Source organism: Phodopus roborovskii, unplaced genomic scaffold (assembly GCF_943737965.1).
Source record: "Phodopus roborovskii unplaced genomic scaffold, PHOROB, whole genome shotgun sequence".
NCBI lineage: Eukaryota > Metazoa > Chordata > Mammalia > Rodentia > Cricetidae > Phodopus > Phodopus roborovskii.
This window is the reverse complement of record NW_026125960.1, coordinates 217047-341551: the sequence shown is the minus strand read 5'-3', so window position 1 is coordinate 341551 and position 124505 is coordinate 217047. Positions and strand designations below refer to the sequence as shown.

The following is a 124505-nucleotide window of genomic DNA, read 5'->3' as shown; positions in this document are numbered from 1 at the left end:
ACCATAACTTTACACACTGCATATAGCCTTCATGTGTGGAGAACGAATGCCCCAAAATACATCCATTTGTTTCACAAAGAGCATGACTTTGTACTTGCTAGTAAATCTCTCTCATACAACTGTGGCAAAACTGTGAAAATAATAATGGCGGAAAAGCAGACAGGCTCAAAACCATGAACATGGAAAGGGCTTATAACATGAGTCTCTCGTCAATCCCCAGTACCAGTCTAGCAGTCCTACTGTTCTTTAAGGTGCCCTTGCATTGTATGTTTCTTGTCTCCCTTAGTGATGGACAACTCCACTTGTTGTTACCAAAAAAGTTAGGGGGAACATATATACTACTTGGTATTCTACCTAAAAATGTACAAGTATTCATAGGGAAATGCTGAATACCAACAGCGTGGCACTGGTTAGTTGAAAATGAAAGTAGCATGTGTGAAAGTCTGATGCTTTATTAAAACCATGTAGATGATATAAAAACTATTGCATGAAAACACACCAAGGTCAATAAGCTGTTAACATACAGTAGATGCATGGTTTCAGTCCTTTGATGATATATCTAGTCAATCATTGCTTTCACCTGACAGAAAAAAATGAGGCATTGCTTAGTATGGAAGGTATGTATGAGACATCAGAAGGACTTTAAGGAAGTTTTGTACGTGTTAAATTTTAATTGTTCACAAGTTTATATGCCCACATACACTGCATTCGATTCCTAAAAATAAACAAAATATCTTTACACTGATTAATTTGACACATTTAACTGTGTTCCATATATAGACTTCTCCTTACCTATGACCAGTTCAAATAAGAATTCACAGAACCTTCCAGGTGTTTTTTATTTCAGAATGTTCTCCTGGTCAGATTGGTATGCATAACTGAGTGGTAAGATATAGTGGTATGGTAGAACTTGGGTGATAGCTGGCTGCTGAGGTGTCCATGCTCTTTGGATCAGTTGGTGCACTCTTGTTTTGTGTAAGAGGCTTGCTTTCGTAAAAATACTAGTTTAACGTATCTAGTAACACAGACCTGACTGCATTTTATATCATTTCACTGTTTTTGTAAACTGGGTTTGTAGAAAGCACTATTGCCATTGTATTAAAAGAATATTGCCCCCTTAAGTTTTGGAGTTCTTAAAGTTTAAAGTGAAAATATAGAGTAGCCAGAAATCTCTAAGCATTGTAAAATGTTTTGAATTGATACTGATCTAGTTTGGGAGGAAGTAGAGGCAGGGGATATTAAAGAAACAAAAGAAATGCGTTGTATAAATATGTAGTTTTAGAGAAGATTAATGATGGTGGAGGAAAGTGTTGCTAATTTGTTTATTTCCCAGGAAGAAATGGGAAGTGTGATATGCAGTTTAATTTTTAAGGAGCTGGTCTCAATTTTAGTACTTTTTAATTATAAAAGAAATTGATGTTTCCTTAAATCTTTTCATTGGTTTGTCACAGTTATCTAAGGGTTCATATCTGACTCTCAGTGGCAACTCAATTTTATATAGTCTTTTTAGAAAGTTAATTGTTTATGTATTTCTGACAGTATGAGAGAAAGAATGTGAGGCATAGAAGAACTGTCTTTTAGAAATATCAGTGGTGTATCCTGGAATGTGAAGATGTCCCTTTAAGATTACAAATTGAATTATTTTAATATTGTACCATTGTTGGGGCTTGAGTGAATCCATGTTGTAGTGTGTGTCCGTGTATCTGTAAAGGAAAGGAAATGGCAATTGAAATGTTACTTTAAAAACTTGGAATTGGCCACTCTCTTTGTTGCACCGCTACTGTATCCTTTTTGAAAGAATTAACAGTATTTCCCTCTTGTGAAAGTTAATTCTGATAATGTTTCACATTCACCAGATTTTTGTCTGTATCATTTGCATCCCCAGATATTTAATTCAAGTAGAATTTTGCATGGCTTGGGCATTCAGAGCTAACAGAAATGAGTCGATTTTAGTTTCTAAAGCCGTGAAAGGTTGCTTTGAAACTGAATGGTTCTGAGTTATTTATAACAACCCCCATTGTCCATGTTTCTTTCCCTACTGTAAAAGAATTGAACATGTTCTTCATTAAAGCAGCAAGAAGTTAATTAAACCTTGTACATACTATGTCTCTTAGATTTCTGTGTATGCTCTGAAGGACATTACTTTGAGAGAAAAAAATGTACAAAGGCATATTAAAAGGCCATGCATGTACTGTACCTCCAAGCAGTACATTTTCAGAAAGTCAAAGATTCCTGCAAAATAAATTAATAAACAAAAAACAAGCTATACATTCTGCATCTTTTCTGTAAATTAGTTCTGATTCTAAACACATTTCTGCACTGCAGAAGTAAATGGCACCTTCCCCATATTTAGGGCATCTAGTGATATTAGGCTTGAGATGAGTATTGTTAGGTTATATTAATCCTGACTTGAAAGTTTGGCAAGAGCATGGATAAACAGATTTTGTGGAAAGTTTTGAAAATGTTAGAAACCCAAATGCTTCATTCCATTCAACATTCTTTACAAAAGAAGTAGTAATTTCCTTTTCTTTTTTCAAAATATCACTTATGACTAGTTTTTCAAAGGTAAAAGAATCAGAGCCTCTAACATTTACCTGAAGTCTCCTGAGCCTTCCCACTTTCTGTAGAGAAGTCACCACCAGTGATTATAACCTTTTCTTTAAATGGAAATTTCTGCATGTCTGATATAGAAAAATTACATTAACAGAACAGTTCTATGATGCCCCCATGTTCTTATTGGTCACCAGCCAAAATTATATATAGGCCCTCTTCATCTCTGTCATTACCCTTGGATTATTTTGAAAGGATTCTCTGTCTGTCACTTAATGTGTAAATACACTTAAGATAAGCACATTGTGCTCATGGCATCTTAATTATGGAATACACAATGTTGAATTCTCCTAATAATGTGTATTGGACATTTTAAGTAAGCTTTCCTAAATTAAAACATAAACAGAACATTTGAAATACATAGCTCTTAAATCTTTTTACTTACACATGCATCTATGTATTTATTCTTCCTTTACAGTTGTAAACCATCTATTAATGAGAATGTGTTCATAAGGATACTTTAGCCATTTAGTTAGGCTATACAACATCTTACAGGTTATGTATAGGGAGAACATGTATTAAAGAGACTAAGGCCGGGCTGGGCGTGGTTACTCATGCCTGTACTCTCAGCAACTCGGGAGGCAGCTGCAGGATCAGTGGTTGAGAGTTTGGGGCCTGCCTCCTGGGTTTCAGGCTACCCTATTTTGTGAGTGTGGTGATTGTGACACTAAAGCCAGAGAATTGACAGTTCAAGACAGCTTGGGTTATAATAGTGAGATACACACCCCCAGGGGAGTGTATGAATACTTCCACATCCCCAGGTTTATTCTGAAATAGTTATTTCAAATATTTGTTAACTGCACTGGTTGTTTTCTGTGGTGCTCATTCTTGTAGTTAACATTTGTGAGGACTATGTTACCCATATTGTAATTTGTCTTCAACTACCGGCAGGACCTTGGGATGTAGCTCAGTAGTAGGATGCACATACCTTGGGATGTAGCTCAGTAGTAGGACGCCATAATTTTGATGTCCAACACCACACCATCACTAAAAAAAAAAAATGAGATACTGACCAGCTTAATTTCCATATGGAAGACTGTGATATGGGGGAAGTATTTGTGTATGTGTTGGGGGATGTCTGTTGTTTCCCAGGGGCCCTCCCCTCCACCCCACGCCCCCAAAAAACTTCACTAGGTTACCCTGTTCATGTGGCATTGTCCAGGAATGTTTTGTAATGAGTATGTCAAAGATAGTTGATCTAGTAAGTTGGATGTGGAGAATGAAACCTACACTTAAGGAGACTGAAGTAAGCTGATCACTATGAATTTAAGACCCCCTCCAAATTGGCTCAGCAATTAAGAGGACCTGGGTTGAATTCCTAGCACCCACATACATGGCTGTTCACAACTGCCTGCAACCCCACGATTGACACCCTCTTACAGACATACATGCATGCAAAACACCAGTGTCCATAAAATAATTTTTTAAAAAGACCCCAAACCCTTGAACATGCTAAACACATGTTCCACTGCTTAGCTACATATCCAGCTTGTAAGAAAAAAACTTAAGTGTTGCATTTTTCAGGTTCTCAGACTAGTTGTATCTTTTGTCCTGTCTTTTGAACATTGGTTAGTAAACTTGGCAAATACATGCTGCAAGGCGTGTGATGAAGCCTAGCTTTGTGATTTTGGAACAGTGATACTACCTTCTATATGTTAGTGTGTATTTTTGACTTTCTGGTGCATTTCTTTCTGGTTTCTAGGCAATTTTCAGGTAATTTTCCCTTAATAAGAATTGGTATCTGAACAGTCAGTGTCTTCTGAACATGACAAGACTGCTGCACTAAAGAACTCAAAGCAACTTGGGTTGCTCACACGACCAAGCCAGTCAACATTCCAGCATGGAGAAAGGAGGGACTCACAAGTTCCTACCCTTAGCTGAGGAGTTATTGATGGTTCCTAGGGGGAGGGAAGATCGATTTTCTTTTAAGACCGTGGGCTCATTATTTGACCATCCTCTAAGGATGGCCCTACACCCATATGTAAATGGACAGCACAAATGGTACTCTGTGTGTGTGTGTGTGTGTGTGTGTGTGTGTGTGTGTGTGTGTGTGTGTGTATCGAAAGGGTGGCATGAAGTTGGGAAAGGGATGGGGAGATGGATGTGGGAGGATGGAGGAATTAGTGTGAAGAGTTAATATGATCAAAATACAGAAAAGCAGCTTGACCAACCCCCCTACCACCACCACCACCATACATGATTTTGAATATCTGTGTCAAATCTAGGAACTACTAATGTGTCTTTGTCCTCTGCTCACTCCTGACCCTGCTTCCACTCCCTGTCCTCCTATCTCCATCTCTTCTCTCTTCGTTCCCCTTTCTTCTGTCTCTTCCTCTTCCTCCCCACCCACTATTTAACTACAAATGGGTCTGAAGCCAACACAGTTTGATGGAGAGACTGTCATTTAATAAAAAAAATATGAAATTTAAAAATTAAATTTCAAGTACAGGTGTTTGAAAGACATTAGGCTTCATAAGCTTCATGACAAATCCTCCTTTTACACCAGATGTGATTCTTGACCACCTGGGTGAATTTCCCTTTTTAAAAAACTATATAAAATTGATAAATTATATTACATATTTTTTTGTATTTTAACATTTATGTGAATGATAGTCTTTATGATATGTTTATGAAACTCATTTTTCTTATCCACATTTTAATCAGGAAATTTATTCTTTTTTTCTTATTAAATTTTTTAATAAAAGCAGCTTTCTCTGAAACAAGTTATAATAGTAAAGTTGCAAATTTAGAATTCCTGACCACAAGACAGGAGAGGGAAAAGCGGTCACACAGAGGGGACCTTGGCAAAGTGAAGCAGTGCCCAGCACAAGGGGGCGTCTCTACTGCTGACAGTGGAGTCCCATCTCAGGGCAGACACACCATCTCATTTTCCAGAGAACATATGTCTCTGGGTTTGAATATGATTTGAATAAGAAGCATTCATTTTTAATACTGGTTACTAATTAATCCTTCTCTCTTCCCAAAATCATAGTAAGAGGCAGAACTTTCAGTTGATTTTACACATTGCAAAATAAAAATAAATGGATCCATATGGTAGCAAAAGGTATCTGTAAAAGGTTATGGTGGTTAGTCTTCCGCTTACTAGACAGCTTCCGCTACTTCTGACAGCTACAGGGCCTTACCATCAGGCAGCTCACACATCCAGAAAAGGAGGGAGACAAGATGAAGGATGAGAAAGGCATACCCCACCCCCCAGCACTAGCCAGCCTAGCTACAGCCTAGGGTAGCTATGAGGATGGTAGGTCCGCGGGGGGGGGGGGGGGTAAGAGGGGCAGTCGCAAGCAGAGTCCAAAAAGGGCTCTGGCTGATCCTAGTACCCCAAGAGCGGCTTGGCTTCTTCACTCTGTGCCTGCAGGGTCTCACTTGCATATGGAGCAGTTCCATTTTCTTCCTCCATACAAGCGCCTCGATCTGCTGCGATGGCACTGGAACATGAGCAATAAAATTCTGCTGACCATCTTCCCCTGCCTTCTCTTGGCTGTCTTCCTCATCAGACTCCTCGGTGACAGCATAGATGTTACCTCTTCTTCCTCTTCCTTTTCTCCCCTTGCCAGCCGAGCCTCTCTCTGCTTTCCATTTTCCCAGCAGCTCAGCCCTGAGTTTCTTTTCATAGTCTTGTTCTAAAGGCACAATGATTCCATCTTCATCCAGGTAACCATAATATTCAAAGTCAATCGCCTTTATGAGCTCAGCACGTGTCATTCTGGGAATAGGGAGGGGTTCTTTCTCGAACAGCTTTCTGACACCAGGCAAGTCTTTTGTTGCCCCAAGTACTTGTAACCACGGTTTCCTGGGACTTCTTTACCCTCATGATCCAGCATCTTAGGGACAACTTTTCCATAATCAGGACCACCTAGTTCCTTGATCCGGACTTCCCAATGGCCTTTCTCCCTTAGCAGTTTGTTAATTTCATCATTCAGGTCTCAAATTCGGATTTCCCCTAAACCAGCACTCTGAATCTGAGCAACATTTTTTGAGATCTCTCCAATGATCTGTTGTCTCCATTTCTCAGCTTTGGGCAACTCTGTACATTCAGAAGCAAGAAAGGGTCTTCGTTGCTTGACTTTTCCCTCTTTTAGCTGAGCTTGACAAAATCTTGCCAGGGCAGTCATGGCCTTTTCTGCATTTCGGACCATGGTGCTGACGAGGGCTCCTGGGCGCCACGCTGCAGCAAAGCGTGCCTTGCTGTCTGGGACCAGGCGGCCAGCGCGGGAACAGAAAACTAACAGCTGACAGGATGCTATTTTTGTAGGAAGAATAAATGGCAGGAAATTTATTCTCATGGATATACTTAGATACTCTAGGTTTTCAAACTGCCATGTAGGATTCAATTATGTGACTATCAAAATTTATATTCTCTTGTTACAATTTTCCAATTAAAAAGTACAGTAGTTTGTAAAAACAAAAAACCCAAAGTACATGGTCTGAAATTCTCAAAGAATTAATGAAAATATTCTACGAAAAAGAACTGATGATTGGATGTGGTGCCTCAGACTTGTTTGTTATCTCAGCACTAAGGAGAGGATCCTACGTTTGGAAACCGCCTTGTCTCCAGAGTGAGATACCCTGACTCAAAAAACAAAACAAAAACAAAGCACAGCTGCAAGTGGCTGGGCATGTTGGTATGCAGGCATGGTGTGGTCAACACATGTCTCTAAGATACTAGTAGTACTTATAGTAAGCTGGGCATGGAGGATAATGCTTCTAATGCCATCATTCTAGAATCTGAGGCAGAACCAAGATTTCAAGGCCAGCCTTGAAAGAACCTGTCTGTAAAAAATAAAGCCTCCCTAACATTTATAGCCATTTCTAAAAGGCATCTCCCAGTTCTGTTTTCTTTTAAATCACTAGTAGTAGAGAAGTCAGATTGTTTGAGTGTGGATGTGGTAGGAAATAAATATTTCAGGGAATTGGGGAAGAGGTGCAAACAGAATATTATCCTATGTACAATGAATCAAATGGCCATCCATAGCAAAAAGACAGATTTCAAGATCATGATTTCACTTTCTCTTCCCCAATTCCCTGTTATATCTAATAAAAACATTTTGGGGGTGGAAATAGGGAAAAGTGCCCTCAGGGGATCAGGAGTGACAGGATGCATGCAGATGGGGATATGCTGAGGATATTAGCTGCCAGTGTCATGCAAGCCCCTGCTCTGCCCTATCCTGCTCTGTGCAGCAAAAGGCAATAAAATGCCTTGAGAACTGGAAAAGAAGTGGATTGCAGCATTTGCTTTCTGGCTTGTTTGGGACCAGCACTGAAAAAAGTGAACCAATGGAGATACCAGAGGAAATGGATAAAGAGAGGATGAGCTGACATTTAAGAAACAAAATTTGGCCCGGGGTGGTATCACACCCCTTATTCCCAGCACTAGGGAGGCAGAGGCAGGTGGATGGATCTCTGCGAGTTTAAGGCCAGCCATCTCTGTAGAGTGAGTTCCAGGACAGCCAAGGCTACACGGAGAAGCCTGATCTCAACAAACAAAGAAAAATATTGTAGGACAGGGAAAAGCAGCACCACGGTCTATGTAAAAAGCCGGGTATGAAGTCATGCACCATGCAACTTTAACCCCGGAACCCCTGCTCTCAGGGACAGACAAGCACAGACAAGCAAATACCGCTGGGGTACTTACTATCTGGACAGTCTAACTGAAGTGGTTAATAACTGAAATGGTTACAAGGAACTATGAGAGACCCTGTCTTAAAAATAAGCTGGAGAGCAATTAAAGAAGCCATCCTCACATCAACTTCTGCCCCCCACATGCATCCATGTGCAACACCCACACAAACACACATGCACACACACTCACAGAGGGGGTAGGGTCATGGACGTATACACATGACATAATTCTATGTCCAGGAAATTAATAAGGAGTACCAGAAGGATCAAAGCAGCATACAATAGAGAAACAAACATACAGCTATCTCTCAAAAAGCAAGGTCTCAGTCAATGAAAATGCATATAAGACAGTGGTTTGATAAAATAATGGAGCAGCTGAAAAACTACTTTTGCCTTATGATGTTATAGGCATTATCATACATAGCACAATACATTTTTGTGTTTGTGGTCATTGTAAGTATAAACAAATCTGGGAATACTCCTATAAAAAGTATAGTACACACCGTTATTTATTTGCTAATAGAGCCCTGATCCATTATTTACTAAGTTATATTTTGAATTATTATTTTGAAAATTCTCTTACTTATAAAAATGTGTTTAAAGTAGCATTTTATATTATGCCTTCATTGTCTTCATAATATTTAATGCATTTCTTGATTGCCTTGGAGCTTGAGTTTGTATTATCTATCCTATTTAATTTACAACGATGAAATTTCCTAACACATTTCTTAGAGCATATACCCTTCTGTAAGAGATGCATGACCTATATTGGAAAAGGGGCAAAACTACCCTATATCAGGTACAATATGGCAGGGTAAGATGCTCTAGCAATTTGCTTCCCACAGAAAATCCCATATGAACAGCTGAAAGTACCAAGCTGTCATCCCAGGAGCTAAGAAAGTGTGTAGACTGCTCTACTATACTATAATAAGAAAAGCCCAAGTAAAGAGGGCAGAAGGCAAAGGCTTTCCCTGTTACCCTTCCCCCAACTCCAGGCTGTGCCTTGTAGAGAGTGATGTCTCCTGTTTGGAGAAGGAGCCAGGATTAAGTTAAACATGAAAACCAATACCATTCCTTCTGTGGTAAAACTGCATACAAGTCCATCCCCTGGGAAATGTGGCCTGATCCTCTGGGTTGTCTTTACACAGTCAAGGGGTTATTACCACCATCCCTCTCCACAAGATCAGGTGGTAGAATAGGAAGTAAGAGTCTGCTGTTGAATAAGGCAGAAGACCTCAAGAATGTGATTAGAGTGGTGAGGCCCAGCAACAGGCTAAGTCCAAACACCTGTTCATGTGACCTGTGTGTGTACCAGGCAGAAATATGTATTGTAGCAGAATGGCATCTTGTTTTAGCATGCATGACTGACAATCATTTGGAGCTCCGCAGATGAGGGTGGTACCAACTCACTATGTAGAAGCCTGTTATTGTTACCTAGCAGGATGAGGCCTAAACATAGGCCAATGACTGTGGGTAAGGTAACTGGACCTGTCCTGGACTGAAGTGTAAGCCAAGAGAGATGAACTAACCACCTTAGGTACTCCTTCTAGCCCGGGTTGAATTACATACCAGCTACTGATTGGGAATCACCCTCTGGTGCTGAAAGAATAACACAGGGAGGGCTGATATGAGGTGAACTTGGTCTTAGATTGCCATCTAGTGGTCAAAAGGTAATGTTCATCTACTCAGAGAAAATGAGCTTGAAATTTCTAGAACAGATAAAAAGCCTCATTACAAACGCTGGAATAATGATTAGTCTTTGTGCAGATGATGGCACATGCCAGTAAACATTAAGCTTTCAGAAAACCGGTGCCAATTGTGTACAAAATAAGGCACCAAAAGTGATCATATAATGACCAATATCTGCAAAATCAAAATAGCTCTTTTAAGCAAACTCAATTGGGAGAGGGATGGAGAGAGGGGGAGGGAATTTGCCACGGTCGTTCATTTTTTTTTCTTTTTTTCTCTGCATTTTTTTTAATTTTATATACCCAAGTCCATTTAAATGAAAACAAACATTTATAGACAATATTTGGGAATTTGGGCGTCGTTCTTTCCAAACTACTTCCTGCTGGTAAGGGGCGCTGTCTTGGGGGATTCGAAGAAGATTCAGAAATCCTGGCTGTAGTCTGTAAGGCTGTTTTGTCCAGCTGTTTTGAATGTAGGATCACCTGGTACTCTGTTTCAGGGGGTCTGGCTTGATCAAACCACATTAGTCTGGAAGGAATCCACATCTTTTCATTTTCTGTGGAAACAAAAATAGGAATCCTTTCCCCCAGTAACTTGTCCTTGAACATAAATTTTGGAGTCAAAGCATTTTTTATTTAATTTATTATTTTACATGTCGATCCCAGTTCCCTCTCCCTCCCTCCCAACTTCCCTCACTCACTTCCTCCCTTCCTCCCTCCCTCCTTCTCTCCCTTTTACCCTCTCTGCCCTCTCACATGCACTCTAACCACACTCCTCTCCCATCCCCCCACCCCAATTCCATATGTAGGGGAATGCCATCCAGTAGGGGTCATGTAGGTCTGACAGGTCATGTGAAGTGGGGACTAGGGCTTCTCTCCTGTCTCTGGATTAAGGCAGTTATCCCTCCATGGGGGATGTGTTCGCAGAATCCTTTTGTGCTCCAGGGATACATCCTGGCTCCACTGTCTGAGGTCTCAGACTGCTCAGTCCTTCTGGCTGAGACCCATATTCAGGGGGGCCTGAGTCAGTCCCATGCTGGCTTCCCAGCTATCAGTCTGGTGACCTGTTAGCTCCTCCTTGTTCAGGTAAGCTGTCTCTATGTGTTTCTGCTGCCTGGTCTTGCCCTCTCCATCTGCATCTGGGTTCTAGTTCGACTCAATGTTTATGTATGGGTGTTTGCTCCTGTTTCCAACAGGCATTAGTTGAGGGCTCCATGGAGAAGTTAGTTGTTGATCTCACTCTCCGGGAAGGGCATTTATGATAGCCTTTCCACGGAAGATCAAATTGTTAGTTGGCAGCAGTCTTGTAGTTCTCTAGACCTTTCTTTGTGTTCAATTTTATCTTCAAACCAATATTGGCTCCCTCTTTTATGTTCTCTCTCTCTCTGTCTCTCTCTGTCTCTGTCTCCCTCTCCTTCCTGTCTTCTATTCCTAACCAGGCTCAATCTTCCTGGTCAAACATGTTTTCCTTTCCTCCCCCTCGTTTTCTCCTACTTCTCTCTCCATTCGCTGCCCCCCCACTTCCCCTGAGCTCTGGGGGACTTGTCCATTACCAGTTCTGTGAGGGACTTTATATGAATCTCTTAGAATACACCTTGTATCCTAGTTCCTCTGGTGGTGTGAATTATAGGCTGGTGATCCTTTGCTCTATGTCTAAAATCCATATATGAGTGAGTACATACTGTGTTCCTCTTTTTGTGACTGGGTTACCTCATTCAGGATGGTTTCTTCAAGTGCCATCCACTTGCCTGCGAATTTCAAGATACCATTATTTTTTTCTGCAGAGTAGTATTCCATTGTGTAAATGTTCCACATCTTCATTAACCATTCTTCAATTGAGGGGCATCTAGGCTGCTTCCAGGTTCTTGCTATTACAAATAGTGCTATGAACATAGTTGAACAAATGTCTTTGTTGCATGGATATGAATCCTTTGGGTATATACCTAAGAGGGGGATTTCCGGGTCCTGTGGTAAACTAATTCTCATTTTCCATTGGAACCACCATACTGATCTCCAGAATGGCTGTATGAGTTTGCACTCCCACCAGCAGTGGACGAGTGTTCACCTTTCTCTACATCCTCTCCAACATGAATCATCATTGGTGTTTCTAATTTTAGCCATTCTGGCAGGGGTAAAATGGTATCTCAAAGTTGTTTTGATTTGCATTTCCCTGATAGCTATGGATGTGGAGCATTTTCTTAAGTGTCTTTCAGCCTAGGAATAGTGGATTCAAAGCCTGAACTTTCTATCTTCTGTGACCAGGCAAGACTTCAAGTAGAGGAGTGGGAAGTGAACCCAGCCACATAACCTTTGACCTACAGTTTGTCCTGACTATGGGATGTGCTGGGGCAAGGGACATGTCAATATTGAGGAAGTGGCTAACCAATGACTGGCCTAGTCTAAAACCCATGTCATGAGAGTAAACCCAACCCTGACACTTCCTGGAGCACCAGAACCCACAAACTAGATAACCAGGGACCTAGGATAGAACCAAATAGCACTGCGGCGGTGGTGGTGCACACCTTTAATCCCTGCATTTGGGAGGCAGATGCAGGTGAATTTCTATGATTTTGAAGTCATCCTAGTCTATAAAGCTAGTTTCAGGACGGCTAAGGCTATTACACAGATAAATCCTGTCTCAAACAAAACAAAACAAAACAAAAAAAGGTCAATGTAGTCAATGTAATGATGCCTAACAATATTCTGCTCTACTCATAGACTGGTGCCTAGTTCAACTGTCATCAATGAGGTTTCATCCAGCAACTGATGGAAACAGATGAAGACCCATAGCTAAATATTAGGCAGATGTGATATTGTGTTTATGATCTAACAAATAAAGCTTGCCTGACAATCAGAGTGGAAAGCTAGCACACTAGTTAGTCATAGAAGCCAGGCAGTGGTGGCACACACCTTTAATCCCAGCACTCCTGAGACAGAGGCAGATGGATCTCTGTTAATTCAAGCCACCCTAAGCTACATGAGATCGAATCTGTCTAAAGGAGAAACAGCTCACACAAAGGTCATCCCAGCACTTGGGATCGCATGCCTTTAATCCTAGTACTAGAAAGTAATATAAATCTGGAGGAGACGAGAGAGATGCATTCTGAGGAGCAGTGCAGTCTGAGGACAGGATTGCCCCTTTTGTTTTGAGCATTGGTAGAGGTGAGAACTCTCTAGTGGCTGGCCACTATGCTTTCCTGATCTTCAGCTTTCACCCAAATTATCTGTCTCTGGGTTTTTATTATTCATGCTACAGGCAGACCTTGGGAAATTCTTTAAAAGAGAGGAAGGATTGTAGGAGCCAGAGGACTCAAGTACACCACATGAAAATTCCCAGAACCAACTAACCTGGGCTCATAAGGACCCCAGAGACTGAATCAATAACCAGGGAGCCTGCATGGGACTGACTTAGGCTCTCTACATATATGTTATATTTGTGTAGCTTGGTTCTCTTGTCGGAGTCTTAACCATGGGAACAGGGGCTACCTCTGACACTTTTTACTGACTTTTGGGACCCTACTCCTCATACTGGGTCCCTTTGCTCAGTCTTAATATAGAGGGAGGTGCTTAGTCTTACTGAAATGTGATATGACACAGGAGAGTTGCCACTTACTGAAATGAAACAGAGAAGGACTGGATTAGGGGTTTGGAACAGAGAGGGTGGTGGAAGGAGGGAATGGCAGGAGAGGATGGAGGGGAAACTGTGGCCAGGATGAAGAAATATAGACTTAAGTCACATGATCACCTCAGAACTTTGTCTTTGACAAACTTCATTCCTTCCTGATAACATCCCTGAAGAAACTAGGAATAGAAGAAAGATATGTCAACACACACACATACACACACACGACCACATGCAAATGTGCTTACTCACTCTGCTTCTATGCAACACTGTGCTTGAAGTATTAGAACACTAATAAAATAACAGGAAAAAGAAGAGGTACACAGATAGGAAAGACACACAAATAGGAAATTATCCTTATTTTCAAATGACATGGTCCTATACTTTAAAAAGCGTGATGACTAAGCCAGAAGCCTTAGATTTGATGCATACTTTCAGCAAAGAATTGGGATACAAAAAATCAATAGAATTTATAGTTTTTCTACATAATAAGAAGAAACTATTTGAGGAAGTAACCATAAAACATCTATTAAAATAGTCTAAAAATTGGAATCTAAAATAATTGGAACCAGTACTACATAAACTGGATATTGTTCCTCCCATATGTAACCCTAGAACTTGGGAGGTGGTAGTAGGAGTATCACACATTCCAGGTCATCATTAGCTATATAGTGAGCTCTAGGCCAGTTCGGGGTACATGAGATTCTGTCTTTAAAACAAAACAACAGAGTAAAACAGTCAGACAATGAAAATTGCATGGCAAAGAGCAGTCATAAAATATTAGTGTTATTTATCATTCCATCCATTTTTCAAATTATTGGTTCCCCGAGTTTCTTCCTTAGATTTCATCCTCTATCTCTGTTCAGTCGATCGTTGAAAACTCAGCTTTGGCAACAGGCTTTGTTTCAGGTATGTGCTTTCCCCCAGTGTGGCAGTTTCTGGCTTCTTTCCTAAATGGATACAATCATCTGTCATGGCTTCTTCCTTCCACTACTGGCTTACTTTTTAAACCATCTTCTTCACTTTTTGTAAGAAGGCGGCATAGTTTCATTCTTGTGAAATGAAATTCCTCTATATCACATTTGATTGAACCTGTTCAGTCATAGTTTGCAAGTTTCTATGTCCTCCAAACCCTTCAACTTTCCAACTCAGATCCATATACCTGCTGTTCCCCTGGATCTGCTTTGGGTCTGCAGGTGTGTGTGTGTGTGTGTGTGTGTGTGTGTGTGTGTGTGTGTGTGTGTGTAAGAGAGAGAGAGAAGGGCATGAGAATGCACACATATGGAAGTCAGAGGAGAACTTGCACTATCTGATTCCTGTGAAATTGGACTCAGGTTGCCGGTTTGATCACTGAGCAACTTTACCTGGTGAGCCATCTCATTGGCTCTGAAGCATGATTTTGGCAATTTACTTTCATGGGATCACTATTATTTAAATTTACCTATAGATATGGATTATAGGTTAAGCATATCCTCCACTATATTTCTAGTCTGTCTTCCCTCCTGTCTTCTCTTCCCATTTGTCCTGTTTTCTCCATTACAATTTTACTTCTACTTTCCTTTTATATATTAATGAATGGTTTTTATCTAATTGTATAAAACATAGGAACCAGTAATGAGAGAAAACACACAATATGTGTCTTTTTTTTTTTAGACTGGCTTAATTAACTTAATATGATTATCTACAGTTGCATCCATTTGTTGAAAAATGCCATTACTTCATTTTTTCTGTGTAAAGAAGTTAATAATGCAACTCCTCTTTTTACTAAGTATATGTAAATGAATATAAATTACATATGCATATGGCATACTCATTTGCACTTAGTCATTAGGGTCATGAATATCTCATCTATCACTTTGAAAACTAACAGGAACTGTAGCCTTTCTGGTATCTAACAGGAGACATCAATATTTTAGAGGAAGAAAGAACAAATTCACATATGCTCATGGCATAGTTTTTAAAAATAGATGAATGCATAATGTAATAGCTCAGAACAGTAGGCACACACTGTTTCTCTTGAGTATATAATTTATTATAGGCTAGCTCATCTAATTGCTAAAATCACTAGATACTCTATTTAAACTGAATTATCTGGTGTGGCCTCACTCATCAGTCTAGTGGCTTTGAAGATAGAACATCTTGAGTACCCAACTGTGAAGGCTCATTTCTGTTCCATATGGTGTCCAGCCGTCTTCAAAGTGCATAAATGACAGTAGCAAGTGGTCAAGCATGTTGCAAGACTTTGCTTCTGTTTTTTTTTTCATTAATTTCCTATTAAACCTAGCAAGCCACATAGTTTATGTGTATATAATATACTGTGGCATGCTTATTGAAGCTATCTGTCCTAGCCACCTGCAGGTTATGTGGCATGGGGTAAGTCATTTCTCTCACTGATGTTTATTTTCTTTTATGTGTAAAATGTGGATACTATTAATATTATGTCCCAATAAAGAAGAAGAATTATATTTTACGTTCTTTGCACTTATTTGCACATTAATCCTTTATACCTTAAGTATGTTTTAATGCTTCCTTCCTAGAGACTGTAGATGAGAAAAATGTAAACAGAAGACTTTGGTAAATTGCCTCCTGTTTGTAGACATTTGAAATGAGAAATGGACTAGGTTTATATGGATTTTCCCATAGATGTTTTGCATCTAATATATTTCCATCACCCTGATTTTGAAATATATTCATGGTAGAGAAATATATTTCTGTAAGGAAAGTAACTAATTCAAATCCTCGTGTTGAGCAATAACTAGTCTTTGCATCTCAGTAGATTACTTCTCCATCATGTTACTTCAATAGGTTCTGATCTTGTCAATAAGAGCTTCAAAAGAAAGTTAACATTTCTGAAAAAGAGCAAATGAATTTAACTAAGGCCCACTTTGAAAACTTATCTGGAACATTTGTGTGTTGAAATGAGAACTGATTGAAATACCATTTAAATTTCATTTGAAATCTCAGGAATGGTGACTGAGGAATTGCTTTTATAGAAAAAAACATTCACATACTTACTTGGTGGCAAAATGACAACAGCAACAACAAAATCACAACTGCTGACAAGTTGTGAATGAATCTGCTGCATTTCTATTTATAATATAAAAAGTTTTCTATATAATAGAAGAAACAATTTTCCTTACTGCCTTTTTGATAAAGAAACTGAAAAAGAAGAACACAACTAGACCCATATTTTCCACCCTGCACAAAACTCAACTCTAAATGGATCCAAGACCTCAGCATAAAACCAGACACAATGAACCTGTGGAAGACAAAGTAGGGAAATAGCATTGTATGCATTGGCACAGGAGACAGCTTCCTGAACAGAAAACTATTACCTCAGACTTTACTAAACTCAGCAATTAATAAATGGGACCTCATGAAACTGAAAGCTTTTGTAAGGCAGAAGACACCATCATTCTGACAATCAGGAGAATATTTTTTTTACCAACTACACATCCAATAGAGGGCTAATAAGAGCAAAAACCCTAGATATAAAGAAAACAAATAATACAATTAAAAATGGGGTATAGATATAAACAGAGAATTCTCAAAAGAAGAAACTGAAATGGCAGAGAAACATTTAAAGAAATGTTCACTATCTAAATATCCTTAGTCATCAGGGAAATGCAAATAAAAACTTCTCTGAAATTCCATCTTTCCCAGTCAGAATGCTTAAGATCAATAACACAAGTGATGGATGGCTCATGTTGGAGAGGATGTGGAACAAGTTGACCACTCCTCCACTGCTGGTGAGGATGTACAAACTTGTACAACCACTATGGAAGTTAGTGTTCCTCAGGAAAGTGGGAATTGATCTATTTCAAGATCCAGCTATTCCACTCTTTGGCATACACTTAAAGGATGCTGCATCCACAGAGACTCTCGCTCAGGCATGTTCACTGCTTCTCTTTTCATAATAGCCAGAAACTGAAAACCAAAGAACGGATAAAGAAAATATGGTACATTTACACAATGAAGTATTTTTCAGATGTTAAAAAATGACATCATTAAATTTGGAAGTGAATGGATGGAACTAGAAAAAAATCATCCTAAGTGATGTAATCCTCAGTCTGAAAAGACAAATATGGTATGTCTTCACATATAAGTGGATATTAGATGTTAAGTTACTGATAATCAGGCTACACTCCTCTGTTGAACCACCGAGGTTAGGTAAATAGTAAGTGTCTACAAGTATAATAGCTAGATCATGAGGAAGCATATAGTTATGGATGGATGTGGGGGAAAGGAATGGGAGGATCAGGACCAGATGGGGAGGGAAGAAGAGGACAAAGGGAATATAGAAGGAGAGAGCTAAAATTAAGGGGCATTTGAAGGATAGTGTGGAAGCTTGACACAGTAGAAGCTTCCTAAAATAGACACAAATATGAAGGCAATCTCAATGAAATCTCCAAGTACTGGGAGAGACACAGCCCCAATTGGACATCTTTTGCCACCAAATAAAGTTTCCAGTACTGATGTTGGGTTATATCTAATTAAGTTGTTGGCCAAACCAGTACCATATTCATGATTTTGAAGGCAAATTTAATTACAAAACATACCTAGGCCCCCAAACTCCGATTCAGTGCACATGGGGGCACATAGGTCAATTTCAGAGGATGATAAAACTGAATTATCACTGCAGTAATCTTTAGTGAGAAAAGATATAGATACATACTTGTAGTGCAGCTATGGAGAAAACTGAGGTCCAGGTGTCTGAGTCCAACCCATGCAATATCGCTATACATTTCCCCTAAAAAGAAACAAGATTTCTACTGGCTGTTCCAGCATATGATTGCTCATATATGTATATATATGCACTTCTACAGTAGTATGTTTCCATATGATTGTATTGTGTATACCTGCATTTATTGTGTATGTTTACATGCCAGCAGAGGGCACCAGATCTTATTATAGATAGTTGTGAGCCACCATGTGGTTGCTGGAAATTGAACTCAGGACCTCTGAAAGAGGAGTCAGGGCTCTTAATCTCTGAGCCATCTCTCCAGCTCCTGTTTTGAAAATTTTTACTCTTAGTATTATTTATCATATCACTCCTGTATTCCTTCCTCTACCATCCCATCCTCCACCCAATTTAACCCTTCTGTTCTATTATTCTCCTTTAAGACTTTATAGTGCTCTCACACACCCTCAACCTTTGGTTTTGCAAAGTATCCCAGCTTGACTAGAACTCACTATGTAGCTCTGCTGCATTTATGTTCTTCAACCCCCACCACAACCTCCCAAGTGCTGGGATGAAATGTGTACACTACCACACTTGGCTTTTTATAGTATCTCTTAAACTTGTCTTTTGGCAGAACAGACAGATAATAAGTGACTTCCATAAACTATAATATCAAGTGTATCACATACTATGCCTTTTTTATACTGAGTATATCAAAACAGTATTCCTTTTCTGAGGTATAGTTTGTAACCATTAATAGGCAAATATCATTTTTTGCTTTTATCTTTAAAAAAAACTCTTTAAAGCTGTAGACATTTGTCAAATAATATCCAGCACTTTCACAGACTGCTCAAGCTATTTTGCCATAAATAGCGACTCTGAAATCCCCCTAAAGAATTAGCAATAGAAAATGAATTACATTTAGAAGAAGTAAATCTTCTTCAGTTGATAGGATAGAAATTTTCTAATTTAGGATTATATACTTAAGTACAATTATGTAGGCTTCATGTATTAATTATAAACAATGGCAGAAGTGAATGAGGTAGAAAATAAAAACTATGCTATAAATATAGCTTCAAGTATTCATAAAGACCACCTCATTGAAGTGAAAACATAAGTGACCACATTTCTAGAAAGAACATCTGTGATTGACTAGCATTGTGGAACCAAACTTGGATCCTCTGCAAGTGAGGTAAGCTCTTTTACCACTAAGCCATCTTAATAGTTCCTGAACATCTGTTTATAAGTCAGCAGGTCAGTACCTTACATTAAAACTCTTAGGTAGTTTGTTTTATGGTAACACATTACAGTGCTTTGAATAGGTATGGCCACCATAGTCTCATTAGGAGGCTTTGTTGGAGTAGGTGTGGCCTTGTTGAAGGAAATGTGCCACTGTGAGTGCAAGTTTGAAGTCTTATATGCTTAAGCTATGGCCAATTTAGGACACAGTTCACTTCTTGACTGCAGATCAGGATATAGAACTCTCAGTTCCTTCTCCAACACTGTGACTGGCTACATTCTGCCAAGCTTCTTACCATGGTGATAATGGACTAAACCTCTGAAACTGTAAACCAGACCCAACTAAATGTTTTCCTTCAATAGAAACCCTACCTAAGACACATCTTCTGATGGGAATCTAGCTGATTCCCTATCTTGGCTATTGTGAATTGCAACAATATATATTGATGTAAAAGTATCATTACAGAATGATGATTTAGAGTCCTTGAAACATATAACCAGGTGTAGTATAGCTGAATCATGTGATTCAGTTCTTTGAAGGGTGGAGCATACTTGAGGAATCTCCATAATGACATGATGGGAGATGTCATTCTGTAAGTATGTTTCTATTATTGGTTAATGAATAAAGCACTGTTGGCCAATAGGAAAGCAAGATAGGTGGGACTAGAAGAGAAGGAGGAGAGAGGAAGTAGTAGGGAGGAGTCAACATATAGATACTTGAGAGAACAGAGGTCTGGGCCCTCTCTCTGGTAAGATGAGACACGTGGAAATACTTAGGTTAATAGAAATGAGTTAATATATAAGACAGAGCTAGCCGATAAGAAACTAGTAACTGGCCTCCAGCATTATATCTAATACAACATCTCTGTGTATTAATTAGGGCTGGCATGGTGCAGGGCCCAGGCCCATGGAAAAACATACTCTTAACAATGACATGGTGATTACTATAGAGGCTACAGCAGTTTACATTCTCATCAGCAGTGTTTAAGAATTCTTGTTTCTCTACAAGCTGTATTGTCACTTTTTTCTTAATAATAACCATTCTCACTAAGGTTAGAGTCTCAAAGTAATTTTAATGTTGTGCCTAAGTCATGAGGATTCCCAGAGACCACCGGGAAGAGACAGACCCACTGATGCAAATGCATAAATTTTATTGTCCATACAACCATGACAGGGACTCTCGTCCAGCTGACTGACACAGCAGCCACCTAGAGGAAACAAGTTCCCTGTCTACTGTCAAGTTTTTAAAGGCAAAAATCACAAGATTACATCAATAGGTATGGCTTGGTTTCTGACTGGTTGGCATTTGGAAAACAATTAGGGGAACTTCTCAAAGTCATAGTTTAGCATGAAATACCTGTGTACCAATTATTCTCATTGGTCAGTGCTGAGAGGGAACATTCTGTGGTTTCTATGGCTGTGTCTTGTTACTTACAGGTAGCCTGTTGTACATAGATACCAATTATTTTCAGAATTTTATCCTGGATACTACAGGGAAGTTTTTGGTCTCCCCTGGAGTTTCTCTTGTGGCCAAACAGTTCCCAGGAACCACATATCTAGGAGGCCAGGAAATCTGGAGTTTCTTTCTGTCATGTGCTGAGTCAGAGGCCTATATGTCTTTTCGGTAGCCTGTCATGGCTGCTAAAACAGGGGGCTGAGTGAAGTCCTGGTTCCTTTAATTTTTTTAGTATGGGAACTGAAGGATTTGTCCTTTGAGTTTATTTTACCACTTTCATTGAATTTCCTTGATGTCTAAGATATGGAACACTTTTTCTAATACTTGTTTAACATTTATATTTTTCCTCTTGAGAAAATCTGGTGGAATTTTTTTCAGACATAAAGAAGAAGGAAATTGTTCCATGTCTAGGAAAATGGGTATGACTGGAGATCATCATAAAAAAACAGACCAGAACAAGACATACACTACATTTTTCATAGGTAGAGCCTCCCCCCCATATCTCTTGTAGAGGGGACTACTATTTGGATGTAAGAAAGGGATGATCACAAGATAGGATATGATAAGTCAGGGCAGGAGAGGGAAGTGGAGAAGGGAAATAAGAGTAGCAGAGAAAGAGTTTATTTGTAATAAAACGTTATTTATAAGAAATTAAAATTTTTAATGAAAAAATTAAATATGCCAGTTTGGTGGTTCATGACTGTCATTCTAATGCTTGACACTTGCAAGGCAGAGGCAGGATTGACACAAGTTTTATGCCAGCCCAGAATACACAGAGAGACACTGTCTCAAAAACAAGCAAACTTAAAAACAAACAAAAAAAATGGACTGGAGATGTAGCTAAGTTAGCAAAATACTTCTCTAGTAATCATGAAGGCGTGTGTTTCTTTCCCAATATCACATAAACTGGGTATGGATGCAGACTGATTTTACATTCAATACTACATCTGGTTACATAGTGAGTTCTAGGGCATCCTAAGATATGAGAGACATTGCCTCAAAAATACAAAAGTAATAAAAGTAAGCTAAGTTTGGTGGTCTGTATCTGTAATTTCAGCACTTGGAAAAGACATCCATGAGGATCAGGAGTTCAAGGTCATCTTTAGCTACACAACAGGTTTGAATCCAGTCTTAGAGAACTGAAAAAAAAAGAAGAAATACCCCCAACACACACACACACACACACACACACACACACACACACACACACACACACACACGTGTCTCGGAGAACATTTTAGGATAAGTAGTAGAAGGAATGTAAGAGCCAGAGGCTAGAGAGGACTGCTGTGAAATCCTGTCTTCTGGGCATGACACAGCCATTATGCTCATGACCTCACAGTAGCTGTGGAGACCTGCACACAATCAAGCCAACAAGATCAGCTGGCATTCCAGATGGCAGTTTAATTGAATGCAGTGTACTACAAATAAAGGAAAGTGGAGAGCACCAAGGAAGGAGGTAGACAAGTGGCAAGGTGTCTGTGGGAGAGTAAGAGGCAGTCTTAGATGTGAACATGATTAATATATATTTGTATGTGTATATGAAATGGTCAATGAGTAAATAACAGTCAAAAAAAGGGAAAGAAATAAAGTAAGGCATCTGGGCTGAAATTCTATCTCATTATTTCATTGCAAGGAGATTCAATATTTTCCAGGCTTTGTTAACTTCTTTAATTTCCAGAAAGAGTCTAAAATTAATGAAGTCTGTATTTACTTTTCACATGGCTACTTTGTGTGTCATTACAATTTAGATCTTTAGGATTAAAGGTCTGATCTCCTGCATAACACTGATGACAGTTGGTGAATGGAAGTCTTCCAGTTAGCGAGTGTGCCCTCAAAATCCCAAGGACTAATTATGGACTGAAACTTCCATAACAACCACAATAGTTTTTTTTTACCCTTTGTAAAGTTGCCTATGTATTTATTATACTGATAGGAAACTTATATGTGTATAATAGTGTGCTAATTACAATCTTGCAACAGAAGCCACATTTCCTAATACCCCTTCAGATAAGGCATATAGCTGCTGCTGGTCTTTTATCTTTATGGAGTTCTGTCTCTCCCTTTCTGCTTTTCCTAATTCCCTCTCTATATGTCTTGTCTGGTCTTTGTGGGCATTGCTAACTTTGACATAGGTCTTAAAACCAAAAGAATGCAAAGGAGGAGGAAAAACACAATTTCTCTTTTCAAAAAATTATTTATTTGTATGTGTGAAAGAGAGCAGGGAGAAGGAGGATTAGAGAGAGAGAGAGAGAGAGAGAGAGAGAGAGAGAGAGAGAGGCTGGTGTATGACACAGTGTGTGTACAGAGGACAGAGGACAACTGTATGTATTTGGTTCTCTCCCTTTCCACTTCTTTGTGGATTCTAGGGACTGAACTCATCTTGTCAGGCTTAATTGGTGAGCACTATTACTTGCTGAGCCAGCCACCTCACCAGTCCCTTTTCTTTTTTTGTTTTATATCTTGTTGCTGATACTTCTTACTTACTAAATGGTAAGAATATGGGGTAGAACGGTGCTTACCTCTAACTCCAGGACTTGAGAGTAGATGCAGAAGGATCAGGAATTAAGGTCATTCTTGGTTACACAGTGAATTGGAGGATTGGAGGACAGCTTGGGATTCATGTGATCTGTTTAAAAGAAACAAACAGCAAAATACTAGTACATATTTTTTGAAATATTTTTGTTAAAGGTCTATTCTACAATATAACACTGGTGACAGTTCTTCTCTTTGACACCCTTGCACTGAGAGGTAAGTATTGTTAATTTTTGTTTTCTATTTGAGTGAGGAATGATGGAAAAATGTTAACTGGACAAAGACACAATAAGCAATTGTCTAACAAGTCCAGGGAAGACAGTTCAACATTTCAATTACTATACCTTTCCACAACCCATTGTTTTCCTATGATATTTAAAAATTCTCACAGAATTCTTGTGAGACATGATTTGCTTTCAAATTTATCTTGTTTCCTACCACATTGTAATTATTTTTGTTATCAATAATCCTTATTGTAAATAGATGAATCCACTCCCCCAAATGAATTTGTTTAAAACTAGAGCCACAGCACTATATGGGACATCTGTATAATTCCCTGCCTGCCCAAGACTCAGAGGACATCATGGAAGAGAGGGCAGAAAGAACCTAAGGGTTAGAAGATGGAGAGGTCTGCACTGAAATACTCTCTTCTGGGTACGATATGGCCAGCCTTGTCATGAACTCACAGTAACTGTGATGTAGTCTTAAGACAAAACATCTCATTCAATGGCTACAAAATACACATTGTTCTCATCACCAAATGGGATACCTTCCAGGACAGCCCCTCTTTATGTGATGAGCTTAGAGGAACAGGAACACTTCTGCAGTATTCTTACCAAAATCACGACTTGTACACTTGGGGAGCCACAAACATTCCACATATAATGAAAGTCTTATTGTATCCTCACAAGGAATGGAAGGGGAAACCTAGTGTCACAATTCATTATGAAGCTTTTTTAAAAAAGTCAAACAGTATGATATGAAAAGTCTGCTTTTTCATAATCCACTAAGAAAGTACTATTGATAGTTTGATGTCAGCTTTCATGTGAACCTCCACAGTATTCTCTACTTATACTACAGAGGCCATATTAGAAGAAAAGCAGTACTGTGTAATTAGTAATAGGTTGACCATTATATGTAGGAACTGTGTCCAGAATTACACCCATAATTTGGATCATTACTATTAAGTTTTTCTCATTTTTGCCTCGACCTTAAAGGAGAATAGGAAAGAAGAAAAGTGACTCCAGGGCCAACTTCAGAAGGATAAAATGGCTAAACCCACTTTCCTTCAAGCAAAGACTCAAACATGAGATGGAAAAACATTTTATAAGTACTAGAAAGTCCATCAGTTATGAGATGGCATCATATTTTATTTATTTTAAATTTTTTATTTATTATGGCATGCACATATGGAGGTCAGAGGACAACTTTGTGGTGTCGATTCTCCCCTTGCACCATTATGTGTGTTTCAGGGATTGAACTCAAGTCATCACTCTTACCAGCCATAAAGTGGCTGACCCACACCTCTAATACCTGCAATCAGGAGTCTGAGGCATGAGGACTACTGAGAGTTCTCAGCCAGCCTGGGCCACATAGTGAGTTTAAAGCCAGTCTGGGTTAATGAGTGAGACTATATCTCATTAAACAAAACCAAATTAAAACAAATAAATAAATAAAATCACATTTGTAATTCATTCTCCTTTTACAGCTAAAGATAAGTTAATTTTGTTTTCTTTTGAACTTAAATATTGTTCTTTTATTTGGTTTTGTTTGGTTTGCTTTTTTGAGACAGAGTTTCTCTGTGTAGCTTTGGAGCCTGTCCTGGAACTCTCTGTAGACCAGACTGGCCTTGAACTCTCAGAGATCTATTTCCTTTGCCTCCTGAGTGCTGAGTGCACCACCACCGCCTGGCTCTTCTTTTCTTAATTAAAATAGAATTACATGCCATCTTGCCATTTCTTCCTTCAACCCCTCCCCTGGATCCTCCTTCCAATTCTTCCTAATATCTCTTTACCCCATCTCTAATTCATGGTCCCCTTTTCCTTGATTATTATACTTCTGTCTGTATATATAAGTAAGTACATACATAAGTACAACCTGCTGAGTATGTTTAATGTTGCGTGTTTGTGTGTGTAACTTCAGGGCTTCTTAGAGTTTCTCAATGTGCATTACAACTTGACCTGGATGTGATCTTTCTGTATTGACTTATTTTTTTCTGGATTTATTTACATAAGTTTTTCTGCATATATGTATGTGCACCATGTGCATGTTGGTGCCTGAGAAGGTCAGAAGATGGTGTTGGATCCCCTAGAACTGGAGTTACAGATAGTTCTGAGTCACCATGTGGGTGAGTGGAAGGAATCCAGCTTGAATCCTCTGCAAGAACCACCACTTCAGACTCTATTTAACTTTCTTTTCGCTGTTATTTCTTAAGATACCATTTCATGATACCAACCTTGTCATGTACTACTATCGTTTCCTTTGTACAATTCTGTTAGCTACCAAAGGCCATGGGTAAGAGTCATTGCGACTTGATTCAATCAGGCACCTGGAATCACTTCCATTGAAGATGGCATCCACTACTTTCAGGCCTTGTTGGGTGTTGAACACGGAGTAAGTCTGAGTCTCAGATACTCTTTCTCTTTTGTTTCTTTTCCTGTAGCCCTTGTCATAGCCAAATCAGCCTACTCTGCAGTCTACTGAGATAGGGAGATAATATTCTGTCTGCATCTGATTCCCAAGGCCTATTCGGACATGAGGCCTCTCATAACTCTTATTACAGATGGCCCCCAATACTGAAGACTGTCTTAGACATTGCTACTCTCTTCTCATATCCTCATGATTGTTTTGCAGTGCTAGAGATTAAAGGTGGGGCCTTACATATGCTATGGAAGTGCTCTAACAATGAGGTACATCATCTCAGTATGTTTTTAATGTCTTGACTGTGAAGTTTAACTGGATAATCTGCCTAGTGTGGAAGATTATTATGACCACTCTATTATATGACTTTCTCTGTCATAGTCTGTTTTCCCTTACCTTCAGTAAAAATTTGTCTTATCTGCTTCAACTACTCAAAGTAGTATAAATCTTGGTGGGGGCTTACGAATCTAAGACATCAAGAGGCCTTACAATTTCTACTTTCCTCTGTGGTGAATATTATTTATGATTTATTAAAGCTTGCATGAGGATTCAGAAAGAAAAGTTGGCCTCGAGATATGGAGGTCAGGCAGTAGTGGAACACACCTTTAATGCCAGGACTCGGGAATAAGAGGTAGACAGATCTCTGTTACTTCAAGGCCACCATGGCCTACACAAAAGTGAAGAGTAATAGAGCTCATGCCTTTTATCATAGCACCTAGGATCACACCCTTTTAATCTCAGCATTAGGAAGCCACATAATCAAGGACAGGCTCTCGGAGTTGGCATTCATTCTCCAGCCACATTGAGGGTAGAAAGGCATGGAGTCTCAGGATTCTCCAACCACACTGAGGGGAAGCAGCAGTCTGAGGTTTGTTGAGAGCTTGTGGAGACAGAAGCATCCCTTTCAGTCTACAGTAGAGTAAGAGCTAGTGACCAATTGCTTTGCTTTTTTGATCTTCAGCTTGAAGTTTGAACACCAGTATCTGTCACTTTTATTTTTTCATGTTATAGTCTTCCCTTGGAAACTAGATCACCATGAGAAGATGTCTAAGCTATCATGCTTGGTAGGTAACCCTGCAATCAGGGCATGCTGACTCACAGCTCCAGTTCCTCAGCAAATCTATGAGAGTCACTGGGGTAATTCACCTCTAGCAAGGTGACCAACTGACTGTAGACCCACGAGTAACTCAAAGGAACCCACCAGAAATGTTTCTATTGCAACAAGGCCAAATCAATGATACACAAAATTGTGATCAATGAAATGGTTGCTGTTTCAAGACACTACATTCTTTTAATGATTTTATTAGCATATATTAATTATATATGACAATAGGTTAATTTATGACATTTCCATAAATATACATACTCTATACTAATATTCACCCCATTGGTTTTTCTTGTCCCTTTCCTACTCCTATAAATCCCCTTCCTCTTTCCAACTACCCAGTTATGAGTATGTTTTTCCCTGCCAGTCTGGACCTACCACCTAGCCAACCCCAAATAACACACAGAGACTCTGTATTAATATATAATTCTGTTGTCCAGTTACTAGTTTCTTATTGGCTAGCTCTGTCTTAAATAGTAACCCATTTCTATTAATCTAAGTACTTCCACGTGGTCTTATCTTACCGGAGAGAGGGGCTAGCGTTCTCCCTCCGTCCTCCATCTTGGAACTCCTCCCTACTACTTCCGCAATTCTCCTTGTCTCCTAGTCCTGCATATCTTGCTTTCCTATTGGCCAACAGTGCTTCATATTAACCAATATGAGAAACATATTTACAGAATGACATCTCCCATCAACCTCCTTCGACTTCTGCATCTTATTTGTGTGAGGGTGACTGAATGAGCTGCATTAGTGTTCTTTGTAACAGCCTGGGTGGGAGTTTCTTACTGGTAAATTGCACCTTGTCAGTGCCTGCACAACTGAAGAAAATAATCTCTCATTCCCCAATCAACTATTTATCTGTGCCTAGATCATCAGGAAGGCCTGGAGCCTCATGGATTCCCTCTCTTCCCCTATGACAGGATGTCCATAGACCCAATCTTGTGCCAAAATTGTATGGTAAATCACAGCTGTTAAGAGTTCACCAGGCAAACCGTGCCCAGATTCAGCATTCCCCATTAGTCTTGACATTTTCTCCTGTAGTGAGATATTCACTTTGTCCGCACCTTTGGCACAGACCACGCCCATTGAGGGTGGGAACAGGATGGATGTTACCTGGGGGAACTAAGTCTGAGGGAGGGGCTCCTAGAGCTCTCTTGCTTGCAGCACAGGTTCAGAAGAACACCCGGAGGCATCCTTGGGACCAGGGACCTGCTGGTGTACATCTGTCTATGCTTTAAGTTATTTCTCCCTGAATAAACATCTTTTCGGCCTATCTGTTTCTCCTGATCCTTATTAAACCTCATTATGCTGTAAGCAATTATCTGTTTCAAAAGTAATAGATAACTGATACATGGAGTTCATTATTTATCAAAATCTTCAACTAAGGCAGCCATGGCATTTCATGTACACCTGTCATCATAGCATTGAAGAAGCTGAAGTGGCAGGAAGGTCATGCATTGGAGACCAGCCTTGACTACAGTATTGAGAACCTGTCTCAAAAACTCCTTCACTGAAATTTAAGTGTGTGTGTGTGTGTGTGTGTGTGTGTGTGTGTGTGTGTGTGTGTGTGTCTTACTCTGTAGCTCAACCTGACTTAGAATTCACTATGTAGCCTAGGCTGGCTACAAAATTGTGCCAGTCTTCCTGCCTTCAGCCTTTTATGTTCTGAGATTACAATATGGTAATAATGCTGGGCTCTGAATTGAAAATTTACTACCAAAACATCACTAACTAAATTGCTTTTACTCTTTATTCTAGAGCACGATAGTGCTCTAGACATAGTTTAGTATAGTTACATGTTCTTTGTTGACAGAATTCAGTTATTTTTTTTTCTTCTTATTTCAAGAGAATGTTTGAGCTTACATAGTTAAAATGGCCAAGTTAATTTGGATACACCACAGTCAGCTGATTACAAAAGCTTGGTAAGAAAAAATGCACACTCCTTGCTCCAATCCTTACCCTTAGGGGAACTAAAATTATCTCTGCTAAAGCAATATTTAGAAATAAAGCTCATTATTCATTAACCCAGAAACCGGAGAACAGAAAAAGAAATAGCATATCCCCAAGGCCATTCACTTTATTGCAAGCTAATGTCTTTATTCATAAGGTTTGGATAAAAATCTTTCTGATGACTTTATACAAGAGAGTTCTCAAAACAGATTGGCATCAAACAGTGTCTCTGAGGATACCATCATGTTGCAGGTGACCCTGCTTGGACATCCCTTGGGGGAGAGGTAAGAAGACAGAGCACCAACAACTCATGTACTGTGAGTCAGTGAGTAGCAGAGCTTGCTGCAGACTCATTTATTAAGGGAGTTAAACCTGCCTTTATACACCCTCCAAGGTCCTATTGGCTCAGGCGGCTGACTCTGCTGTGTTTTTCTTTCCTCATTGGTGTCTCTGGGTCAAGTGTCTCTCTGTCAGCAGTCTCTGGGATGGGCATAGGGCAGGCTTGGCTCAGGAATGAATTGCCTGCCTCGAATGTGCATTTGGACTGTCCTGGGCACCTGCAGCTTGGGTAGGCTGGCAGCAGTTTCTCCTACACCTTCATAGTTGGGTAATTGTAGTATCTTTATATACAACATTCTTACTGACTGCACAATGAGCAGGAATATGTCTTTACTTCTCTTAAGCAACAATGAATTCAGATTACTCAAATACAAAAATAGTTTATCGTTAGTTTTTTAAATATGCTAAAGGCAAAAAGATTATAACTTCTTTTTCTAATTATCTTTTCTTTTAAATGCTGAGATGGAACCCAGGGCCGCACACAGGAGAGGCAAGTGTTCTGTCGTGGAGTTAGTTTTTTATTCCAAGTACAAGTAATTCAATTTAAAATAGTTTATACCCTGCCCCACCCACCAAAAGCTGAAGAATTAAGGTGTTAAAATTACTACTTCCATAATTGTTTTATGTTTGAAAGAATTTAATTATTTGTAGCTTATTGACATTGCATCTATTTTATTGTGACTTTTAAAACAAGTATACCTTTTGTCTCACATAACTGCATTTTTCAAACAAAATATTTATAAATTAGATTATTTACTGTTTTCCAAATTAGTTTGATTTTCATAGTTTGTGCTACAGTGCTTGCTTTTAAAAGACAGAATAAAAATGTTGATGGCTTGTGTTAAAAAGACATTGTCTTGTCTTATAATTTCGTACAAAAATTAAAATGTACAAGCCAAACAATGAGTAGTGAAAAAATAATTTAGTTTGTATTGAGACTATAATGGGGATACCATTAGCCTTGAAATTAATTTGTCTGATATTATCCTGAGTCAATTGACTAAAAATATATTTATAATTGCATAAATTTAGAAAAGTACATATTGTATAATTATAAGAGATTTGTATTGGTAAGTGTTAAATTATAAGATATGGAGAGAAATATTGTGGGTATGGTGGTACATGCTTGTAATCTCTGCAGAGTATCATGTTCCAGTTCAGCCCTATATGGTAAAACTCTGTATTAGATAATGTCAACAGCAAACTCACACAAAAAAATTAGACTTTTCTAAAGGGTTGAAAAATCCAAGGAAAAATAATGACTCATGAAAATGTCAGTGGCCATAAGCTATCAGTCAGGCCTTCATTTTTATGATCCTAGCATTACTGCATGTCTGTCTCCCATGGACACTGGTGCTTTTCTTTAACTGTGATTACCAAAGAGAACTTTTTGCAGTAGTCTTCACAGAATCCTGACCTCGGGTAGCAGCGCCACCTAGGGGCTAAATTTATTTCTTTCAATGACATTAGATTCTATTTTAAATGGCCTTGTATTTAACCAACTGACAAAATAGTTTAAACAGTAAGTGATGCACTTGAAGAAAAAGGAGGAATTCTACCGGTACATTCTTCAATTAATTGCAATAGTATGTTTTATATACATAGGAAGAAATGACTCAGCATCTGTTTATTTTGTCTAAAGTAAAGCTTGATGTGGCTTGGCATGTAGCTTATTTGGTAGAGTGCTCATCTAGCATGAATGTAGCCCTGGGCTTGCTCCAGAGCACTGAACATACCAGACTTGGTGAATGAAAGACAGAGGCAGGAGAATTAGAAGATTAAGATCATCCTTGCCTACATAGGGAGTTCATGGCCAGCTTGGGCTAGAAACCTGGAATTAAAAACAAAATAAAATTAAAGTACTCCCCACTGAGTGTGATGTAATCCCAGCATTTAGAGGGCGGGGAAGGAAGATTGCTACAAGTTTCAGACCAGCTAGAAACTACAGAGTAAGACCCTTTATCAAACAAACGAAAGAAACAAAGAAAGAAAAAGAAAAAAGAAAGAAAGGAAAAGAAATGATGAAAAAGAAACAAAAGCACAACTATTAATTTCAAAGACCTGTCTACTATGATCTACCAAGAGAAACACAGCTTTACACTGTGCCATCAGTAGTTTTTTTGAAAGCCAGAAATCTCTGACTTAGCTACTCAGTTCCTTGGCTCAAGCCCAGAATCTGGAGTCAGGTATGGAGGGCTCTTTTTTTCCTTAGATTTGAAGGCAGATAGGACCACATAGCAGACAATGAGTGCATTTCAATTTGTCAAATATTGGTGCTCGAGTTAATTAGGGCCAACCACTCCAATGAGCAGGCTCTAGCAGGCTCTAGCACATGCAAAGCTGTGTGTGTAATAGATCTGAGCCTCTGAGAAGGAAGGAAGCCTCTGTTTGCACTTAGAGAACACAAATGGTGTGTACAAATTGTATACCTGTCACAAACTTTCTCCTATTGTGCACTGTTTTTTCTGCAGCAGAATAGGTCAGAGTTTTGTTTATCATTGTACAGGCTTCAAACATGAAGAATCTCCTTTACAGTCACATGAGTATACTCCAGGAAAATGTGTGCTCTGTTTTGGGAGGGTGTCCTTATCAGGTAGATATATAGATTTATACTTAACATTGAGAATTAAAGGGTAAAACTCAGGCTTTGGTGGCACATACCTGTGATTCCAGCAGTTGAGAGGTGAAGGCAGGAGGGTTTGGTGTGGTGATAACCTACTTGTACAAATAAAGCCTGTCTGAAGGTCAGAGTATGGAGGTTGCCACTAGCTAACCATAAAGGTCTGAAGGTCTGTACAGACAGTCAAGAAGTGAGATAGCTGGGTAGAAACATGATATAAGTGTCTGCTAAGATGATAGGTGTGGCAGTGGCGTGCTCTTTTTCTCTGATCTCTCAGCATTTTCCTCTATATCTCTCTATGGTTTTAATTACTTAGACCAATCAAGAACTCCATTTACAATCTGGAGTTTGAGGTTACTCTCTGCTACATAGGATACATGAAGTCTACATGAACCCTGTTTCAGCTCCTACTCAAAGTGAGTAGAGAACTCAGTGGGATGGATGTATAAACAATGAAAGTCATGAAAAGACCCCCACCAACAAATTAATTTGCCATTCCATAAAGTAACTAGAAGCAACATTTCAATGAATGGAAGCAAAGAGGACTAAAATATAAAACCATAAAGGAAAATAAAACAGCATAGGTGAAATTGGGAAAGAGGTCTATTTCAGGGCCCATTTTTTCCTTTAATAGCAGTTGTAAATCATGTTTCTATCACATTTCCATTTTATTTCACCCACATCTCTGTCATCCTTTAAAGGCATGTTCAAATACTAGGTATAGTGGCAAATTCCAGTATCCCATCACTCAGCAAAAGGATCAGGAGTTCAAAGTCATCCCCCAGCTAAAGGCTAGGCTGGCCTATACAAGACACTGTCTTAAAAAAAGAAGGGGGTATTTTAAAATTACTTTTAAGATGTACTTTAATTAAAATTGAATCATAACATTTTCCCTACCTTCCTCCAGCCCCTTCTGTGCTTCCCATCTCAAACTGATAGCCTCTTTTCCTTTGTTACATATGTATAAATATATGTATATGTATGCACACACATATAATACAACATGTTAAATCTTCATTTTTGTCTCTGTGTATATGAAAACCCTAATATTTTAATAAAGTTTATCAACTTTCAAGTTGTACAAAACACTCCCTTGATGTCTAGGGGGCAGGAAATCACAATGATAGCCATAGTGATTACTTGACACCTATGGGTGAGTTTCAACCCTTTTATTTTCCAATTTCCCTAAGAATAGTGTTACTTTCATTCTCAAGTAAATATATTTATTTAAAAAAAACTAGACGGAAATGGCTCATTTTACAAAGAGCTCTGTCATTTGCAAAATCAGATATGCATGGCAAAGTGGAAAATATTCACTACCATTTCAATTAGAGTTACTTGGTACTTGTTTACAATTAATCAAAGCACAGCTTACAAACTTATTGCTTTGTCCTGTAAAATTTTTCAGAGAAATTTTTGTGGAAAATTAAATGCTGAAAATTTCTATTGAAATTGGGAAAGATGATGAACAGAAGAAATTATTTTTTTAGGAAAATTAAGAAATATTTAAAAGCTTCTACTTGGGGAACACAGAACTGCTAATTATGATAATATATTGCTAATATTTTCATAAAACTGTATTCTCATTTATCAAGTTGTCCTCTCCTGCCCTGTGGCACAAGAGTATAACAGGCGAGTGAGTATGAAATGTGAATGGAATGGCAGCGTTTGTTTTATCATATTTTTTGCAATAATATTAGCAACTAAGGTAATTTTTTCTGTATAGCCCAGGCAGGTCTTACATTCACAATGTTCCTGTGACAGCTTTTTAAGTATTTTGGATAATGGGCCTAAGCTATGAGAGGCCTAACAAAAATATTTTTAAGTTTTTCAGTGTTAAACACTTGAAAGACCTTAGTGAAAATGGAATAAAAAAGTTCACATCATTCAGATTTTGTTTAGGTAGCCATATTGTTGAGTATCACCAGCATAGCTTCTCTGTCATTTCTAGGAGACATAACCTCACAACAGATTTCCAAGTCCTCTGTCTCTAACAATATTTTTGTCCTTTCCTCCTTAATGTTCCCTGGGCCTCAAGTTTGAGGGTTGTATTGTAGATGTATATACTGGAGCTTAACATTCCAGTTACAAAAAGCAACAAAGGACAAGATACATTATCTTGAACGGAGGGAAATCTCATGTGATCTGCTCCTAGACAAAGGAATATAGAAAACTAATGAATGGCAAGCAAGGGAGAATTAGTGCTACCCAGGTATGAGCCCCTTAATTGCTTATCCAATACCAAGTGGTCAGCCCTGGAATTATATGCATACAAGCAACACTACATAGATTCAAGAAGTTGTATTTATACATCTATGCATATATATATATATATATATATATATATGTGTGTGTGTGTGTGTGTGTACGTGTGTGTGTGTGTGAGAGAGAGAGAGTGTGTGTGTGAGAGAGAAAAAAAATAAAGAAATAAGGCTGTGAACTTGAGAGTAAGGGGACCATGGGAGGGGCTTGGAGTGAAAAGAGGGAGGCAGGGAATAATGTACTTATATTTCAATTTTAAAAGTTGCAAAGAAAGACAAAAAGACACACACACACACACTCAGACAGACAGACAGAGAGAGAGAGAGAGAGAGAGAGAGAGAGAGAGAGAGAGAGAGAGAGAGAGAAAACACATGAGAGAGGGAATGAACAATCCATGGGAAACAAACCAGTAATCAGTGTTCCTCCAGGGTTCCTGCCTCAGCTCCAGCTGTAATTTCTGCACTGTTTTCCTTCAAGGATGGACTGTGATCAGGATATGTAAGCCAAATAGCTCCCCTCCTCTCCAAACAGTTCCTTATCACAGAAAAAAAAAAAAAAACAAAAAACAAACGAACAAAAAACAAAAAGGGCTAACATTTCTTAACATCCATCTTCATCCATCTTTCAAGGAGTAATTTTATTTATGGGATACAAAACTCACATGCCATCAGAGACTAGGCATCTATGATTCTTTTATGTACATGCAATTTTTTTAATTTATTATTTTACATGTCCACCCCAGTTCCCTCTCCCTTCCTCCCTCCCTCCCTCCTTTCTACCTTCCCTCCCTCCCTTCCTTCCTCCCTCCCTCCTTCTGTCTCTTTTACCCTCTTTGACCTCCCACATGCACCCTAACCACCTTCCCCTCCCATCCCCCACCCCAAATTCCATATGTAGGGGAATGCCATCCAGTTGGGGTCATGTAGGTCTGACAGGTCATGTGAAGTAGGGACTAGGGCTTCTCTCCTGTCTCTAGGTTAAGGCAGTATCCCTCCATGGGGGATGTGTTCGCAAGGTCCTTTTGTGCACCAGGGTTACATCCTGGCTCCACTGTCTGAGGTGCCTTAGACTGCTCAGTCCTTCTGGCTGATACCCATATTCAGGGGGGCCTGAGTCAGTCCCATGCTGGCTTCACAGCTATCAGTCTGGGGGCCGTTAGCTCCTCCTTGTTCAGGTAAGCTGTCTCTATGTGTTTCTGCTGCCTGGTCTTGTCGTCTCCATCTGCATCTGGGTTCTGGTTCAACTCAGTGTTTATGTATGGGTGTTTGCTCCTGTTTCCAACAGGTATTAGATGAGGGCTCCATGGATAAGTTAGTTGTTGATCTCACTCTCCGGGAAGGGCATTTATGATAGCCTTTCCACGGATGCTCAAATTGTTAGTTGGCGGCAGTCTTGTAGTTCTCTAGACCTTTCTTTGTGTTCAATTTTCTCTTCAAACCAATATTGGCTCCCTCTTTTATGTTCTCTCTCTATCTCTCTTTCTCTCTCTCTCTCCCATCTTCTATTCCTAACCGGACTCCATCTCCAAATGATCCACATCCATGCAACAAAGACATCTGTTCAACTATGTTCATAGCAGCACTATTTGTAATAGCAAGAACCTGGAAGCAACCTAGATGCCCCTCAATTGAAGAATGGATAATGAAGATATGGCAATCTACACAATGGAATACTACTCTGCAGAAAAAAAAATAATGGTATCTTGAAATTTGCAGGCAAGTGGATGGCACTTGAAGAAACCATACTGAATGTGGTAACCTGTCACAAAAAGAGGAACATAGTATATACTCACTTATATATGGATTTTAGACATAGAGCAAAGGATCACCAGCCTATAATTCACACCACCAGAGGAACTAGGATACAAGGTGTATTTTAAGAGATTCATATAAAGTCCCTCACAGAACCGGGAAGGGACAATTCCCCCAGAGCACAGGGGAAGTGGGGGGGGGCAGTGAATGGAGAGAGAAGTATGTACATGCAAATTTAAATTAATTCTGTTTCAAACAGGCCCAGAAGTGAATCTGGGTCACGAATTCATGACCTCTGAAAATTTAAATTACATTTTGTTAATTTAATTCACAAGCTATAAAATGCACACTGGTTTTTAGTATCGTCATAATGCTGTACAATCATCACACCTAATTTCAGGTTACTTTCAACATCTCAAAGTAAAAATGCTGTACCTATTAAGATTCACTTCCAATTTTCTCTCCTCCAGTTCTGGCCATCAATAAACTACTTTCTAGCTCTATCCATTAAACTATGAATTTCATTTTTCTTTACAGCTGACTAGTATAACATTATGTATATGTTTCACATTTTCATTAGCAATGCATCAACTTAAGGACATCAAGGTTGTTTCCCATTTCCCAGCTATTTTAAATAGACACTGATCTACATGGCTGCCCAAGTATCTCTGGAGTGGGATGTTGAGTCTGTTGGGTATATGTCAAGAAGTGGTATAGCTGGGTCATATGGTAGAATTTTTTTGAGTATGTTCCACACTGATTCCCAGAATGGCTGTAGTAGTTTTTAATTCCACAAAGGGTTCCTGATTTTCCAACCCCCTGCCAGCACTTGTTGTCAACTATTTTTTGATCATATACGTTCTGACTGGGATAAATTTTATACTGAATGAAATAACTAGTCCCAGAAAGGAAAATATTGCAGGATATCTCTAAACTGTGGGCATCACTTCAAATTTTCACATTTGAGTAGAGAACCTTCAGTAACTGCAGAAGCTAGGGAGTAGAAAGGAACCCTGTGGAGAGGGGTGATCAGGAAAGAAGGAGCTATATCTAGATGGACAGTACAATACAGGTGCTTTGAAGAGGGAAAAGGGGAAATAGTATGGGGACTGAGAACATGTAATACATAGGGAAATGGAGAAAAGAAAGATTAAATAACAGAGAATACTTGAAAAAGCTATAGCTTGCTTAAAAAACATATAACATCTATAAAATATAAAATGTGTGTGTGTAATGTAATTATGCCACTCAAGGTGATGATGCTACCCCCAAGAGTCACAGTTTATCCAGCAATAACCCCAGTGCCAGGCATGGGAAACCTGTCTTCCAGTTGTTGGTCAGGGGTTCCCGAGAGACTCCCAAAGTAATATATACTATTGTCATTGCCTTTGGTTGCCTCCTATTGCTTTACTTGAAAGTAAGACTCATTTTTTGAAGACACAATACACTTTAGACACAGCACTTGGAGGGAGTCTGGTTGGGGCTGACTTGGAAACCTCCTTCCTATGGACTAGTTCTCATGATACCAAGAAGCCACTATGCAAGCCCTAGCTATAAAGTCTATGAACCACAACAATGACTAGCCTAGCAAGATATCCAAGGTATAATAATAACATAATTAATTGGAGGTGACGAACATCTAATTGAAATCAAGACCTGATCAATAGGGAAGAATTCATGCCTGGTACTATAAACCTTGCCAGCTACGCATAGTTGGAGAGCATAGACCTTAAAAGAGAAAATAGTACTACCATTTTCCTAAAGCAATTTAATTTCTAATTGCATTCTAAATACTTATCCTTTTAGCCATAGATAAATATAGCTGCACCCCTCATCAAAGGAACTTCATTTTGCAGCAGATAATGATTATTACAGAGATCCACAACAGATAAAACAAAGAATAAAAGGCCTTGGGATTCCCAGCCCCATTTGACACATCTACACAGCAACCCTTACACCAGCTCAGGGAACATCTTAGAACAGAAGGCAGAATAATTGTAAGAGACAGCAGACCTGGAAGCCGGCTGCTAAATAGTGTCGTTTGCATATGACAGGAAGCTGATTCATGAAATATCAAAAATATGGTTGCCTAGAAAAAAAAACCTGTATAATGACAACATTAACCAATATACCAATGTGGATGGGTGAACTCTTACCAAGGCTCTACCCCTAGATAGGCAATTAATGGCAGCTAAGAGATTCCTTCAGGAATGAACTCCCCCTCCCATAAGTTATCCAACCCCAACCTGTCAACCATAAAAATTTACACACATATGATCAACACTAAATAGTTTAGACAGAAATGATATACAGTACTCAGAAATTTAAATAAAAAAGGGAATTCTGCCTCTCCATATTTGCTAATTCTGGACACTTCATATAATCATACTACACATTGTAGTTATATCTATCTTCTTTCACCTGGCATAGTACTTCAAGGCTAAGATGTTTTAACATTTTTGATAAATATTCCCTTGTACAGTCATATAATTTTTTAATACCTACTCATCAATGATTACATGATTTGTACTATTTTCTAACTATTATGATTAATGTTGCTATAGAACTTCATGGATTGAAGTTCAGAATTTTTAATTTTGTAATTAGTACATTAACAAGTATTGAGAGTATGCACACTAAGATTTAAAATGATTTGTGTGTTTGTGTGTGCTTTTCTACTAGTTGCCCTGGTGTCATATTGTCATTTTGTTCTTTATCCTAAAATCCTAAAAGATGTGCATTCATTGGTATTTACATTGTTCCGTAAGTGGCCAATGTTGTGGTGACCTTGGTCACTTATACCAGAACACCAGATTTATAATGCAGGAGATTTAGTGCTTTTCTCCTAAAACAGACATTAAGCTGCTATCTTCAGACATTGTTTATATCTTTATTTTTTATTTATGATTATATAGATAATTCTGTCAAAAGCACCCTTTTTGCACTTTTTACCACACAAGAATGGCATTATTTAACTAATTAACAATTTTGTTAATGCCTGTCAATGTTTACACTGTAATCTATTTCTTTTTTATTTACTTTGGCATGCCAGAGAGGTCTTAAAGGAAATGAGAATGTTGAGTAAGAGGGGATAACAAAATGTATATAACTTGAAAGCAGAAGGGGGCTGTTATTTGGGTGAAGGAAAATGACAAGCTAGATGAGAAGGGTTTGGGGAACAATTGGAAGGGCAAATATGAGTAAAGTACAATAAAATATATGTACAAACTATGAAAAATGCCATTCTTTGTATTGTAACCCAAACAAGAAAGCAAAACAAAACAAAAACCAAAAAACAGGGCAATCATTTAGTGCTGTATAACTGGCTTGGTATGTTTAAGTTAACCATGTTTAATTAATAAATGTGAATTTTGCACTGCTTTACATAATATATTATGGATTTTCACATTAACTGATATGCTTAGGATTTGATATGCTTTATTTTCTTTTGATTTTGTATCTATACCTGCAGGTGAACACACAAACATATTTTTTTCAATAATGTGTTTCCACTTGTTTCTAGACAGTGCCTTTATTTTCTTTCAAAGCTACACCCTCCTTTCTAACCTCCCTTTGATGTGTTTTGGTGGTTTAAATATTTTGCATTAATACAATTGACTTGGGAATGAATAATGGCACAAAACTAGTAAGATTCATCATGATTAATAACATGGATTAAAGACTGATGTGTGGGTGCACTCATGAGGATCACGGTGTGTTTTGGTGACGATGGTGTATGTTATAAAATATCTCAAACAGATATTCACACACCTCCACATAAAAACACAAACACACACAGAGACAGACAGACAGACAGACAGACACACACACACACACACACACACACACACACACACACACACACACACACACACAGACAAAGACAGAAAAATGTACTCCACAAGAAAAAAAAATTTAAAAAGACTTGAAGTTCTGGGCATGGTGGCATATGACTTTTATCCCAGCAGTGGGAAGAGAGAGAGGCAAGCAGATCTCTGTCATTCAAGGCTAGCTTGGTATACAGAGCAGTCAAGGCTATACAGAAAGACCCTGTCTCAAAATTAAAGTTTAAAAGATACCAACACAGAAGCATTAATGCAATGTTTATTTTGTGGATCAATTGTAGAACAAAATATTGAGACGTTGGCATTAGCATGAAAGAACAATGGTGTGCTGGACCCCACTGACTAACCCAGGCAAACAAGCTGAGGCAAAGAATGAAGCTAATAGATACGTAGGTTTCAGCCAGGTAAGACACTACTGACAATGACCACTGACATTGAAAATGTGTTTTCTGGATATGCTGAGGTAGAGACTGTTTAGTCTGTTCTAATAGAATGATTAAGATGTTCTTCCTTCTAGAAATTACTTTTGCTGTTACTTAGCTCCTCAGTATATGTGAACAAGTGCTAAAAGGTATCTGCTAAAACATCTGTTAACTGAACTTTCATCTGTAAATGAGAAATGCAAATAAGAAATAAGGTGTCAATTTATTTTAAGTAAATTTACCATTACTTATCAATGGTTACAATTTCAAACATTTATAAATCTTGCATTTTGTTTAAAAAAATTAATGTTACCCGAAAATTATTGAATAGAGATTTGCACAATTATTTACAATTAGCTCAACTTGATTTTGTACAAATATAGCTAAGTTAAAAATTATCACTGCCATAATAATTTCACAGTACCTTTCTATATTTATACCACTTAAATGGCAGCCACATCAGTAAAACTGAGAAGATTCAGTACTTACGAACAGCAAAATCAGAATAGTAAATATAATTTACCATCAATTTCAAATAAAACCTTTTCTATCAATATTTTTCATCCTGAACTGATAAAAATAATATAATTATTATCTTACTATATTACTTCTTTGCTACAAAACAAACGTATCTTTAAAAATTGATGTTAGGAACCTAAATTAGTAATTTATAACAAATAATTCAAAATATTTGCAAAGGTACTGGTTTCCCTGTGATACATTTGCAATGATAATTTTTTGCCAGTATGGCATTAGAGATGATTTTCTATCATACCAGAAAACAAGAACAGCTTATTAACAAGTAATAACATTTGAAAGAGATTATTGGCTTTATTCATACAATTTTTCTACTTAGTTCTTTAATTTATAACAATTCCTCAATAGGATATCAAATATGGAAAACATTAATTCAAAGGAAAAATTTTATTTGGACTAGTACTCATGTTTGAGAACAGTATTTACTGTTACATGCCACAGTTGTTTTTCCTTCCAGCTGAGATAAATGGTAGAGTATATGAAACATAGCTGAAATCACAATATAGTACATTTTATTCTATTGACATTGAATATATACTTAAATTTAAAATGTTGGATTTTATAAGAAAATCTTTTCCTGGTAAATAATATGCATAACCGTTGCCCAAAAATGTATACAACTTGTCCCCCCCCCCATATTTATATACATAGTAGTCTGCTTAAGAACAGCCCTGTTATAACTTACTGAATATAATGTGCTCTTAATTTATAAATGGGTTACCCTCAGTATATAAAATATATAGGCATGTATGTTATCCGTACAGAATAAAAAATATAAAAAGGAATGAAAAAAAAAACAGAAAAAAAAGTGTTCTATTCTGTAAGACCCAGACAGAAAGTCATGATAGTGAGACAATGAAATTTACACATGAAATTTTTCAATTTTGGCAATATTGTTCAGAAAATGTCCAAGTTATCAGAACAGAAAATCATTATCTAATAATTCCTTAGATGCTTCCATTGAAATATTCAGTGATGTTGTGGTCTTCTAATGTGTAGAAGACATTTGATCTGTTAGAAGCAAATAAGCAAAAAGTCACTCATTTTGAAGAAATTAATAGCAACCCCTTCTTCAGACATGTGTAGTGAAGAGAATCAAAGCCAAGTTCATTAACATCTGGATATACTGGATGACAAATTCAAATGGGCATGATACAAAGTTCTCATCCTAGATCTTAGAGGGAATAACATAGTATTAAAATGGAGGGAATAACATAGTATTAAAATAGAGGGGTCAGCCCCAATGGTAACTGGCCCAACCTTAACGGTCTGTCAATGTTAAACAATGACACTAAATGTTACTGGAGCATTCTTTCTGCTGCATTTCCTTTATTTCAAGCCATAGGTCTACTTGGAGGATCATGCAGCAAGTGGTTTATGAGAAAAATCAGAGTCTATGGATAACATCATTACAGTATGAGACATAATTGTCAGATTTCCTTATTACATAAAAAGCTTGCATCTTGGGAATCCATGAGGTGGTATTATTTATGGGATACCTAAAGGGGGACAAAACAATAATAGTTAATAAGGCATATATGCATTCCAAGAGTTAAAACAATAAAGGCTATTCAATTATTTGAGCTGCTAATTTCATGCTTTGTATATAACAAATTCCAGTATTTCTATATGATGCTTAATAGTTATGAAGCAACAAATGTAACTGGGCCAACTCCAAAATTAGCAACTAATACCACTATTTATAACTTTTTGCCAAGACAAACAATTTCTTCTATAAATGAATCTCAGTAGATGTCACCAAAAGGAAGGCCTGAACATGGTGACCACATACATTTCAGAAACACACTACATTTGATATTTAATGTATAATTTAGCTTAAAGATATAAGTCTCAGTTTCCATGGAGTTTGGGACTTTTCATGATATCATAGATAGTATCAAAAGAGAAACAACAGCAAAAAAAAAAAAAAAATCAATGGAAGTTTTAAGCTATGATTTTTGCCTTATTTTTTCCAGGTTATCATCATATAGCAAAAATACTCAGGATAATGAAAAAAGGAATGGAACATTTTCTAAAACTATACTTATCTTTGTAAAGTTAAATTAGAGTTCTCATGGCAATGTTTCTAGTCTTCTGGCAAAAAATATCTCAGAAAAAGAAAGAGAACAAATACCTGCTTTAGCATATTAGCATCAATACCAAAAATAAGGTATTGTTAGTACAGAAATGTGCATGATTTGAAAAAATTTATCCTGAGTATGCTTGAATATGAGGAATACAGAAAAGCTTATGCAATCTATTTTTAAATTCTCATGCAAAGAACTAACTCATTTCTCATTACATAAAATATAATCTAATATTCTGATAAAAAAATTTGTTTCATGCTTATATATGGCATTAAACTAATGTCCAACTTAAAGATATTCTTGTCAGCTTTACATAAGTAGATGTTCCTTTCACATGAATGAAGTTTAAATTTTGTATCTTAAACCAAGGTCAGACATCACCATACTGAATACAAGAACTAATCTAGCTTTCACTCTAAATATAAAGATTGAAAAATAGAAGCATATCTCAAAATCAGGGATTTCCATTTAAGACAAAAATCTGAAGAAAAATTAAAGAGTTGCCAGGAGTAGCTTCCAAAATGGCAATTGTGTTTAAATTAATACTGGTGGCCCTATGCACTTTCATACCATCCTGAACCATTACTTTTATATGCATTTTCAGTAGAAGCTGATATGCAAAGAATATTTCATTTTATTATAACCTTAATTTATCTATTAATCTAAAAGACTTCAAAAATGTATTCTTTTTACTAAATTAAAATTAACTGAGTATCTTTTGCAGTTTTAGTGTTTTACAGAACTCAGCTGACCAAAATTCTTGCAAGTATAGATCTACTATGACATACTGAGAAAAAAAATTCAGAAAGCCCCCAAATACACATTTTCAAACCAAGAAGGTTAATGGCAACATTACAATTTAACTTTCATCAGTCCTTCTGAAATTCCTTTCAGGTAAAAATTAACATTTGTACTCTTAGCTTTTGCTTATTTCACAGCTGACAGCAGAATGTGGACCTTCAAAGAATTCTGATAAAATTTTTTAATATGTTTAAGCAAAGTCATAGTTCTAACTGTCCCCAAAGATGAACTGATATAACTAATTAGACTTTTGATTTCTGGGTTTCTTAACATAGGAAGAAAGAAAAACACTAAAAAGCTTTCTGCTGAGTTACAAACAAATGCATTAATGCTAACTACTAAAAGTTGTCTAATTGAAAGAGTAACTGACCTGAGATGTACCTTGCTCCGATTAACATTACCATGCTACTCACTATAAAAAAGCCCAAAGGCAGACTACAGAAGATACTAGGGTCACCTGTGGTCATCCAAGTAGAAGGGAATTCCAGTCAAGCAAACCAAAAGAGAGACACATAATTACAATATTTATGTTAAGAATCACATGATAGCAAAACAAGTTATAAAAATAGCATATTCATAAAAGCTGGCAAAGAGTTATTACTTCAAATCAAAAATATAATCAATATCAAGGCTTATGAAAGTTAACAAACAATACAGATAGCATGCCACAAGTAGCCAAGAATATAACACACATAGCCAACATCAGCTTTCCACTTGCAAAGCCAAAGAGAGCTTTTTGGGAGGCTGTTGGTTTGGGCTTTCTAGATTATTCTCCCAATAACAATAAATGAGTAGTGCAATTTACCCAAAGGTATATTAGAAAGGTTTCTAGTCTCCTTTAGATGAGTTGAAAACACTTTTTACACGTATTTTTTAATGAATTCATTCTTTGACAATTCCATATATAGATGAAGTACATCTTTATCACTGTAACTTTTCGCTCTCTCTTATCTCACTCCTACCCTCACACCTTACCCTTATTATCACTCCTGAATCTCTGTAACTACCTTTCCGATACTCAAGTTGTTTTTGTTTTAAACACTGATTTATTTGGACTTGTGTCAAAATAGATTTGGGTGTATAATGAAATACATCTGGAAGTACTGCTGAAACAAAATGGTATAATAAAACTATATTCTATTAATGAACATGATTATTTTTGTGATCCGAGTTCTCTTGAATTTTTTTTGAAGCATGTGCATTACACACAGCATTTACTTAAAAATTATGTACCCATGAGATGGCAAAATAGCTAAGTGGGGAAGAGGGCTTTCTGTGCAAACCTGGCAACCACACTGAATTTCTAATGCCCCTGTAAAGGTGGAAGGAGCAAAATAAATCCCAAAGTTGTCATCTGGCCTACACACACATGTGCATATGCATATATACTCCTTCACACACAATGTACCTACACTATTTAGCACATTTTGTGTTGTTAAATATTAAACCTAGGGCTTTTAAGCTACATTACCAGGTCCTAGAATATAAGGTAATGCCCCAGAGTTATGAAAATATTGCTATAATACAGGGCATCATTCAAACATGTTGGGTAGGGATACTTCCAAGCATTTGTTATGCTATGTAGTCATAAGACTGTTGTTTCTTTTGGAAGAGGATTTTCTTCCTCTCATCATGTACGCCTTTTCCCTTAGAAACTGGAATTTCAAGAGTTCAATATGCCATTTTCCTTATTATTTCAATGTTTGTAACTTTTTCAAGTGCAAAACTAATCTTTTTACTTATGTATTTGTACAGACCACTTTAGTATGATTTTTGGAAAGAAAATGTCTGGTTCTCTTAAAGAAAGCTATCAGTTGTAACTTACAATAATAAATTTTTCTGATGTCCCTACAGTGAGTCCCAATGTGAAAAGATCTAAGGATTGTGCCTAGGGATGTTAGATACTTGCCTATCATTCCATTCACAAAACTCCAACACCACAAAAATGAGGTGTGAGAGATAAAATATTAGTTTCTAGAAGTTTGTGCTCACCCTTTACTACAAGTGAATTTGACACTGCCTGAACTACTTAAAACCCTGAACTACTTAAAAGAACAAAAGAAAAATTATCAACAAAAGATCTGTGGAGCTCCTATCAATTTAGGTGGTACCCACTGATGAAGGTTTTTTAGTTTAGTTTAGTTTTGTTTGCTTTTGTTTTGTTGTTCAAGACATGGTTTCTCTGTGGTTTGGGAGTCTGTCCTGCAACTTGCTTTGTAGACCAGGCTGGCCTTGAACTCACAGAGATCCAACTGCCTCTGCCTCCTGAGTGTTGGGATTAAAGGTATGTGTTACTACTGCCTGGGTGAAGTTTTCTTTTCCAGTGGGATGATCACGCATATATGTAAAACAGATGTTTATGGATTTATATATAATAAATTCATGTTTTATGCACTTATAGTTGTGCAATGTATTTAAAGAAATTTGAATTATTTTCGAAGTGTTTGGTATGTTGTAAGTCCAAAGCCATGTCATAATAGGCTTGCTCTAAAATAACACCAAAATCCTGAACTGGGCATAGTGGCTTACACCTCTAATCCCAGCAGTCCGGAAGCTGAGGTAGGAGAATCATGAGTCTTAAGTCCATCCTGGGCTACACAGTAAGATATTGCTGGGTGTGGTAATGCATGTCTTTAATCCTAGCACTAGGAGACAGAGGCAGGCATATCTCTGTGAGTTTGAGGTCATCCTGATCTATGTGTAATCATTATTAAATGATACTTAAAATATCATATTAAATAATATTTAAAATTTTAAAATAATGCTGGGTGGTAATAGCACATGTCTTTAATCCCAGCACTCAGGAGGCACATGTAGGCGGATCTCTATGAGTTCAAGGCTGGTCTGGTCTACAGAGCGAGTTCCAGGGCAGGCTCTAAGGTACAAAGAGAAACTCTGTCTTAAAGAACTAAAACGGGCTACAGCCAGGATATCTGAATCTTCTTTGAATTCCCCCAAGACAGCGCCCCTTACCAGCAGGAAGTAGCTTGGAAAGAACGACGCCCAAATTCCCAAATATTGTGTATAAATGTTTGTTTTCATTTAATTGGACTTTGTTATATAAAATTAAATAAAAAAAAACTAAAAAAGAAAATAAATAAAAATAAGTAAATAAATAAAAAACCTTATCTCCTAATGCCATCTATAACAGTATATTAATATACGTGATTTTACTAATATGTGATTTTACCAATATCATTAGCTATATAATTAATCATATTTAATATATAATTAATTGCTTATAATATATTAAAAACATTTATAAACAAAATATGGTTGCTTTAACAATTATATACACTTTTGGAAATTAAATGATATAATATCCTTTCTATAAATTAAATTAAAGAGAAAAAGTTTCAAGGTACCAATTCTAGTATCTGTTTGGTTTTATTAGGTTAGGGCTCTAGCTTATACAGAATATAAGCTGCCATATATAATTTATATTGTTTAAAGGAATACATTTAGCAAAACTTTATATTCTGAGTTGTTTGTACAGCTTTAAGACCACTTCCTAGACACTGCACATTTCAGTGTTTTCATAAAACTATTAAAATATTTTAATCACTGGTGTAACTGTAACAAAAATAAAATTAAGAGCTAGATCTGGTGGTACAAACTAATACTGGCTACCTGGGAGTCTGGGTCAGGACTATCAGTAAGTTAAAGGACTGGCTGGACTATAGCCTGAGTTTAAGTGCATGCTGAGCAATTAAATGATGTCCTATCTCAAGATATAAAGTAAAAAGATGGCTACAGAATGAAACCCATTACTCTGTAAGCTAATTTAAAAAAAAATTAATAAAAGACATAAAAAGGAAAAAAAAAAAGGAGAGTATAGCACTTGCCTAATGTTTGTGCCTTGGGAATCAATCTTTGCTATTGAAATTACATTTACTATTGATGCTGGCAGCAGAAAATAAAGAGATGTAAAAATTTAAGGCAGGGCATAATGGCATATATCTGTACTCCCAGCAGATATGCAGGCAGCAAGATCACAAGTTCAAGATTCTACACAGTAATTTCAGAGACAACTTGGCCTATATGAGGCTACATACAAACAAGGAAAGAAAAATTAAATCAGAAAATCATTTTTTTTACCATTTTTCTAGTATTAAAAATTGACTGACAATAAGGAACATACATGGAAAGTGATCAATTGCTTTTGTGAAAATTTTGAAGATAACATTGTATCTTTAACAGATATTAAAGAAAAATGTGTGTATAAGGTGGAGGGGAGGGAGGAAGCCAGGGTAGTTGTATCATTAACAAAAATTCAACTAGTCCAATAAATCACATACCCGACATTGCATGGCATTGATTTAAGGGAATAAGCAAAGAAAACAGAGTCCACATTGGTTATATGTCACACATCAACCAGGAGTGTGCTAAAGAGTAGTATTTATGACTGTGAAATATAATTGCCAAGGGTCTCAAAATTTCAGTCTTAGCAAAAATAAGTTAATCCACCATCTCGGGAGAAGCTGGAACCTAGGATATGCATGAGAATTAGCAAAAGATGTTTTTTAAAAAGAGGAAGGAAATCAAGAGTCCCAATCTGAAATTCAAAAGCATATTCCATTTACTTAGGAAAAGTGGACAATTTTAATAAGCAGCACCCAGGGCTAAAAACATAGATCACAGGAAATTAGAAGTGTCTCCTAAAACCACATGTATTAAAAATGATTCTATACTCACTGTAAGCTTGGAAATCAGATACTTCATTTATAAACTCTTCCCCAAAAAGTGTCATTCATTCTACTCTTCGTCTTCTATATGTGATCAAAGACAGCCTACAAGGTATTTAAACCTGAGTAGCTGACTAACCCTAAATACTTTCCTTCCTACATGATTTGAAAAATAAAACTTCTTTATTTTCTGCTAATAGCATTTCTCAATTATAAGTAATACTTTCAACTTCCTACATTTAGTTTACTTCCTCCTGTGTTTTCATAGGAATTCACACTTCAAAATGGTTTACTCAGCCCAAATACTTTCCATTAAGTGTCTAGATGTTAATAAGATTCCTCATTTTTTTTTGTTTGTTTGTTTTGTTTTTTTGAGACAGGGTTTCTCTGTGTAATAGTCTGGCTGTCCGGGAACTCACTCTGTAGAACAGGTTGGCCTCCTACCTCTGCCTCCCGAATGCTGGAATTAAAGGCATGAGCCACCACTTGCCAGCATTAGAACTTAATACACTAATTGATTGCTTCAGGTGATAAGAAAGCCTCCCAAAAAGGTAGATATGATCAGGGAGAGGGAAAATAAAAGTCTAATTGATTTTTTTTTTTCATTAAGAAAGGAACCAGAAATAACAATTTCTTCGGAAAATTCAGTATTCATTGACATGCCAGGAATAAATCAACAAGGAATGATATAGCAGGCTACATTAAAGGTATGCATATTAACCTGTAATTTCCATTTTATGTTTAAGACTCTAAAGTGTTTTCAAACTGTGAGAAACATTAGATATAGGATAGGATAGTCCTTTTCTTCAGAGCAGCCTGGCTTAGTATAAACAGCCATATACTTAAATAAACTAATCAACACACTAAGAAAACGGTCACCAACAAAAAGTGTTAATAATAGCCAATAAAAAACATTTTACCACTTTCTGGAGACTGAGTTGTAACCCAACCAATTGACTTCATCACAGCTTTCTTCCATGTGGAGTAACGGATTTCACTTTCTAGAATTAAAATAAGGAAAACATGTATGAGATGTAATTTGTTGAAGTGGTCAAAGTAGACTACTTAAGATTGCTTACTCAGCATTCCTAATAACTCACATTAAAACACAATGAGTCTTTACTGGACCACAGATTTGGTAATACACACATGGTGGTGACTGTCAGTGTGTGGATGAGATATTTAGAAGCTGAATGAGTTACACTGACAGATTTTCCAATGTTGGACTATCTCTGCATCTCTGGGATGAAGCCTATATGTTATTGGTAGATGAACTTTTGATATGTAATTGGATTTGGTTTTTGAGAATTTTATTAAGTGGAGGGAAACTGATCTTTAATTCTCTTTGTTGAATTTTTGTGTGGTTTTGGGTATCAGGGTGACTGTGGCTTCATAAAATGAATTTGTCAATGTTCCTTCTGTTTCCATGTTGTAGAATAATTTGAGAAGAATTGATATTAGTTCTCCTTGAGAAACTCCACAGAAGAGAGTGAGGAAGGATTGTATGAGCCAGAGTGATCAACACAGCAAAGGAACACACCCCACAGAATCAATTAGCCATGGCTCACAGGGGCTCAAAGAGACTCTGCTGACAATCAGGAAGCCAGTATGGACCTGAAATACATCCTGTGCATATGTGTTATGGTTGTATAGCTTGGTGTTCCTGTGGGACTTCTAATGGTGCAAGGGGAAACTGTTTCTGATTCTTTTGCCTACTCTTGAGACCCTTTTCCTCCTACTGGGTTGCCTTCATTCAGCCTTAATATGAGGGGATGTGCCTACTTTTATTATGACTTGACATGCTATATTTGATACAACTTCCTATCCTTGTGAGGCCTCCCCTTTTCTGAAGAGAAAGGAAGAGGAGTAGATCTGGAGACAGAGAAGGTAGAGTGATAGGAGAAGAGGGAGGGGAAACAGCAGTAGGAATACAATACATGAGAGAAGAATAAATATTTTAAATAAAGTTTTATTCTTTAACTATACCTTCAGCGTTGATCTGAGGTTCAAACCGCTCCATTGTGACAGCCGACAAATCCTCAGGTTCAAGACTCCAAACACCAACACCCTCTGCAGCTCCAGCTGCCATGGCCGCTCCTAGAGCAGTTGTTTCAGGCATGGATGGTTTCACTGAGAGGAGAACACTGTGTCAAGACTTTTGTAGCTATATATGCCTGAAGGATCAGTTATTCCCAACATTATTACTTCTGGGGTTTAAACTAGTGAAGGATTACTAACCTACTGGAATATACAGAATGTCTGCTTGTAGCTGCATGAGGATTTTATTGCTGGTCATTCCTCCATCTACCTGCAAATGACTGAGTGGAATTCCACAGTCGCGGTTCATGGCATCCAAAATCTTAAAATAAACCAATGCAATTAACATGATGAGACAACTCCACAGTAACATGAATAAAAATGGCAACCCATTACACACAAACCTGGAAGTGTTTCTCAAAGCCTACAAGAATGAAATCAAGACACTGGATTGTACTCTTACAAGCCATCCTTGATCTGGTTACAACCAACTTTTTCTGGCATCATACTTCTTTACTCACCCTGCCATTAGCAAGCTAAACATTCTATTTTGCATCTTATTTTCTATATTGATGCCTACATTTGTGTTATTTCCTTTGCCTGATACGTGCTACTCCACTAACTAGCATTCTCGTTAACATAAAATGCCTAGTTGGTGGTGATAAAGGTATTTACAACACAATTATAGTGGGACAGGGGAGAGAGGCCACACTTATATTTAGAGTAGTATTTAGAGTAGTGCTTATGTAGGCTTCATTTTTCAATTGGGTTCATTTTAAGAACTTAATAAATTTCAGGCATAAACATATAATTAATATTTAATTTAAGGGTGATAAAATGGATCAAGCACAAGAAGAATAGGCCTATATTCATTACCTCTCGGGTTTGGAAACAAACGGCTTCTAATGCAGCAAAAGCGATATGACATTTATTGGTGAACTGAGTGAGTCCACAGATGATCCTAAAAATACACAAAGATTTTCAGACTAGAATAATATAAATAAACCAATAACTTTTTATCCTCCCCAACCTCTGGCTGTTACAGTCTTCTTGTTCTCTCTCTTTCAGGAGTGGGTATAGATATCCCATTTATAACTGAGCACTTTATTGACATTTATTTTGTGTACTTTGGCAAACTGGGAGTCTCTGTGTTAACTGCCTCTTCTCTCTGATGAGGGTTGAGAGCTGCACTAATATATGGGTATAGAGACACCTACTCAAATGAGTCTCTGCCACTGAGTCACATTCCAGCCCTGTGATTAAGCCACTGATCTTATGTCCCATATATTTAGAGTGAATTCAATAGACAGAAATATAGGCAGGAAAGCAATTGGATATATTCACTGAGTAGTTCTGAATATCCTTAACCCTATATCCACAGTTTGAAATATCTGTGATGTAACCAAACAAATGATATAAACATAAAATCACATTCATGTAGATGATAGTGCTTCGGTCTACAATATATAGGTAAAAATAGACATAATTTGTTATTAATTAAAAATCAAGATCCCCAATAACATGCAATTTTGTCAACACTATTCCTATTTCATTGTTGTTCTTATTGTTCTTAGTTTTTATTAGCATATGTAGTTAAACCTTAAGAGATTCATTATCATACATCTACACAATGCTTTTTGAACACATTCAACCCATTATTCTCTCCTAATAATCCCCTTCCTATTTTCAACTAGCCTGCCTTCTACCTTCATGTCTTTTTATCATTTACTTTTCAATTAATACATAATAACTACATATATTAATGAAGTGTTGTTTGATCTTTGGAGGTATTTATATGATGTACAATGAGGCATGCCTAGCACTCCATGCATTTATCTTTTCTTTGTAATAGAAACATTCAATACCATCTTTTCTGTTTTAAAATATACAGTAAATTACTTGTGCCTATAGAAATACTTACCCTCTTGCACTGGGCTCCCAATAAGGTGCATATAACCCTGAAAATGCTGGAACAAAGTAGCAGCCATAAGAAGTACCTACTTCTTTAGCAAGTTTTTCTAGAATTAAAAAAGAGAAAGAAAAGCAGAAAGAAAATCAAATTATTATCTTTGTTAAATAAACATGTATACTTTCAAAATTTACATCAGGATTTTTCATTTCTAGGTCATTAGAAGCAAGTGTTACTAATTCCAATAAAATGTTAAAAGCAATAAGAACATTTCTCCACAAAAAAATTGAGTTAAAAACAAGGAACTGAATTCATTTCCTTTAGGTATTTTACTTTGTTTATGTTCATTTCCATGTGTATGTGTGTTGAGTGTGTGTGTGTACATGGTCAGGGTATTCATGTATGTAATTGCCAGCGGTCAGCTTTAGTAGTTGTAACTTGGAAGATGGCCATCTTATTCATTAAGACAATGTTTTTCACTGGCCTAGAACATGCCACAAGTGCTAAAATATTGAGATAGCCAGCACCAAGAATCCACCTCTTGGTAGCTTCCTGGCTTGGGATTAGATGTGGAAGTCAGAACGCTTTGTTTTTTGTTTGTTTTATTTTTTGAGGCAGGGTTTCTCTGTATTGCTTTGGAGCCTTTTTTGGCACTTACTCTGTAGATCAGGCTAGCCTCGAACTCACAGAGATCTTCCTGCCTCCGCCTACCAAGTGCTGGGATTAAAGGCCTATGCCACCAAGCCCCGCAGCTTTTTTTTTCTCCTTTTAATGCAGATTCTGGGGACCAAACTTAGATCCCTGTTCTTCTTGCAATGCAACAGTTTACGTACTGAACAATCTCCCCAGCCATGCCCACAATTTTGACGTATCTTGACTAAGATGAGGTGGCTTCTCCTCTGTGCCTAACCAGAAATGCATTTGATTGTCTTACCTTGAGGCAAAGATAAACAAGGAGATGAAAATGAGACTAGCTAACTTCAAACTAAATTACCCATAGACTGAATACAGCCATAGTAATTCTTAATTTATGGGTACCAGTGTTTTAATGCTCACTCTAATCCAGAAGTTAAAGCTATTTCTCATCAGATAAATGTAATTATACTGTTCTACCTCCAGGTCCAGCCATTCTTTGGTGTTCAATTTCATGCATGGGTAATTTTTATGTCCCATCTTACCACTTTATTAATATCTACCACAAATTATGTCAATTTACTTTGCAATAAATCTTCATAAAATAGTCTTTTCTGAATAAATCAAATTTACATGAAGGGTCTTATATAATTCATAGATCAAGTTAATGACAAAGTTAGTATTTATAGATTGTAAGGTCAAATTATTAACAATCTTCATGCTTTAGAATTTTTCCATTGAAACTTAGTCTTGCTATGTAACTGTGGCTGCCCTATGTAACTGTGGCTGCCCTGTAACTTGCTATGTAGACCAGGGTGGCCTGGAACTAATAGAGATCCTACCACTGTCTTTTGAGTATTGGGATTAAAGGCATGTATCACAATGTCTGGCTTTCTGTAGACATTTTAGCTCTTTACTCAAACATACTCACCAATTTCCTCGGAGGATTTAATAATTCCAAGGTTGTCTCTTAGCCAACGGATTACAGCACCAGCTATAGCTACAGACCCCTAAGGGGAAAAAAATCCAAGATAGAATGTGTGTTGCCACTAGACAGGGCATTTCTATGTATGATACTTCTAAGTGGAGAACATTCACACAATTTGATTTTGGGATCCCCACAAATATGAAAAACTATGACTTCTAACACAAAGAGTTTTAGCTAGACTATGGGATAGGGAAAGAATTGGACTCTTCCAGCACACTCTTGAACCTATTCTAATTGGTAGCCATCTATCTTTTGATCAGTTTGATCATTCTATAATCTGATAAACTACTTAGGCATAGTGTCACCTATTAAAAACATCTTATATAGTTCACAAAACTACTGCAATAAGATACACTAAAAATTTAGGCATTTTTTTTTTATCTCTAGTAGCACAGAAAAAAAAATCTAACAAAAATCTAGCAAATACATAATTATTTTTTGAAATCAATCAAATGTCACATGGATAAGGCAATGGGTTAGATCTCTAGTAACCTGCCCACACTAAGTCAGTCTCCAGGGGATTGGGAGAGAGAAATAAGAATGAATACATAATTGTAGCCAGATGTGAGTTGAGTTTTAGTATTTAATTGCTATGTGACCTCAGATAAATTATATAGGCTTTCTGAGCTCCATTTTGTTTTTTTACATATAGAATGATGGTAACTATTACAATGCTTATGTAAACAAATTACCATGTATGAGAATACATGTCAAGGCCCTTACTAAACATAAATACTAGCTTCACTAATCTTTGTCAGTAGCATATACTATGGTTGCATGTATATGAAACGACCAAGATCAGTAAAGTCATAGAGAAAGGAAGTAGATTAATAGCTACTTAGGTCTAAATAGGGCAGGGTGGGATAGTGTAGGGTACAGCTGTAATGGGTTTTTCTTTAGGGTTATGTAACATTCTGGAGTTGTGCGGTTGTTCGCAAAAATGTATGTCTGTACTAGAAACAACACATTTGTACACATGATAAAGGTAAATATGGGACTACAATTGTAGCTTGTTGGTAGAGTAACTTGCCTTGTGTACACAGGGCCTAAGTTTCCATTCCCCAAATCACCAATAAATAAATAAATAAATAAATAAATAAATAAAACTGATGTTTTGGTGTCTGTACTATATCTCAATAAAGCAATTATAAAATATATTAGAGTAGGGCTTTAGCTCTGTGGCAGAGCTTTCCTATAAAAAACACAGGCAAACAGATCCTAAAGGTAGAAAATATATTAAAAACAGTATTTAAGGATTCTAATTTATTGCTCTGACATTTCAACCATAAAATTATTTCTGCTGGAGTCAATCCACATCAAATATCAGAAGATATTAAGTGTAACAACCTGTCACCAGGTCAATTATATGATTTTCAAATTGTTTTCTTGGTCATCATGTTGCACATCTATAATTCTAGCACTCGGGAAATGGAGAGAGGATGACCATCCTTCTTTAAATTAAAAAAGAAGCTGGAAAGATGGTTCAGAGATTGAGTACTGGCTGTTATTCCAGAGACGCCATTTTCGATTCTCAGCAATCAGATGACAGCTCACAACCATCTGAACCCCAGTCACAGGTGACCCAACACCCTCTTCTGGCCACCTTGGGCACTACAGACAAGTATGTAGGCAAAATACCCACATACATAAAATAAAGGTGAAATAAATAAACAACTTATCAAATGTCCCTTCTTGATGTCAGTTACCAAACTGCAAATGAGGCAGAGAACATACCAGTTTCATGAGAAATCACTATATGTCCCCACAAAGGAAAACAGTTTTTCCTTATATAGTAACTTTATTTGCAAAATTATTAAATGATGAAATAACTAAAAATAAACTAAAGTATATTTAACTCAACACACTAATGTTAATTTTAAATATGTAATCAATATTAAAATCACTGAGCTCTTTTTTTGTACTGAATTTAAAATCAAGAATACATTTTAAAATTATTGTTATTAGTGCTATTACTATTTTAGTATTGTGTGAGTGTGTATATATGTATGTGTATGTTCACACAGCCCTGCTACAGCGTGGGTGTGGAGGAACCAGTTTCTGGAGTCACAAGATGGTTTGGCGAGTAAAATATCTTGCTACCATGTCTGCTAACCAGAGCTCCATCCCTGTGACTCACATGGCAGGAGGAGAGAAGTAACCTCCATTTGCCATACCATGCATCTCCTAATTTAAAAAAATATGTAATAAAAAGAAATGACAGCACACAGAAGTTAACTTGCAGTATATAAGATCTTATTGAAAAACAAAAGCCACAATAAACAGCAAAAGCAACTAAAGTTTTAGCAGAAGGAAAATCAAGGTTTTGATTGCAAGGTGACACAACTATTTCAATCATTTCAATTAAAGCAAATGCTTTAAAAATTGCAAAGGCACAGGGTCTACAAGATGACTCAGTATGTAAAGGCACTGAGTCAATCCTCTGAATCTACATACATCCTGGAGAGAACTGACTCCTCATGCTTTCCAGTCACTTCCACTCCTAAACTGTGGCATGTGTACACATGGCCACTCGATAAGAGTCCTGGGCAGTCTAAGAAACCTCTGACAGTGAAACCAGGATGTATCCCTGGTGCACAAAAGGACTTTGGGAGCACGTTTCCCATGGAGGGATACTCCCTTAACCTAGAGACAGGAAGGAGGGCCTAGACCCTACTCCAAATGACTTGACAAATTTTGTTGATCCCTCCTGGAAGGCATCACCTTCCCTATGGAGGGGGGAGATAGGAGGGGGGTTGGGAGACATGGAAGGGAGGGAGAAGGAACTGAGATTGATATGTAAAATAGAGATATTAAATAAGAGAGAAGAAAAATACAACAAAAACAGATTTAGTTTTCAGGAGATAAGGAATGTTTTCTTGTAATTCAAGAAATACAGTGAATAAATGATAAGAGTAGCTAAAATGTGTATCTGAAACAAGAATATAATTTTGGTATCTGATATAATACACAGTATGGTTGAAACTTTAAAGAAACTAATAAAAATGAGATAAACATCTTGAAAAGAAAAGCTCATAAGGGGCTGCAGAGATGGTTAGTGGATAAGAACATTTGCTGCTCTTCTGGACCCATGTTCTGTTTCCAGCACCCACATCAGTTGGCACATAACCGCCTGCAACTCCAGCTCCAAGGAATCTGACCTCTATTCTGGCCTCTTACAGCATCTGCAGACATTTACACAGACTTGCTTCTAATCAAAGGCAGGAGGATTATGCCAAGATATGGATGTGATTATGTGAACTTAGACCACCAATCTACTTGCTGGATACTCCCCTTCCCCTTTATCTTTTGAGGAAGCTAAGGGTCAAGTTGAGAAGCTCCATGTGGCAAGGAAATACAAGTGGCTTCTAGAAGCTGAGAGTGGTCTCCAGCTGACAGCCAGGAAGAAATTCAAGGAACTAGATTCTGCCAAAAGCCTTTATTGAGGCTGAAATCAGAAGGAATGTCAGATAAGCCCATAGCCTCAGTCCAGACTTAGCTAGAGCCTTTTAAGAGTACCCAGAACTGAGAGACAATACTTTTTTAAGTCACTCAACCTTGTGGTAATATTGTGATGCATCAAATAACTGACTACCACAGAGGCTTCTACCTAAAATGTACAATCTTGCACAAGAAAGATGAAATCTCTAAAACAGCAAGTATTAATATAAATCACACCAATGTAGACACAAAGAGACCATTTAAGAAGCTAGTAGAATATAAAAAGCCTCTAAAGCTTATATTTAAATGGAGAAAAATATGGCTTAACATGGGATTTAGTATTATCTATATACTTTGACAGGCTATTATGATAGAGGGATGGGCAAAATAGTCAGGCATCTGAAAGCCTATGATGGAGGTCCCACAAGCTATCCTCTGACCTCACACACATGCCATGGCATGTTCACAACATCCATGTGCGCGCGCGCACACACACACACACACACACACACACACACACACACACACACACACACACACAAATATTTTTTTAAAAACCTATGTCCTAATAAGAAAATAGAGACTATGGGAAATCTCAAGCTGTAAATAAGTTCAAATTCATGACCATATTACAGGCCCCCAAAAGGAGGTTTGTTTTATGAAACAATACTTAGAAAAAGAAGAGGAACAAGGAAAAAGAAAGCATGGTTTCAGGAAGACAGAATCACATAGCTGCACTACTTTGTTCTACTTTCTTCCAACATGGAGAAACACTGTCCAAACAGAAAGGGCAAGACAAATTCAAGTAGCTTTGTAGAAGACTACAGTTTCAGAATAACATAAAGATCATGTGCTCCAGTTGCTTTTCACACAAGATGAAGTGAGAACTGAGATATTTAAAAGTATGAAGCCTAGAATCACCTGCCAGCAGCCTGGGAGAAACAGAAAAAGTATTTCTTTTGGCAATGAAGACAATGTAGATGCTTACATAAACACAGTCAGCTGTACTATTGAAATGCTGTTTGTTTTAATCACAGAGGATAACAGGCATAACAAAGAAAGACATATAAACCAGCATGCACTGACTTAAATACAAAGTACAATTTATGTGGACAAGACTGCACAATAAAACTCTAGCTACAAGGAGGATGGCTTCTGACTTATTTCTCTGTGTGTCTCAAGAAATGGGAGTGGTAGCCAGAAACTGCTTCTTCTAGAGGGCACTCATCCAAAATTTTTTGTGCAAGACATGGAATATAACCAGGCTCAATGCTTGAAGCAAGAGGCTTAGAGCTCTGCTTTTGTAGAGGTGTGAAAAATTAATCACTTGTCAACTGACTAAAGTTATGTCATAATGGAAGATGAGACTGATTATAAAAACAAATTTAAATTTACAAAGAAACCATAATAAAAGTTCACCCACAAAATTTAATATCTGGAATAGAATTCATTTCAGTCTGACAAAGGCCTTAAAATGAGTGCTAGAAGTATTTGAAGAAATAAATTGGTGCATGACTTCCATTAAAAATAGCAACAAAAATTCAGACATGGTGGCACACATTTGTAATCCAAGGATTTGGGAGGCTAAAGTAGGAAACTGGAAAGGTTGAGTCCAGCTGGGGCTTCAGAGTTTCTCAAAATAAACAAGAAATTGTGAATTCAGTAAGAAAAGAAAATCAGCTAGATCTTAAAAAACAAATGAAAAATACTTTAAAATCATAAATGAAATATGATGGATAAGTTCCAGACTACACAGAGATGAGTATATTAGTGATCATCTACAATTTGGCAAGATGGGGTTTAATTCATATTTTATTATATTTTAAAGCATTTTTAAAGTTTAAATATATTTTAACATATTCGTCCCCTCTACCAAGTCATTTTTTGAGATCTGTTTTTATTGTACGTGTATGGGTATTTGTCCTTCATGCAGTCCCCTTGGAGGCCAGAAGATGGCTTTAGATTCCCTGGGACTGTATATATCGAAGATGTGAGCAAATAGGTGGATGCTGGAAATAGAATCTGGTCCTCTGAAAAAGTATTCAGTTCTCTTAACTGGTGAGCCATCTCCCCAGCCCTAATATTTCTTCAGTCTCAATACTTCACAATGCAAAACCAAATGTATTTTATGTATTAAGATTTATTTTAAAGGCAGAATTTAGAAATGGAGGGTAGATACAGAGTAACTCACTAGGGATGCAACACAGAGAAACAAAGAGATTAAATAAATATAAACAAAGGTAGATAAGAGATGGGCTGAAAGGTTCCAATATTCATCTAATAGCAAGTTCAGAAGAAGATGGAAGTAATGGAGTAATATTTGAAGAGATAACTGCTGAGAATTTTCCAGATCTGATGATAAATTGGGATCCAAGTACCTAACATGACAAATAAAAAAAAAAAATCCAAACCCAGAAACATCATAGCAAAGCTACAGAACACTGATGACAAAGAAATGATGTTAAAAGCTCTTGGGCAATAAAAGAAATAATCTGTAAAAGAACTAGACTTAAACTAACAGCAGAGGTCTCTTTAGTACCGAAGGCCAGCCATGGTGGTTCAGAATATAACTCCAGCTCTCAGGAGGTAGAAGAAGGATTTAGAATCTGTGGCCAGTCTAGGCTACAGAGGAAGACCATGTCTCAAACAATCAAATGCAGCAAAAGGGATGTAGGAAACTAGAAATGTATACTTACCCTGAATGGAGACAGAATAAATAAAAGCCTAAAAAAGAATGTGCTTGATATCCTACACTCTTATTAATAAAAGAATCACAAAAGGATGTCCCTCTTCAAGAGTTAAAAAAGAGAAAAAATGAATGGGGACATAAAAGTTGTGGAACCAAAGAAATATCACTGGGACTGGCTGTGGTTGCAAATATACATAATTTCAGCAATTGGCTGAGATAAGCAGACTAGAGGCCAGCTTGGGTTACACAAAAGGAGTTAAGTCTCAAACAATGACCCTAGATATAGAAGTGAATATATGACGAGTCAATAAATATGCTTTACTCTCAAATGCAAAGAAAACCACTTATTACAGTATATTGATGAAAACAAAAACTTTCAACAATAGAATTCAACATTGTTGGCAGAGTTTCTAGGAATATAGTATTTGACATCCTCATCATGGATGGGAAATTTAAAACACTAAACATATGTGTGTGAATGTGTGTGTGTGTGTGTGTGTGTGTGTTAGAAAAGTAAATATTTTAATTTAACAGAATCACTAAACTGAAAAAAATCTAATCGGTACTACTCTCAGATCAGCAGGAGAGTGAAGAAAGACTCAAACAGCCGGAGGTGGCACCTCATAACTGGAAACCTTTCATTTGGCAGGCAGAGAGGCAGGAGGACTTGCCAGGCTAAACAGTAACATCCTATCTCAAGAATCAAAAAACAGCCTGGGGTCATGGCCCATGCCTTGGATCCCAGCACTCAGGAGGCAGAGGCAGGCAGATCATTTTGAGTTCAAGGTCAGCCTTGTCTACAGAGTTCCAGTACTGTTACACAGAGAAACCCTGTCTTGGAAAAAAGTAAAAAAAAAATAAAGGGGCAGAGGAGTAAAAGGGTTAAGATAGCTACAGTTTCAGTTTCTAAAGAGTGCAGAAAGTACAGATTTAATAGCTTTCATTTCTAAGTCTACCAACAATCTGTCAAATAAAAGGCATGATTATGTGTTGAAAGACTGACAAAAAGAATTAGAATACATTTACTAAGTTTTATCAATATAGCATTTTTCCTCTTTAGTTCATTTTGATTTCTTACGACGTTTTTAAATATTTAACAGAGAAAAAAAGTTTAAGTAAAGATAAAAGGGGGATTCTACCTACTATTTTTTAAATTTGTTTTGTTAATGGGCATGTGTGCATTATTATGGCAAATTAAAAATAACTTAGACAACAGCAGAACAGCCCTGTATACCTATATTGAAAATAAGAGGGAGATGAAGCCCTATATATGACTAACTGAAAAGTTTTGTACAAAAACACAGCAGAGCAGGCTTGGTTTCATAGGATATTTTACCATATGTACTGAGAACCAGTGGTATGAAGATGTTATTAGACTAAAAACAAAACAAAACAAAAACAAAAAACAAAAAACAAAAAAAAAAAAACCTCTCAGGCCACAAGAGCAAATGAATGCTTATGTTGAGAGGTATGGAGGCACATGTCTATAACCCGATGATTCAAGTAAAGGCAGGAGGATCAGTTGTTCTAGTTCATTCATCCTTAGCTGTATAGCAAATTTGAGACCAACAGCTTGAAATTCTATCTTTTCAATAATAGCCTTGGAATTCTATCTCTTCAAAAGAGAATAGAGACAAGAGGAAGACTTCATACTGGGTGAGAAGACTAGCTGACCCCTGTCCTGGAGGACTTTTCCAGTACTAAATAACTAAAATTCTGTCTTTTATGCAAGGGCAAAGAAAGCATATTGATACTACTACAGCTGCTGCTACGGTTATGGTAAACACCAAGCCTTCCAATTTTTTATGTCAAAAGTTGTACCCTCAGCATTCTCCAAAATGAGGAATAAAGGACTAATGGGGATCATGGGATTTTAAATTCCTAGAAGTGTTAAGATAACTTTAATATGCAGGTGTCTTTGTCTAAAGAAGAAGAGTTTGGAGACTGTTGTGGATACAGTTCAGTCATAGGGTACTTGCTTGGCAAGTTCAAGTCCCTAAGCTCAACCACTAATGCTATGAAGAAGGGGGCTGTAGCCCTACCAGCTGAGAAAATGTTCTAACCATGACTAGATGTCTAAGTTATTGACAAAATTAGCCTCAGGTAGTCTAAGAAATGAGTCCCAATAAGTTATTAGGTAATCCTTCCACTATTAATTATACAGTGTTAGGAATGGAGCTCAGTGATAGACACCTCCTAGCACACACAAGGCTCTAGAACCAATCATAATACATGTGTCTGACTTTACAAACAAAATATTGCTACTAATGCTTTAATAATTGTTTCTGTTTGTGATCTAGAGACTGAATTAGGATTCAGCTGGAGCCTTGAGAATGTTAGGCAAAGGGCTTTGTCCCTGAGCTCTATACCAACTCCTTTAACATCTTTTGTACAAACCTATCATGTCCTACAAATTTAGATGGACATAGTCCTATGATCATTTGCAAATGTTTCTGAAATAGATGCTTCCTGGGAGAATGGGACAAATCTCCTCTCTTTCTTTCTCACATGCACATGTAACATAATCCTAATGGAGATACAAGTGAAGAGAGTTGCTCTGCCTTTCTGTGCCCAACAATTTACTATGGGACACTGGGCCATTTTAGTTACTAAACAGAAATGTTTAACCTGAAGGAAGTGCTAAAATCAGCCAATCCCTGAATTAAATTTTAAGGATATAAAACATTAGGTTTTACAGCAGGAAAATACTATCACCAAGGTGACAAAAAAACAATGGTATAATTTTGTCCCATAGAAGTCTTGACCCCTACTTTAGTCCAAGGTTCTTTCTACCCAAAGACCAAAATGGTGAAATTGTTGAGTCCTATATATTAAAATGTATGAGAAAAAAAATGTTAACTAACATGGCAATTTTTCCAGGTTTGGTATATCATGTAATTGCAAAGGGAGAAGGACTGCCATAAATTCAAGGCCAATTTAAAAAGGACTATAGAGAGTTCTTGACCAGCAGGGATACAGGACCAGATACTGTTTCAAAATAATACCCCTACACACAGAATGCATGGTAATTTTCATTAACTGTGAATGCATGTCATATCATCCGTACTGATTTAAAAGAACTTACTTCCAATGCATAATACACAGGTTTATCTCTGCCAAGTTTATAAGCCACAGTGGTCAGAAGGCCATGTTCAGAAAATACACACTGTAGGAGAGAAAAACAAAGATTTTAGTGTGAAAAAAAATTAAAGGGTAGTATAAAGCCCTCTTTTTTTGAGACAAAGTTTTACTATGCATTTATTGCTAGCCCAGAACTGACTAGGCTGGCCTTGAACTCAGAGATCTGTCTGCCTCTGCCTCCCAAGTGCTGGGATTAAATCCATGTACCACCACACACAACTTCAGTGGGGAAACATTTTTAAAGTTATAATAGAATATTTATTCATAATAATTATAATTCCATCCATAAAATAATTATTAAGACTAAGTCTTAATCATTAGTGTAAGAAGATTGCTAAAACATTACTTGTTTCAAATTAGATTTCACTAATAATTTGACATGATACTAAGCTTAGAATTTCCATTAACACAAAAGAAATTTAAAAAGCATAGAAGGCTTCTTATTAGAATCACTCCAATTTCATGATTTTCATCATTTCTATTGAACCACATTAAATCACAACACAGATTAAGTAAAAGGTAAAGACACCAAAAGCACACTAATAATGAATTAGATTCAAGCACTATGTATATGAATGAAAGAAGATTTTTATCAATGTGAATTTAGAAGACAAACCAACCTTATGGCCTGTGTTACACAGTAAGAAGCACCCTGTTCCATACCTATAGGTGGAGGAAGAATGAATGAACAGCATGACAATTCTATCAACAGCAAATAGCGAAATCTTAGTAATACCAGTGATCAAAACTGACATTTCACTTAGTACAATAAAAGTCATTTTATGAAAGCTTTTTAAAAGTTTGAAAGCTAACAATCATCACACACTAGATACTCTTTAAAAAGGGTATTTTTCTTTTAAATCAGTCTAGAAGGAAATACATTGAGATTAATTAATGGGGAAAATGCAGGTATAGGATTTAACATTTAGTCAGTCATAGGCCAAGGGCGTGCTTGTAAAATATGACTGAATCCCAATAAATTCCACATTCAGTTAAGGCACTAGCAATCCACATAGGGTGAAATGACTCACAGTCATTCAGCCACAGAGTTGGCCAGCTTAGCTCTGTCACTAATAACAGCTATGAACTGAGAATCACCACTATGTTCAGGCAGGGTGAAAGGATGAGCATGTAATGGCAGAAAGTATAGCTTGAAAAGCAGGATGAAAAGTGGCAAACAAGGAAAAGCTACTTAAGGCTTACTATCCTCATTTTCTCTGCAGGGTAATGTATTCCAACAGTGGTGGGATATAACCAAACCCAGAACTCAACACTGTCAATGTGGGAGAACTGAGCTTATTTTGTGGCAATTTATCAGTATAAGCTCTGGACTCTGCCTCAAGTCTGGCACATGGACATCATGGATAGTTTTGACTTGTGTATACAAGATCAGTTGCTAACCCCAACTGATTCTTGTAAGGGTCACAGAGAAACAGTTTTTTTGGTTTGTTGTTGTTGTTTTATGAGACAGGGTTTCTCTATGTAGGCCTACCTGTCTTGGAACTCACTCTATAGACCAGGTTGGTCTCAAACTCAGAGATACTACTGCCTCTGCCTCCCAAGTGCTGGGATTAAAGGCACATGCAACTCACCTAATAAATGTATGCTTTTAAAAGGAAAATAGGCTGGAGAGATGGTCCAGTAGCCAAAAGCACTTGTTGCTCTGCAGACGACCTGGGTTCCATTCCCAGCACCCATATAATTGTTCATAACAATCTATAACTCCAGTTCCAAATTAGCTGATGCTCTTTTTGACTTCCGTGTATACTAAGCACATGTATGGTACACAGACATACATGTAGGCAAACCATTTACATAAAACAACTTGTGCTTAACTCATTTCACATTTCCTTGAGTATATAATACATAACTTAGCAGTACTACAAACATGTTTCAAATACGAATTATTTTTTTACTGGACCTGTTCCTTACTTTGGCTAATCTTAACCTTCTGTCCCTGGGTCTTCTCCCTTGACTGTCTACAGTGTCCTGTGTATCCATGTAGTCTCCCTTTCTGTCCGAGTCTGTAGTATCAGGATATAGTGGTTTACACCACAGGTTCTCGGGCTCTAGCTTCTCTTTTCTTTGACCCACAACTGTCATCATATTAACTTGACAACTCCAGTCATACCTAAACACCAGCTCATAAATATTCAGAAGTTATCCATTCCCTATCAAGGAGAAGAAAAAAAATCAAAATCTTGGCTTTACAGCATGGGTGTTATGGTATGAATGAAATATCCCTCACTGGCTTATGATTTGAACATTTGGTCCTCAACTAGTGGTGCTATTTTTGGAAGATATGAAGGAGGGGCCTAGCTAGAGGATATATGTCATTGAATATATACTTTTGAAGGTTATACTAAGTCCTCAATCTACTGCTCTGTTTCTTCCTGCTGTCTGCCATGATGGTAATTTCTCCAATACATGGTCTTACCAATACATTGTTCGTCTACGTACCACCTGTCTCCACAACCCTAGTTTGCTTTTTATGCTGAGTAGCTTAGGTTGATGTGGAACTCACTATTCAGTCCAGACTATCTTCCAAATACCTGGAATGCATCTCAAAGTCACTGAGCTCATCTCCTATTTTCTAGCATTTTCCTAGCCCAAGATTCTCTACATTCTCTATAGGAAATCTTCCTATTTGTATCCTTGGTAAGTATCTCCTACAACTCCTTAGTATTGCTCATTCTCTAAAGCATCTCACTACCAGCATAGTGTTTTTATTTTATGATGCTGTGGTCATGTTCAGGGTGTTGTGAATGCCAGGCAAGCTCTCTACCACTGAGCCTATGCACACGATCATTTATGACTTTTCTGGTCTCATTTTGAAAGCCAATGACCTTACTTCAAAGTTTATATCATGCAAGCTCTAGTTCATACACCATTAACTTGATACCTGTATTGTACCCTCTCAGGGTAAGAAATGTGAGATCAAGATCTTAGGATTTTCTATTTCCCTTTTCAATCCTGGTAGTGACTACATAGGTACTCAAATAACTAATTTTAATTAATAATTTATGGACTTGGCTGACAATGGGAAAGAGAGAAATGAACAGAAGAGGGAGAAATGAAGGCTATTTCACTGTGTCCCTACTAGGTTCTATATATTTTGCTAGGTAATGGGTATATAGAGATGGTATCTGATTTACTAGCATTGTGTTCCTGTGTGAGCCAGTGTTCCTGGCAGAGAAGGAAAGGGAAAACAGCCTAGTTTTCTATGACTCCTGATTCAGTTGCTGGAACCCTGATTCAAAGAAAACGCTTTCACACTTCTGTTAACTCAAGTGTTCCTTAATGACCTGAGGTCATCACAGCCTACAAAGAATTTCCATATATCCTCTTCCCAACAACCTTTCATTCAAATAAGGCTACACACTCCCATGAGGGTGGCTGGCCCTGCTGAACAGAATTTATTTTGGGACTGCTAGATACTTCATTATTTGCAGAGAAAGAACTTAATTGCCTAAGCCAAAAATAAGACATCATGGTAGTCCATGCCTATAATCCCATCATTAATATTCCAGAACTACCAAGATGAGCACAGGAGCATCATAGAAAGTCCAAGGATAGACTGAGTTACCAGAGACCTTGTCTGAAAAACAACCCAACCAACCAATAAACAAAATATTGATGAGAAGGTGTAATGATACATGCTTATAATCTTAACACATGGGAGACTGAAGCCGAAGGGCGATTAAGTTTCTTGGCAGGCTGAGTGCATAGCAAACCAGACTACATCACCTGTCTCCAAAAATCCAACAAAAATTAAATAAAACAACAACAAACTTTCAAAACCAAAACAAACAAACAAACAAACAAAAAACATCCAACAAATCCAAACAAATTAATGAAACCCTTGATGACAGGATTAAGAAATCCCCATGTGAAGAGCCATTAAAGTTATATTTATGGAAATATTTCCTATACAGAACCGACAGTAAAGTTTAGCAGTTTAGAGGCCACAGCTAAGGAATACAATGAATTAAAATACAAATATTATGCCTCCGACTTACTAGATTTGGGGCATTACCTAAATTAGTTATTCTCTCTAAATCTTAAGTTATCTGACATGAAAGAGGAATAATAGGATTCCCATATAATAAGATTTATGTGGATTGAGTAATGAACCATTACACATAACACAATAGCCATTGTGTGAGCATGCATTATAATTTTCACTATTATTTCAACTCTTGGGACATATTGCTTCTGCAATATGTAATGGAGAGGGGACTATTTTTTTTTTTTTTTTTTTTTTTTTTTTTTTTTTGGTTTTTCGAGACACGGTTTCTCTGTGGCTTTGGAGGCTGTCCTAGAATGTTCTTGTACATGGTCTTGAACTCATAGAAATCCACCTGGGGGAGGCACTATCTCAATAAAAGAAATTAAGAGAAAAATAAAATAAAATAATAGGAGGAAAATATCATTGAGTCCTCCTTTCTTTCATTCTTTCTGTTCATCAGTGGAGGTACTTCAGTTCAGTTAGCATGAGGAAGAAAGCATCATGCTAAGACATTGGCATTAAATAGCCCATAAAAATATACTTTGAGATTGGTTACAGGTAGGAAAACCTGAGCAGGATAATACACTGTAATTTGTATTATAGCATTTCCTAATTTCTTTACAACTCCACCAATCTAGCTTTTTATAAAAAGGAGCAATTGTAGCTCTGTGATAAACAACGAAACAAAGACCTGGAATGTGGGGAGCCAAGACAGAAAGATACCCATGAATTTCTGACCAGTCTTAAGCTACCTACTTGAGTTTCAGAAGATGAGAGTCAGGCCCACCTCAAAAACACCCAAACTAAATTAAAAATAAAAGTCAAAAATAGCACTGGGGAGGTAGTTAGCTTGGCAGAATGCCAGGCTAACATGCATGAATTCCTAGCTTTAATCCCCAGAATTACATAAAACTGGGTCTCATGGTAGATGCCTGGAAATAAAGTACTTGAGAACTTAAGACAGAAGGATCAGGAGTTTCAGGCCAGCCTGGGCTATCTAAGACTCAAGGCAGAGAGAAAGGGAGCACAGAGGGGAAAACAGATTATAAAAATAATGTGCATATCCACAGTGAAGCGACTCAAGTATTGCATTTTGGCTGAACTTCAAAAACATCCCCTCCTTTAAAGCACCTGGGGAGACAAGGAAACAGAACATTGCTTTTGAAGCCGATTTCTAAAACTCACGTGTTTTTGGCCTGTCCATCTTGGAAGCACATTTGTCCCACCAAAGCAGCAGATTGGTCCCCCAAACACTGAAAAGATAAGCGACAATAAAAAAAAAAATACTAAGCCATAGGTTTATCTCTGTGTGTTTTTATTATCATGGAGTGAAATACTTATGTCTTACATTTCCTTCTATTGGCATTTCCCTCATTTGTTAATTAATATGAAGGGAGAGTTAAAATTCATTTCCCTCCCTCTTTCTTTCTTCTTTCTTTCCTTCTTTTTTCTTCCTTCTGTCTTTCTTCCTATGTCTTCCTTTCTTTCTTGAAACATAATGTCATATAACCCAGGCTAGTCTCTAACTCACTATGTGGCTGAGGCTAGACTTGGAGTTAGGACCCCAAAGTGTTGAGCTTGCACTACATCATTACACAAGGCTTAGAATTCCATCAAAAGATTTTCAGTGACCCACCCTATGTCACCGAAGCTCAAGTAGCCAATGTTGCAGCTCTTACTTGTTCTTCCCAGTTCAAGAACAGGCAGAAGCATTAAGACAGAGGAGGGAAGCCATAACAGTGTAGGATAGAGGTGGGGGTGGGGACGGGGGTTATACTAGGAAGATATTTGGTATTGATACTTACCCCAGATATTGGCACACCTTCCAGGGCCCCAGCTTTCTGATAAAATTTTTAAAAAGGATTAAGAACAGTCACAAAATTTTCGCTCTACTAACATAACTGCTATGAATGAACAAGATGAGCAACATGCCAAAGGATGTGAGCAGATAAGACAAAGCAAGTGTTTTAACCACATGAGCAGGAGACTATACATTTGTAGAAATGAGAAGAGGAGACATGGCATTGGAAAAGGAATATAAAACAATGGACTAGCAGTCAGGAGACATGGACTCTACTCCTGGTTAGTTAGTGTTAGGCCACAAGCAGGCTGCTGAACTGCTCTACACAACTTATTTATTTACAAAATGACAACTGGGCTAAGTGATTGCAGATCAGAGTTGGTGCTTTGATATCATTGCTGCTATTATGAAACAAGCAACATATTTTTTAAATAACTAACAAACTAGCATGGAACATAGTTTCGAGGAGTGGGTATTTCATCGACTCTTCTTTCCATAGAAACTGCTTTTAAGAAGCAAGAGTGCTTTGATTTCAGATATTTATTCAAAGAAAGTTAAATTTAGACAAGTAACAGTTAATTTATGAATGCTATTTTGTTTTGTTTTGTTTTTAATTTCAATTGGTAGATGCAAAGTGAGACTTTAGTGGCTTGTGGCCAAACTATATAGCTTTTGAAAAAACATATTACAAGGCTGAGAATATATGTCAGTGCTACAGCTATTGCCTTGCATATGCTGGGCACCAGGTCTGGTTCCCAGGGTCACAGCAAGGAAAACATTATGACAGAGCAATTTGTACTAATATTAAGGAATTAGAGAAATTACGGAATGTGATCCCTCAAGTAAGGGCAATGTACTGGAAAGAACACTAAATGAACAACTCCAGACTGTCTCCTTTGCTTACCATTTGTTAGCAAATGGCCCTGGGACCTGTAGTGCCTTAGCTGTTAACATGAGTAAGGTAACTCTAGTACCCTCCTCATGTATCTTTGATAGTAGGAAATAACATATACATATATATATATATATATATTGTGTGTGTGTGTGTGTGTACACACATATATATGGAAACCCTTATCAAAATAGGAAATGCCCTCTAGATTCTTACTAATACTTTCTTTCAAGCTGTATGATCAATTAAAGACTAGCTATCATTGAAGCTAGGTATCAAACGTAAGCAAGTCCTCTACTACTGAGCTACATTCCCTGTGTAAAAGACTTGATATTTATTATAATATATTCTTTGAAAATTAGCCTGGATAGTAATGAAGATTAGACTAGATAAAAGGCTTAAGTATAATCATCAGGAAACCTAGAGGCTTTCTATCTTGGTAATTTATTATAAGTCTGTTTATACTTTCAAAATTATCAAACTTTTAAAACAATATAAGGAATGTTCAGGCATGTAAAGCGCTCTGTTTCCTTTATGGGGAGAGGCTTCTGGAGGATTCCAGGAGGCTCCTCTGAGGAAGCATGCAGAAAAAGTGACAGTGCATTTCCAACTAATTGGTCTGGAACATTGGGCAAAACATTATAAAAGATAGACACATAGGATATTTGAAAACAATTTCTAATTTCCCTACTATGCTAAAGGCCACAGTACATCACAACAGTACTTTGCAATAAGTAGCATCAAAATCTCTGGAAAACTCCCCCAGAATTTTAGAAACCTTTATTTTAGTCTTAGGAAAAATAAATAAACAAGATTCTGCTTCCTTTCAAAAATGAAATATGACTATTGCTTATAATATTTTATAAGGTTATACAAATTCTAGGTACACTTGTTTAGTACACAGACTTGTACTTGTCTAAAAATAAATGGAAATGCACTGTATCTTTTTTAAACAAATGGGTAGCATAATTGGTGGGTAGCCTACTCACCAGACTATGAGAGATTTTCTATAGTCAGCAAGGGGGAGAGAGGGGGACAGAAGCATAATATTTTAAGTGCAAGAGAAAATTAGGTCAATGAAATGTTTTCTTTCTATCATTCTCTGAAGCTATTTCAAAAATAGCCTCTTTTGCTCTGACCCAAGTGAGTTTGTGATCATTATGAAACTACAAAAGAACTATAGATAACCAGTTACTATGCCTGCCTTCAGCAATTCCACATTGCCTTAAAAAGCCTCATTCTACTCAGAGCACTTAAAAAAATTCTTGCTCAAGCATTAGCTAGAGCATCTGATATTCAATTCTATTTTTCTTAACTATATGAATGGAGTTCCTAATATTTTTCATGAAATGACTTGTTTTGAAGCTTTCTTGAACTTAATTCTTAAGTTTTATCATGAATTTCAAATTTCTATGCTTAAATACCAGTTCAAACCCTCTTAAAGGTTTCTATTCCTAATACTTAACCACAGATTTTTCAGTGATACTAAGCACACTTACTTTTCTTCCTCTAGGTTTTAGTAAAATGCCTGTTATGGAAATTGCCTTAAAAAGCTACCTATTTTAGAAACAGACCCTTTGCTTTCCGTTTCTTTGTTAAATTGTTCCAGACTGACAAAGAATGAAATATATAACAATGGTTCAGCCATTAAAAGGGATTAACTAGAAAAAGAACACTATTAAGGTGAAAATACTACCGGCTTTAAAACTAAAAGCAGACATCATAGATACTACAGTTATCTGGAAGGATAAACTTTCCTAAACATTCCCATACTACTGTTGAGAGTTAGGTTAATGGTAATACTTAAAATATTAATATTTAAAACACAAAACAATATTACTGAAAGAAAAGCCAACTCAAGTTTATAAATAGAAAACCAATTGGTAGTAAGCACTCTGACATTTTTAGTTATAAAGCCACTTAAAAACATTAACTTCTTATTTTACATACTATGGACATTCACAGAGAAAGTCCCAAATTCCAAGCTATAAAACATAGTAAAGTTGACTACTAAATTCTAAATGGCAAAGATCTTTCTTTTTTAATAAAATCCCCTCTTCCTACTATTTGTTTTACCATTAGGCCATAGATCTCAGAAGAACTCCGGACATTGGGAAGAATTTCCATTGGTATTCCAAAAAATCTGAAAAAGAATAGCTTTTGGTATATAACACGATTTTGAATAAACGTGTAGAAACATTTCAAACATAAATAATTAGAAAATGGGTGCATCTGAGCATAGAATCCAATAGTGGAAAACATATTAGCCAAGTGAACATAGTTGTATGTTTGGGTACTTTACAGTCCAACCTTAAACAACCGAATCATTACAAAGTGTAAATACTCAGAAAGCAAAGCACTGTTCTAATCCAGGAACCAGAAACCCAAGATCACCGACAGGGCTATGAGTTGCCCCAACCCCAACACCCAAGCAATCTGTGATCTGATGGAGCACATGAAGGAGCATTTCCTACAGACCCAAAGCTGCAGGATATCTATGACACTGGCCAACAACAGGATATCCAAGAAGGGTGCCAGTATCAATGATGTAGCAGAAACTGATGGGAGATGTCATTCTGTATATGTTTCTCATACTGGTTAATAAATAAAGCACTGTTGGCCAATAGGAAAGGAAGATAGGAGGGACTAGGAGACAAGGAGGAAAGAGGAAGTAGGAAGGAGGAGTCAAGATGGAGAGTCTGGAGAAAGCAGTATGCTGGCCGGCTCCCCGGTAAGAGAAATACATAGATCAGCAGAAATGGGTTAATAATTAAGACAGAGCTAGCCAATAAGAAATTAGCACCTGGCAAATAGCACTGTATCAAATACAGAGTCTCTGTGCATTATTTGGGGCTGGCATAGTCGACAGGACCAGACCAGGTAGCGGGAGGAAAAACCTTCTTACAGAAACCAGACTAATGACTCTTTGCAATGAACACATGCAAGTAAAAATATATTGAGAAAAGGATAATCTATGTGACTCTGTGTCACACTATGGCATGGTGAGATTTTACTTTATTTCATTGCTGGGGTGCAAGGGCAGAGGGTGTATATGAAGGGAAGAAGAGATGAATGAGGTCGAGATGCATAATGTGAAAACCATAAAGAATAAATAGAAAGTTTTTTTAAAACCCATACACAATAGAAGCTATGTGTAATCCCAGAACTAGTAAAGCTGACACCGAGGAAGTCAGCACAAATTCAAGATTAGCCTGGGACAAAAAAAAAAAAAAAAAAAAAGCCCCCTCAAACAAAACAAAAACCCACATTAAAACACAGACTTGCATACCGTTGTTGAAATATTACAATAAATGTTAGTGCACAACTACCATCTGCAAACAGAAAGATTTAGATTCTAAATAAATAATGTATACAAGAATGTATAGAGAAAACTGCGTTGAGGTGAAAAAAAAAAAAATAACTTACTCGCAGAGCTCTTTATCCCATTCCAAAGAATGAATGTTAAAAAGCATAGTCCTACTAGCATTTGTTACATCTGTACAGTGGACACCCCCATTGATTCCTCCTGTCAAACTCTAGACAAAATGAAAGGGAGAGGTTAAGTCTGAACAAATCTGCAGTTATATTTATATATTGTCAAGGGCAATTATTAGCAGCAGGGCACATAAAACAAATGGAAGAACAAAACATTTCAATTATTGAGGTTTAGCAGCACTCAAAAGAATTACAATCTGAACTACACATATAATTTTAAAATGTCTAGTAGCTGGACTTGGAAGATGGCTCATCAGTTAGGCACTTGCTGCCAAACTTGATGGACCTGAGCTAATTCATGTGACCCACATGGTAGAAGGAGAGATGTGATTCCCACAAGTTGCCCTCTGGCCTCCACATACTTCATGCCAGGCATTCTCCCCACCCAAATAAATGTAATAAAAAAAGTAGCTACATTAAAAACTCACACAGTCATAGGATTATAACATATACCTATATATCCTATATCTCATGTTATTTAGCAACTTATCTAAAATTACATATGAACATACAATCAATGAAATATAAATACATTTATTTTATTTGTCTTAAATCTGTACACTCCAGTATGTTATTTTATATTCACAACACACTACAGTTCAGATTGATGACACTTAAATATTCACAGACTCATGTGAATACTCTATTCCTACAATCTAGTTCATTTCTGATTAAACAAACATTTGGATTTTAATCTTCTATCTTTGGAAAATGCAGTCTTATAAAATTTGACTAGAATGTTACCTCCAAAGGTTTATAGAAAACTTTGTATATTCACTTTTTTTCTTTTTTAATAGCACATCTTTTTGCACACATCCTGAAAGCAGAGTTTTAAGTTCTCTGTAACAGCTTGGGAAGCAATGCTGACTTCCTTGAAATGGAAACAGTAAGAGGTAAGAAAAGAACATAGGTAGATAAATAGCATGACATAGTGTGTAACCCCCAAATGCCATTCAGCTTTGAGACAATTGCTAGAGCTACTCATTCCAACTGTGGCTGGAATACAAGAAAACAGTTGGCCTCTACAAAACACAAAGTATACATTCCCTGGCAAAGTACAGGGCAGGGTGGAGAAGGCAATTCTTCCATGAAGTATTCTGAAAGACCTGCTATATGGATTTCATAAATGAAAATAAGGAGAATACTCGCTTGAAGTCCTCCCAAATGGTGAAAAAGTTCCTCATATGTTCTTCATATACTTACTGAAGTATTTGAGAATTATATGTTTGGAATTATGTGAGTAAAGTTGAAGAAAGTTGGCATAAAATTGTATGATCTTACATTTGGCTTACTGTTAGAGATGTTAACTACAGGATTGCCTATTTTGGGGACACAACAAGGAAAGGAATAAAAAAAAAGAATAGAGAAAATGAAGCAAAACAGGACATATTCTATAAGGATATATATAATTGTGGGACTAGAAATAAGCTCAGCAAAGAGCATTGGCTGCTCTGCCATAGGACCCAGGTTCAATCACTAGCACCCACCCTTGAGCTCAATACTGTATCATCTATTGTCCCAAGGAATCTGATGCTCTCTTCTGGTCTCAGAAGATACTGCATATATGTGGTGCATAAACACACACACACACACACACACAGAGAGAGAGAGAGAGAGAGAGAGAGAGAGAGAGAGAGAGAGAGAGAGAGAGAGAGGGAGGGAGGGAGGGAGGCAAAATGCCCATACACACAATTTTTTTTAATTTTTTTTATCTTTATCCCAGCTCCCTCTCCCTCCCTCTTTCCCTCCCTTTTACCCTCTCTGCCCTCTCATATGCAACCTAACCACCCTCCCCTCCCATCCCCCCACTCCAATTCCATAAGTAGGGGAATGCCATCCAGTTGGGGTCATGTAGATCTGACAGGTCATGTGAAGTAGGGACTAGGGCTTCTCTCCTGTCTCTAGATTAAGACAGTTATCCCTCCATGGGGGATGTGTTTGCAAAGTCCTTTTGTGCACCAGGGATACATCCTGGCTCCACTGTCGGTCCCTTAGACTGCTCAGTCCTTCTGGTTGTGACCCATATTCAGAGGGGCCTGAGTCAGTCCCATGCTGGCTTCACAGCTATGAGTCTAGTGGCCCTTAGCTCCTCCTTGTTTAGGTAAGCTGTCTGTATGTGTTTCTGCCTCATGGTCTTGTCCTCTCCATCTGCATCTGGGTTCTAGTTCGACTCAGTGTTTATGTATGGGTGTTTGCTCCTGTTTCCAACAGGCATTAGTTGAGGGCTCCATGGATAAGTTAAGTTGTTGATCTCACTCTCCGGGAAGGGCATTTATGATAGCCTTTCCACGGAAGCTCAAATTGTTAGTTGGCGGCAGTCTTGTAGTTCTCTCGACCTTTCTTTGTGTTCAATTTTATCTTCAAAACAATATTCTCTCTCTCTCTCTCTCTCTCTCTCTCTCTCTCTCTCTCTCTCTCTCTCTCTCTCTCTCTCTCTCTCTCTCTCTCCCCTGTCTTCTATTCCTAACCAGGCTCAATCTTCCTGGTCGCACATGTTTTCCTTTCCTCCCCCTCGTTTTCTCCTACTTCTCTCTCCATTCGCTGCCCCCCCACTTCCCCTGAGCTCTGGGGGACTTGTCCATTACCAGTTCTGTGAGGGACTTTATATGAATCTCTTAGAATACAACTTGTATCCTAGTTCCTCTGGTGGTGTGAATTATAGGCTGGTGATCCTTTGATCTAGGTCTAAAATCCATATATGAGTGAGTACATACTGTGTTCCTCTTTTTGTGACTGGGTTACCTCATTCAGGATGGTTTCTTCAAGTGCCATCCACTTGTCTGCGAATTTCAAGATACTTTTATTTTTTTCTGCAGAGTAGTATTCCATTGTGTAGATGTGCCACATCTTCATTAACCATTCTTCAATTCAGGGGCATCTAGGTTGCTTCCAGGTTCTTGCTATTACAAATAGTGCTGCTATGAACATAGTTGAACAGATGTCTTTGTTGCATGGATGTGAATCCTTTGGGTATATGCCTAAGAGGGGGATTGCCGGGTCCTGTGGTAAACTAATTCCCATTTTCCTGAGGAACCGCCATACTGATCTCCAAAATGGCTTTATGAGTTTGCACTCCCACCCGCAGTGGAGGAATGTTCCCCTTTCTTCACATACTCTCCAACATAAGTCATCATTGGTGTTTCTAATTTTAGCCATTCTCGCAGGGGTAAGATGGTATCTCAAAGTTGTTTTGATTTGCATTTCCCTGATAGCTAAGGATGTGGAGCATTTTCTTAAGTATCTTTCAGCCTTTTTGATTTCCTCTATTGAGAATTTTTTCTTCAGTTCTGTACCCCATTTTTTAATAGGGTCATTTGGTGTTTGTTGACTAGTTTCTTGAGTTCTTTGTATATTTTGGAGATCAGCCCTTCGTCGGATATAGGATTGTTGAAAATCTTTTCCCAGTCTGTGGGCTGCCGTTTGGTCTTGTCCACTGTGTCCTTTGCCTTACAGAAGCTTGTAAGTTTGAAGAGGTCCCATTTATTAATTCACACAAAATAATTTTTAAAAAAAAATCAAAGATCTACATTATAAACCAGGTATGATGGCACACATATTTAATCCCAGTACTTGAGAGGCAGAAGCAGGTGGATGTCTATGGTCTACACAGCATGTTTTAGGTCTCCCAAGGCTACATACTGAAATCCTCTCAGCGATAAAGAGAGACAGAGACAAAGATAAACTGGATATGGCAGGATATAGTAAAACTTGTCCGCATCTAAGGAGATAGATGTTGGAGGACTGGCACAAGATCAAGTCTAATATAATAGGGTCTACAAGGTGAACGGCAGATCAGTCAGGTCTATATACTGACCGACTGTCTCAAAATGCCCAAACAGAAAAAATAATGTGCCATATAAATTTCTAAACTATTCGTTTCTACTGACCTGTGTTCAGCTCTGGGCAAAACATTTTAATATAAACTGCTTTGATTTAGTTTCATATCCTGGCATGGTTTCACAAGAGAAAGCTGCAAAAACACTGGCAGTGAAGGAGAGATATTGAGGCATTTTACTAAGTGAAACAGTTATTTCTTTTAAGAAATGGCTAGTGGAATAGAAGGAAATGATAAGCATGAGAGCAAAGCTACCTAAATTACTTGCCCAAATGATAAGAGTTATAAAGTACAGTTTTGATAATTACTTTCTGCTGTCACTCAAATAATAACAAGGAAAGTAAGATGGGAAGTAGACAAATATGTCTCTGAAATGGAGACATTCTGCTGCTTTGAGTAGTTTTACTCAATAATGATGCTAAATAAAAGTCCAACATATTGGTCAAAAATAGTAAGTAGGACAGTTAAAAAATACCCCAAAATGTTCTCTATGCATACATTACATCTAAACATACCCAAATGAGCCATGAATCAATGGTCCCAAAAAGAGCTCTGTTTTCCTCCACCGCCTTTTGAACTTTTTTCACATTGTCAAGGAGCCAACGAAGTTTCACTGCACTGAAGTAAGTGCTAAGTGGAAGGCCTGTCTTGGACTAAAACAGTTACAAAGTTCAGTCAGTATATTACACTTATCACAGTTTAAAACAAAACCTCTAAAGAAGAACACTCAAAACATCAACTGGTTAGTAGCTCTAAAGGCAATCCCAAAGGCTTTCAAGTGAAAGTACTTTTCCTATATCACGGAACAGGAAATCATGCTCATGGCCATAGAGCAGAGCAATTAAGCTTGCAGTTCAAAGAGTATCCATGTAAACAAGGAGAAGAATAAATTAAGTGACACACCATCTTCTAATTAGATAGCAGCAGTGCAATGTCATTTTGCAATAAATTGCTCATCTGTAGATCCTAAACTAAAATTCTACACTTTATTTTTCTTTTCATGGTAGATTGTGAATTTAATAGTCATAAATTAATAGCAGTAGCAAGAAAATTATTTTATAAACACATAATTTAATAACATACCATGTTTGTGTATGCATGCATAATACATACTTACTCAAATATCAGAGTAATGCAAACTTAGTGGAAAATAAATAGAGTTCAGTGACATGCCAGATTAAAGCAATAAAAAATTGTTGGGCACAAGAAAGGAGCTAGCTAAAGTCAGCAAATACAAGGAATAGAAGAAAGGGGTACTGGGTAAAGACTAAAGTATAAAAATGAAACCCATGTGTTCTTGCTAGTCTTTGTTGAGAATGGCTGAGGTCCAATTCTTACTAGCATATTCAACATGAAATTTCTTTATAAAGTTCAAGTAAACGGATTAAGAAGTAATTAAATAATATTAAATGACATAATTGCTTTCTCTGCTTATCTTACATGAACATACTTCATGAGAAAACTGAAATCACAGCTGATGTTATATTGGTATATGCCTATAATCTCAACAGTTGAGAGGCAGAGGGAAAAAGATTATTGAGGAGCTGGAAAGATGGCTTGGCAGTTAAAAGCACTGGCTGCTCTTCCAGAGGACTCAGGTTTGGTTCCCAGTACCCATATGGTAGTTAATAGCTGTCTGAAACTCCAGTCCCATGGAATCTGATACCCTCTTCTTACATCTGTGGGCACCAGGCATGCATGCAGTGCACAGCTAATACCCATAGGCAAAACAGTCAGACATAAAATAAGATAAAGGTTCAAAGCTTGCTGCAAGTTTGAGGCCTGAATGGTATACACAGTGAGCTCCATGTCAGCCAGAGTTACACTTACACAGTAAGATCCAGTCTCAAAAATTCTTCATACAATATATTACGGTCATAGTTCCCTTCTCACACCTCCTCTTAGATCCTCCCACCCACTCACTCCATATGTGCTCTCTCTCCTCCCTCCTCTCTCTCTCTAGTAAACAAACAAGTAAGCAAACAAGAAAACACCCATAATCCATAATTTTTAAAGAAAAAACAAAAGAAACACAGACAAAACACATACACAATCCATATAAGCATATAGCCAGAAACCATAATATTCTCGAATAGTTTAATTCCATCTGCAAGTCAGAGGGGTAATGGGGTCTGGGAGAAGGGGAGGAAGGGGTGAGGTTGGGATATAAAATGAAATATAAATTTTAAATCCAATTTTTAAAAATCTTAAGGTTTTCAGCTTTCTCTGGGGTTGTTGGGAGCAGAGAGTGTCAGTGCTCAGAATTAATGGAAGAAAATAACATATGGAAATGTTATTTGACTTGCAAGGTCATCCTACAGAGGGATATCCTGTGGTACATCCTCAAGAAGATCTTGCAAACACAATAGATATGACTTAAAATGATGCAGATAGGGTGTGTGAAAGTTGACTGCAGTGGCAAGCACAGAAAACTACAAAACCCTTGAAGCCCAATGCAGATGGTAGGAGGCAGGTTCATGTAGGGTGACAAAACAAATAAAAATAGGAATAAATGGGCAAGAGAAGCCAGAAACTCCTTAGGCAGGGAAGGGAGCAGACCACGGGTTATCTGCTAGCCTGTTATAATGAATGGTATTTTAACATTAGTTTCAGATCCAAGAACTAATATGTGTGCCACTGGCAAATGAAAACCAAACACATTTTGTTAACACAAAACAAAACTTCTTTTTGAGTTCTAGAAGAACTTGAAATTGCTAAAAAGTTAACTACACTTATCTAAAGTAAAAGATCTATATGAGAATGTTAAACTAGGCATATTTTATTATTCCTTTTTGTGGGAACAAAGTTTATTTTAATTTTTTAAAAAATCTTTTCCTTTGTTTTGTTTAAAAAGACAAAAAAATGATCTTTAATGAACATCTAGAACACTATGTGCTTTTCTTTTTCACTGAATGCAGGTTACCAAGAATCAGCACTTTCTTCACTGGGCAGAATTCTGAAAGTCTGGTTAAATTAAAGAAAGCACCCCTTAGGGAATATGATTTAAGATAGTGGGACATGATCTCTACCAGTATGTCCTCTTGGGGTATTATTATTTCATTTCCTCGCAGAACAAAAAAGAAAGGTGAAGACTTGATTTGACCAGAGTTATCTGATGGAAATACTCCATACACTGTATAAAATAACCATTTTACCACAAGTTGTAAAACTGAGATAGTCTGTCTCATGAAATCTGTGAACTTTCTTTGGTTGTGAGCCTAGACTTTAATGGCTGAGCCATCTTTCCAGCCCAAAATCTGTGCACTTTTTTAAGCCACAATTCTTACAGACTACTTCTGAAGAGATTTCTTACCTTGACAAAGTTATTATTTCCTGGAATTCTTTTACTAAGGTTCTCAACAGTAGACTGGGTTCTTAGGTCAAGCCACACTATAGATCAAAACATAAATAGTACATATGAAGAACTTAATAAAAATGAGAACTTAATGAAATCACTGTCACAGATAGGAGACTGATTAGTTTCCATAAGCAATTAAAATGCTGTAGCTTCTAAAGAACAGAAATTAGAAAATGAGGAATGAATAGACATACTGTTAGAAGAAAATATATTTACAAAGGAGAATTGAAAGCTTTTATGCAAAATTACGGACCAAATTATAGGTACAATACAAACCTTGGGACTTTCATTTTGCATTATTATGTTTACACATAAAAAAACAATAAAAGTGCATTTGCAATGGGGATTTTCTAAACACACAAGTGGAGGGAAGACTTAAAAGCTGGGCAGGTTAATTGGCAGTGCAAAATGCACAGCTCTGAACAAAATGTGTACCTTAGAAACCTTGGGAAAAGACTGAGAATCTGATGGGATGTTTATATATAATAAAATCTTTCAAAGGATGCAAGATCTAAAATCATTAAAAGTATTTACTTTCCCATTACAGAGGGCCTAGGCCCTGCTCCAAATGATACTACAGACTTTGAAGATTCCCCCATGGAAGGCCTCATCCTCCCTGGGGAGCAGAAAGGGGATGGACTGGAGTTTGGTGGGGATAATAGGAGAGAATGGGAGGGTGAGTCAACTGGGGTAGACATGTAAAACATCCTTGTTTCAAATTTAAATAAAAAAGGAAAAAAGTGTTTAATTAAGACCCATTTTTTTGCTGGATTATATGGAAAAATCTCTAATGGACCACCATTTTATTTACTAAACTTCTGTTATCTGCTTTCTGATCTCCAAATAGAAAATAACTCATTTTGCTTTGTGGCAGAAGCTTGGGCAGGAGAATGCACTAAAAACTATACAATAGACTGAATAAGAGGAAAAAAAAAAAAAAGAAACCTCCTTTGCTCTATTTTGTTTAAGAGACAGGGTCTATCGTATTTAACTCTTATAGCTTTTAATCTACTAGTGGTAAGTCAATATTTTTAGGACAAAAACTATTCTCAGATGCCTCCTAAAAAAACTGAGGCCCATGGTCTATTTAAAGGACTCTGAGGGAAACAATGCAAGTTTGCACACTGCAGTTTTGAATTCTGACAGATACCTACTTTGATTGACTTAACTGTGTTATTCTGTTCTCTTCATTTCAAAGCAATTCTTTCCTGTAATTCTTTCTAATTAAATAACTCAGAGCTTCATTTTGATAGTACTATTTCCCGTGAAAATCAAACTGGAGACTTCAGGATCTGGTTTTCGTAGGTAGAAAAAACAGCAAGCAAATGACCCACATGACAACCAAGAAAATAGGAGGATAGCAAGACCCATGAAAATAGATGACCTATAGGTAAGATCTGCATTTGGTGCCCAGCACCTACTCCTCTTGGTCCCAGAAGCATCATCTCAAATTCCCTTTGGGGATTTACATTTCCATAGTCCTCAGCCATGTTGTTTATCTAAGAATTTTCCCAACCCCAAGTTCCAGGTTAGGTATGAACATGAGAGATCCCTTGGCCAAATCACCTAATTGAGTGAGATTTCTGTTCAGACTTCAATTGTCATTTCTCTCAGCTGCATTTGACACTGTGTTATTTGGCTCTGCTATTTTCATGATGGGAGACCTAAGTCTGTCATGTTAGGAACTAGAAACCATCTCAGAAAAGACAGACTTGAGGGAAATACCCGTGACTCTATTCAGACTCAGTCAACAACTAAACTAAGCTAACACTGGATGGCTAGATCCATTATCAAAATAAATTGATTTTTATCTTTTCACTTGACTTAGTTGGAGCTGAGTTTACTATTACAATGTCAGGACACAAGCCATTAGCAATATCATCAGAGGTGGCAATATCTCCCATATCAAAGGAACAAGTCAGCTACATTTTCCATAGTAACAGTACTGTGTGATGGTGACAGAAAATAGACTTCCCTCACAGACAAGCAACCTTAGCAGATGTTATTGGATTAACAGAAATAACCAGCGAAAGTGGAAGGATTCAGAAGAGAGGCTTTAAATCTATAATATGTACATCTTTAGTTAATTAAGGACACCTTCATTCTCAGTGTTCTGAACTACAATGAGGTATGAGTTTAAAAATTAATTTAGTGAGTTTTGATTACTGCTTCAAAAATTAAATGGTATATTATGATAGTGAATATTAGAGTACATTGTACTTGGTAGGATAAAGATTGATTTGTGAAACATTTGTTTTTTAGTTAAATGGGTTTGTTGAAACCACTACCAGAACTCCACAGCAGTGGTTCCTTCTAAGGAAGCATAACAGAACCACCTAGAAAATTTGGAACTGACCTAACCATGACCTACCTTGCAGGATTCTGCTTCAAGTCTAGGGCAGACCTGAGCCTATATACTTTCCTATGAGTATTCAGAGTTATCCAGCACAATACTAATAGATGAGTATGTCTTTTGTAGGGCACGTTTCTTAGAGTATTAACGTGTTCCAAATAATTCAAAACCAAACCAAACCCCGACAATAAAGCAGCACTAGGAATCTCAGTGGTCCAGTGTTTCTCTTCACAAAGATAAGTTAACTAGGCTAGGCTTATAGTAAAGCTTGACAACAGTGGGATCCACAGATTAAATTCTCACTACAAAGAACCAAAACACTGAATGTAAAATCATGAAACCAAAATCCTAAGTTTGCCTTTGCGGCCAACAAGCTTTGTGACTTATGCAAATTTTAAACCCTTCTTGACCTGGATCCCCTAAATATAAAATAAGGATGCTGGAGTGGATGGCATCTAAAGTTCTTCTCCTTCCACTGTTCCAAGGTTGCCGAAGGCTGTCATATCTTTATTTTTTTTTTTATAATCAAAGAGTACATGGCAATGAGAGTGTATGGAATGAATTAGTACAAATGGCAAAGAAAAAGATGTCAGTGGTTGTTGATATACTACCAAAGCAATCCACAAATGTTCAAAATTAATGGAATTAAGAACAAAACGATTAGAAAACCCATTACAGAAGCTAAGATGGCAGAATTAGATTTGCAGACCAAGAGATCAAAAGCCAAAGAGAAGACCCCCAAAGCTGGAGGCCTAAGCCCCTTGGTGTAGGTAATTTCTGAGATTAAGAGAAGTGACAGGTCCAGATCTGGCAGCAATAGTCAATTTCCCCCAACATATCTGAGTTGGAAGGTTGGGAAGTGAGCAGTAGCCAGAGCACCAATACCTGAGGAAGTACCAGCAGCTGGAACTGAAGAGCCAGAGGGGACAACGGCAACTGGAACTGAAGAGCCAGGAGAAACTGGAGCAGCTGGAGCATTAGGAGAAATAATGGCAATTCATGCTAGAGATAGCCAGGTCCAAGGTCAGTGCACGCTCATTTGGAAATGGTAGATCACTTGGGCAAGTTCATTAGAATGAATGAAATGGAAGAGACATGGAGTAGAAGGGTACAAGAAAGTCTAGTCTGAATGCCTGGTTCATTAGTACTTCCATTGGTATGAAGACCATGTACCAGTTTCTTGTTCAGAAAGCTCCTTCCCTACCTGACAACAAATGTGCATCTTAGTTTAAAAAAAAAAATGAACTAAAATCATGCATGATATATTACAAGAGAAAATCTTCAGGGAATATTTAAAAGAATATGCTGTGGTCATATGCTGTAGGACATGAGAGAGTTATTTTGGGAAAGCACAATCCCAAGAAAGTATTTTCCTCATTGGGTAGTTGGAAGTAAAATAATTTCTATAGACAGGAACAGCACCGTCTACTGGGAATAGGGAACTGGGAATTCTTAAAATTATAAAGTAATATATGGGGCAATAAACTCTAAGGAGTACAGAATACTATACAAACCCCTTCAAGAAGGTATTGATGACCTTTACTTGGACTAAGTAAACAGGAATATCAATGGTCCAGACCATCCAATAAATAGTTTACAAAAATAATTTGGACGGTGTGAATAAAGTCACATCTAATATATTTCATTTGTCCTGATAAGAGTGTTATGAGTGAAGAGAAATGTAGTTGTCCCAATCTCTATGGACCATTGTTAGTTAAGTGATATTCAAAGAACAGGAGAAATGATCATAGTTAGAGATATTGAATAACAAATCAAAAATTTGCTCAGTTTTGGCTAATCACAATAGGAAGCAACAAACATATCTAAGAAAATGACAATGGAAAAATCACTAGGAACCATCTATATAGTTTGCTGAGCACAAAGCAAATAGTGAATCTTCTCTGAAATGGTTTCTCCTGAGCTCTTTGTAGTATGCTGAGGTAAAGGGAGGTCCCATGTAATCCAACACACCAAAAGCAAGGACCTCCAGAGTTTTACAAAATGTTGCTGGCTTCTTTCCCTTCAGTAATATAAGAATTGTAAATGTGAATAGTTAAGCCATTAATTAAGCTGGTTAAAAGGTCATTCACAAGGGAGAAGACACTATGCCTCTCAGTTGATGATATTTTCAATAACACATGAAGCCAATAGAAAAGTGGAGTGTAGGAAAGGCAGAAAAATTACAAACTATTCACCTCCTTGTGTGTGTGTCTAAATACCTATATATGCCGAATCTGACATCAACTTTAGCTTTTAGTACATAAAAGGTAAAATGCCATTGACAGACCTGAGTTTCTAGTATATATTAGAATATATATGGGCATCTAACAGTAAATCATATGTATCTAAGGGATGCACTGAACTTTCACCTTTGCTTACAATTGGAAAAGATATCAGTATGCACAAAGCATTATTGCAAGTAAGCATAGCCTTTGTTGGAAAACCTATGCCATGGCCACCACTACATCCTAAGACTCCTTTATCTTACAAAAATACAAACTCTTTTTCTTCTTCTTCTTCTTCTTCTTCTTCTTCTTATTATTATTATTATTATTTGCTTGTTCATGATAAATATGGTTCATCAGTTATATAATATAATTTAGTTGAGTAAAAACAGGGAAATGAAAAGAATAGACTAGAGGGACAGTGTTTACAAGAGGAAGTGGAAGAAAAGAGTACTATGAACTGATTTCATTATTTTGTATTTAATCTTCTGTATCGCAGGCTGCCTGCAAACTCACTATACAGCAAATTTATATATATTCCATATAATATATATATATATATATATATATATATATATATATATATATATATATTTCAACTGATCTCCCTGGCTCTATGCCCCAAGTGCTTGGATCAAAGGTATGTACCACTATGATTGTTTTGGACTGAATATGAATATATCATAGAAAAAAAATCAAAAAAAAAAAAAAATCAAGGTGAACTCCTACCCCAAATCTGAAGGATTTAGGATGGAAAACTTTTGGGAAATTATTAGGTTAGAATAACAGAGTCTCAGAAATGGGATTAGTGCACTTATAAAAAGAGAGAAAGTGGACCCTCCCAACACCAATTAACAGGCACCTTGATCTCAGTTTCAAACTTGTAACTTCCACAACTACCATAAACAAAAATCTCCTGAACAAGCAAGAGATTCTATGGTATTTTGGTTCTAGCAACCTGAATTAAGATAGAGAAAATTAAAATCAGAATCATCACATCATGATATAAATGAGCCAAAGAAGCTTGACCACAAACCCATGGGGCAATCTAATTTTGTTTCCACTAATCCTGTCTGATCTTCCTTTGGATAAGACTGTTAAATATTTAATACCATGATGAAACTCACACCTGAAACCTACGTGAATGAGTGATAATTCAATGTATCTCTATATGAAATGAATTTGGAGGAAGAATCTATCCTTGTAATGATTAAGCAGCTTCTTTCCCTAGTTCTTTTCTATCCTCTACTTCACTTCCCATTTCTTCTTCTTGCTCCCAAATTCCTACTCTTCACTCACTTGTGTGACACAAAGGTAAATGATAAGCCTCTTTGATTTGTTGAGAAACATTTAGGGTTCACCACAGAACATGAAACATACAAAGGTATATAGAAATTTTCAAATCTGTTTTGAAAGCAATTTAAAGCCAAGTATGGTAGTGCATGCCAGTAAACCAAGCACTTGGGAGGTGGAGGGAGGAAGATCAGGAGTTCAAAGTTATCCTTGGTTATATAGTGGGTCCAAGACCAGCATGGAACATGTAAAACGTTGGCTCAAGAACAAACAAACAAAGTCCATCAAGACAGCTCAGCAGGTAAAGGTGCTTGGTGCCAAGCCAGCCAACTTGAGTTTGACCCTTGAGATCTACAAGGTGACAGTAAAAAAACTGACTCCAGTTATCCTCTCTCTTTCACATACCTGCCATAGAACGCACGCCTGCCTCTCATGAAAATAACCACATACATGTAATAAATAAATGCAATAAAAGCTTTTAAGCAAATTGTTCAAAAACAAGAAACAGGTAAAAACTTTCAAAACAAACCAATTTCTAATTGCCTAGAAAATAGCTTCAATCAGAAATTTAGTATCTCATATAAAATAAAAAGCTGTTTTCCTCTCTTAACATCAGTTAATTTCCATTCTCACAAGTTCAATTTATTTCTGTAATTTTTCTGTCATCTCTTTTGTGAAGCAGAGCTGGGGTTTTGTTAAATATGAAATATGGATTGAAAGCACAGTGCTAATAAGAAAAGGCATTCAAAAAATAGATACAACCTAGAGCATGGACATGGGCTTCTCAAAAATAGTCACTTCCTTCATGCTTATGAATTGACCAGTGTAAAAAAAAATACAGTTGCATCTGTCCTCTGATGTCTTGCCAGTTTTCCTTCTCTTCATTTTCATTGCACTATCTCAGTAACTAACTAGCAGTTTCAACTAATTAATAGCATCTACCACACAGAAATATCCTGTCCTGTAACATATACATATTTAGATGTATATACTTTTATTTGCTTCCCTTTCCAGTTTTATTTCTTTCCTTCTTTTTGAAAATCAGTTTCCCTTCTTTATTATAACTTATTATCTCAATCGTAGATTATTTTAGCTTTTCTTTTCTCATTTTTGTTTTGTTCTTTTGGTTGTTGAAACAGAGTTTTCCTTTACAGCCCTAGGTGACCTAGAACATGCCATGTAAGCTAGGTTGTCTCTGAACTTGAGACAATCTTCCTGTCTCAGTGCTAGAATTTTAGGCATGTGCCATCATCATCAGCATGATGTACTATTTAGGAAAGAAACCTTTTAATGGTTATAGATTTAGAGCACAATGTTCCTTTTAGGAAGTAGGAGTGTCATTTAGTGCTCTGCAACTGTCATGTGCTACTCAGGGATATTTACATCTAAGATGTGACACCTAAAGGTAATATTCTGAAGATTTTTGAGGTTTGTATACCCTGATGAAACACTTAAACCCAGAAACAGCTGAAATTCTGATAATTTATCTTAATAAGTTCAAATTTTTGGATAGAAAGTACAATTATATAGTGTATAGATAATTTTGAACACTTGCAATTTTGAATTTTCAGGGTAGGAGAGAGAAAGATCTCTTTTAGATGTTAGAAACACAGTGGGGGTCTGGAATTATCCATCATTTATATGATATAAATAATCAATAGAAGGTGGAGAGTTAATTTAATAGGTGAATAACTATGCTCTGAAAACTTGAAGTACACAGCAGTTCATCTCCTAGAGAACTCTGCTGCCTTCTCATCAGATCATAGGAAACATGAACATATGGTTTTCTGGTCAGATGATTTAGTGTGACCACCTTTGCAAATGGAACAAGGCCCTGTGCTGGACCTCTGCATGATGGCTTACCCACAGCATTGTAGAGAGGCTCTCCAGTTAGCTTGTCCCAGACTACTGTGGTTTCCCTCTGGTTGCTGACACCAATGGCTTTAAGAAGAAAGTAAAACAGAAGGAAGAAGGCAATTAAACATGTAGAATATTACTTCAATATAATAGGAACAGCTAATATTTTAAAAAAAACTTGCAATTTTTTGAGAAAGAGCCTCAATATGTAGCCTGAAACTCCCTTTGTAGACAGATTGACCTTGAATTAACAGAGACTGACCCCTCAAACACAATGCTGATTCTGCCTCAAGAATGCTGTGATTAAATCATATGCTACCATAACCAGCCTTCCATTTAGAATATTTGTAGTATTATCTGGTTTATTTTCCTTGTACGCCCCTGGGTAAAGTGAACATGCAATGTTAAGTTCTTAGGTCTACAGAATCCTTCTACATCACTTGAAGCACAAAATGACATGGATCCACATCTTTTTTGAAAAAAGTCTCCAGATTGTCTCAACGGATGTAATAATTTCACATGCTTACAATGACTAATTTTTTTTGTTATTTTTTTGTTTATTTTACATATCGATCCCTGTTCCCTCTCCCTCCCACCCTCCCATCCCCCCTAACACCCCGTCTCCTATCCCATTCTCCCCCACTCCACAGGGAGGGTGATGCCTTCCAAGAGGAATCATCGAAATCTGTCAAGTCATTTGGAGTAGGGCCTATGCCCTCCCTCCTGCCTCTAGGTTAAGGGACTACCCCTTCATAGGGAAGGTGCTCCTGAAGTTCTTTCGTACACCAGGGATACATCCTGGTTCCACTGTCAGAGGTCCCATAGACTGACAAGGCCTTCTAACTAATTTATTATTACATGCACCAATAAACTCATTCACTTGTTTCCTAATTGTTACGTGAAATGTCCTTTCCTATATGTATACTTATGTGCATACATATATTTTAATAGCCACATGCAGGACTGGTAGTAGGAATGCATGCCTGCAATTCCAGTGTTTTGAAGGCTGAATTAAGAAGGAGACCAGAAGTCAAGGTCAGTCTAGGCTGCACAGAGAATTCAAGGGCCATGACGCACTGTCTCTAGACAGGCCAGTGTGATGGCTCAGCAGGTCAAGGTACTTGCCACACAAGTTTGATGGCTTGAGTTTGATCCTTGGAATAAAGACAAATGAAAAGAGCACTACCAAGTCTCCACAAAATTGTTCTCTGATCTGCATACACGCACCATGGTATATTCACAACCCCATCCCAACGCACACAATACACTGTCTTTTAAAACATTAAGGAAATATTCAGTAGCACTTAGGCTCACCAATGTCAAATAGCCACTGTTTAAATTCCAATCTGAGTTCCTCAGAGTCTTATTTCTTGTAAAGTGAGTTCTATTTCTTGTAAGTTCAAAGTCCCCACCCAACAGTAAGTCACTACATATTAAAACAAATGCCTGGTAGAAAGTAAATGCCACTCATAGCTGCTGTAATTATCACCACTGAGTCCAGAGTCCAGCGACTGTTGCAGACAAAGAGACTGAACTGAGCAAGGATAAAAGAAGTCCTTGGCATCTCAGAAGGTGAAACAGCAGGAGCCTAGCAATGGGTGGCTACAGTGGAATATGGTGAAAGTGATACTTGTTTTAAAATGAAAATTTCACAATGTGGAACCACAATGAATTCACAACTAAAACAGTTCATTTCCTCATTGTTAACTTTCCTGTAAATCAGCTGGCTGCTCTTTTTAGTCACAATCCTCAAGTCACATGTCTGTCATGTAATCTTTCTTTATTGAGTTCTTCTGACTCATATTGAGAATCTGTTCTAGAACTATTTCCATCTGATTCTTTGGTTCAGGATTTCTCTCTAACCACTCCCTCTTCCTCCTCTATCTTAATTCCATTCCTTCATGCCAAGTGGAACTGCTCTGCTTGAAGACAATCAAAGTCCACTGAAATTGCTTCTCTTCGGGCCACAGATACCTTTATTACTCTACACAGTTCTCATACAATGCCACTAAGCTTTCTCAATGTTCGAACCACTTGCTCTTTTACCCTAAAATATTTTTTAAATTTCAATATATATTGGGGGGGTTGATTATGGAGGTCAAAGAACAACTTCCAGAAATCAGTCCTCACCTTCTACCATGTAGGGACTGGGGGTTGTACTCAGGTTTTAAGGCTTGACAGCAGGAGCCTTTAACCACTGAGCTATCTTACCTGCCCAAATCACTCATTTTTGATTCTTTCTTTAGCAGAATACCACATTCAGGCTTATAGTGTTCACCATTCAGACACATATAAATGCAACATGACAATATAAACATTTCTTGGCCTCATGAGAATGTTGTAATCCAGGCAGGCCTGGCCCCACCCCTCAGGGACCTGGCAAAGTATGCTGCCTCTGTGCATGGTAAGCATACTCTGGCTCTGTACACAGGTGAGAAGGTCCCTTTAAGGGGCAAACTCCACCCACTTCTGCTCGTCCTTTGTGCCTCTTTCTCTCTCTGAGAAGACAGGTCACTGTCTCGCCATCTCTGTCTCTGTCTATTTCTCTTTCTCTCTTCCTTCCCTTCCCTGAATAAATCTTTTCATGTAACCTCTGTCTGCCTGGCATATATGTCCTGCCAGCTGGCAAGGTCTCCCTCACACCATGTTATTGCAAGGATGTCTGAGAAAGGTGTCTCAATTTAGTAGACATTCTGACCTAGAACTCACAAGCAATCCCCTTGCCTAAGCCTCCCAAGTGCTGACAATATAAATGTGTATGACCACACCCAACATTAAAGTCAGTAATTTTTGATAGATGAGGACAACTAAAACCAATGAATCATGAATTTGTGAAAGGTATAATGAGATAAGATGAACTCTCTTAATGATTATCAGATAAGACTAAATGATATTGCTCTCCATGGGCAAAGCTCATTTACTTGCTGCATAGGAAATATAAATCAAATGTTTTGTGAGATTGTTATCAATGAGGCTCAGGGAAAAAAACTGGTCCAAACGATATAAGAGCAATACTTTAATGACCTCTGTTAATGAACAGCTACATGTCCTACAGTCCTCTTCCCCCACTGCAGTTAAAAGAAGTTGCTTTAGGTGATTGTTGATCTTTTACAGCCTTTATAGTGTTGCTACATATAGTTCTACATTGGAAAGCAGAAACCTGCTGTTCTGAAGACAATTCACTAAATTTTCAGTGAAAGTAGTAGTATGACTGGCCTGGTATGGCAGACAATATGGGATGTTTTCATTCTTTGCTACAGGCTGTTGATTGCCAGGAAGGAATCACTTTGGCTTACTATGATGTTTATATTGAATAAATAGGTATATCAGCAAGACAGTTGCTTTAATCCCAGCACTTAGAAGCAGAGGCAGGTGAATGTCTATGAGTCTAAGGCCAGTCTGATGTACATAGAGAGGTCCAAGACAGCTAGGGTGACATATAGGGTAGGAGAAGGAGGAGGAAAAGGATGAAGAAGAGGGGACATATACATGTTTAATTCTTACAGGACAGTTATTGCAAGTGCAAGACAAATTTACGAGGAACTGTGTGTCATCTTAACATACCTCAGAAAACCCAGAAATATTGGTATACCAGTGGGCTCAGAAGGCCACCATACTGCATCCCACCTTATACATCAGGGAGGCAGAACAATGTCAATGCCAGGGTGAGTTACCCAGTACTCTATCTCTTTAAGATGAAGTTTTATACCTTTGAGGCAACTACTCTTGACAACTGAGCACTACCGAGCACCTATTAGTTGTTTATATTGTTTCTAACTGTTAGAATACCCCCCCAGAAATAGTAATCATTTTGATGTACTACTCACATAAATTTGGTGATTGCACTTCTATTTTGATGTAAGAATAGCCGTGCATGGTGGTGAATGCCTTTAATCCCAGCACCTGAGAGGCAGAGACAGGCAGAGGCCAAATTTTCCTCCTCCTCTAGCTTCATATCTACCAGTGTGCTGCCATGCTTCCCGCCACAACAAAGGATTAAACCTTTGAACCTGTAGGCTAGCCCCAATTTAATGTTTTCCTTTACAGGAGCTGTTGTGTTCATGGTGTCTCTTCAAAGCAGTAGAAACCTTCAGTAAAACAGAAGCTCATACCAGGGGTGGTATATTGCTGTGATATGCCTGACAGTGCTTTTGTTTGGAGGAATGTAGAGTTTGGAACTTTGGATTAAGAAAGCAGTTGAATATTTTAAGCAGGGCTTAATGTGCCATACCAGTAAGAACATGGAAGATAGTGGTGCTGAGGATGATTTGAACTGTGAGAGCCCAGCTCAAGAAGTTTCAGAGAAGAACTTTAGGCTGTGGCCTAGGAAATATTTTTTGTGGTATTTTGTGGTATTTTACCAAAGATCTGGCTTCTTTCTCCCTTTGTTCCAAAAGAAAAAAAATCTGCTTGAAGTTAAACTGAAGAGCTTTGGCAGAGGACATTTCCAAACAACCCACCAGTGATTAAATATGCTGTGTGGCTATTAATGGCCTGGCCTTAGTTATGTAGCTCTATAAGGAAAAGGAGAAAGCTGGACAAGGAAAGCTGTATACAAAATACACAGTTTAAGGACAGAGGGAGCACCAGGAAGTATAACAGAGCTATGTCCAGTGCCCAAAGAGATAAGTTTAAAGAAAAGCCTCATCCTAAATGGGATAAAGGGTGTGGTGAACTCATGGCAAGACCCCACCCAGCTATGTTTCCAATTTGTGAAAAGGAATTAAAGCGTTTAGGGACAGGTGTGGTGGCACATGCCTTTAATTCCTGCACTCTGAGGGCAGAAGCAGATCTCTGAGTTCAAGGCCAGACTTACCTACAGATTAAGTTTCAGAACAACCGAGCTTAAGCAGTGTAGGAAAGTACCAAAACCAGAAAGCTGGTAAAAATGTATTTGAGTGAGCAGGCCATGCCCTAGCCCCCAAAGGCAGCAGAATTTGGCAGCTTTGTCCACATGGTTTTGGCTATAGAGATACAAGAAAGGAGTTACGGAATCCTCTTATGGGACTAAGGGAAGCTGATGAGGCCAGGCCTATGGCAGGGCTGCCCCTGCATGGAGGCCCAGAGAGGCCTTTGTGTGAAGCTGTGAATGTGAAGCCTGGATTGCCGTGGAGACCCCAAGATGTTGGAGAAGCCAGAGACATGGGATATCTGCCAAGGAGAGCTGCTAACAGGGAGTGGAAAGACTCTAAGAAAAAGAAGTGTGTTACAGTCAGCAAAGCAGAAGGCAGTAGGAGATCTGAAGAGTGTTTTCACATAAGACATGGATCTGCAGAATTTGAAATTTGCCCAGCTGGTTTTCAGTCTTGCTTTCATGCAGTATTTCCTCACTATGCTCTCTTTCCTCCTTTTTGGAAATGGTAATGTATATCCCGTGTCACTGTATGTTGGAAGTATGTGATCTGCTTTATTTTGATTTTACAGGGCATTAAAGTTAAGAGATTGACATGATTCTCAGAGAAGACTTTCAACTTGACTTTCAAAGTGTTGAGACTGTGACAGACGATGGAAGGGGACTTTTGAAGTTAGACTGAATGCAATTTTTCATTTTGATATGGCTACAAGCCTATAGGGGCCAGGGAGTAGAATGTGGTGGTTTGAATGAAAATGGCCTCCATAGGTTTATAGGGAGTGGCACAGTAGGTGTGACCTTGTTGGAGGGGAGCTTTGAGGTTTCAAATGTTCAAGCAAGGTCCTATGTTTCTCTTCCTGCTGCCTATTGATCCAGATGTAGAACTCTTGGCTCCCTTTCCAGACATGCTTGCCACTATGATGATAACAGACTAAACATCTGAACCTGTAAGCCAATCCTAATTAAATGCTTTCCTTTATAAGACTTGCCAAGGTCATAGTGTCTCTTCACAGAAGCAAACTAAGACAGACCTTATCTAAAAATCAAGACCAGCATAAAATCAATAAGAATAACAAAAACAATCAAGTAAAGAAAAAAATTCAGTTAGGACAAAAATGTTAGGAGTATGGTTAGTCTTGAAGCCAAGAAGATATGAATCAAAATATTAAAAGAGTAGACTGTGGACTGTAGTTCCTTCTATTATTGAATATATAATCCCAGGATTTAGAAAGCAGGAGCAGGAGAATTACAGAAAATTACAAGCCACATAGTTCTATTTATTTAGCCCTTGTCTCAAAAAAGTCAAACAAACATAAAAACCAACAACACAACACAATAAGAGACAAGGAGCAGCAATGACCACAATGAGTTTTAACCCTATACAATGCTCCAGCAACCTTGGGTAGCTAAGTAACTTTTTCTCCCTGTATAAATAATAAATCCAAGCACAGGTATTCTACCAGAATTTATGGATTCATAGAGAGATGTGCAATGAACTCATACTTTCAGGCAATGATTTCGTAGAAATTCTGTAAGTATTTGGATTTCAAAAACTAATCCTACCCTTCATGTTTCTTTCCTCAATAAAAGACATCCCCACCTACCCAGGAACAATACACAAGCAGATACAACAAAACAAAATGTAACAAAAACTACACGAGACTGAAGCCTCATCACCTTTGACCCATTTCTTCCCCTTGCCCAACTACTCACTACTCTCCCTACTACCCTGGAAGTAGACCAGTAAACAAGTATTGGTTCTTCCTCCTTGCTTCCATGTCAGTGGTGTCAGTCAAGCCACCATACTCTTTCAACACTTCTACAGAAACCTAACGCTGGTTTCCCCATGTCTAACTCTAACTTTGGGTCATCATAATCTACTTTCTACATACCAAACATTAAACTGTCTCTAACTGACAACTAAAGACGTGCCTCCTCTGACACTAAAACTAACATTCAAACTCCAAAATATGGCTGAGAAGACCCACTGGTTTCTCCAATTTTGACTCCATTAAACCCCTTTACCTACCCACTCTGTCCACTCAACTTGTTTTTAATGTTCTTAGAACATATTGGTCTTTATGACCCTAGACTACCTCCATTTGATATCACCTTGGGATCTTTGCATGCAATGTTTATTTTTCTTCGAATATTTTTCCCCAAACATCACATGGCTGACCCCTCATGACCCTTGAAATGTCAGCAAAATAATCACCTTCCCAGAGAACAGAAGCCTTCCATGGCCTCCTAATCTAAGCCCTTGTAGACACACCCTATCATATCACTCATTTTTTAAAATTTTCCACAGAGAATTTATTAATATCCAAATTAACTTGTATTATCTTCCTTTTTCCCCCTTTTTTTTCGTGTCTGCGTGAACAGGGAATGACTCTTGATATTGTTGTGCCCATATAAGAGGCTTGAAGTACATGAAGATTTAATTATGATCTGAAAGATTAAATTAACAAATGGGATTGGCAGAGCTGTACTAGAAGATGAAAATACCTTTGATGTTGGAAATATCAATATTGAGCTGTCCAAGTTTTTCACATGTTTTCTCTATACATTCATAAACAGACTGCAGGATTTCCTTCGGGTCTTGTTCTACCCATCTTTGGAAGAACAGGATAAATGCGTTAATCTCCAAGAATTCATTACAAACCTAACATGCTTCCACAAATAATATGACCTATTAGGTGTGCCTACCACATAAGTGGAAAAAAATAGGAAAGCAAAGCCTATCCATATTCTACATTCTAAAGGAATGAAAAAATAAACTATTCCCCATACATTTTCTTACATTTTTCTTATTCTTCACATAATTATAATCCATCCTGCTAAGAATGGTCACTAGCCAGATGTGGTAGCTCAAATTTCAAATCCCTGTATTTGAGAGGCTAAGGCAGGATAACTGTTCAGGGTTTTTTTTTGGGGGGGGGGGTAGGGGAGGGTTGAGACAGAGTTTCTCTATGTAGCCTGGAACTCACTCTGTAGACCAGGCTGGCCTCAAAGTCACTGAGATCCACCTGCCTCTCTCTCCCAAGTGCTGGGATCAAAGACATGCACCATCACCGCATGGCTAGAAAAACTGTTTTTAGGCCAGGTTGGTCTATAGAGTGAGTCTACCCTGGTTCCAAAAGCCAAAAAATAAAGCAAAACAAAATTCCTAAAAAGCAATCATTTTAGCACTGTTAGTGATAATAAGGACATAAAAAATAAATGATTTCAGAGTTAATACAGAATTTCTTATAGTTAATAGCCTTTGTTGTAGTACTTATTAGACTTTGTTTTCCATCTCTATAAATTATACTTCATTTCTTTACCAATCCCAACCTCTAGGGTCCTCTCTAGATGGTGCCTGGTTAAGTTTACTATAGCAATCTACAGAATATATGGGGTAAGAAAAACCAATAAATGCAACATGTCTTCATGTATTAAATCAAGAAACATACCCTTCTCTTGGGAATTCCTGTTTTATTTCTACTTGATGATGACTAAGAAGTTCAGCTGTTTTTGAATTGAAAACCTGAAAAACAAATCAGTAGAAAAAAACAAATCAGTATAATAATGCAGGTTGACATAAAATCTGTTTAAAGTTAAATGAAGCTCTTATTAACATATAGAAAATACTGAATTAGACGAAATGGCCACCAATGATGTTTGGCTTGTTCACCAGACAAAATTATAAAACATTATAATGTGGTTGACTATAGAGATGATTCAGTGGTTACAAGTACTTAATATTCTCCCAGAGGACCCAAGTTAAATTCCCAGCAGTCACTTCAGATGGCTCATAACTTCCTGTAATTCCAAACTTGTGGGTATGTGTAGGTGTATTAGTGGGCTACTTTGAAGGTATATGTTCATTAAACAAATATACAGATACACACATATACACATACATAAAAATAAAAATGTATCTCAAAAACATCAGAAATAATTTTCCAGGAGTGGTGGGGACTCACATCTGAGAACTTAGTACTCAAGAGGCTAAGACAGAAGCATCCAGAGTTTAAGGTAGTCTGAACTACAGGGAGACGACATCTTGTCTAAATTTCTCCAAAAAGGAAATGAGGGCTAGAAAGATGGCTCAGTGGTTAAGAGCACTGACTGCTCTTCCAGAGGATCCTGGGTTCTTTCCATTCTCAGCACCCACATGGCAGCTCACAACTGTCTGTAACTCCAGTTCCAGAGGATTTGATACCTTCTAGCCTCCATGGACTTAAGGTATGCAAGTGGTGCACATACATACATGTAGGCAAAACACCCGTACACATAAAATAAAAAAAAAATCCCCCCTTTTTTTTTTTTTTTTTTTAGAAAAAGTGAAAGAACTCCTGAGATAGTTTTGCAATTTTGTAAACATGGTCAAGGACCTATGACTGGGAAGGATACAGACTTAGCAAGGAATCTACTACTATTGCTTTGCTAAATGGACATGCTATTAAACTGCCTTCTGTACACACGTTTTTACCCATAGATTAGTGCTGTTCTGAGTCTTCTTCAGAGAAGCATTTTGTAGCTGTTAGTGGCAATTAATTCAGAGATTCATTAATGGTCAAAGTGTCAAGAATAAATGTAATGATGGAGCCGTGAAATGGTGCTACATGCCTTTGATCCCAGCACTCAGGAGGCAGAGGCAGGTGGATCTCTGTGAGTTCAGGCCAGCCTGGTCTACAGAGCTAGCTCCAGGAAAGCCTTCAAAGTTACACAGAGAAACCCAGTCTTGAAAAACCATAACAAACAAAAATTAATGATGGATGACAGGACATCTATATCATCCCTCCAAGGCTCATGGAAATCAGAGGAAAGGGAATGAAACAGCGCAAGAGCTGGAGGATGAATAGGAATGACACAAAAAGAAATCTTAAGACATGACATATTTGTTGCCCTCATAAACTCACTACAGTTGTGCTTACCTACATAAAATCTACACAACATTTGATCTATCAGCATTTTGCCATAGATAGAGAAGCGCTCATGAGGCACCAACCTCCCTGACCTTTGGCAATGGCACCCGTGCTTATACAAGCAACTCTAACTAAAGACACAGATACAATAAAAAAGAATATGTAAGAACAGAACTTCTTGGGCAGAAGGGTTTCAGCAGAAAATGAAGGAGTAAATGAGAGGGCAATGGGCATGAAAACAACTAAAATTCACTATACACATGATTGAATGTGTCAAAGAATAAATTTGAAAACATATCTAAAAGAAAATGAAACATAATATTTTGAATGAGAAAATTTCTGTCAGTTTTGGTGGTATGCACCTGTAACACCAGCATTCTGGAGACTTGAGGCAGGAGCACTGTCACAAGTTTGAGACCAGCCTGAACTACATAGCAAAGCTGAATCCAAAAAAATTAATGATATTGCTACTAGTAGTAGTAGAGTAGTAGTAGTAGCAGCAGCAGCAGTAGCAGCAGCAGGTGCATGCCTTAAAACCCCAGCACTTGGGAGGCAGAGGTAAGTGATATCTGAGTCTGGTCCAGGACTGAGCAAGTTCCAGGACTGACAGAGCTTTACAGAGAAATCTTACCTTGAAAAAAACAATTAAACAACAACAACAAAGCAGATCTTTACCCCTAAATAAACCAAAATGGCTCTCCACAAAACAGAAATTAAAACAGTTAATAGCATAGACTTCCTTGGTGAACAGAAAAACCAGGAATAATAAATAAAGTTGATATAGCGTTGATGGAAATAGCAATTTTCACTCCTCATTCATCTTACATGAGAAGAAAGATGCTTGTACATGATGGGTACTTGTGAATTCCTTTGCAAGCAGATTGAGTGGTGCCTTTATTGAGCTCTTTTAACAGGAAAACAGAGCCCTATCTGCAGAGAGAAATAGTTAACTGGATGTTTCATCCACCTAGGCAATCTCTCAGGCATCTGTGTCATACATTAAACCCTTGACATAAAACATTAAAACCAGAGAATGAAAACTAATAAAAAAGATATATAATTTGCCACAATTTCAAAAAATTTACCAACATTTTTTTCCTTAGGCATTATTTCTACCAGTTAGTACTTGAACTTGAGTACCAATTTTCTTATGGTTTCAGAGTAAGAATTCACAATTTAACTAAAATTAACTTTCCAAATTTCTGTAACTATAGCATAAAGTTCATTTCTAATTAGTTCAGAGAGTAGCTGTATACCTCAGTTTCCTGTGGGAGAAAATACCTGTTTGATGCAGACTAAGAAAGCAAAAATAAAGCCAGTGGCCAGTTGCTTCCTTCCATTGTTGTGATGTGCACCAGTTTTTCTAGAGAAGTAATAAATAAAAAGCAAGAAGGCAAATTCTAAAGTTCTTTGAGGAGACAAAACATCTTACAAATCAAAGGTTAACTTAACATCATAAAAAATAAGCTAACAGAACTTCATTTCATATCTTATGATTTATAACTCAGTACTAAAGTATGTGCTTAGGATGTAGGTCCAAATGGCTGTTTTATTTATTGATACATCCCCAGGACACAGTAACTTGCGCACTTGTTGGAAGTTCTGACAAAATATGCTCTATTAAAAGGACCTATTGGAAAAATTATCAGATAAGAAATAGCAGAGGTAGGTATGGTGGCTCACATATATAATCTAATGAACTGGGAATCAAAGGCAGCAAAATTGTTACTATGAGTTTGAGGTTGGCTTGGTCTTAGATATCTATATACTGAGTTACAGGTCAGATAGGGGAACACAGCAAATAAATAAAAACATCTCATACAAACAAAAAGGAGGAAACAAAGGAAATGATGGATAAAATGAGATGGTAGAGTGCTAGGGAGATGTAATTCATGTGGTAGAATGCCTGCCAAGCATGTAGCATATTATATATAGGCCTCAGGTTTTATACCCAGAACTTTATAAATCTAAATGTAGTGGTATATACCTATAAACCTACAATTCTAGCACTTAGAAGGTAGGAACAGGAAGTCAAAAATGAAGTTAACAAAAGGGTTAAGATGAAAACCAAAAGACATTACCAACTGGAACCGTTGGCACCAATACACTATACTCATATTTACCAGGTGACAGCCAGACTGACCACTGGCAAAAGGCTAAGGATCAGATTTCTCAATACCAACTTCAGTGTATACTGGCTAGCTTTATGTCAACTTGACACAAGTCAAAGTAATCAGGGGGTAGGGAATCTCAATTAAGAAAATGGCTCCACCAGGTCAGAATTTAGGCAAGCCTGTAGGGCATTTTCTTAATTAGTGATTGATGGGGAAGGGTTTCGGCCATTGTGGGGCCATCCCTCCGCTGGTGGTCTTGCATCCTTAAGAAAGCAGGCTGAGCAAGTCATGAAGAGCAAACCATTAATTAGTCCCCCTTCATGGTCTCTGCATCAGCTCCTGCCTCATGCTTGAGTTCCTGTCCTGACTTTCATTGATTATGAAATGTGATGTGGAGACATAAGCTGAATAAACCTTTTCCTCCCCAAGGTGCTTTGGTCAGGTATTCAATCACATAGATAATAACCCTAAGACACAATCCTTTCCTACTTTGACATCACCTTGATAATTATTATTTTTCACCATCTATTCCATGGTAGTTTACAGAGAACTCTTCTTACATAGAACTGCTAGGTCTATGAAGACAAAAAGACATATCTCATCAAGACATGTGGGAGTCAGGTAAGAGCTCCCAGAAGAGTTAATTTCTAAACTGGTTGAATAGACATGTGGCCACGTGGGGCAGAAAAGTGCATATGAGTGGGGTGTACAGGTGGGCAAGAGCACGTAATTCTCTCTACTGCTCATGGGGCAAGGCTTGACCCAGGAAAACCACTATATTGTACCCATAGTAACAGTAAGTGTGACATATGGAGGGTTCCATCAGGAAAGTAGCAGCAGCTGCAACAGGGAAAGGGGAAGCATTTAGAGAGGACATATGTGGCAGGCTGGCGTGTGTAGACAGAGTTTACAAGATCAAAAGGGTAAGTACAATAGTTGCTGGACAGGAAAAATGTAACCTGATTGCAGGTTTTAGCTTAGACAATGCTCCTTTGAGATGTTGCTCTGGCTCAGAGTAAGGATGCCCAACAGTCAGCTGTTCCTAATCCAGGTCATCCATTTAAAGAAATTATCTATTAACAGAATTTCCTATGGGCCAGAGAATTGGGCAAGAACTTCATGTTTGGCATAATTCAGAAGCAAAAAAGCATAGGGCCTACAGGCACACAAAGCTTGTGGAAGTTAAGCCCCAGTTATGCCCACATCAGCTGTTTGATTTTCATTTTTTTCTGAATCTCACACATTTCCCACCTGTGCAATATCTGGCCATGGTGGTGCATAATTATAATTTCAGCACACTGAGAATGAGAATTTTAGGTGAACCTAAGGTTTGCTATATAGTAAGATACTTCATTTTTTAAAAAATCTGAATATAAATAATCTAAAGCTAAGCATGGAGGATCATATCTGTAACCCCAGTTCTTGGGAAGCTAAAGCATGATTCTGGTAAATTTGAGTCCAACCTGGAACAGTGAGACTCTGTGTCAATAAATAAATGAAATACATAAATATCTAAAGTGAAATGAATGTCAGATGTGGTTGCTTGTATCTATAATCTCAGAACTTGGGAAGTAGAGGCAGGAGGATCAGGAGTTCAAGGTCATTCTTGGCTACATATTGTATTAAAGTCCATCATGGGCTAAATGAGACCCTGTCCCAAAATAACAAACAAATAAATCATTTATCTCTAGGCATTATGTCTCAATTCCGGATTTTGTTCTAGGGAGGCTATAGGTATTACTCAGTGGTAAAACATTTGCCTGGATCCTGATGTAATTTCCAGTATCACAATAATAAGGATGTAGGGCTGGAGAGATTTGCAGTGGTTAAAAGTACAGGCTGCCCTTCCAGAAGAAGACCAAAGTTTGGTTCCCAATACCCACATGGTAGCTCACAATCCTCTCCAACTCCAGGGGATCTGATGCCATCTTCTGGCCTCCCTGGGTACCAAGCAGGCCATCACCCATATACATAAAAAAAATTTAAAGTAAAAGACAAAGAGAGTAAGAAAAATAATGTTAATGTATAGGCTGGGGATATAGCTTAAGTGGTAGAATGTTTGCATAAAGCCCTATATTCAATGCCCCACAAAGAATAACCATACCTGTAAACTCTAGATTCAGACAATAAAGCCAGGAGAATCAGAACTTGGAGTTTATCTGCAGCTAAAGAGTTAAGTCTAAGGCTAGCCTGAACTTGTGTATATAAAAGTTAATGTAGAAAAGAATTTGACATAGTGCAGTTATAGTATATATTCAATTGCCATTTCCAGCACTGTATTTGTTACTCCTTCTTCTACCTTTTTACTCTGCTTACTGCATTACCTAGAAATGCTAAAACAGAATTAGATGTTAACGAGATCTGAGCTGAGCAATGTGGCACACACTTGGGAGGTAGTAGCAGGGGGATCTTAAGTTCAAAGCTAGTCTTAGCTATGTAGCAAATTCAACACTTTGGGCTATGTGAAACTCTGTCTCACAAAATTTTTTCAAAAGCCACCGGATCTCGATTCCACCTCTACAACTAAGTTACTACTCAATTCCAAAGATAATGTTAACTGCAAAATCAAGGTTGTTATTTTTAAATGTTTTACAATAATCAACTGAAATGTATTGGTATGTACATTCCCTAACTTGTAAAGAGTCATAGAATAATTACATACATGCTCGCTTTCTCAAGTGGCCTGTAAGTTTGCTTTTGTCATTCTATGATTAATTCACCCATACCATCATAAACATGCATATTCATTTTCCTACCCACGAAACCCTTCCTGCCTACTCTTTTATGGTACACTAAAATTTACTATGTGATAAAATAGTATTCAGGAATGTAGGCTGGGTGTGGTGGCACATAACTACAATCCCACTATTTGGGTTTGGAAGCAGATTGATTAGCAGTTCAAGGTCATCCTCAACTACATGACCAGTTCGATTCCAGCCTGCATCACAGTAAGCTCTGTGCCAAAATAAAAACAAAATGGAATGAGAAAACCACTTTGTACAAACTTGGATGATCCAAAAGAAAAAATACAAAATACTAGCCACAAATGCATTACACTGCAAAACTGACAAGAAAGGGCTTAATGGCTTAATTATACAGAAGAAAGCACATAAATTAGAACAATTTTCTTTTCTTTTCTTTTCTGACAAGGTCTGGCTGCAGAGCCCAAGCTGGCCTCCAACTTGCAATCCTTTTGCCTTGGTATCTTGGTATCACAAGAAGATTACAGATACATCATTTCCTAAAAATGAAATTTTAAGGGTTAGTAAGAATCATCAGGTACAAGCAGGCTTTGGTGCCAAGCCAGAAAACATGAGTTCGATTCCTGGAACTTACATAGTGGAAGGAAAGAACCAGCTCTAGCAAGTTGTCCTCTCACCTTTGCACACACAGAGACACCCCCACCAAGTAAAATAAAATTTTAAAACATTTTAATGGCATTGGGGCCTAAAGAGATGCCTCGGTAGCTAAGAGTACTTGGTGCCTAACCCTGAGAATCAGAGTTGGAATCCTAGTGTTCTCCAGCTCCAAGTGATCTGACATCCTCTTCTAGCCTCTACAGGTACCAGTACACACATGTTCATATACCCACACAGACAACATACATAAATATACATGCATACAATAGTAAAATAAAGTCTGAAAAAGAAAAGGTGCTCTTAACGACTGGAGAAATGGCTCAGTGGTTAAGAGCACTTGTTCTTCTAGAGGAATAGAGTTGGAATCCCACCACCCACAAAGCAACAATTTTCTGTAACTCCAGTTCCAGGGGATCTGATGCCTTCTTCTGGCCTCTGTGGGCATCAGGCATACATGTGGTACACAAACATACAATACAGTCAAAACGCCCATATATACATCTAAAACAAAATAAAAATAAAGATTTAAGTGAAATTATGCTAGCACCATGGCTCAAGAAAGGTCCTTGCTCCTAGGCCTGACTACCTCAGTTCAATCTTCAAGACCCACATGGTAAAATGTGAATGAACTCCTTCAGGTACACATGCTGTGTGTGTGTGTGTGTGTGTGTGTGTGTGTGTGTGTTTGTGTGTGTATGTGTAATAAAAATGTAATTGTAGGCCAGGTGTGGTGGTAGACCCCTGCAATCCCAGCACTTAGGAAGTACAGACAGGTGGGTCAGAAGTCATTTGTGGCTACATACCAAGTTTGTGGCCAGCCTGGGATGCATAAGATCATCTGAAACAGCAACAACAACAAATTTGTAAAGAAAAGCATGTAGCTCAGTACTATAGCCCTTACATAGTACTTACACAGGCCTGTGTTTGAGCATTTACACAGCTTGTGTTTGGTCCCTAGTATCACAAAAATGTTATTTCAGCACATATGCAGATATCTAATACAGCTAGTGGCCAAATTTTAAATTTCCCAAGTTTCTTGGTCAACACTCATGTTGATTTATACACTGGCTCATGTAAGTGTAAGAAATGGCTCAGTCCTTCAACTTCAAATTTGAAAGCTCCTAAAAGCTGGGCATGGTCGTTCATTTCTGTAATCTCAGCACTTAAGAAGGTGAAGCGGAGCCAGGCGTGGTGGCACACGCTTTTAATCCCAGCGCTCTGGAGGGGAGGCAGACACAGGTGGATCTGAGTTCAAGGCCAGCCTGGTTTACAAAGCAAGTTCCAGGACAGCCAGGACTGTTTCACAGAGAAACCTGTCTCTAGAAACTAAGCACAACAAAAATAAATAAAGAAGAAGGTGAAGCAGGAAGAAAGCCATATGTTTGAGGCCAACCTAAATTACATAGTGAGTTCCAGGACAGCTGGTATTCCAGTGGTAAGACTGTCTGAAAAAAAAAAAAAACAAAAACAGATGTGTTGAATAAGAAGGAAAGAGAAAGAAGGAAGGAAGGAAAATAAAGAGAAAAGAGAGACAGAAAAGAAGAAATGTATCCATAAGCTTTCTGACACCTCTAAGTATAATGAGACACTAGGGCCAAGACAATGTTTCCTGCCAAAGTAAGCATGGAACTACCATTCCTGTCATCCTTCATATACACTGTTGGAACAAAATGATTACACAACCATTACCCACAGTGACACACCTGCACCCTGCCCAGGACCCACTGAATCTGAGTCACCAAACGATCATGACCTGAAGTACTTATTCAAAGCAGTATTTACTCATATCATGGGAAACCAATTTGTAAGAATATATTTATTTCTCTTAGTGGACAGTCATTCATGTATGCTATAATCCTATAATCGTAAGTGACACTCTCCTGCCTGGTTCCTTCCTGAAACTCTCCCCTCTTCACCATTCTCCAGGCAGCAGTTAGTATAATCTGCCTCAGAGTATAAGAGACTTGGACTTGAATTCTTGTTCTACCAGTTATTGTTTGACCTTGGGCCCAATCTTCAACTCCTCAGCCACAGTCTCATCACCCATGTAAAGGTGGGTCCCTGAATACTATCTAGATCTCATCAAATGACATAAGCCTAGGAAAGTCTTCAACACTGTCCTTGACATACTGCAAGTCACAACATTCTCCAAAACGTTTTGTAAACATTTGACTTACCAAAGTAAAGCAGGAAGTTCATTGCTTAAGCTCAAACTTTTTTTGTCATTCAGAAATTGCCCCTCCTTAAAACCTGTTACACTAATTCTCTTTCCAAGAAGTTCCTACTCTGCAACTTGTATGCCAACACAGGTTCACTTTCCTAATAGACACTTCGGGAATTTTCTATAATATGAAACATTAACACATGATCCCAAAGCTTAATTCATTGTCAACTTGATGAGCAAACAAGGTAGGAGGAATGGGTAAAGGTGTGTGCTACCAAACCTGATGACCTCAGTTCAATCCCCCAGACCAACAAGGTGGCAACAAAGGAGTAATTTTCAAGCCAGGGTGTGGTGATGCTTTAATCTAAGAACTACAGAGCCAGAAAGAGGGGAATCTCTGAACCCAAAGGCCAGTCTGGTCTAAAGAGAGAGTTCCAAGAGAGCCAGAGCTATATAGAAAAATCTCTCTCAAAACAAACAAACAAAAAGCGACTCTCACAAGTTGTCCTCTGATTTCGTCACAAATGCCATACTAAGTGTATACGCATGTGTTCACTTACAAACACACAGTAAATAAATAGAAAAAAATTAAGCTAGGTGGTGGTTGTGTATGCCTTCAATCCCAGTACTCAGGAGGCAGAAGCAGGTGGATCTCTGTGTGAATTTGGGACCAGGCTGGGCCACAGAGTAAGTTCCAGGACAGGCTCTAAAGCTACACAGAGAAACCATGTCTTTAAAAACTAAGAAAAAACAGGCATTGGTGGTGCATATCTTTAATGCCAGCACTCGGGAAGCAGAGGCAGGCAGATCTCTATGAGTTCAAGGCCAGCCTGGCCTACAAAGCGAGTTCCAGGACAGGTTCCAAAGCAATACAGAGAAACCCTGTCTTAAAAAAACAAACAAAAAAAAAAAACTAAGAAAAAGTATGTAAGAAAAATGTTTAGATCTGAAATGGTCTGTGGGTTAGAGAGATGGCTCAGTGGTTCAGAGCACTTGTTGCTCTTCTAGAGGACCCAGGTTGGAGTCCTAGAACCCATATACTAATTTATAGCCATCTCTAACTCTGGCTCCAAGGGAGGCTTCCTTGGACATTGTAGTCATACATGTAGTACACATATACATGCATGCAAGCAAAACACTCACACATGTAAAAAAAAAAACAATAGAAATAAAAAGAATGAGGTAGCTTTTTTTGTTTTGTTTTGTTTTGCTTGCATGGTATGGTGGCTCATCTGTAATCCAGCCATCCAGAGGCAAAGGCAGGAGGACTACTCCAAGTTTGGGTTCAGTCCAGGCTGCAAACTGAGACATGATCTTTGTCTCAAAACAGAGAGAGAGAGCGGGGGGGGGGGGGAGGGAGGGAGGGGGAGGGAGGGAGGGGGAGGGAGGGAGGGAGGGAGGGAGAGAGGGAGGGAGGGAGGGAGGGAGAGAGGGAGGGAGGGAGAGAGGGGAAAGGAAGAGAGAGTTTATACTTTTTTGGTAAGGTCAGTTGACTTATTAAAGAAAAATAAAAATCTAATAGCTAGGCATACTATTGTTTACCTGTGATAGCAGTATTATGGAAGGGGAAGGAACAGGAACTCAAGGTCACTCCAATTACACTGTGAGTTCAGGTCAATCTGGCCAATGTGAAACTATTTTTAAAAAATTAAGGGCAGTGGTGGGGCACACCTTTAATTCCAGCACTCAGGACGTAGAGGCAGGAGGGCAATCTCTGTGACTTCAAGGCCAGCCTGGTTTACAAAATTCGAGGATAGCTAATACTATGACCCTGTCTCTAGAAAAAAATTAAAGAGCTATTGATAGTAGTATAGAAACAAGTATACAAGGCTGGGGTAGGGGACTTAGTGATTAACAATTGCTTGGTATGTGTGAAGTCCTGAATTTGATCCTCAGCACCACAAAAATAAGAAAGTGTTAGCAGAAGAGAAGCTGAAATTAAGGGTATGAGGAAAACTAAAAAGATGGATGGCTGTTGAACTACTATTTACAAGTAGAATGGAACCATAAGAAACAGATATGGGCATAGAGGCAGAGATATTTACATTGGGTGAAGGAGCAGAAATAAAGCTTTTAATAATAGAAAAGGGGAAAAGACAGCTTCACGAGGCTATTAGCCTCCAGTTACTTAAATATGCAAGTTAAATGAAGACTAATTAGACTGTGCAAATATCTTTAGATTTGTGAGCTTCCTATAACAACTCCTACACAAACTGTACCCTTTACTGAGAAGGTAAGCCATTATCATTGAGTCACCATTACAACAAAGAAGAGAACTCCTGGGAATTACCTTATGATTGAAGCACTTATTCACCAATTTAACTATCTGCATTTCCCAGGGAAGTTCTTACAACCAAAGGAAGCACTATCTTGCTGAACCATTCCCAAGTTTTCCAAATTACCCACTTGGCCTTTGAAGCATTATTTCATAATTGTTTCTAAAGGAACAGACAATGTCATCAATCACCATTTATTTTCAGTCATTTATCATTTATTTATTGTTTCCTAAGGCATGGCCTCACTATGTAGTTCAATTTGACTGAGAACTGAGGAGCCCAGAAAACTCTCAGTAATCCTCCTACCTTAACCTTCAAAGCATTGGGATTACAACTGTGCACCAGCAGGACTGGAGAAATGGCTTGAGGACTCTTCCAAAAGACCCAACTTCTAGTTTTGAGCTCCTGGGCCACGTAGCTGACAAATGCCTGGGAAGCGTGCGTGCACACGCGCACACACACACACACAAATCTCAAACAAAACAAAATAAAAAGTATATGCTATCACATCTGACTTTGAATTAACTTTTAGATCTTTTTACAAGCAGGGAGGAATCTTCCGCAATTGAACATTACTATCATGCTCACAGAGTACCCAATAACTGCAACCAAATACTGTTTTCAGTAGCAGCTATCTACCAAGGGCTTTAGTCTAGATAGGTGCTCTACCATGAGAAACATTCCCAGTTTGAAACATTTTTTGTTTGCTTTTTTTTTTGTTTTTGTTTTTTGTTTTTTTTTTGTTTGTTTTTGTTTTTTTCTCTACACAGGTTTTTCTGTGTAGTCCTGGCTGTCCTGGAACTCACTCAGCCTGGCTTCCAACTCACAGAGTTCAGCCTCCCCCCCTCCAAGTGCTGGGATTAAAGGTGTCTGGTAGGGTTTTTTTGTTGTTGTTGTTGATAGGTCTCATATAATCCAGGCTGACCTAGTGGAAGGTGATTTGAACTCATTCTTCTGCACCTATGTACTAGGTGTGTTGATTACAGGCATATACCACCATGCTAAACTTCTGAAACTTAATATTGTTCATGTTACAAACTGACAAATGATTATAGCATTATGGGCTTGATATATTCCTTCTCTATCAATGTAAAAAGGTGCCTTTAGGTAACAAAAAATGAAGGACCAGAAACAACCTGCAGTGCATAGCAACAACAACAAAAAAGACTGCTTAGACTACACAGGTAACAATAAGACACTCTATTTACTTAAGTTACTTTTAAATGATCTCACTGAACGGAGTGCTAGATCACTTCAAGCTCATTCAGGCTGGCTCCTAAGATGTAAACCTCTAAAGTTATAAAATACTTACTCACATTCATATAGGGCAAAGGTTATACAAACTTGGAAACAATTATCATACTTGATTATCTTATTATTATACCTTGAGTTAATAGATATTACCACTTAGGAACTGGAAAGATAAGAAAAAAAGCTTTTATTAAAATAAATAGAAGACCTGGAAACAGTGGGCTTCTATTCCTGGTTAGCAGACATACCTGTCTCCTTAGTATAGTAAACCATTGCCAGTGTGCTTGCCCTGCTTCAACATGTCTGGCATCTGCGGCCATTAGTTTGACAAATCTTTTTAAATTATTTTTATTGTTCATTTATTTGTGTGTTGTGTTGTGCATAACTCAGCACATTTGTGAGAGTTGTCTCTCATTCTACCATGAAGGCCCCAGGTATCAAGATCAGATCATTAAGATTGGCAGCAAGCACCTTTATCCACTGAGCCATCTCTTCAGTTGCTAGCATGACAATTCTCAAATATGGCTTTAAAATTCAACCCACACGGCTGATTGTGGTACTCATAATAATAGTATTTATTATGAGGCTGAGGCAGAATGACCACCCTGTGTTACATAGTTCATGAATAGCCTGAGCTACACAGCAAAATACTATCTCAAAATAGTATGGAGGGATGGCTAAGAAGCTGAGAGCATTAGCTGCTTTTCCAAGGGACCTTCATTTGATTGCCAACACTCACTGGGTAGCTCACAACTGTCTATAACTGAAGTTCCAGGAGATCTGACACCCTTTTCTGGCCTCCTCTGGCACTAGGCACACACATGGCTCATAGACATACATGTGGGCAAAATAGTCACACACATAAATAAATACATTTTAAAAATCAACGTAGTTATTCAGTTCACATGTTTTAATGATATTAGTAAGCTTCAAAAATGATAATGATTTTGTAGTTCATATATTAATCAAATCCTGTTACAGACTTATTTGTGATTCAGGATTATATGAACATTTATATGAATATAAACCAAAATGAAATCTACCTTATACGATCAAAAGATTAAAAAATCAGATGTGCACCGGGCATTGTTGGAGCACACCTTTAATCCCAGCAGTCGGGAGGCAGAGGCAGTCAGAACTCTGTGAGTTCGAGGCCAGCATGGTCTACATAGCTATTTCCAGGACAGCCTCCAAAGCCAGAAAAACCCTGTCTCAAAAAAAAAAAAAAAAAAAAAAAAAAAAAAAATGAGATGTGAAACATAGCTCAAATCATGGTTAAGTCACTAAGTAAGATTTAAATTGAAAGTGGGCTGAAAGTTTCTCAATTAAGAAAAATGACTTCTCATGATCACCAACACAATGCAGTTTTTAGCCAAGGGTCAACTGAACAAAATAAACACACCTTACACATATATATCACACACACACATAGTGTATGTGTGTGTCTGTGTGTGTGTGTAACAGGACAAGCTGATGATGTAGCTTAGTGGTAGAGTGCCTGCTTACCATGCTACAGGCAAGGACATCAACCCCTAAGGGCACAAAGTAAATAAATAATTGAGAAAAATATATTTGATAAAGAACTAATGAGGTAATAAATCACTAAATATTTACATCAACGTTTCAGGTTAGCCAAATGTCCACTGAAGCATGGGCTCTTCCCAACACTCTATTTACTTGTTACTCTTAAATGATCTCACTGAACGGGAGTGCTAGATCACTTCAAGAACAAGTTGCCCAGCAGTGAGGGAGCAATGGTTCATGCCTGTAAACCCAGCACTAGTCAGGCAGAGGCAGGTGGATCATGAGTTCCAGGCTTTTCTGGGGTACATAAGCAGACCCCCATCTCAAAAACAAAACAGAGAAGAAAGGAAAACAAAGAAAGAAAACTAGACTTCCTAACTGCAAAGCTAATCAACAGAGAGACATTTAAACAGCACCTCTTTATGGTAAAATTCTAGTTATGCATACTTAAATGAACAGAATTACATTAGACAGTCAAGCAGAGTGGACAGCATTTGATGGTAATGGGCAAAGTATCAGAATTGAAAATTTAAGATCTAGAAATGAAAAAAAAGATACAGCAAAATAACTGTAATGTGTCTGTTTCTTAATTTGTTCTGCCACCCCCTCAGTACTAGTCTATCCTCTGTGGGAGACGATGACAATGCAACATCACGCTAATACTTTATTCGTTCTACTGTTCGAAAAGGACGCTATGTTGGGTTACCACAGCCGTGACACAGCTTTCCCTCCAACCAAGGACGTCCTGCGCTTAACAGGCCAAACGCTCCTGGGGAAGACCGCTGCAGTGTCAGTGTGACCACCTGTCCCCTATTGCACCCTGGTGGTTGCTCTGCGTGGATGCTCTAAGAGTACTCAATCTCTTTGGGGAAAGAATCTCCCGATTCCTATGTGATCTGCCTTCACCACCAAGCCTGAGAGAGTTCAACTCTGCTGTAGGGGTCCTGGGAGGCCAAGATACCCCCAGGCCAGGACTGGGCAATCCCAGCATGATAGGTCCCCTCTTCAGTCTCCCTTCCTCGCCACAGCAGCCAAGGGCCCAGGAGAGCAAGAGGTGCGGACTGAGGACACAACACTCTGCTTTTCCTCCTCCAGCTAGCGTCCTGGTTCAGAGGCTAAGGGGATGTCACCCCGGGCTCACCAAGAAACGTGTTGAGCTGGTACCCTGGTCCACTGCTCCCACCAATGGTCCCAAAACTGCTTTCTTCGCGGCTGCCATGGAAATTGGTCAGCTTCAGGTCGGAGAGCTTAACACGACCGGTCTCCGGGGTGACTGTGGAGGGTTGCCGAGGGCGGAGTGGGGAGAGCCGAGGGTGAAACTGCACGCTCCTGCAGAAGGCTCGCGCAGCTCCTAGGCAGCCCCTTTACCCGCGCCGGGCCGCGTCGCCCCGCCCCTCCGCCTCAGGCCCCGCCCCAGCCCGCATTCCCCGAGGCTTCGGGGGGAGGGGGCGCGGCAAAGGGGGCGCTGTCTTCCGGGACGGCCAATGAGAAACCACAGAAAGAGGCTGGCGGCAGGCCAGTCTGAGCACAGTGAGACGTTAAAGGGGCGGGATCTGCTTTACGGCGGGGGCGGGGATCCGCGCTGTGGGTCACATGGTTGGGGGCAGGAGGAGCGTCTGCTTTTAGCCTGGCTATGGCTGCACGGAGGGCGGAGGCGGTGTTGTTTATTGGCGGGGAGAACCCCAGAACACTCCCCGCAGTCCGGGCCCTGAGGCTTGTGCCTGTAGAAGCCACCCCGAAGGCAGAACAGTCTCTTCCCTCTCTGGTAGGCTGTACAGTGCGACCTGAGTCGCCTGGAAGACGACCCTGTCCTTTCTCGCACTTGCAAGCCCTGCGCACAAAGTCCCAGTTAAGAATAAACTCTTCTATCGGGATCGGTGCAGGGTACGACCAGCCCCAGGAGCCACACCAATCCCTCACCTTTGTAGGCTAAGGACAAGGGCCGCGGGAGTTATTTCGTTTTATTATTTCAGATCGTTGTCTCCCAAGTACCTCAGTTTGACTAACCACGAAAAAAGCACCCGGCGCCTCTTGCCCCTTGCTCTTTTTCTTCGGCTTCATTGGAGTATGCCCTCCCCTACACGCCATTTCCGCTGTCTTTATTAACCTCTATGGACTAGGTTAGGAGCAAAATGGGATTCTCATTTGACCTTGAATTTACCTTGCCTAGATCCTTTGGAGGTATGTGTTCTAGAGACCTTTCAAACTTCGGTCTGGACCCACGGTGAGAAATAGTTTTCAAAACGACCTGGAGCTGGTGTTTGTGCGGCTCATGGCACTTGCATTTTTTTAAATGTACACTAGTTATATGGTAATGTAATCGTGAATGTTTTTAAATACTTCCTAAAAACACTTCTATGCTATGCATTCTGTGGTATACAATTTTTAACATCCTGATTGAAAAAATAATGTATCACTAAATTGAGCTAGGCAATTTATGCAAGGTAGAGGGAGTAGGATCAGGATCAGAAAGGAGTTCGAGGCCATCCTTGACTAGCCAAACCAAGGCCAGGCTAGGTTACAAGACTAAAAAGCTGGGGTGGGGGATGGGGAATCACGGAAAGTATTTTAATCCAGCATGCTATGTATCATTTCTTCTTCTACTTCATTAATTAATTAATTAATTTTTGAGACAGGGTTTCTCTGTGTAACAGCCCTGGCTGCCCTGGAACTTGCTTTGTAGACCAGGCTGACCTTGAACTCACTGCCTCTGCATTCCAAATGCTTGGATTAAAGGCATGGGCCACCACAGCCTGGTGCTATCTATCATTTTCTAAACTGATACTATTCCCAAACTCTTTGCATCCCTTTCCCAAATGTCACACTATTTTTCAACATCCCTTCTATTTTCACTAATTTACTCTATACCACCTAACTCATCCATACATATATGGATTATATATATATATATATATTTCTCTGCTTAACTGTTCTGGCCTCTGTTCCGGAACTCGATTTGTAAACCAGGCCTCAAATTCGCATAGATCCACCTGCCCCTGCCTCCCAAGTGCTGGGATTAAAGGCATGCACCACCAACACCCAGCTCGTTTATATGCTTTTTATATCTCTGTTTATATAGTTTTAGAATATTTACTATTAAAGCACAATTTCCTGTACTCTAACCAGACATCAGAGCCTGATGTTCCAGATGAGGACTGCTTATAGAGATGCTATACTTGCTGAGAATTGATAAGCTTACAGATAAGTCATTGTTTTTTGATTTTCTAGAATACAATGAAAGACAAACAAGCAGAATAGATAAATGTTAAGGAACTAGGCCAACCTCTGTCAAAACCAGGATCGGCATTAATTGAATAAATTACATGGGTAAGGATTTCCTTAGTTCTAGAAGTCAGTAAAAACAAAGCAACCGACCTTAACATGTTGAACCACTAAAAAAAAAATCCTGACCACATCTGAACTTTAGCACAGTTGTGGCTCAAATTCCAACAGGACAGCAAATTATTTGTTTAGCAACACAGTAGGGATCAGAATTCAGTTATTTCAGACTAAATGGGACTAGAGGTACATAAAAGAGCCTTAAATTTATTTTTACTGCACTACTTACAACAGTATATATCTCACAGCTTCATTGCTTTCACCAAGACAAATGTGAAAAGTCAAAACATGATTTGTATTTTCAAACATCATTCAGATCTCAAATGTCTTCTAAGAGACCAGAAAGGGGTCCTAAATGGGAGAACCTAGCTCAGAGTATCTTAATTCTACACCTTAAATATTTACTATAAACTTTCACAGATTTATTTTCTCACTTTTATCTGGGCAGGCTGAGATGCCTGGAATCCCACCACGTGGTAGGTAGAGGCAGATGATCAGGAATTCAAGGTCATAATAGGCTCCATAGAGGATTGACACCAGACGGGGCTATACTAGAGCTTGTCTAAAAAGGAAGGGGGAAAAAAAGGATTATTCTGTTTTCCTTCCCCTTTCTCCATCCCTTCAAGCCTCAGCTTCAGTCCAGAAAAATCTGAATAACTATAAAACTGAATAATAGGAACTGTGATTCTGTTTTTATATTATCAAGTATAAAAGTGTTGGAAGTAACACCAGGGTATCTGAAACTCAGGGAGCACAAATAATGTACATATGTGAGACTAGGCAGCCTCCAATGGCATATCCAAGACTAGATTTCATTCTCCTGACATCAAACCTAGTGTCCTTCACAATGGCCTGAATGAAATAGAAGCTAAAGGGAATTAGGAAGGAAAATGGATGGAAAAGAAGATTGTATTTGCTGGTCCTCCATGAGCATTCTCCCCATCACTACCACAGATCAAAGGCAAAGAAAGCAGTGGCTCTGCCTTTCAACATTTAATCTTTGTGACCTCAAGTCACTCATGGTTTCCTTTTGCTCTCATGTAAAATAGGGAAAATGTCACTGATAGTGACGTGAATGGGTTCTCGGGACTTAACTGATGTAATAATGCCTCTGAAAGCACTGTGCAAGCAGTACAGCTAGACAGGAAAGGCAAAATTCACGTTTTATTGCCAAGTCTGCTGTTACCAAAGAAATCCAGATGTGATGGCTGGGACTGAAGTTCTTCCTAAAGATAGTTGAAGGAATCTGAATATTTTAAATTTCCCACTGAGATCCTTTTCCTTTTCTTTCACCAAAGTCTCAGGTAACACAGCCTAGCCTCTACATTTGTATATGGCTGACAATGAGATATATCCTTCTACCTTCAATCCCCCAGGCCCTTCCTGTCATGATTTCTGGCTAGTGGAGCAGGAAAGCAATATTAATGTCTGATGGAGAATCTTACATTGTTTCTCTTACTCTTTCTCTGGTTTTTGTGATTTTTTTTAACTTATGCAGATCTTGAATAGACAGGAAACCTGTTTTTCCCTACAGAATATTCTAATAACACTCCTTGATCTTCTTAACTAGCACTTGCTAGTTAGATGTGCTGTTCTACACAATCATGCTCAAATTTCAGGAGGCTGAGACAGGAAGATTTCTAAGAATTAGAAGCCAACCTGTTTACCATGTGAGAAAAAGCCCTTTCAAAAATCTGTGCTTAATTTTCAATCTAATATATTTGGAAAGCTAACATTTTCTTACTTCTCAGTTTTAATGGTGGATATGTATTGATATAGATAATAAAAGTATAACATGGGAGATCTTGTCTATTTCCCCTTCCCAGGGGGAACATGTATGTCTCTCTTAGGGTCGTCCTTGTTTCCTACATTCTCTGGAGGTGTGTATTGTAGTCTGGTTATCCTATGCTTTAAGCCTAATATCCACTTATGAGTGAGTACATACTGTGTCTTTCTGGGTTGGGGTTACCTCACTCAGGATGGTTTCTTCGGTTCTATCCATTTGCCTGCAAATTTCAAGATTTCATTGTTGTTTTTTGTTTGTTTTGTTTTTGTTTTTTGTTTGTTTGTTTGATCCTCTGAGTAATACTTCATTGTGTAAATGTACCACATTTTCTTTATTCATTCTTTGGTTGAGGAGCATCTAGGTTGCTTTCAGGTCCTGGCTATTACAAATAAGATTTCCTGAGTAAATTGGGAGCATAGGGAGAGGGTGGAGGGTAGTAGGAGAGTGGGGCGGGCAGAAAGAGAGGGGGGAGGAGAACATGAGGGAGAGGGAAGGTCCAGTTGGAGGAAGAACAGAGAAGGAGAGCAAGGAGATACCTTGATAGAAGGAGCCATTATGGAGTTAACAAGTAGCATAGCACTAGGAAAATTCCCAGGAATCCACAAGGATGGCCCCAAGGAAGAATCTAAGCAATGGTGGAGAGGCTATCTTAACTGCCCTTCCCCTGTAATCAGATTAGTGACTACCTTAATTGCTTCCATAGAGCCTTCTTTCAAAGGTAGCTGATGGAAGCAGATACTGAGATCCACAGGTAAGTACTGGGTCAAACTCCTAGAGTCCATTTATATATATAGAGAGGAGTGATAATATAAGCAAAGGGGTCAAGACCATGTTGGGGAACCCCACAGAAATAGCTGGCCACAGCAAATGGGAGCTCACAGACTCCAGACTGATAGCTGGGGAACCTGCATAAGATGGAACTGAGTTCCATGAATGTGGGTAACAGTTGGGGGGGCTTGGGCAGTATATGGGGCCACTGGCAGTGGAACCAGTATTTATCCCTAGTACATGAACTGAACTGGCTTTTTTGGAGCTCATTCCCTATGGAGGGATACTCTCAGCCTAGAAACAGGGGAGAGGGCCTTGGTCCTGCCACAAATGATATGACAAACTTTGATGATGCCCCATGGGAGGCCTCACACTCTCTCAGGGGCAGATGGGGTAGGATGGGGAGGTGGTGGGGGAAGTGGGAGGATGGGAGGGAGAGGGACCTGGGATTGATATATAAAATAAGATTGTTTTAAAAATAAAAATAAAAAAGCATAACATGGAAAGTTAGCATTAGAAATGTTTATAATGAAAAGCACAGGCATATCATTTTATGGAATTTGAGCAGCTCTGTGAAGTGTTTTTGTAAGGTGGCACCATACATAGAAACAGGTAAGGAATTTAAACACGCTTGGTTTTTAGCCTCTTCTCCTAGCAATTTAGACTCTATTCATATGCATATTAGTATTCTAAAAGTGAGCTTAGCCATGTGGTAAAGGCCTGCAGTGCCAGATACTTGGGAGGCTAAAGAAAGAACAATCACAAGCTTATCAACTGCTTAGGCTAATGAGTGATTTCAAGACCAGCCTGTTTCAAAAAAGTAAAAAGGGTAATAGGAATGTAGCTCAGTAGTAAAGCACATCCCTATCATAGGGGTGGGGAAAGTTGGTTTAATATGCAGTACGAAAAAATCTGGCTATGAAAAATTGTGTTACTTTACAATGTTGTAATAATCATAACAGTGTGAGACTATAACAGTATCCTGGTTATGTTTTGTGAACTTGATAAAACCTCAACCTACCCAAGAGTAGGGAATTGTAGCTGAGAAAATGTCTACAAGATTGGCTTGTAGACAAGTCGGAGGGCCCAGCCCCCTGTGGGTGGTGCTATCCCTGGGCTGGTGGTCTTGGTTTCTATAAAAGAGCATACTAAGGAAGCCAATATGCAATACTCCTCTATGGCCTCTGCATAAGCTCCTGCCTCCAGGTTCCTGCACTGACTTCCTTTAATGATGGACTGTGATGTGAAAGTGTAAGCCACATAAACCCTTTCCTCCCCAAGTTGCTTTTGGTTCCTTGTATCTTATCACCACAGTAAAAAGCCTAACTTGTGATAAAGTTGATAATTCCAGCACACTTAGAGATTAATAAAGGAAAATCCCCTTAATCCAAATATGTAACTGGTTCTGGCTAATACAGAAAAGGGAATCAGCTTCAAACTTTTACCAGTTTAGATAGACCCTGGTCTTACATAGTCCACATATGTTGTCATCCTAAAATCTTCAGGTCCCAGCCAATTCCATTAATCCAAAACTCTTCAGTTTAGCCTTTGACAAATTTTTAGGACAAGGGAAGAAAGCAGCCACATTCTTTGCATACATATCACAAAGACAGTCCAGTATTCAGTGCCACTTGCTAATATTCTTCCACTATGAAACTTCTTGATCTGGGCCCCACAGTTTAAATATCCCTCGGTATTGCCCTCCATTAAAGCATCCAACCACTTATCTAGTCCAAAGTCCCAAAGTCGTCCAAATTGGCCTGTCACAGCAATGCCTCATTTCCAGTACCAACTTCTGTCTTAGTCACTGTTCTTTGCTGTACACAGACACCATGACCAAGACAGCTCTTATAAAAGAAAGCTTTAAATGGGGGCCTGCTTACAGTTTCAGAGATTTAGTTCATTATCATCACGTTGGGAAACATGGTGTCAAGAAGGCATGTTCATGCTGGTGAAGTAGCTGAGAGCTATATAACATGATCCACATGCCAAATAGAGTCAGACAAACAGACAGACAGAAGCTGGGCCTAACATGGGCTTTTGAAACCTTAAAGTCCAGCCCCGATGACAAACTTCCTCCAGCAAGGCTATATCTACCCCCAAAAGGCCACACCCTAATCCTCTTAACCCTCCTAATCCTTTCAAACAGTTCTACTCCCTGGTGACAAGGCAATCAAATATATCTACCTGTGAAGGCCATTTGTTTTTTTTTTTTTTTTTTTTTTTTTTTTTTTTTTTTTTTTTTTTTTTTTTTTTTTTTTTTCTTTTCAAAACAGGGTTTCTCTGTGTAATTGTCCTGGCTGTCCTGGAACTCACTCTGTAGACCATCCTGGCTGCCAACTCACTGAGATCCACCTGCCTCTGCCTCCAAGTGCTGGGTAAAGGTGTGCACCATCACTGCTCAGCACCATTCTTAGTATTTTCTGGAACGATGAAACCTAGACTCCAGAAAAGAGCCTTTCAGGTCAAATCTATCTGGAATCATCTCAACCCCATATCCTAAGTATGAAGTGTCTTCAGCAATAGAGACCCACCCTCAATTCCTGAGAGACAACTAACAGCTATATCCTCTTTTATCCTATCACCAATATGTAGCCACTTAGTTTCCTTGTTGCCAGGGATTTTACCCTTCTCATTGTTATATTCCCTAGGCCTGAGTTTGTATTAATGATCAATGAATGAATGAATAAATGAATGAATGTGGTAGTCTCTCATGCACACACACACACTGGATAAGCTGCTAGATAGGTGGCTTCTAGTGACTCATGCTTTCTAATAACAATGTCTTTTGTTGATCCCACCCATGCTGACCTTGTGCTTGGATAATATGACTTGTACAAGTGATGGAATATTAGCATGACACACATTGAGATTTGAAAATCTCTTATGTAAAAGTCAGCCTGTTCCTCTAGGAACTCATCTGACATGCTCTGAGAAAGATGATCTATACTGCCAGCAAATAAAAGGCCATGTTACCAGTCATAATGTTTATAGATGTCAATAAAATAAACTTGGGTAGTATAGCCTATTATGAGCACTTTCCCACAAGCCTGGTCCCACAGCCATGTCAGCCCCAAATAACACACAAAGACGCTGTATTAGATATAGAGCTGTTGGCCTGTTACTAGCATTTCTTATTGGATAGCTCTGTCGTAAATATTAACCCATTTCTATCAATGTAAGTGCTTTCACATGGTCTTATCTTACTGGAAAACAGGTCTGGACCTCTTTCACATCCTACATCTTGACTCCTCTCTACTAAATCTCCCAGAATCTGCCTTGCCTCCTAGTCCCACCTATCTTGCCTTCCTATTTGCCAACAGTGCTTTCTTCATTAACCAATAAGAGAAGCATATTTACAGACTGACATCTCCCATCAATAACCACAGCAAGTTCCCAGCTGTTGAAGCTACTGGGTGAGTGATCTAGTTAAATGAATGACCTTAGTCAATTCTACATAGAACTTAAAATCCATTCAGCTGGAACTACTTAGTCATAAAGATTACGAGAAGTCATAAATGGTTATCATTTTTAGCTACTTAGTATTTTTGTTTTTTTTTTTTTTTCAAGACAGGGTTTTTCTGTGGCGTTGGAGGCTGTCCTAGAACTAGTGCTTGTAGACTAGTCTCACAGAAATACACCTGCCTCTGCCTCCCAAGTGCTAGGACTAAAGCCGGGTGCAACCCGTCCACCCACCTAGTATTTGTAAAGGTTTGCTTTATGCATGTGTGCATGTATCTGTGAGTGTACATGCACTAATTGTGCAAGATGTGTTTATCTTTGTATGTGAAGTTCAAAATAGGATCTTGGAACCATTGGGGCTGTGATTACAGAGATTTGTGAGACATCTAACTTTTCGTGTGGGTGCTGGGATCTAAAATCCATTCTTAAGGATTGTTCAACAATTGGTCTGAAATGGTAAGCCATTTAAGCAGCACACACCCATGTAGTTTTAAACTCACTTCTTATGCAACAATAGATAACTAGTCAATTTAGAATATTTTAGAGACATCTCTATGCAACTAATTTGTATAACTAAATCAGAGAACATTTGAAAAAGTACTAATATGAACATGCACAAATTTTCCCCTTTCCTATGCTGGCATGGTGTCACACAACTTTAATCCTACTACTGAAAAGGGAAAAGCAAATGAATCTCTATGATTTTTAGACATTTCTAGCTATCTTAGTTTACGTAGTGAGGTCCGGGTAATCCAATGCAATATAGTAAGGTCTTGTTTCAGAGAGAAGGATAGGAGAGTTTCTCATCTTCCAAACATATTTGAAATATTAAGAACTGATAGTTGTTGAGGCATTTACTGTTGTAAAAAGTTGTTTTTAGGGGAAGGATTCATGGACCCAACTCCTCCCTGAAGACGTACTTGTACATAATACCTGAGAAGGGACGAAGGGACATTGTCTGAAATGCCTTAGCCACTAGTAAGAAGCACATGCTCCTCTAAATAAACTCCTGCCCATGCTCCTGTGAACCTAATGAAACTCCTCATTAGAACACAAACACTCACCATGGAAGTGGGGGAGGAGGGTTAGTTGGGAAGAGGAAGGGATCAGTAGTAGTGTAAAAGGGGACAAGAAAAGATAATGAGGATTAAATAGATTCAAGGTACATTTCGTACATAAATGAAAATGTCATAATAAAACCTACTCTTATGTGTAATGTTGTCCAGAACTATCCTCAATAAAAAGTCTAGCTGGGTGGTGGTGGCACACACCTTTAATCCCAGCACTTGGGAGATAGAGGCAGGAGGATCTCTATAAGTTCAAGGCCATCCTGGTTTACAGAGCTAGTTCCAGGACAGCCAAAGCGGTTATACAGAGAAACCCTGTCTAAACCCCCCCAAAAAAGAAAGAAAACACTTACCATCTTCATATCAGTTGTACATGCTTTCAAAAGTCTATCAGGAGCAGGCCTGTAGCTTGTTGATATTCTCCCACAGAAGGAGGGAACTGTGGTGGGTCATTGGGACTTCATTTGATATTTCAGCCAATTCACCCAGCTGTTTGGATGCAATTGTGTCTTAGTTGCACAGGGCCTCAAGGTATAGGTGAGGTACTAGAGTTTATTGTCTGGGGAAAGACTAACAGAAGTTATTCCCCACCTGTGCAATAATAGGAAAACCATTGTACATTCCTGGGAGTAGACCTTCCATTCATTGTAGCTGCTTTAGGGTCCCCTAAGTTTCTGTCCAAAACTTCTCACCTATGCTCCGTTAGTAAGCCTAATAAATTAATTGGTTCCCCAGGGAGAATGTTACAGAATAACCCTTTGGTAGCTATTTAAGTCTCCCTGGAGAAGGAATTCTCACAACACTTGGCATAGTCAGCAGGATATGGCAAAACCTGAGATGAGTTTGAGAGAGCAATGGCATATGCTTCTGCCATATGGGAAATGAGATAGACAGTTGAAGCTATGAGTGAAGCATCGCAGAAGGAATTTTGACATCGCTGTAGTAGTATTCCTTTTGTGAGTAGCAACCATGGCATGGGCAGTCTAGAATATAGTGAGATACAAAATTAAGGCATGGACACCTGAAAATAAAGTATCTGTAGTGGCAGTCTCAGAGTGGTAGTTTCTAAGTGGTATGGAGTGGCATGCTTGTTCCATGAGTGGGGTATGCCATATAAGTCTGAAGACTATCTGAGAACTGTTGAATGTTTACAGAAGCTATTACAGCCTTTGAAAGTAGCACTTCAGGAACAAGAGTACTGACAAGAGGTTGCAGAGGTTGCCTGGCCATATTATGGGTGATAAATACTTCTGGGGCCAAGATGATTGCTCAGAAGGAGCTTGTAGATGAAAGGGATGAAAGGCAATGAGGAAGTCATTCATCTGGCATCCTTTGCTTTGGCTTCCAATGTAGTGGGTGAATTACATAAAATAGAGGTTGAGCTGGAGATATTGGCTTGCCATTTCTCATGGCTGGGGGAAAGCTAACAGAATCACCAATCAGATCCATATTAAAGAGTCTTTCCCGGGACCCCCTGAAAGGCCTGGAAACTGTGAAAGGCCTAAGGAGGTAAAGTGGAAGAGAGCAAAATAGAAGTAACAGAAACATCACTCCAGTCTAATCTTTGATACAGGAAAAAGAATAATTCAGGATCCCAAATGCTGATGGGGATCTTAATCATGATCTGTGTGAGAGGCTATGGTAATTAGGGACTGTTCAGCAGTGAGATTGCTGGAATTAGGAACAAACCTCAAATAATCAATGAAGGAGCCTCTCTAGTTAGAATTTTCTTTGGGGCACCAACCAGCTCCCAAATAATGATACAGAGACTTATTATTCATTATGAATTCTCAGTCTTAGCTTTTAATTTAATTTAACCTGTTTCTATCTGTTCATCCACATTTTGCCTCAAGGAATTGTACCTTTCTTTCATTCTGTATGTTTAACTTTCCTGCTTCCTCCATGTCTGGTTGGATGGCCCCTAGTGTCTCCCTAGCTTATCTTTTTCTTTCTTCTTCCCCTAGCCTAAATTCTTCCACCTACTTACTCCCTCGTTATTGGCTATTTTTATTAGCTGAGTCGGAAGTCTTAGGCAGGCAAGGTAAAACAGCAACACATCTTTGCATAGTTACTTAAGCAAATATTCCACAACACCTCTCACTACCTGGCTTATGAGGATATGGGATGTGGGAACAGGGTCAATCTGAATGCTTCAGAAATAGACAAACTGAGCAGTATCCTTCCTAAAAACAAAGGCTACACAATTTGAAATAGTAAAAGGGAAATCAGTCCTTCATGGACTAGCTCACAGAGGCTATTAGAGGTATTTTATTATCACCAATAGAGGTCCCCATGGATATCAGAGGTTGGGAGACAAAAGAAGATGGGAAAGACACTCCTGTAGGAACTGGGTATGAGGAAGCAGTGTATTATGCATAATGTCTAGTTCACAGCTGTATTAGTTAGTTTTCAGTTTCTTGATACAACCCCATGACCAAAGTAAGTACAAAAGAAAGGGTTTGCTTGGGTTTACAGACCCAGAGGGTTGAGTCAGTCATAGTGGAGCAAGAGGAAGGCATGACAGTTGGAGCAGCTGAGAGTTCACATCTTGAACTGCAAGCATGAAACAGAAAGAGGGCATTCCCAAAAAGGTTAGGCCTTTAAATTCTCAAAGCCTGCCACCAGGGACAAACCTGCTCCGTCCAATAAGGCCATATTACTTAAGCCTCCCCAAACATTGCCATGAACCCAAACGCTCAAGAATATGGTGGGGGGAGTATCTCATTCAAGCCATCACACAGAATCCTAAAACCGTGTTCACAAGAGAGTTAAGGAAGGACATAATTTGTTACACACCTTAATTCTGGCATGGAATTTTAATGGTATTGCAAAGCCCCCTTGGTGGGGTAAGACATTTATGAAGTAGGACAGGCTTTGGTATATTTAAGTCACCTTGACCAGCATGTAAATTAGTACATGAGGTAGAAGAGCCGCCTAGAGAAGATGAGATAAAGAGGTCTGTATGGGATACTTGAAGGCAAATGTGGCAAGATTTGTGTCAAGGTAAAGTGTCTGAGGAAAAACTTGAAAGTCAAATTCATGTGCCATATAACAGAAAAATTTTGAAGTCTCAATAATACTTCACAGAAAGCCCGAGACAATATAGGTAAAGAATATTAAACATATCCAAGATATCCTGAGGGTGGATAGCTATCCCTTAAGATT

The 124505-nt window shown here is 38.1% G+C and overlaps 1 protein-coding gene and 1 pseudogene across 5 annotated transcripts; both read right to left on the bottom strand.

Moving 5' to 3' along the window:
• Nucleotides 1–5941: 5941 nt before the first annotated feature.
• LOC127218173 (pre-mRNA-splicing factor ISY1 homolog) lies at nucleotides 5942–6776 on the bottom strand (annotated as a pseudogene).
• A 34435-nt stretch (nucleotides 6777–41211) lies between these two features.
• On the bottom strand, nucleotides 41212–112298 carry LOC127218170 (glycerol kinase). Of its 5 annotated transcripts, XM_051179195.1 has the most exons (22): nucleotides 112060–112298; nucleotides 96773–96846; nucleotides 95826–95932; nucleotides 88475–88552; nucleotides 83979–84062; nucleotides 80696–80772; nucleotides 77898–78035; nucleotides 73479–73588; nucleotides 72129–72195; nucleotides 71042–71059; nucleotides 69165–69200; nucleotides 68545–68612; nucleotides 63971–64013; nucleotides 63295–63375; nucleotides 54026–54104; nucleotides 52474–52570; nucleotides 51429–51513; nucleotides 50754–50874; nucleotides 50502–50645; nucleotides 49436–49516; nucleotides 44201–44287; nucleotides 41212–42441 (listed from the first exon to the last, which is right to left on the bottom strand). In XM_051179195.1, the coding sequence occupies exons 1-22, from the start codon at nucleotides 112135–112137 to the stop codon at nucleotides 42431–42433; spliced, it is 1764 nt and encodes a 587-aa protein (XP_051035152.1). In that variant the 5' UTR covers nucleotides 112138–112298; the 3' UTR covers nucleotides 41212–42430. The 5 variants fall into 5 exon arrangements, with proteins under 5 accessions (XP_051035152.1, XP_051035153.1, XP_051035155.1 ...); XM_051179196.1 differs by lacking the exon at nucleotides 71042–71059; XM_051179198.1 differs by lacking the exon at nucleotides 44201–44287 and having other exon boundaries at nucleotides 112060–112297.
• Nucleotides 112299–124505: the final 12207 nt, after the last annotated feature.

Excerpts from the sequence above, each read along its gene's own strand:
- LOC127218170 (XM_051179195.1), bottom strand. The coding sequence starts at position 112,137 with ATGGCAGCCGCGAAGAAAGCAGTTTTGGGACCATTGGTGGGAGCAGTG. Across the intron at positions 84,063-88,474 it reads GCCTCTCTACAATGCTGTGG|CTGCTCCAGTTTCTCCTGGC; the intron begins GTAAGCCATCAT and ends CTAATGCTCCAG. Across the intron at positions 68,613-69,164 it reads AAGGTGTGCCAATATCTGGG|TGTTTGGGGGACCAATCTGC; the intron begins GTAAGTATCAAT and ends TTATCTTTTCAG.